At 29.3% G+C, this 141389-nt stretch overlaps 9 protein-coding genes across 12 annotated transcripts in view; 7 read left to right on the top strand and 2 right to left on the bottom strand.

Annotated features, from left to right (window-relative positions):
* Nucleotides 1–12055: 12055 nt before the first annotated feature.
* On the top strand, nucleotides 12056–13157 carry LOC129918072 (DNA replication complex GINS protein SLD5). Of its 2 annotated transcripts, XM_055998422.1 has the most exons (4): nucleotides 12056–12358; nucleotides 12423–12876; nucleotides 12950–13071; nucleotides 13139–13157. In XM_055998422.1, exons 1-3 carry the CDS (start codon nucleotides 12293–12295, stop codon nucleotides 13069–13071), a joined length of 642 nt encoding a protein of 213 aa, XP_055854397.1. In that variant the 5' UTR covers nucleotides 12056–12292; the 3' UTR covers nucleotides 13139–13157. The 2 variants fall into 2 exon arrangements, with proteins under 2 accessions (XP_055854397.1, XP_055854396.1); XM_055998421.1 differs by lacking the exon at nucleotides 13139–13157 and having other exon boundaries at nucleotides 12950–13133.
* On the bottom strand, nucleotides 13064–16634 carry LOC129918066 (cilium assembly protein DZIP1L). Of its 2 annotated transcripts, XM_055998403.1 has the most exons (6): nucleotides 16238–16634; nucleotides 15884–16186; nucleotides 14529–15812; nucleotides 14352–14460; nucleotides 13501–13633; nucleotides 13064–13434 (listed from the first exon to the last, which is right to left on the bottom strand). In XM_055998403.1, the coding sequence occupies exons 2-6, from the start codon at nucleotides 15981–15983 to the stop codon at nucleotides 13135–13137; spliced, it is 1926 nt and encodes a 641-aa protein (XP_055854378.1). In that variant the 5' UTR covers nucleotides 15984–16186; nucleotides 16238–16634; the 3' UTR covers nucleotides 13064–13134. The 2 variants fall into 2 exon arrangements, with proteins under 2 accessions (XP_055854378.1, XP_055854377.1); XM_055998402.1 differs by having other exon boundaries at nucleotides 15884–16634.
* A 65-nt stretch (nucleotides 16635–16699) lies between these two features.
* LOC129918073 (pre-rRNA-processing protein TSR2 homolog) lies at nucleotides 16700–17614 on the bottom strand. The gene is made up of 4 exons (XM_055998423.1): nucleotides 17480–17614; nucleotides 17277–17412; nucleotides 17078–17216; nucleotides 16700–17021 (listed from the first exon to the last, which is right to left on the bottom strand). Exons 2-4 carry the CDS (start codon nucleotides 17382–17384, stop codon nucleotides 16726–16728), a joined length of 543 nt encoding a protein of 180 aa, XP_055854398.1. The 5' UTR covers nucleotides 17385–17412; nucleotides 17480–17614; the 3' UTR covers nucleotides 16700–16725.
* Nucleotides 17615–18010: 396 nt separating this feature from the next.
* On the top strand, nucleotides 18011–32827 carry LOC129918060 (uncharacterized protein DDB_G0283357). 2 transcript variants are annotated; one of them, XM_055998394.1, is made up of 11 exons: nucleotides 18011–18546; nucleotides 21519–24643; nucleotides 26588–27065; nucleotides 27184–27416; nucleotides 27488–27845; nucleotides 27940–28128; nucleotides 28311–28493; nucleotides 28811–28888; nucleotides 32043–32097; nucleotides 32158–32276; nucleotides 32342–32827. In XM_055998394.1, the coding sequence occupies exons 1-11, from the start codon at nucleotides 18220–18222 to the stop codon at nucleotides 32501–32503; spliced, it is 5307 nt and encodes a 1768-aa protein (XP_055854369.1). In that variant the 5' UTR covers nucleotides 18011–18219; the 3' UTR covers nucleotides 32504–32827. The 2 variants fall into 2 exon arrangements, with proteins under 2 accessions (XP_055854369.1, XP_055854368.1); XM_055998393.1 differs by having other exon boundaries at nucleotides 18012–18546; nucleotides 27485–27845.
* Nucleotides 32828–44486: 11659 nt separating this feature from the next.
* On the top strand, nucleotides 44487–51146 carry LOC129918064 (xaa-Pro aminopeptidase 2). Its single transcript, XM_055998399.1, has 11 exons — nucleotides 44487–45242; nucleotides 45304–45796; nucleotides 47628–47704; nucleotides 47768–48091; nucleotides 48161–48508; nucleotides 48570–48685; nucleotides 48761–49028; nucleotides 49868–50312; nucleotides 50377–50445; nucleotides 50505–50677; nucleotides 50738–51146. Exons 2-11 carry the CDS (start codon nucleotides 45757–45759, stop codon nucleotides 50972–50974), a joined length of 2097 nt encoding a protein of 698 aa, XP_055854374.1. The 5' UTR covers nucleotides 44487–45242; nucleotides 45304–45756; the 3' UTR covers nucleotides 50975–51146.
* A 7372-nt stretch (nucleotides 51147–58518) lies between these two features.
* LOC129918069 (dipeptidase 1) lies at nucleotides 58519–117191 on the top strand. The gene is made up of 12 exons (XM_055998416.1): nucleotides 58519–59524; nucleotides 90876–90968; nucleotides 98785–98984; nucleotides 99865–100021; nucleotides 103472–103604; nucleotides 104313–104463; nucleotides 105899–105968; nucleotides 106102–106278; nucleotides 108844–108928; nucleotides 109028–109103; nucleotides 110388–110526; nucleotides 116568–117191. The coding sequence occupies exons 3-12, from the start codon at nucleotides 98818–98820 to the stop codon at nucleotides 116673–116675; spliced, it is 1263 nt and encodes a 420-aa protein (XP_055854391.1). The 5' UTR covers nucleotides 58519–59524; nucleotides 90876–90968; nucleotides 98785–98817; the 3' UTR covers nucleotides 116676–117191.
* Nucleotides 117192–126284: 9093 nt separating this feature from the next.
* On the top strand, nucleotides 126285–128685 carry LOC129918074 (uncharacterized). The gene is given in 8 exon segments (XM_055998424.1): nucleotides 126285–126474; nucleotides 126540–126874; nucleotides 126946–127163; nucleotides 127220–127404; nucleotides 127407–127680; nucleotides 127746–127935; nucleotides 128006–128467; nucleotides 128529–128685. Coding segments are annotated over 8 exon segments (2001 nt in total). The 5' UTR covers nucleotides 126285–126289; the 3' UTR covers nucleotides 128681–128685.
* A 7416-nt stretch (nucleotides 128686–136101) lies between these two features.
* LOC129917982 (uncharacterized) lies at nucleotides 136102–138560 on the top strand. Its single transcript, XM_055998256.1, has 7 exons — nucleotides 136102–136304; nucleotides 136371–137040; nucleotides 137099–137377; nucleotides 137432–137621; nucleotides 137688–137912; nucleotides 137979–138206; nucleotides 138273–138560. Exons 1-7 carry the CDS (start codon nucleotides 136102–136104, stop codon nucleotides 138425–138427), a joined length of 1950 nt encoding a protein of 649 aa, XP_055854231.1. The 3' UTR covers nucleotides 138428–138560.
* A 1985-nt stretch (nucleotides 138561–140545) lies between these two features.
* The window catches only part of LOC129918065 (uncharacterized), a 2841-nt gene continuing 1997 nt past the window's right edge, over nucleotides 140546–141389 (top strand). The window contains exons 1-3 of the mRNA XM_055998401.1: nucleotides 140546–140877; nucleotides 140944–141278; nucleotides 141358–141389. The exon at nucleotides 141358–141389 is cut by the window's right edge and continues 189 nt beyond it. Of these exons, the coding sequence (XP_055854376.1) occupies nucleotides 140621–140877; nucleotides 140944–141278; nucleotides 141358–141389 (624 nt within the window). The 5' untranslated portion in view covers nucleotides 140546–140620. The remainder of the gene's footprint in view (nucleotides 140878–140943; nucleotides 141279–141357) is intronic.

Raw genomic sequence — 141389 nt, forward strand, 5'->3', positions numbered from 1 at the left:
TGCAAAATTGAAAAAAGTTTTCATACAACGAATTTTTTTTTTATTAAAAAAATATGAATTTTTATTTTCAAAAATCGATTTTATTGTAAATTAGTAGTATCTTTGAAACAAATAAGCTAAAATAGTCATTGCACTTAAATTAAAGAAAAACACATTTTTGGGTTTTTTCGCCAAAATTTAATTTTCATTTTCAAAATTAAATTGTTTAAAATCTGCTCGATGAAATTTCTTTAAATTTTGATATGATGTTGATATGGAAATTATCTACAAAACAAAACCATTAAAGTAAATAATAGTGCAAAATTGAAAAAAGTTTTCATACAACGAAATTTTTTTTTATTAAAAAAATATGAATTTTTATTTTCAAAAATCGATTCCTTCAAAACTTCTTAATGGATTTACTTGAAATTTAGTTTTTTATTGTAAATTAGTAGTATCTTTGAAACAAATAAGCTTAAATAGTCATTGCACTTAAATTAAAGAAAAACACATTTTTGGGTTTTTTCACCAAAATTTAAGTTTCATTTTCAAAATTAAATTGTTTAAAATCTGCTCGATGAAATTTCTTTAAATTTCGATATGATGTTGATATGGAAATTATCTACAAAACAAAACCATTAAAGTAAATAATAGTGCAAAATTGAAAAAAGTTTTCATACAACGAATTTTTTTTTTTATTAAAAAAATATGAATTTTTATTTTCAAAAATCGATTCCTTCAAAACTGCGTAATGGATTTACTTGAAATTTAGTTTTTTATTGTAAATTAGTAGTATCTTTGAAACAAATAAGCTTAAATAGTCATTGCACTTAAATTAAAGAAAAACACATTTTTGGGTTTTTTCACCAAAATTTAAGTTTCATTTTCAAAATTAAATTGTTTAAAATCTGCTCATTGAAATTTCTTTAAATTTTGATATGATGTTGATATGGAAATTATCTACAAAACAAAACCATTAGAGTAAATAATAGTGCAAAATTGAAAAAAGTTTTCATACAACGAAATTTTTTTTTATTAAAAAAATATGAATTTTTATTTTCAAAAATCGATTCCTTCAAAACTTCTTAATGGATTTACTTGAAATTTAGTTTTTTATTGTAAATTAGTAGTATCTTTGAAACAAATAAGCTTAAATAGTCATTGCACTTAAATTAAAGAAAAACACATTTTTGGGTTTTTTCACCAAAATTTAAGTTTCATTTTCAAAATTAAATTGTTTAAAATCTGCTCGATGAAATTTCTTTAAATTTCGATATGATGTTGATATGGAAATTATCTACAAAACAAAACCATTAAAATAAATAATAGTGCAAAATTGAAAAAAGTTTTCATACAACGAATTTTTTTTTTTATTAAAAAAATATGAATTTTTATTTTCAAAAATCGATTCCTTCAAAACTGCGTAATGGATTTACTTGAAATTTAGTTTTTTATTGTAAATTAGTAGTATCTTTGAAACAAACAAGCTTAAATAGTCATTGCACTTAAATTAAAGAAAAACACATTTTTGGGTTTTTTCACCAAAATTTAAGTTTCATTTTCAAAATTAAATTGTTTAAAATCTGCTCGATGAAATTTCTTTAAATTTTGATATGATGTTGATATGGAAATTATCTACAAAACAAAACCATTAGAGTAAATAATAGTGCAAAATTGAAAAAAGTTTTCATACAACGAAATTTTTTTTTATTAAAAAAATATGAATTTTTATTTTCAAAAATCGATTCCTTCAAAACTTCTTAATGGATTTACTTGAAATTTAGTTTTTTATTGTAAATTAGTAGTATCTTTGAAACAAATAAGCTAAAATAGTCATTGCACTTAAATTAAAGAAAAACACATTTTTGGGTTTTTTCGCCAAAATTTAAGGTTAATTTTCAAAATTAAATTGTTTAAAATCTGCTCGATGAAATTTCTTTAAATTTTGATATGATGTTGATATGGAAATTATCTGTAAAACAAAACCATTAAAGTAAATAATAGTGCAAAATTGAAAAAAGTTTTCATACAACGAAATTTTTTTTTATTAAAAAATATGAATTTTTATTTTCAAAAATCGATTCCTTCAAAACTTCTTAATGGATTTACTTGAAATTTAGTTTTTTATTGTAAATTAGTAGTATCTTTGAAACAAATAAGCTAAAATAGTCATTGCACTTAAATTAAAGAAAAACACATTTTTGGGTTTTTTCGCCAAAATTTAAGGTTAATTTTCAAAATTAAATTGTTTCAAATCTGCTCGATGAAATTTCTTTAAATTTTGATATGATGTTGATATGGAAATTATCTGTAAAACAAAACCATTAAAGTAAATAATAGTGCAAAATTGAAAAAAGTTTTCATACAACGAAATTTTTTTTTATTAAAAAAATATGAATTTTTATTTTCAAAAATCGATTCCTTCAAAACTGCTTAATGGATTTACTTGAAATTTAGTTTTTTTATTGTAAATTAGTAGTATCTTTGAAACAAATAAGCTAAAATAGTCATTGCACTTAAATTAAAGAAAAACACATTTTTGGGTTTTTTCGCCAAAATTTAAGTTTGATTTTCAAAATTAAATTGTTTAAAATCTGCTCGATGAAATTTCTTTAAATTTTGATATGACGTTGATATGGAAATTATCTACAAAACAAAACCATTAAAGTAAATAATAGTGCAAAATTGAAAAAAGTTTTCATACAACGAAATTTTTTTTTATTAAAAAAATATGAATTTTTATTTTCAAAAATCGATTCCTTCAAAACTGCTTAATGGATTTACTTGAAATTTAGTTTTTTATTGTAAATTAGTAGTATCTTTGAAACAAATAAGCTTAAATAGTCATTGCACTTAAATTAAAGAAAAACACATTTTTTGGTTTTTTCACCAAAATTTAAGTTTCATTTTCAAAATTAATTGTTTAAAATCTGCTCGATGAAATTTCTTTAAATTTTGATATGATGTTGATATGGAAATTATCTACAAAACAAAACCATTAGAGTAAATAATAGTGCAAAATTGAAAAAAGTTTTCATACAACGAAATTTTTTTTTATTAAAAAAATATGAATTTTTATTTTCAAAAATCGATTCCTTCAAAACTGCTTAATGGATTTACTTGAAATTTAGTTTTTTTATTGTAAATTAGTAGTATCTTTGAAACAAATAAGCTAAAATAGTCATTGCACTTAAATTAAAGAAAAACACATTTTTTGGTTTTTTCGCCAAAATTTAAGTTTGATTTTCAAAATTAAATTGTTTAAAATCTGCTCGATGAAATTTCTTTAAATTTTGATATGACGTTGATATGGAAATTATCTACAAAACAAAACCATTAGAGTAAATAATAGTGCAAAATTGAAAAAAGTTTTCATACAACGAAATTTTTTTTTATTAAAAAAATATGAATTTTTATTTTCAAAAATCGATTCCTTCAAAACTTCTTAATGGATTTACTTGAAATTTAGTTTTTTATTGTAAATTAGTAGTATCTTTGAAACAAATAAGCTTAAATAGTCATTGCACTTAAATTAAAGAAAAACACATTTTTTGGTTTTTTCACCAAAATTTAAGTTTCATTTTCAAAATTAATTGTTTAAAATCTGCTCGATGAAATTTCTTTAAATTTTGATATGATGTTGATATGGAAATTATCTACAAAACAAAACCATTAGAGTAAATAATAGTGCAAAATTGAAAAAAGTTTTCATACAACGAAATTTTTTTTTATTAAAAAAATATGAATTTTTATTTTCAAAAATCGATTCCTTCAAAACTTCTTAATGGATTTACTTGAAATTTAGTTTTTTATTGTAAATTAGTAGTATCTTTGAAACAAATAAGCTTAAATAGTCATTGCACTTAAATTAAAGAAAAACACATTTTTGGGTTTTTTCGCCAAAATTTAAGTTTCATTTTCAAAATTAAATTGTTTAAAATCTGCTCGATGAAATTTCTTTAAATTTTGATATGATGTTGATATGGAAATTATCTACAAAACAAAACCATTAAAGTAAATAATAGTGCAAAATTGAAAAAAGTTTTCATACAACGAAATTTTTTTTTATTAAAAAAATATGAATTTTTATTTTCAAAAATCGATTCCTTCAAAACTTCTTAATGGATTTACTTGAAATTTAGTTTTTTATTGTAAATTAGTAGTATCTTTGAAACAAATAAGCTTAAATAGTCATTGCACTTAAATTAAAGAAAAACACATTTTTGGGTTTTTTCACCAAAATTCAAGTTTCATTTTCAAAATTAAATTGTTTAAAATCTGCTCGATGAAATTTCTTTAAATTTCGATATGATGTTGATATGGAAATTATCTACAAAACAAAACCATTAAAGTAAATAATAGTGCAAAATTGAAAAAAGTTTTCATACAACGAATTTTTTTTTTTATTAAAAAAATATGAATTTTTATTTTCAAAAATCGATTCCTTCAAAACTGCGTAATGGATTTACTTGAAATTTAGTTTTTTATTGTAAATTAGTAGTATCTTTGAAACAAATAAGCTTAAATAGTCATTGCACTTAAATTAAAGAAAAACACATTTTTGGGTTTTTTCACCAAAATTTAAGTTTCATTTTCAAAATTAAATTGTTTAAAATCTGCTCGATGAAATTTCTTTAAATTTTGATATGATGTTGATATGGAAATTATCTACAAAACAAAACCATTAGAGTAAATAATAGTGCAAAATTGAAAAAAGTTTTCATACAACGAATTTTTTTTTTATTAAAAAAATATGAATTTTTATTTTCAAAAATCGATTTTATTGTAAATTAGTAGTATCTTTGAAACAAATAAGCTAAAATAGTCATTGCACTTAAATTAAAGAAAAACACATTTTTGGGTTTTTTCGCCAAAATTTAATTTTCATTTTCAAAATTAAATTGTTTAAAATCTGCTCGATGAAATTTCTTTAAATTTTGATATGATGTTGATATGGAAATTATCTACAAAACAAAACCATTAAAGTAAATAATAGTGCAAAATTGAAAAAAGTTTTCATACAACGAAATTTTTTTTTATTAAAAAAATATGAATTTTTATTTTCAAAAATCGATTCCTTCAAAACTTCTTAATGGATTTACTTGAAATTTAGTTTTTTATTGTAAATTAGTAGTATCTTTGAAACAAATAAGCTTAAATAGTCATTGCACTTAAATTAAAGAAAAACACATTTTTGGGTTTTTTCACCAAAATTTAAGTTTCATTTTCAAAATTAAATTGTTTAAAATCTGCTCGATGAAATTTCTTTAAATTTCGATATGATGTTGATATGGAAATTATCTACAAAACAAAACCATTAAAGTAAATAATAGTGCAAAATTGAAAAAAGTTTTCATACAACGAATTTTTTTTTTATTAAAAAAATATGAATTTTTATTTTCAAAAATCGATTCCTTCAAAACTGCGTAATGGATTTACTTGAAATTTAGTTTTTTATTGTAAATTAGTAGTATCTTTGAAACAAATAAGCTTAAATAGTCATTGCACTTAAATTAAAGAAAAACACATTTTTGGGTTTTTTCACCAAAATTTAAGTTTCATTTTCAAAATTAAATTGTTTAAAATCTGCTCATTGAAATTTCTTTAAATTTTGATATGATGTTGATATGGAAATTATCTACAAAACAAAACCATTAGAGTAAATAATAGTGCAAAATTGAAAAAAGTTTTCATACAACGAAATTTTTTTTTATTAAAAAAATATGAATTTTTATTTTCAAAAATCGATTCCTTCAAAACTTCTTAATGGATTTACTTGAAATTTAGTTTTTTATTGTAAATTAGTAGTATCTTTGAAACAAATAAGCTTAAATAGTCATTGCACTTAAATTAAAGAAAAACACATTTTTGGGTTTTTTCACCAAAATTTAAGTTTCATTTTCAAAATTAAATTGTTTAAAATCTGCTCGATGAAATTTCTTTAAATTTTGATATGATGTTGATATGGAAATTATCTACAAAACAAAACCATTAAAGTAAATAATAGTGCAAAATTGAAAAAAGTTTTCATACAACGAATTTTTTTTTTTATTAAAAAAATATGAATTTTTATTTTCAAAAATCGATTCCTTGAAAACTGCGTAATGGATTTACTTGAAATTTAGTTTTTTATTGTAAATTAGTAGTATCTTTGAAACAAATAAGCTTAAATAGTCATTGCACTTAAATTAAAGAAAAACACATTTTTGGGTTTTTTCACCAAAATTTAAGTTTCATTTTCAAAATTAAATTGTTTAAAATCTGCTCGATGAAATTTCTTTAAATTTTGATATGATGTTGATATGGAAATTATCTACAAAACAAAACCATTAGAGTAAATAATAGTGCAAAATTGAAAAAAGTTTTCATACAACGAAATTTTTTTTTATTAAAAAAATATGAATTTTTATTTTCAAAAATCGATTCCTTCAAAACTTCTTAATGGATTTACTTGAAATTTAGTTTTTTATTGTAAATTAGTAGTATCTTTGAAACAAATAAGCTAAAATAGTCATTGCACTTAAATTAAAGAAAAACACATTTTTGGGTTTTTTCGCCAAAATTTAAGGTTAATTTTCAAAATTAAATTGTTTAAAATCTGCTCGATGAAATTTCTTTAAATTTTGATATGATGTTGATATGGAAATTATCTACAAAACAAAACCATTAAAGTAAATAATAGTGCAAAATTGAAAAAAGTTTTCATACAACGAAATTTTTTTTTATTAAAAAAATATGAATTTTTATTTTCAAAAATCGATTCCTTCAAAACTGCTTAATGGATTTACTTGAAATTTAGTTTTTTTATTGTAAATTAGTAGTATCTTTGAAACAAATAAGCTAAAATAGTCATTGCACTTAAATTAAAGAAAAACACATTTTTGGGTTTTTTCGCCAAAATTTAAGTTTGATTTTCAAAATTAAATTGTTTAAAATCTGCTCGATGAAATTTCTTTAAATTTTGATATGACGTTGATATGGAAATTATCTACAAAACAAAACCATTAAAGTAAATAATAGTGCAAAATTGAAAAAAGTTTTCATACAACGAAATTTTTTTTTATTAAAAAAATATGAATTTTTATTTTCAAAAATCGATTCCTTCAAAACTGCTTAATGGATTTACTTGAAATTTAGTTTTTTTATTGTAAATTAGTAGTATCTTTGAAACAAATAAGCTAAAATAGTCATTGCACTTAAATTAAAGAAAAACACATTTTTGGGTTTTTTCACCAAAATTTAAGTTTCATTTTCAAAATTAAATTGTTTAAAATCTGCTCGATGAAATTTCTTTAAATTTTGATATGATGTTGATATGGAAATTATCTACAAAACAAAACCATTAGAGTAAATAATAGTGCAAAACTGAAAAAAGTTTTCATACAACGAAATTTTTTTTTATTAAAAAAATATGAATTTTTATTTTCAAAAATCGATTCCTTCAAAACTTCTTAATGGATTTACTTGAAATTTAGTTTTTTATTGTAAATTAGTAGTATCTTTGAAACAAATAAGCTTAAATAGTCATTGCACTTAAATTAAAGAAAAACACATTTTTGGGTTTTTTCACCAAAATTTAAGTTTCATTTTCAAAATTAAATTGTTTAAAATCTGCTCGATGAAATTTCTTTAAATTTTGATATGATGTTGATATGGAAATTATCTACAAAACAAAACCATTAAAGTAAATAATAGTGCAAAATTGAAAAAAGTTTTCATACAACGAAATTTTTTTTTATTAAAAAAATATGAATTTTTATTTTCAAAAATCGATTCCTTCAAAACTTCTTAATGGATTTACTTGAAATTTAGTTTTTTATTGTAAATTAGTAGTATCTTTGAAGCAAATAAGCTAAAATAGTCATTGCACTTAAATTAAAGAAAAACACATTTTTGGGTTTTTTCGCCAAAATTTAAGGTTAATTTTCAAAATTAAATTGTTTAAAATCTGCTCGATGAAATTTCTTTAAATTTTGATATGATGTTGATATGGAAATTATCTACAAAACAAAACCATTAAAGTAAATAATAGTGCAAAATTGAAAAAAGTTTTCATACAACGAAATTTTTTTTTATTAAAAAAATATGAATTTTTATTTTCAAAAATCGATTCCTTCAAAACTGCTTAATGGATTTACTTGAAATTTAGTTTTTTTATTGTAAATTAGTAGTATCTTTGAAACAAATAAGCTAAAATAGTCATTGCACTTAAATTAAAGAAAAACACATTTTTGGGTTTTTTCGCCAAAATTTAAGTTTGATTTTCAAAATTAAATTGTTTAAAATCTGCTCGATGAAATTTCTTTAAATTTTGATATGACGTTGATATGGAAATTATCTACAAAACAAAACCATTAGAGTAAATAATAGTGCAAAATTGAAAAAAGTTTTCATACAACGAAATTTTTTTTTATTAAAAAAATATGAATTTTTATTTTCAAAAATCGATTCCTTCAAAACTGCTTAATGGATTTACTTGAAATTTAGTTTTTTTATTGTAAATTAGTAGTATCTTTGAAACAAATAAGCTAAAATAGTCATTGCACTTAAATTAAAGAAAAACACATTTTTGGGTTTTTTCACCAAAATTTAAGTTTCATTTTCAAAATTAAATTGTTTAAAATCTGCTCGATGAAATTTCTTTAAATTTTGATATGATGTTGATATGGAAATTATCTACAAAACAAAACCATTAGAGTAAATAATAGTGCAAAATTGAAAAAAGTTTTCATACAACGAAATTTTTTTTTATTAAAAAAATATGAATTTTTATTTTCAAAAATCGATTCCTTCAAAACTTCTTAATGGATTTACTTGAAATTTAGTTTTTTATTGTAAATTAGTAGTATCTTTGAAACAAATAAGCTTAAATAGTCATTGCACTTAAATTAAAGAAAAACACATTTTTGGGTTTTTTCACCAAAATTTAAGTTTCATTTTCAAAATTAAATTGTTTAAAATCTGCTCGATGAAATTTCTTTAAATTTTGATATGATGTTGATATGGAAATTATCTACAAAACAAAACCATTAAAGTAAATAATAGTGCAAAATTGAAAAAAGTTTTCATACAACGAATTTTTTTTTTTATTAAAAAAATATGAATTTTTATTTTCAAAAATCGATTCCTTGAAAACTGCGTAATTGATTTACTTGAAATTTAGTTTTTTATTGTAAATTAGTAGTATCTTTGAAACAAATAAGCTTAAATAGTCATTGCACTTAAATTAAAGAAAAACACATTTTTGGGTTTTTTCACCAAAATTTAAGTTTCATTTTCAAAATTAAATTGTTTAAAATCTGCTCGATGAAATTTCTTTAAATTTTGATATGATGTTGATATGGAAATTATCTACAAAACAAAACCATTAGAGTAAATAATAGTGCAAAATTGAAAAAAGTTTTCATACAACGAAATTTTTTTTTATTAAAAAAATATGAATTTTTATTTTCAAAAATCGATTCCTTCAAAACTTCTTAATGGATTTACTTGAAATTTAGTTTTTTATTGTAAATTAGTAGTATCTTTGAAACAAATAAGCTAAAATAGTCATTGCACTTAAATTAAAGAAAAACACATTTTTGGGTTTTTTCGCCAAAATTTAAGGTTAATTTTCAAAATTAAATTGTTTAAAATCTGCTCGATGAAATTTCTTTAAATTTTGATATGATGTTGATATGGAAATTATCTACAAAACAAAACCATTAAAGTAAATAATAGTGCAAAATTGAAAAAAGTTTTCATACAACGAAATTTTTTTTTATTAAAAAAATATGAATTTTTATTTTCAAAAATCGATTCCTTCAAAACTGCTTAATGGATTTACTTGAAATTTAGTTTTTTTATTGTAAATTAGTAGTATCTTTGAAACAAATAAGCTAAAATAGTCATTGCACTTAAATTAAAGAAAAACACATTTTTGGGTTTTTTCGCCAAAATTTAAGTTTGATTTTCAAAATTAATTGTTTAAAATCTGCTCGATGAAATTTCTTTAAATTTTGATATGATGTTGATATGGAAATTATCTACAAAACAAAACCATTAGAGTAAATAATAGTGCAAAATTGAAAAAAGTTTTCATACAACGAAATTTTTTTTTATTAAAAAAATATGAATTTTTATTTTCAAAAATCGATTCCTTCAAAACTGCTTAATGGATTTACTTGAAATTTAGTTTTTTATTGTAAATTAGTAGTATCTTTGAAACAAATAAGCTTAAATAGTCATTGCACTTAAATTAAAGAAAAACACATTTTTTGGTTTTTTCACCAAAATTTAAGTTTCATTTTCAAAATTAATTGTTTAAAATCTGCTCGATGAAATTTCTTTAAATTTTGATATGATGTTGATATGGAAATTATCTACAAAACAAAACCATTAGAGTAAATAATAGTGCAAAATTGAAAAAAGTTTTCATACAACGAAATTTTTTTTTATTAAAAAAATATGAATTTTTATTTTCAAAAATCGATTCCTTCAAAACTGCTTAATGGATTTACTTGAAATTTAGTTTTTTATTGTAAATTAGTAGTATCTTTGAAACAAATAAGCTAAAATAGTCATTGCACTTAAATTAAAGAAAAACACATTTTTGGGTTTTTTCGCCAAAATTTAAGTTTCATTTTCAAAATTAAATTGTTTAAAATCTGCTCGATGAAATTTCTTTAAATTTTGATATGATGTTGATATGGAAATTATCTACAAAACAAAACCATTAAAGTAAATAATAGTGCAAAATTGAAAAAAGTTTTCATACAACGAAATTTTTTTTTATTAAAAAAATATGAATTTTTATTTTCAAAAATCGATTCCTTCAAAACTGCTTAATGGATTTACTTGAAATTTAGTTTTTTATTGTAAATTAGTAGTATCTTTGAAACAAATAAGCTAAAATAGTCATTGCACTTAAATTAAAGAAAAACACATTTTTGGGTTTTTTCGCCAAAATTTAAGTTTCATTTTCAAAATTAAATTGTTTAAAATCTGCTCGATGAAATTTCTTTAAATTTTGATATGATGTTGATATGGAAATTATCTACAAAACAAAACCATTAAAGTAAATAATAGTGCAAAATTGAAAAAGTTTTCATACAACAAAATTTTTTTTTATTAAAAAAATATGAATTTTTATTTTCAAAAATCGATTCCTTAAAAACTGCTTAATGGATTTACTTGAAATTTAGTTTTTTATTGTAAATTAGTAGTATCTTTGAAACAAATAAGCTAAAATAGTCATTGCACTTAAATTAAAGAAAACACATTTTTGGGTTTTTTCGCCAAAATTTAAGTTTCATTTTCAAAATTAAATTGTTTAAAATCTGCTCGATGAAATTTCTTTAAATTTTGATATGACGTTGATATGGAAATTATCTACAAAACAAAACCATTAAAGTAAATAATAGTGCAAAATTGAAAAAAGTTTTCATACAACGAAATTTTTTTTTATTAAAAAAATATGAATTTTTATTTTCAAAAATCGATTCCTTCAAAACTGCTTAATGGATTTACTTGAAATTTAGTTTTTTATTGTAAATTAGTAGTATCTTTGAAACAAATAAGCTTAAATAGTCATTGCACTTAAATTAAAGAAAAACACATTTTTGGGTTTTTTCGCCAAAATTTAAGTTTCATTTTCAAAATTAAATTGTTTAAAATCTGCTCGATGAAATTTCTTTAAATTTTGATATGATGTTGATATGGAAATTATTATTAGACAATTTTTGTGCCAATAACTTTCAAATAAATACATACTATGATAATGATAAAAACTTTATAAGGAATGAAATGATGTTTTATTTTCTAAAATTATTTAAAACCGACGGAAGCTGCACTTGTAGGGTTTTATAAAAAATGGTTTAAAAGAAAGGTGTATGTCCAAGCTAAACACCAAATCTCAAAACCAAATGTGAAACGGTTATAACCGGTTGAGCTATTTTAGTGGAGATTATTTCATTTTAGTTTTCCATTTTGTTTTGCCACAAAAAAATTCAAAATTATTTTTTTTTAAGTTGAAATCTGTCCCATAAGAAAATTAATAACTACAAAAGTTTATACATAACTAATTATTTCTTTTTTCATTCAAAATTAAAAAATGTTCTGATGCTATTCAATTAATGTTTAGATTACAAGACTTTTTGATACGAGTTAATAACGTGTCGTTTGGTGTAAACATAGCTTTCATGTGTGTCAGCTGTCACTTTCGGTTGTCATCTTACCTATTAAAAAAAAAGAAATACAGACGAAGGAATCGAGACGACACCGGCAAACAACACCAATTTCCATAAGAATAAATTATATTTTTTAATAAATTAATATGGACCCTGAAGACGATCCAAACGATTACGATGATACTGAGGATGAACTTATAACAGCCCAAAAAGTAAGCCATGCAAATACTTTCCGCATTCATCAGTAAATTTAATACAATTTGTTTTTGTTTTAAGGTTCTTGAAAATCTTGAAACTGCATGGGCAAACGAACTCTTCGCTCCAGAAATACTTTGCCATCAAACTGAAATGCTTGAACTTATGCTTGGCCAAATCGCACATATGGAAGAAAATATGAAAGAACTGGACAAAAATGATTTTCGCTTTATAGCCCACCAAATGGAACTTGAAAGGATTCGATATATTATCGCAAGCTATTTACGTTGTAGACTTCAAAAGATAGAAATGTTTACAAAGCACATAATCGCAGAGGAAAGTTCACGCGATGTAAGCGCAAAAAGACTGTCTGCTGAAGAGACAATATATGCCCAAGAGTTCCATGACAACACGGAGAACTATTTCAATGTTGTTGCCCTGCAATATATGCCGAATTTACAACGGTCGGATGTAGAAAAACGTATTGTCCGTCCAAATTTAATGAGCCATGTTTTTCTTAAAGCAGATGTTTCGGGTAAGATTCAGTGAATAGATACTAGGTACCTATCATGCTATTGCGATGTGATTCAATTTTGTTTTTGTTATAGTCTCTGCTGTTGTTGTGGGCGTAGACGATGAAGAAGTCGACTTGGCTGCTGGTTCGCAACACATAATACCCTATCAATTGATTTCTGATTTAATTTTAAAAGAACAAGCTCATCTCATTTAAGTCCTGTATCTTTATTATCTTTAAAATACAATATTTTTATATTTTCATAATAATTTTTAAAATTTAGAGGTTTCCTTTATTTTCAGTATGAAACATGACTTGTTTCCTTGGCATTGGGACAGGTTTGATTTCAGATTTCGTATGGGTATGATGTGAAACGTAACTTGTTGGCTTCTTTATTGGTGACTTTAAAATCTTTTCTAGGCGCTTTTTGTACGCATTGGTTTCATCTAGTTTCTTGTGTTCGTTTCCTTTTTGGGTTTTTTGTTTTTCAACCATATCGGAATATAAGGAATTTTCAGATACAAGAAGATCAACTAATTTGTTCAGTCGATTTCTAGTTGTGGAAAACGTTGGGTATGTCTAAAAAAACATTAATTTATTTTTATAAAGATTGTATAAATATAAAACGTTATGCTTTATGCTTACCTTCTTGGTGGTATTTCGTTGTTCTATTAAATGTGACGAAATTCTTGTTGCCTCGGGTGCAGATATGTTTTTAGAGTTTATATTCAAACCAAAAAATTCCATTTTATTTCCAAGCTTTTTTAAGGCTTTCGAACTAAAGTTTTTAAGTGTTGAGTGAGTTTCAAAATATAAAATAAAATGGGTGTCTTATGTAAACTACTGATACTTTATTTGACGAACCATGTAGGTACACTTAAGACAACAATGAAGGGAACATTATAAGTTGACTAGATGGTATTGCTCCATTTCTTTTTCAGTTACTTATAAGGTTGTTCATTTGAAATATTAGATTAGATTTTGATTTTTTATTAAAAAAAATAATTCATACATATAATAACGTAATAATTTTGAATTAAAATTATAAGCAAGGGAAGATAGTCGTCTGCCGGGTTATATGTATAAGATTGAAAATTGGATAGAGTTGTGCTAAAATGGTTGATTACATTAGAAATATAGGTATGTACCTACTTTTAATCTATCAGTTCGTATTTTATTCGAATCTAATATCCCGTTTTTTCAACTAAAAATCAGATAAAATACTTTTTTTAGTTTAAAAGATGTGCCCCGAGCTGATATTTTCATGAAAAAATGATTTTTGGTTTGAGTGGCCTGTGTCATTTTCGATGGACGTGTCCCGTGGCCACCTTTCCAACGTATTGATTGTCTTTTTCAAAAAAAAGTTAACCTTCAAAAGTTGGGATCACAACGCGAATGCCAATTTTCAAAATAAATAGTTATAAAAAATTAAATCTTAAATGCACAAAATGCTCAGTTTACTAAGAACCATCCAAATTAAAATAAATGTATCATACCGTTCCAAAACCTTTTGCTTTTTTAAAACAGGTAACTGTCTAACTTCACTTTGGCGAGTATTAATAGAACTATAACTATCAGATTGTGAATCACTTGAAGTATGTTTGCCTACAGTAAAAAAGAAATTAAATTAAGATAAGCGATATCTTTTTGGAAAGTGCATATTTTAAACTAACTTGATCCCTCAACACTGTATGTTCTTTGACTTATGTGCACAGATGATAGTTTCTCTTCACCAGATTCATCTTTTGGTTTTTTAGAATCCACACTAATCAAACGAGATCCAACCGCATCAATTTTGGAGTTAGATTGAATTGTTTTCTTTTTATCATGCTCTATTTTAAGTAAAGATAATTTTTCTTCATACGTTTTTTCTATCCTAGCAATAATTTTGTTAATATTTTCAGAATTTATTTGAGAAACTTCAGACAACATATTCGATAAGATTCTTTGTAGTTCATCTACAGATGTTGAAGGTAAATTAGAATCTTTTGCTTCCACATTTTCTGCAATTTGCTTTTTTTGCAATTCAAGAAATTCAGTTATCTCACTCAATTTAAACTTTATTTCATTAATGGACTGCTGGTTACAACTGATGGATGTTTCTTGAAATGCTTCTAACTTTGATATTTTTTCCTGTATTTCAAAGAGAACTTCAAAATCCTTATTTACAACGGAATCAACCTGCTTTTGTACATTCAAAGTATTTTGTTTTCTTATATCTTCGTTTTCAGTACAATCGAATTCTTTCTTTTCAAATAAATTGCATTGAGTTCCAATATCTTCTGTATTTGCAGAATTTCTTTTTTTTGTTTCATCCAATTCTTTTTGAGTTGAAAAATCTCGAGTTTGGATGTCAGTCTGGGTACTTGAACTTATCTTGATTATTTCTCTGGGAGATACCCTCTTAATTTCACTTGCTTCTCGAATGTCTTTTTCAGCAATGTTAAGTCGCTCTTTTAGCTGCTTTATTTCCAGTTCTAATTTGATGGTATTAATTAATGTTTGATCGTTGTCTTTTCCTTGGATTTCAACAATTGATGGACTTTTCAAATGTTTTTTACTCAAATGGACATTGAGTGCATCGTTGCTCACGAAGTTTTTTGTACAAATGTGACATGGAAAAACTATTTCATGGATAGCTTCAACTTGACTTAATTTTTTATGGAGATGTACGATATCATTCGTTTGCTCTTGGTTGATTGTTTTTAAATGAAGATTTTGAGTTTCTAGTTTAATATTGTTGTCACGAAGTGTTCTCACTGATTCATCAAGAAATTTTCGGCAAAAAATCAAATACTGTAGAGCCAGTTGCGAAAGGATAAAATATTTTGCTACACCGCTATCTAAGACATTACTATCTAACATTGATGACAATGGAGCTTCGGAAAGATGAAAAAGAATCGCATCAATATGCTCGAATTGTTGCTCACGAAGAATTCGATCTACTTCCATTGACCCTGTGTTATTCGAGAGATTAATTGAAATAGGTATAAAAACTTATATTAACAACAAAACCAGAAAATATTACCTACTAATCGCCAATCTATCGGGCCATCTTTAAATTGACGAAGTTTGAATCCTGATTCTCTTGCAATTTGAGGATAGTTTGATTTAAATGCAAAAGACATTTTTTATTTTACTTTATCAAATACAAATGTGCTTTCGATAATTTTGTTTTAAAAACTTCACTCATGACAGTTGCTATAGCAATACAAAATTTCATAACATTTCAGTCAGTCATTGCTCAGTTATTCATTTAGGTTTAGAAACAAGGGTTGCTTTATTTCTAAAATGTATCCATCCCCTTTCAAATGATATTTTAACTATCTACCTATAAATGGGAATTAATTTGCATTCGCAGTATGTTAAATGTGAAGTAAACCTTCAATTTAGATATTATATAGTTGTCTTTATGACGAGCTGCTGCTAGTTAAGACTCGAATGCGGTTCTCAACATCATAGAATATTAAACAAGTTTGGTCACCAAACGATCTGAAATCTTAATAAGCCATAGTTTTAAGAATTAGAAGAAAAGGGCTGCACAGTTGCAAAGTTATGGCTCTATAATCCAAGATATGTGTAATCGCTAATTGGTAGTAGGAAGGTAGAGATGGCTGTCATAAGCAACCTTGATTCGATGAAACCTATAAGGGATAAATGGATTTATAAAATTGATGTGATTCTAAAAAATAAAAAAAAGGCTGTCCTAAATCCAGTTCCTTGCATTGAGGAATGAGATCAACGCTTTGATCTGTGATTTAATCTGTCATTAAAAAACTCACTGGCCAGAGAAAGTACTCTATTTCTAATTCGTAGTCTACTTTTATGAAAAAAAAAAAAATACTTTTATCGAGTTGAGAATCTATTTATTTAGTTTTTCCTCTTTGTTCTCACAGTTGTCCAACCAGGTTCAGGTTCAACAAAAGGACTTTTTTCTCTTGCTGGCGCTGACCTGCTCGAACTTGCTTCATTCTCATCTATATCCATATCCTCATCAGAGTCCGAACCTTCATCATCGCTAGAACTATCATCCTGGCATATTGGTACAATTTGAGCCCCCCTTAGCCACTCCTTGCCAGGTGGTAGCCGTTGGAATTCAGCTTCAATTTCTGAATATTTTTCTTCCTTGCACATTTGCAAGTAACGAAGTAGATTTTTGCAAATTTCTAGAAAATAAAAATGCATCAGAGAGATAACCAATGTCATCTTTAAATTTGTTTACCTGGAATGGAATTGTCATCACAAAGTGTGTTAAATTCCTGATCCATGAGGTCTTCGATGACATCTTGAAGTTCACCTTCGGTTATTTTATCGTTTTTTATGCAGTAATTGTATGTGTATTCCATAATTTCAATTGCCGTCTAAAATAAAAACAATTTATTTGTATTTTTCAAATCTTGATAACAAAAAACAAAACTTACTTGCTGACCATTTCGACCACCCATTCCATGTTCAACGGCTAATTTCAAGTCGGGCCAATAATTAAATACTTTTTCCACGACAATACGAAAATGTTGTTCGAATGACATTTTGGTTTATTTTTATTTGGTAGAAGAGCTTAAATGAAAAGTTTACTTTAAAGTATCTTTTTTAAAGATAAACAGCTTTTAAAATATTTTATTACTTGAGAATTTCCTTATTTTTTTCAGAGTTTATCCACTTTACCAAAATTTCTATTAAAAAAAAATAAAACCACACTTTATTTGTATGACAGTTAACGAACTGTCATCTGTCACTGTCATCTTTCTTTGTAGTTATACATTTCAAATGCTGCCAAAGTCCATTTTTTTGCCGTGTGTGATTTATACGACACGACTTCTGTCATACACATGCCGGATGGTTTGAACAAATTTGATATTTAAGTAGTCTGACGGACATGTTAGTGAATTGAATATCATGTCTGACCGGCAGAGAGTAATGTAGTATTTTCTTTAATTTGAGAGAAGAGAAGAAAAAACATTAAAAATAGAAATAGGTTTTGATGAGAATTGTCTAATGTGTGTGAATGCATCCGGCCATCAGACCAAATGACAATAGGTCTGTCCGATAAGTTAGTCCGTGTGAATCTTCCTTAAACTGTTATACATAAAAAAGCCGACATATTTTTGACAGAAACAGGAGAGCGAGACAGATGCTAAACACTCCATGCATATATATAAAAACTTTTCAATTTCCAAAATGGTTACTTTTTTCACTCGCTCTGAAAATTCTTTGCGAAAAAATAATAAGTTGGAAAAGAAATTGTTCAAATACAATACAAAATAAAAATTTAATATACAAAATAATTTGTATACTCTATTCATTTGTGTTCAATAACAAATAAACTACATCAAATCAAATAAAAAAGTAAAAGAGTGATTAAAAATGTGGAATCAATGGCCAACGGGGCCACCGCCAATGCCTCCAGCTACGAGTAATCCCCAACCACCCATAATTGGTCCTGTACAGCCATCAGTACCTCCAATAACATCCGCACCACCTCCAACAGCACAGGTGACTCCAGCACCAGCAACACCAAGTGTCGTTCCGGTAGCGCAACCAGCTTCTTACCAAACTGGAGCTCCTAGCTACACAGCGGCACAATACGCCGCAATGACTCCAGAGCAGCAATATGCTGTTCAACAACACTGGCAGCAGTGGCAGGCTTATGAACAACAATACGCACAGTGGCATGCCCAGTATGGTGAGCAAGTAAGTATGAACTTTATTTGGTGCTTCAAGGAAAGTAGAAAACTAAAATAACACCCGGGTTAAGGAACTGCAACCAAAGTTAACCGATTAATAATGAAGATGTTTTTATATTCTTAACTAGGTACTTGTGTATGTTTATACACTTTTATATTTCATCAAAATTATATTGGACTAATTTAAGAAGAATTTATTGAGTAGGTACGATATTTTGCACTTAAGCAAGTACAGATTTCAATACAATATTTGAAAGAAATTTTATTGAAGGCTAAAATACAAACATTTTTGTTTTTTGGTATTTATAAGCCCTGTTCCTTTTGGAGGTACCAAAGTACTACTAGTACATTTTCAATGGAACACACTTTCAACGAATTCAATACAAATCGTAGGTATGTACTCGGGAAGAAGAGCATGAGTAGTTCTAGTAGTAAACGTACTAAATCATCTACTCATGAGTACACTACCACCTCTAATGGAACGGAGGCTATAGTTAAAACTTATCTACTCAGAAAATTAATAACAGTAGGTTAAATTGTTTTGGTACCTTCAAAATACAGGAACGAATATTTGTCGTGGAACGAACTATAGGTATACAGCTCAAGTTTTCAACCATTGAAGAGAGGCATTAATAACTCATGTTTTTCGGTTGTTTTCACTCCCGCCTAAAAATACACTTTTTTTTACATATAAGGTGTAATTCTAATTTACAAATTCTTTTTACATCGTGTAGGTAAAAAACTTTCCAAAATAAAAGTTACTACCTTTTCAAACACAATATTTTATCGGAAAAAAATTGGAGCATAGGAACAACTATATTGATAATATTTGTTTAATGAACTGATGTTTTCTTATATAAATTTAACATAGTTCTCAGCCAGCGATATGTACTATGTAGTTATGTAAACAACTTTACTTCTGTACCCCAAATTTTTTATTCGTTCACTTCACGTTTACCAAACCAATAAAACTTTTTAAGAAGAAATAAAAAATCAATTTTTCATATTTTATGAGTTAAACCTATACAACTGAAATAATTTTATAATTTTAAAAAATTAGAAACTGAAAATTACGAGAATATCTATCGATTGATTTGTGTTATAACGTATTCGTTTTATTAATTGTATTAAAATTTTAAATGAAAACCATTAAATTAGAAGAAGAAAATGTTTCTATGAACCTGAGAATTATTTGTAAGTATAAATCATTCATTCTGTGTATCCAAACTATTCAATTGTTAATGAACTATGTATTTTTAAATCAAAAGTGTTTCACTGGTCGTTTACAATTTCTAATTTTTGTAATATGTATTACTGAAAAATAAGACCGACACACAAAAAAAAAAGTGTCATGTACCAGGAACCAGACCTATCTTTCTATATGTTTTTGGGCATGCTGAATCCGAATTTTAAGTCCGTTTGGCTCTGTCACCCTCCAGTTTTGAGTAAAGTGCAAAAAACTAAAAAAAGGAAGTTTTTTTTATCTTTTTTGGGGTCTTTTTTACATTTTTCTCAAAACTGGAGGGTGATCGGGCAAAACGGACTTGAAATTCGGATTTTGGATGAACTGAAAAATAACACCGACACACAAAAAAAAAGTGTCATGTACCAGGAACCAGACCTATCTTTCTATATGTTTTTGGGCATGCTGAATCCGAATTTTAAGTCCGTTTGGTTCTGTCACCCTCCAGTTTTGAGTAAAGTGCAAAAAACTAAAAAAAGGAAGTTTTTTTTATCTTTTTTGGGGTCTTTTTTACATTTTTCTCAAAACTGGAGGGTGATCGGGCAAAACGGACTTGAAAATCGGATTTTGGATGTTTTTTGGAAAAATGCAAAAAACTCCAAAAAAGTCATACAAATTAAAACAAAATGCAGTCACAGCTCTAAACTGGAGGGTGACCGGGTCAAACGGACTTAAAATTCGGATTCAGCGTGCCCAAAAACATATGGAAAGATAGGTCTGGTTCCTGGTAGGGTAGAGTTGCCTATTTTCGGCCGTCTCCAGTTTCCGGCCACCTTTCGAAAAATCGTTATAACAAGTGATTTCTAAAGGGTTTATTCCAAATTTTCACTCGTATGCTGTTCTAACAAATAAGAGAACAGTATAAGAGCAAAATTTTGGAATAAACCCTATGAAATCCCTAGTTATAACGATTTTCGGAAAGGTGGCCGGAAACTGGAGACGGCCGAAAATAGGCAACTCTACCCTACATGACACTTTTTTTTTGTGTGCCGGTGAATTGAAGACCGAATTTTTTCTAAAAAAAAATATTAACTTGTGTAATTAACATACAATTTTAAGATTGTTTTGTTTTCTACAGCTTTAATCTGGTAAATCTTATCGTTTCGATAAGTTTTTTTTTTTATTTATTACGATTCCAAAAACATGCACTAAAATAGATTTTACTTTTCTAAACTACATAGGAAGTCTAGGTTTTGACAGATTTTTTTTCATAGTTTTTATTAGTTTAAAAAACTCTTATTTATCTTAAAAAAAAAGATAACAAACGATTGTTTTTTATGAAGAAGTTAGTTTTATATTTAAATAAATTTAAGTTTGTTAAATTTTTCACTTCATTCGTTGAAAAGTTGAAGCCCTTTGTATAGTAGGTGGTTTTTATGTTTGTTCTCGCCTGTACAGATGTAAACAAAACATACACTCAACTTCTGAGGTATCTAGTGAATTTTGTGATAAGAAGTCAACATGTACACTCTCATGAACCAACAATTTTGCTATTTTGGAAAGGAAAACTATTTTAGTTTCAACATACTCTTTATTTACAAAACTATAAATGGACTGATACTCGTACTACACTATACATAATTTGGAATCATCTCCAAGGAATTTAAAATCTTTTTCATACAATTAATAATTTGTGCTTGGGTTTCTAAAGATTACTCAAGATTTCTAACTATTCTTAAATAATGTTAACATTATTTAGAAAAAAAAAATATTAATTGATTTTCCTATAATTTTAGTACAAACGTGAAATGGCTGCTATTCAGAGTACACCTCAAGCAGCAGTAGCAGCAGTTCCATACAACACATCGGCAGTGGCTAGTGCATACAATTATCCTCCTCCAGTGATTGCAAATCCTTATCAAGCCCCACCAGTTCCAGTTAGTGCACCCCCTCCACCACCTCCAGATGATAAAACTAATAAAAGGGGAATTAATGCTCCTGCGCAAATCTATGAACAGCCACCTCCTCCTCCACCACCTCCTCAACAAGAAGGATCTCAAGAGACTAAAAATGATGCTCCAATACCAGCGCAGAGCCCATTATCATCTCAACCAATGCAAAACGAGGAATCCAGATGGAGTCAACCGCCACCGTTAATGGGCCCAAATGCAGGCAGTCGTTGGAATGAACCAAATGAAGAGCAACAATCTAATCAACAAAATAGACAAAATAACAACCAAAATAATAGACAACAGCAAAACCAACAGTTTAGACAACAAAATCAGTTGAATCAACAAGATAGGCAGCAGAAAAATCAGTTCAACCAACAAGATAGGCAGCAACAAAATCAGTTCAATCAATTCAATCAGCAAGACAGGCAGCAGCAAAATCAATTTAATCAACAATTCAATAACAATAACCAACAAGGACGCCAAAATCAGAATAACCAATCGCGTGGTATACAAAGAGACGATCAGGGTCGAAACAATTGGCAAGGAAATAGGCAGAATAATAACAATAATAATAATAATAATTTCCGAGGTCGTAATCGTGGTCGAAATGATTCTGATGGCAGAGGCAACTATCAACAACAATCATGGCAGGAAATGGACAACTCAGCAGAAAGAAACAATCGTAGAAATAATTCAAACCGCTTTGACAATAGCTTTGATAATTCTAATAATACCAGCATGGGTCAGGGTATGAATCAACAAGGTTGGGGAAATAATAACCAGGGTGGTAATTTTGGAACACCCGAAAATATGAGACATCAGCCAAATATGCAGCACATGAACCAAGAAGGTTTAAATAATTCTAATCAACAAGGTTGGGGAAATAACAATCAGGGTGGTAATTTTGGAACTCCCGAAAATGTCCGTCAGCAGCAACATGCACAGAATCAAAGTACACCGAACGAAAACACAAACAAAGGAACAAGTGGTAAGTCTGTAGACGAAAAAGCATTTGATGAACAATTTCGAATGTGGGAAGAACAGTTTGAAAATTGGAAAAAGGAGAACGCCAACCATCCCGATCGCACAATGTATATGAAATATGAAAGAGAATTTGAGAAAACAAGAGTTCGATTGTTGGAACGTCGTGAACAGATGCGGCGCAGAAAAATGATGGAAATGCAGCAGCAAACATCCAACTCACAAGTGGAAACTCCAGAGTTACCAGCTCATCAACAACATTCCAATCAGCCCAATCTCATCCAACAAGATCAACAAATAGTACCACCTAAACTGCCTCAACAACAATCTATCCATGCTGAATCAACATCACATTTTCAACAAAAAGATCCTAGCAAAGACTCTGCGAAGGCTGATGGAGAAGAGATTGAAACACAAGAGGTAATTGAAACGCCCAAAGCAATAAATTGTGAAGGTTCTGATATGGAACAAAGTGATCCCGAAGATCGCGACGTTATTTCTTCAACAAAATTAGAAGATTCAACCCAAGAACCGGGTGTAGATAATGAACTAGAATGTTTAGATGCAGGTGAGGCAAGTATATTTCAAAAGCCTGAAATTACTGATATCTTTAAATCAGGATCCGAAGGAGGAATTCCGGGCTTGGATTTGGTTGGTACCAAAGATGGTGATGTTGTTGATAACATAAATGCGAAAGAAATGACTAAAAACGTAATTGACTTAGAAAATGATGGTCCGACCAGACCCCCGAAATTATCTGCCACATCAACAAACAGTGGAATGATTTTAACAAACCCTCAATCACAATCTAAGTCTGCATTGAAAAGTCTAGATTCGAGGCCTCATTCAATGTTCTTGAGTCCTCAACCTCAAACTCTTGAACCCCCGAAACGAAAAATACCATCTCTCTTTGATATAGTTGTTGAAAAACCAGATCTTTCTCCAGACATCGAAAATAAATGTAAATCACCGATGAGAAATTTGTCACCTGCTGGAAGTAGAACATCCAATACAGGCTCTCATTCAAGGAGCATATCAAAAGATCGTGATATATTAGCATCTCCTGGTCCATTACGACCATTATCACAAGCTTCTAACGATCAAAGTGGTCAACAGTCGCTCCCTAACTTACCAGGCCAAGCAACAGATCTAGCGAAAGCGTTACAAGATCCAAATGTAATGCAATTGTTAAGCGCAGCATTAGCTCAAGCTCAAAAGACTGGTGGTTTAAATCAAACAGGTGGCAATAATCAACAAAATCAAATACTGCAACAACTACAACAATTGCAGCCACTTATTCAAATGCAACAAGACCGGAATACCAATAACCAGCCATGGAATAATCCGCAGCAACAGCAGCGACCACAGCCATGGCAAAACCAAAATCAAAATTTTGACAATAGATTTAACACGAATTTCAATCAAAATGAAAACTCTAACAACAAATTCAATGCAAACCAAAATCGCAATCCGTTTAATAAAAATGAAAATCAAATGGATTCGAATCGTGGATCAGGAAGTGGTTATAGTTCCGATTCCAACAGGGATATGCCCCAAAAAAATCCTCGAAACCCATTCCGCCGTGGAGGTGGAAACAACGATAAAGGCAGTATTGAACAAAATTTTGAAAGTTCAGAAGACCAATTTAGGAATACAAATAATAACGCATTTGGGGGTCAAATGAATAATCCTCAGCAACAAAGGGGCGACAACTTCGACTGTGGTCCAATGAATAATCCTCAGCAACAAAGGGGAGACAACTTCGACTGTGGTCAAATGAATAATCCTCAGCAACAAAGGGGAGACAACTTCGACTGTGGTAGAGATTTTGGAGGTGGAAGAGGTAATTTTTCCGGACGAAATTTCGGTGCAAGAAACAACTTCGATAATGAAGACAACTTCGGCAGAGGAAATTTCAATGAAGGAGGAAATAATTTTGGTGGGGGTGATGACGATAACTCTTTCGGTGGCGGAAACATCAATAATAGGTTAGTAAATTACTAAAAACTATACTTTATTGTGGTAAAAACAACTATGTTTGAATATATTTGCTTTATATTTTATATGCACCAATTTAAAAAAAAAAAAAAATATAGTCTAGAAAGCCTAAACTTACGATTTTTAAAAGACTCCGTTTGAGCCGAGCCTCCGTGCCTGTATACACAAGCTTAATCTCTCCCATATTCTGAACTAATCTATGAAAATGAAAACACTTAAGTTGCTCAAACTTCTCTATCTCTTGTATTTACCGTTATCCTTCGAGCTGTGTTACATATCTTGAAAATTCTGATACAATAAGCAAGTGAAATTATATATTTTTTTATTTATTTACTATGTGTTTTCTATATTATAAAATAAAACTTTGATAAAACTGTTTACCCAAAGATAACATTTACATTATAATGACTGCATTTTTAAACCCTTGAAAACTTGATTTATTTACTTGAGTATGGACCAGTATACCCAAAGGTTATGGTTTCGGTAAAAGCGTAGGCAGGGAATAAGCAAACCAATTTATTTACTAAATTCGCTTTCGCCGAAGTCTTAACTTTAATGATTTTTAATTATCTCTCTCTAAGCATTCTATATGAAAATTTTTTGATTATGTCTCTCTAAGCAAATATTTACCATTTACCTTTTTGACAGTATTTGTAAAAGCTATTACGTTTTTCAGTCTTTTTGTTAAAAATCATAAAAATGACGAAATGAACTAGATTTTCGAATTTACTTTTAAAAAAATGCCCTAAAAATGTTTTTCTTATTTGCCCCTCTTATTTTTTTCTCTATGACGGATTTGGGTCACTTTCGAATCTTTATTCCAAAAAATTGTCGAAAGTGATGACATAAAATATATATATTAATAATATGTATTATGGAATACATAAATATGAACATTTGAAAAAGGTTAAGGTGTCAAATAGTTACAAAAGAATCTTGAAGAAATTAAAACAAATTTGCATATTTATTTTGAAGATATTATAACAACAACAATTAACATAATATTCGTTGGACCTTGTAAAGATATATCCTTTTTACTGCTCTAGGGAGAGATGTTGATAAATTCTTATGCAAATTATATGTTTGAAAGAAAAAATCTTTTTCAAGCAAGCACGGCCCCCAAAAGTCTTGTATCTTAAGCGCAGTTTTAACTTTAAGTGTTTAAAAGTTATTCTTAGTCAGAATGATACAACATGCTGTTCTCGAAGTTATTGATACTTTTATAAAAATTTATACTTTTGGATATTTATAAACCCAAATTCACTGCATTAGCCAAATCTCGTCAACATATAAACTGAGGTAAAATCGGCTAATGCGATAGTCCATCTGATAGTCAATAAACGACAATTTATGGAGAAAAATCGCCGTTTTTGACTATCAACTATCGACTATCGCATTAGCCGATTCCACCCCATATTATGTTCCCATTCGCAAAATTACCCATAATTGTATCTATTTTTGAAAACTTAACCGTACCAATGGGCTTTATTACAAAAAAAAAACAACTTTCTTACACTTTTTGAGTATCAAATTTATGACATGTTATCGAAAAAAACTTTCATAAGCGAAACCAAACTGAATAACCATCTTACCTTAAGTCGCCTTGAATTACCTGTTGATATGATATTTTTATTTAAATTATGTAATTTTTGTGTATATTTTTTAAGCTGTATAGTTCTTTCTTTTATTCAATAATAATTTTCTGCAATCAGAAATGTTCATTTTTTAATTTCAAATTTCTTAATCTTATTCTGTTGTACAGAAATGTTGTAATCTTTTAAAGTCAGTTCTAGACTAATGAGAGTGCCGATATTGTAAAATGATTCGACTCTCGATTTAAAACTGAAATTAAATGGTTATAAGAGACTTTATGTACATGATTTCTCAAAACAATTGATATGAATAACTGAATTTTAATGAATGTATGCATATAGACCTGAATCAAATTTCAATAATACCCCCGGATTCCGGAATAATTCCAACAATTTTGGTGATCGCGGTTTTGGTGATAATGATTATTTTCGTCCAGCACAAATATTTGACTATCAAAACCGTTCACGCCCAGAAGTCTTAATGCCGCCAGCAAAAGTTGTCGACTATGGTCACAAACCATCTGCACTTTTGCCAGCAACATCATTCAATCGTGATAGTAGTGAGTTTGTTCCAGTAAAAACGATTGATTATGGTCATGCATCTTCCGCTGCTAACCCCAAAAATCCGTTTCAAGAAAAAAATGATAATCAAACAAAGAAAAAAACAAATCGATGGAATCAAGAACCAACAAGTAATCCAGTACAACAACAACGAGTTCAAACTCAGGGTTCCAGAGGCAATGATAATGGAAATAAACCAAGCAACGTGAAAAATAACCAACAGAAAAATGAAAAGAAAACTGAAGAACAATATAATTCGGTATGTTATTGCTTTTATTTTGTGTTTAGGCAAAAATTTAATTTAATAAATAACAAAACATCCCACTTTGAAAAATGTTAACATTTTTATTGTATTTATACATTTGTTATGAAAACAGAATAAACCCGACAATGTACAGGAACTTGATTCTGAAAATATGCCAGAATATCCTAAAAATAAATGGATTCTTCAAAACCCAGAAAACCGTCAAAGACCTGGTCCGCCCACTAAAAGGGGCAAGAGGAATTCTAATCAATTCGAACCTGAGCCAATACAAGATGAACCACAGCAAGATGATTTTGAAGGTGATGAAATCGAAGAAAATTTCGAGGAGATATCTGATAATGAATGGTAATTTATAATTGAACATTAAATGGCACACCTTGATATGCATCTATTATTTTTTCTACTCACAACAGCAGCATAATCGAGGACACCAGCATTCCGCCAATAAATACTCAAATAAAAAAGAAAACAGTATCACTATTCCCGTCCGTGCCGGATTCAAATAAAACACCATCAATGGTCATTCCTTCGAATGAGAATAACAACACTATTCCCATTGATGAGATTTTGTTTAAACCGGGACGATTGACGCGACCAAAAAATATTGTAATAATTATGCGTGGACCACCAGGAAGTGGAAAATCACATGTAGCAAAATTAATTAAAGACAAAGAAATTGAAATGGGTGGTCAAACCCCTCGTTTGCTGAGTGTAGACGATTATTTCATGGTTGAGAATGATTATGAAGAAAAGTGTCCTAAAACTGGTCGAAAGGTGAGGTTGAACACAGTTATTTGGTTTATAAAAAAATATTATTTATTTATTCATTTTATTATTTTTTAAACATATGTATTAAATTGATTTTCAGATCCCCAAGAAGGAAATACTTTATGAATATGAGAAACAAATGGAAACAACTTATATGCAGTATTTAATTAAATCTTTTAAAAAAACTGTTACTGACCATCTTTTTGACTTTATCATTGTTGATTGTTGTAATCAATCGTTACGTACATTTAATGAATTTTATAATGCAGCTAGAGATGGTAATTTCTCGGTAAGTAAATGTTTATACTTTTTTAACTCTCCACACACCACCAACTTCAGGCATTGAAATTTATACTCTTGGACATATGTATATTAAGTGTCATTTTTGGACATATTTATTTATTTTGTTCTTGAAAGCTTTATTGAGTTGTTCTCCTTTTTTGAGTTTGTTTTAACTGTATTGCTCAACAGCCATTTGTCATCGATTTGAAATGCAGTTTAGAGACTTGTCTGGAACAAAATATTCACAATCGAAAAGAAGAAGATATCAAGGAAATAATTGATAACTATCAGGATTGTCCGGGGCATTATATTAAGCTTGATGTGTCTAATTTATTAGAAAATGTTGTCGAAATGGAAGATGTTTCTGATCTGGTGAGTTAAAATTTTAAAAGTAAAAATACATAAACTATATAAATCATTATTTTTTAATTTGTTAAGTTATTAATGAAAATATCGAAAATAAAAACAGCGTTTCTACAGCATTAGCAGTTTTTAAAATATTGTTTGAAGCAATGCTTCTCTTTCCAATGGATATTTTAAGAAATTCAGTTACAAATTTGCAAAAAAAATCCCAAATCAAACGATTTACCAAAATATACTTTTCACAGATAAACCTTTTGTATGAATAAATAGTTTTGTATGCATTGTTATTGTGATAACTATTATATTGTTCATTAATTTTGTTTCAGGAGGATCATTTCGTGGCCGATTCAGAGATAATTGAACTTGATGATGACGAAGGAGAAGATGAAACAAGTGACAATAATGTAAGCTTAAATTCCTAATAACAATTAACCTGTTACTTTGTTTACAGCAAATGGTACGATTGAAGCAATCAGGTATTGATAATTTTGAGCTAGTCTTGTAATTTTTGTTCTAGGAAGAGTACCTTATTTAGATAGGGTAGAAATATAAAAAAAAAAAACATTTATAAAATAGGAAATTCCTCTAATTAGAGTTCAGTTACTTTTTAACACGGTCAAAATATTTAAAAACATTTTTGTGGTTGGGAATCTTTGACATAAATATTCTATTTTGTATCGATGGTTTTGGGTAAAAAAGGGCAATCTGCTCTATGGTGTTAAGCAAAAAGAGCCAATGTCTAATGTTAATACATTGCATATTGGCCCTTGGTCCAGAAAATGTCAAATATGACGATTTGGACTATAAGTCTAAATTAGTCATTTTACCGGACTTGTTTAAGGTGCTTTTTAGTTAACTTAGGGCCAATTTTTCAATAGTCAGATAAACCTCAGTTAGAGCTTATTCTTAGGAATAAATGTTTTTTTTTGTATTGACCTTTATTCTTCTGATAGTCTAACTGACGATTGAAAAATCAGGGCTTAGAGTAAAATAATTTCTAAGAGGCAATTGGGATTTGTTCGAACTTTTTGAATAAGACAAAGGATATTTCTGTCAACAATTCGTATCTATAAAAACGTTGTTAAATATTTTGTCTGCATCAAAAACTAACGGTTTTGTACTAAGGGAAATTTCTTATTTTTTCAGATATTTTTGATATTTCAATTATCCCTATCTCTATAAGTAGTACTGCTTAGAAAAAAAAATGGATTAGACGGATTTGGTGAATAATTTAATGGACTTTATTTTTTGTAAAGAATATTATTTTGCGAGAACTTTCAGCCCCTTCCCCCCTCGTCAAGCTCACGGCTCTTGTTTCGGCTTTTTTTTGGTATGTTATATCTGAAGGTAACCCTTAACAATAAAAACAAAAACCCAGACTACACGATGATTGAACTATTCCTATATCACATCACCATTTAGAAAAAAAAAACTATTTTTTTTTTATTTTTGTTGTGTTTGACTTTCGAGATTAAGAATGTCATTTATTGATTTGGTTAACATCGTCCATAATTATGTTATTAATGACTGTACAAAATCCAAATAATGGATACTGCCAAAATTTCAATTTTGTTGATACTTTGTAGAGATTCAAAATTTAATAAATAATGCCGAAAACCTAGATTCATCCCGATAAGAAACTTGAGCGGAGAGGCACTCGTTAGATACTTGAAACATGATATGTACTTTTTTAAATTTATTTCCAACCCCATTAAAAAAAAACAACGACCATATTATGTATAAGTTATTCTGTGTGAGTAATCAGAAGAAATATAAGATCAGCACAATGTTTTATTATGTTTTAATATTTTTAAAGTTTGGTTTTGTTTACTACCATTCGGTTCACTACCGGAATAATGTTCTATAAACCTATTAACCATTTCAAGCATACTGGTGTTTTTTCTATAAGCAAATTAACCAAGCAATACAAATTTTATTTACAGATCTTTCTTTTAGCAGCCCACAATAATAGAACAAAATAAAAAAATAAAAGCAGATTTAAGGCTTGAACAGAAAGCTATGCGGCAGGGGTACGGGTAATTGTGCGAAAAACAAATTCCTACAAAACAAAAACAATTCATACAATTGCAAGTACCGTTACCGCTTGCCTTTCGGTGTGGTCAATTCTGAAAGGGAATTAATTTTTGTTCTATTATTCGGGGTTGCTAGGTGTAAAAGAAATTTAAATTTGTATTGCTTAGAAAAATTGCGAATCCAAAAAACTAGAAGTAAACCTGTGGCAGTATTCTTCAAGTGGTAAAGGACGAGTTTAGGAATATGTCGCGATTTGTTCTCGACTTGTTTTGGTAGTGAATTCTTGTAACGCTCTGCAACATAAGATACAACGGTTTTTGATTTGTTTTCGAGATATAGAGAATAAAAAAAAATGAATTAAGATCTCAAAACAAAAATTAAGGGTACAACATTGGTGTGCAAAAGAATATCTCTACCAGTTTTCCTTAAAATATATGTATAACACAATGAAATAAATTTTCATTCTTCTTGACACAAAAAAAGAAAAGAAAATCATACAAGAATCCCACTTTTTTTTTTACAAATTCCACTAAAAAAACTTAAATGAAAATTTATTGTTTATCCAATACTATCTGAAAATTTCGTATTCGTACCTTTTATAATGTATTCTTAGTTTAGTTTAGTTGCATGGGTGTCAGACTTGAGAGGTAATAACACTTTGTATACACGAAATCGTTTCACCATTTTCATCACCGTATAATACAAAGGAGAAATATTATTTTTTTATGGAGTTTGTTTAAGTATATTAAGGTAACAGAATAGGCTAATGTGAAATTTTTTAATGATGTGAAATTTTTTAAATGGCGGATGATGATCAGGATGATCTCAAAATCCTGTGCTCCCATTGGGCGACCAACTAACTCCTACAGTTTTTAACCGATCGAGCTGAAATTTTGTTTGAAGATTAACAATACTATAACGCAGTGAAGTACGTAATATTGATTTTTAAAGAAATGGCATTAGTTTGAAAAAATTCATTCATTCCAATAACAAAATTCGGTGAAAAAAAGACCTTAAAATCGTTAAATTAATATTTCAAAAAAATCCTACGTACTTCACTGGAGAATAGGATTGTTAAGCTCCACACAGCCCAATCGGTTAAAAACTGTAGAAGTCGCCCGATGAGAGCACTGGATTTTGCGATCATCCTGAACTACGCCGCCATTTACAAAATTTCACATCATTAAAAAATTCACATTAGCCTATTCTGTTACTTATTTATGTACTTAATCAAACTAAACAAACACCAAAATAAAGTAATTTTTCTACTTAGTTTTATATGCTGATGAAAATGAAACTCGATTTCGTGCTTACAAAGTGTTATTATCCCTTAAGTTGTATGGCTTAAGGCAAGGATCACCTATCGATTAAATATTTGCAATAAAACTTACTATGATATTTGAAACAGTTATGTGCATTAGTGCTTACTGTCTGATTTTATCTTTTATAGAAATCTTCCTTAACTGAACTTAATAGGTAAATCTAACTAAATTAACTATATTTTTTTTATTTTTGACATACAAGGATGAAGGATTTCTGAAAAGCAAATGGGACACTGATCCGACTACCGAAAATTTAGGTGAGTTTACTATAAAACGAATTTCTGAAGTAGTTTATCAAATTGGATAACCATTTATAGCTCGTCTCGATGGTACCAGTAAACCGATTTCTAAGCGCGGAACGGCTACGCTTGAAGAGTATCTTCAGATAGATGGTTGGCAGGAGCCTCCGCCATCTGATTCAAATGGAAAGAAGAGGGTAAGAAAAAGATTTCTGCTTTTATTTAGAAAACAAAAAATATTAATTGTATATCCAATAATTAGGTACGCTGGGCAGACATTGAAGAAAAACGCGCTCAAGACAAAATGCGAGCAATCGGATTTGTTGTTGGGCAAACAGACTGGAATCGGATGATGGATCCTACAAGTGGTAGTGGTGCACTTACTAAGACGAAGTACATAGAAAGATTGAACAAACGTCGTTAGATAATGACATTTTTTTTGTGCTAAACTAATCATAACTGTATTTCATTTTATTATTATTTGAATAAAGTAATAAATTAAAAATTTGCTTCGTGAATAATAAACACAAGTGTGAGTTATTGGAATCAATATTACATCTTCGAAAATCTGGAGTTGTGCATGACATATAAATCTATAATACATAACAGAAATTTGTTGTTTAAATGTCAAAATCATACAGTTTAATTTCAAAAAGAAACTTAAATATAAAACAAAAATTTCAACAAGCTTGTTTTTAATGTTTTACACAATTTTTGGTGAATGAAATAAAAAATTCACAAAAAACTATGATTTTTTTTTTATATCTCAAAAAAAACGTAACCTGTTGTAGTTTGATTTCAAAACATTAAAAGCATTTTTAAAAACCTTTTCTTTTTGTATTTGAAAGCTCCTGCTTCCAGTGTGGTCCTATTTGAATTTGGTCTCTTTCTGACTATGGCATCCATGAGAAAACCATAATATAAGTCTGTTTTTTTTTTTTTTTTAAATAAAAATGATTCTGGTTTTCATTAAGAGGTACAAGAATGTCGGAAAATTAAATTAAATTCTTCAAAGCCACATTGACTGTAGGTATAGTAAAATTAAAATTTGATCAAACCCACAGGTTAGTTAAAGTTACAAAAAATCAATGCATAATACCAATACAAAATATTTAGAACATAAAAAAATACCTTTGATCATGATTATAAATGGTGAAAATAAGTATCAATTAACTTTTGTTAGCAATAGTTCTAGTTCATGGTCTTCACGTGTGTTAGATCCTTACACAGTTTGAAAGTTAAAAAAAAACGTAATTTTAATCAGAGTTTTTGTTTGGAATAAAAAATCTTTTTCATAATATTTTGACCATGTCGATGAATATAAAGACTTTTATATAAGGAATGTAATGCGGCAACATATTGCAGCGCGATTCACTTGATAATCGAATTATGATTGCAAAAACGATTGCTGAAATTATGGGCTGATTGTGCAGCATCCGTTAATTTGAGTAAATTTTAATTTATGAATGTCCACAGAATATATATATTTTTTTTTAATTTAAATTCAATGGGTATTGGGAGGAAGACAATGTTTCCGTTTTGATTTTCACGCGTAGGTATAAGTAAATCCAATTCATCGATGGAATACATTGTACTAAAAAAAAAACACAAAAGTTCATGAAGCTAAAAGCAACACCAATTGCTTTTTTGTGTGTTTTTAGTTGTTTTCATGTATTTATGAAAACAAAATGAAAAAATACAAAACTTCTTTAAAAAAAGAACTACATTTCCATATCAAACTTTAATGATATCACCAACGTATTTACAATAACCGTTGCCCAATTCTCTCTGTGAATCCAACCTTATCTTTGAAAAAATAAAATAAAACTAACGAAATCCATCTTTCTGGAAAATCTTATACAAATTGACATTAAAAAAATATTTTCGAATTTCTTCGGAATTCGTCACAAGTCTACAATTACGATGATGATGAGGGCCAATAACTTATATTTACCAAATTGATTGGCTCAAAATACAAAATTTATTTGGTTGTATTTCTGTTGCAGCTTGAAGGGGTTTCCTGTTGAATTGAAGCCGTCATGCAATGGATTCAAACTAATACGAACTAGGTGTTGCTTCTAAATAACATTATTATAAGATATGTAAGTATTTATAAATATGTTTTATTGAGTTTTTTTTTATCTCGAAAATAAATTTGCAAGACCTTTCATGATATTAGGTTCTTCTGTTATTATACAACATTAAGAGTATGACACCTTTCAGAGTATTTTTTGTGTTTTTACCTTGATCTGTTGTATGTTAATTTATTATTGTGTTTCAGTACAACACTTATGTATCCATCCTATTTAAAACTCTTTGAAAGTAATTATGGGTTATATTTTCAAAAGAATAAGGGAATGAAAATATATGAACAAACATAAATGCAAATGTTCACAGATAACATTTTAAACAGGTAGGTACAGGAATCATTTTTGTTGTCTTCAAAATGAAAGTTCATTCTATAACTTTCTTGTCTTTCTTGCTTCAATCTTTTTTCCCATTTTATGCAAACCAGTCTCTACGTAATACATAATGACAGAATCCAAACAGTTTATTATGAAAAAAGAACCTTGTCAACGGAGTAATTTCGGTAACAAACAAAACAAAACGGCGCAAAATTTTAAACGATTACGGATTTTTAACTTAGTAACTTACTAAATGACTTTAGCAATATACTACATCGACTAAAATTTTGCGCTAAAGTTATTCTAGCCGAAAAAATAAAACAAAATTCAATAGATATGTATATGAAAAAAGTTTTGAAAAGATTTTTTAAGTACAAAAAACGCGGGGCTGTTGCCTATTGCCCAGAATTCAACCACAAAAGTATTTATAGATCTTTTCTAAATTTAAAAGAACGAACAACGTGCACCTGGATGTTATTGTTTCCTTTGTGTTCAAAAGGATTTTCTGTTTAAAATCAACTTCTGAATTTGCTTTTAACATGACCCATCAATCATTTAATGTATTTATTAATTTTCTTAAAATATTAACAATAAACCCCTCCCTATTTTTAAACATTTCCAGCGACAATGACTGCTTTTTTAAGTAACACAAATGGATATCTCTACTCTCTAACACTCAAACCCACTCCAAAAGATTCATTTATTTATCCCTATACAAACACTTCCTTTATTTTCCTAAATTTAGGAATCACCATTGCAGGTTTACCTACCTATCTAACTGACACAAAAAAAGAATACATACTTTTCTTCGAAGAACCTTACCTACTTGAAATGAATTTAAACCAAAGGAAAAAAGAAGAAAATTCGTTTCTAATAAAAACTTTTGGAACAATTGACGATATAAATTGAACTGCCAGAATTCTCATCAGTTCTAATTCAAATTAAGGTAATGGTCATCGGTAACCAATCGTATTCAATTCAATCTGAAGGTGGCCCGAATAAGAGGTAGGTACTTTTTAAATTTCCAATTTAAATAAACTTAGGAACAGTTTTCTCATTCTCAATTCATGTGTCTTGGAAACTTTTAATTAAATTCAAATAAAAAATAAAAAAAAAATTGAGATAGGTAGGTTAGGTACTGTGTGAAAATTTAAATGAGAAGGGTCTCTTATGTATTTTTAGACAGACTAAAACTTAAAACTTCATACCCATTTTAAACTCACAATTAGAGTTAAAATATTTAGCTGGTGTCAATATTTAATTCTTTTAGTAGAATTTAATTATGAATGATATAAAGTAAGGTAAATACAAAGTATATAATTGTATAAAAACTATATTTTCATCCAATCCTAGCAGAGCTGAAGGTTTGTTTTTAATGTATTTAATGATAACATTGCAAATATTAAAAAAAAAAAACTAGTTGTATGAATTACATGCATAAAGTGCAATAAGTCTAGAATTTTGATTAAATTCAAACCTTTGTTAAAATGAAAAGGATCTTCAGTCGTTTTTAGGGAGTTTCCATTATGAGAATACTTTCATGCAATGCACAGTAACTTTTTTCATTATGAATTTACCCAATTAATAGTTCATATGCTGCCGCTCTCAGGGCACTGCCTCATAACTTTTGCTCTCGCAGTGCGTTGATGATTTGACTTTATTAAATTTCGTATTTTCTTTTTAACAGAGAAGTTTCTAGGTATGGGTTCTAGGCTTTTTGTTTAAAAAATTATACATTACAGTTACATGCGACTTATATGTGTATTTTATTAAAAGAGGTGTTGTTAGTAAGGTGTTGTTATAGTTGTTGTTCATTTGTATTCCAAACTTTTTGTAGCCATTTTTATAAATTTCCATCTCTACGCAAAATATATATTCATAAATCAAAACGTTTTAGCAAATCCATTGACACGATACATGTCATATTTTGTTACATACGTGCACATATGTATGTACATACAAACATATGTTTAAGGCGTCCAGCATTTCGCTGCTTACATTTAAATTTTAACATTTCTGAAAGCATTTCCAATGCCAATGGGTTGTAAAAGCTATGAAACTTTTTGCCAAGTATAGAATGAAAATGAAAAGGTATTTTAAAGTGCATTGTTCCTGTAATGTGTATTGTTCAACAGAAGTGTGTAAGACCTGACTGGCTTTCATCCAGAATCCTCACATTAGCGTAGTTACATATGTACTGTACATATATAGATATGTTACGTATGGAGTATTGCATAGCTATTGCTGAATGGAGGACCAAAAGAGAATCTGAAGTACACCTTTTGCATTCAAATGAAGCGTTGAGAAACTTTTATGTCAGTTGAAAATAATCGAGATGATTGCACATTGTAAATGACATGCATGCAGAATATATCGAGAAAAGTGCAAGAAAGTTGTAGGTAGTTTATATTTTTCATGGCATAGTCTTAACATTTTTTTTTTTTTAATTCTCTGTTGTTATTATTTTTTTTCCTTAATAGTAATCATAAACATGCAAGAAGTAATAAAAATGACTTACCAATTAAGATTCGAAACCTGGATAAAAATAAAAAAAAGTTCAATGCTAGTCATTATAAAAGTAACATACAAAAAAAAAGGTATATAATTATATAATTAAATAAAAATGATAATGGTTCAAGTTTTTCGTCAATTCTTTGTTAATGACTGTGGTTATTTTGTTTAACTATTGGCTGTTGTTAATTTTAACTAAATTCTGTTAAAAACTGATGCTGTTTTATTAGTGAAAGTAAAGGTTTAAGTTTCTAAACGCTCGAGTTTATTAATCTGTTAAAACAGTAAAGCAATTTAGTAAGAAATCTCTTTTAAAATCACCAGATTTTCACCCCACTTGGTTTAGAAACATGAAAAAACTGTTTCTGAATTAAACTTGAAATATCAATTTTTTTTATAGAGGTTTGGAAACAAGTTTTACAGATATGTACACGTACCTACATATATGTTTTCACAATGAACATTTCAAGGGTTACCATTCGTCCCCCTTTTAGGGGAATACCCCCATTAATATTTTCATAGCTGGATCAGGTTTGTAAAAAAATCATAGCTATTCAAATTTTAACAGCTGGATCAGGTTTGTAAAAAAATAATTTTTTCTAAAATGCATTTCTTTTCCATTACATATAAAAAAAAAAAATATTTATTGCAAATAAAAATAAAAAAGGCATCAGCAAAAAAATATTTATTGCAACTAAAAATATTTTGCATTGAAAAACAAAATGTTATTGCAAGTGAAAAATATTTACATTGAAAGTAAACTTTTTATTGCAAATAAAAATATTTTAAATAAAAAAAAAAGTTTCTGCATTGAAAAAAAAAATTCAATTCAAATGTGCGCAGTAATTATTTTTTTTTTTAATGCTAGTCGAATTTCTTATAATTTTTACTATTCCCACTGCCACATATCACTGAAAAAATTACAACTACACTACTAGAAAAAATTAAGGGATCAAACAAAAATTCCAAATTTTTGGGCAAATTTCAACAGGCCGTAACTTCGAAAGAAATGGTCGTACAAGAAATCGATTAAGTAGGAAATTGTAGCTCCAAGTGTCTAGTTTTTGGATTAGAACTTTAAAAATTTTTAACCTCCGCGGTTTTTGAGTAATCGTAGAAAAACCAGCAACAAAAAATTTTCAAAATTTTTTTAGTTTTTTTTTTTTGGTCTACGGGCGTGGAAAAAATTTTTTTAGCTTAACCACTATAAGGATCGGATACTTTGTTCATTTAGCTTTAATTTGTTTTTTTGAACACCTCGATACGTCCACTTCTCGCCGAGATATCGGTCTTCAAATGGAAAAAAATCCTTTGTGTTTGATTATCGATATCTCAGCAACCAATGATCGCACAGAAAGTTAAAGGTGGGTTTCAAGAACTTGAATGAATTCTCCTTAACGGCTAGCCATTGCTTTTCCAAAAAAAAATTTTTTTCTTATTTTCACATGAATTTGAAAATGCAACAAAAAAAGGGCTTTTGGTGGTTTTTTGGAAAATCGAGCGCTAGATCGAAAATATTGAGGAAACCGCTAATGTTAAGTGTGCATTTTACAGTTCAATATGTCCACAAAAACCCTACAAAAAATCAAATTAATCCAGCCAGCCGTTTTTTTGTTTCACTCGATGGAATTTTTGAAAAAATTAAAGGATCACGTTTTTTGCTCTGAAAAGCTCAATTTTCTTTTCTCATTTTGTAATGAGAAAAAAAATTGTTTTTCCTAGCTTTTTCCACATTTTTGCTCCAGAAAAAGCTTAAATTTAAAACAAAACAAAATTCCAAAAAAAAAAAAAAAAAAATTTAAAAAATAAAATTTTTTTGAATTTTTTTCTCCTGAAAAGTTTAAGTTTTTTTTTGAATTTTGTTTTGTTTTAAATTTAAGCTTTTTCTGGAGCAAAAATGTGGAAAAAGCTAGGAAAAACAATTTTTTTTCTCATTACAAAATGAGAAAAGAAAATTGAGCTTTTCAGAGCAAAAAACGTGATCCTTTAATTTTTTCAAAAATTCCATCGAGTGAAACAAAAAAACGGCTGGCTGGATTAATTTGATTTTTTGTAGGGTTTTTGTGGACATATTGAACTGTAAAATGCACACTTAACATTAGCGGTTTCCTCAATATTTTCGATCTAGCGCTCGATTTTCCAAAAAACCACCAAAAGCCCTATTTTTGTTGCATTTTCAAATTCATGTGAAAATAAGAAAAAAATTTTTTTTTTGGAAAAGCATTGGCTAGCCGTTAAGGAGAATTCATTCAAGTTCTTGAAACCCACCTTTAACTTTCTGTGCGATCATTGGTTGCTGAGATATCGATAATCAAACACAAAGGATTTTTTTCCATTTGAAGACCGATATCTCGGCGAGAAGTGGACGTATCGAGGTGTTCAAAAAAACAAATTAAAGCTAAATGAACAAAGTATCCGATCCTTATAGTGGTTAAGCTAAACAAATTTTTTCCACGCCCGTAGACCAAAAAAAAAACTAAAAAAATTTTGAAAATTTTTTGTTGCTGGTTTTTCTACGATTACTCAAAAACCGCGGAGGTTAAAAATTTTTAAAGTTCTAATCCAAAAACTAGACACTTGGAGCTACAATTTCCTACTTTATCGATTTCTTGTACGACCATTTCTTTCGAAGTTACGGCCTGTTGAAATTTGCCCAAAAATTTGGAATTTTTTTTTGATCCCTTAATTTTTTCCAGTAGTGTACTTAAAAGCAATTTTAAAGCAGGGATAATCAGTTTTTATTCCAATTTTGTCTCCTTCATTTTTATTTCCTGCAAGATTTAATTTTTCTTTCAGAATTAGTTGTCTCTTAAAGATTTTGTTTTCTGGTTCATCTCTGCCTTTTTGAAAAATTTCTGCGGAGACATATATGGTCAATACTAAGTTGTTTCCATAGTATAGCTTTCTACTGCACAGCACCATATATCTAAGAGATAAAGTGTGTTTTAAAACAGCATTGAATGAGGGAAGAGCACGAACAAAGCATAAAGGATTTGTATATTCGGGATGACACTATAAACGAAATGCTTTTATGTTTTTTTTTTTTTTCTTTGAAATCAGTTATTTCTGCGAATGAAAGCTTTCAAAGGTTTTCACACGGCTTCACAGGATTTTTTGTGTATTGCTTTATTTTTGCAAAGATTTCTGTTTATTTTGTTTTTTAGTATTGATTTTTTTTTAGAAAAGATAACATGCACCTGGGCGCTTAGACAAAATTAATTATATGGATTTTTTCAGTTAATAGCCCCGTTCCATTGGAGGTGGTAGTTTACTCATGACTAGATCTAGTACTAGAATTTACACATGATCTTCTACTCGAGGAGATAGGAATGTGTAGTTGTTGTACTAGATTTCTACTCACGAGTAAACTACCACCTCCAATTGAACAGGGCTAATGGGTATTTTTGAATTACTATAAACTTGCGTGTGTGCTTTATGATGTGATAAATGGGTAAGGCTTGAATTTAAAAATTTTATGATTTAATTAGTACCTATGTATTTAGTTAGGTAGGTCTATATTTTAAGAATTACGAATTCGTCTAATTAACAAATAAGCACGTGCACCAGTTTAATCACTATTACCGTCTAATGAAATGTTAAATATAATAAACTTGACGAATTTAATAATACTACCGAAGAACATATGCCCCACGGCAGATCCAATGAGTCTAAGGTGGAGACAAACATAATTTCTGTGACCCCAATTTGTGATTGTGATTGAACAATTTACTATGGATAGGTACGCATCATGTCAAGCTGTTCAATATTTTCATGTTTTTGTTTTGATATGACAGCTTGTATAAAAATTTTGATAACTTTTTGCTGCTTGAATCATCAAAGTGATGAATGATGATTGTAAATACGTAGACTAAGTTATACTTAGATACTATTGATTATATTTGGACACAACATGAATTCATTATGAACCTACATTAAAGTCAATAGCTTCATAGAGAATTCGATTTCTAATATTATGTATTGGTTTTATTATTCTTAAGTAAAAAAAAACATGACGAAAATGAAAAAAAAAAAACGGAGAATTAAATTTTAGATGGATAAAAATTTATTTAAAAAATGATTAATTCTGCTTTTCTAAATGATATACACCAATAAATAAATCACTTTTTATCAACCATATATTGGAACTACCCCAATTTTAAAATAAAGAATTCAATATTTACTAAGAATTTTGACATAATGCGTTTCGGTTCTCTCTGTTCTAATAGTTAATTCTACTTGTAAGTTATACTTATGCATGTCTGAACATAGTTCTTATTGATAGATATTTAGGACAAAGTTCCATTTCAAAATGTAATCTGCACTGGTTAAGTTAAACAAATGAAGTTTACTAGTCATTGCAAATATGTAAGTACAAATGACTTAATCGTTTGGTTTGTAGGCATATACGTAGATAATATGCATGTACATGTAGATATATACGCGTTCCATGTGCATCATAATACAGAGATTATCGCAAACGTTTTTGCTTGTTGCTAATGTTAACAAAACAAATACCAATTAAATTTAGCTTATCGTATGCCAACGTGGTTCTTTAACAACTAGATACGCATATACTATATCTACATTTATGTATTAGAGCTTAAAATATTCAGGACATCATCATACAAAATTATGTGGATGTGCGTTTGGCGGATGAGGGATCTGAATTGTGTAATTTCGATATGATAGCAGACATCAATCATTGCAAAATGAAAACGCCTGAGATTTTATAGACATAGAACTAAATATGATTTATTCCAAATGAATTAAAACTACGTTTTTCAGATCTAAGATATAATGTATAATCATCTAATTACTATCTTATTTCATTAAAAAAAATATAGGCAGCAAGACTCAATGCGCACATTGTTGTAAGCAGCTTCCTTACATGGCCATCATATATGAAGTCAAGACAATTTATCTATTAAGAATACATATTTTGTATTTAGAGTAAAAAAGGCAATTATATTCAAGAACATGGGCGTTGAGCACACCTACGCTGAATATTGTAAATAAAACTACATAACCTACCCACTAACAGTAAAGATAAAAAGAAAACTTTTTGAATCGTAAATATTATGTTGTATATGTATGTATGAATGTAACTAGAAAAATGTTTGAAGTGTTTTTCTTTCTATTTTAAAATAATTGTAAACATTAATTTCTTGTGACGTAGGTACCTACACACATAAGGTATTAAAGTGAATAAAAAACACTCTAAGATATGGAAAATTTGTTTCTTAACATGTATCTAATTGTAATTAACAGATTTATTCCATAGCTAGATATTTTTTTGCGCAAGGCACTTATGTCATTTAATGCATTCGTAAAAATTTTAAAATTGAGATGACCATTAAATTCCGAAAAAACGTGGGTCCCTCAACATATTGTCTTACTGTTTAAGGAATGAGAACACGATTATTTTGGGTGAAAATAGCTTTTATGGTTGTAATAAAGAAATGCTTGTTCTTTTTTAGGAATGGTCTATATCTTGATGATTTTTTTCATTTTTCAAATTAAAAAAAACACGTGATTATATTTTTTGAATATCAATTTTTTAAAAACGAGTTATTCTTTCTTCCAAACTTTGAAACCATTTGCAAAATAATTATTGTTAAGCACAAACAATTATTGCAATTTCAAAATATTGCAAATTTAATATTCCCATTAAACAAAAATCTCAATGCAAAATGTGTGCATAAATGTCTTCATAACCTTCACTAAGTCAAATAAACAAATCGACTTATAACGAAAATATAGTTATGATTTATGAACAAATATTATATAGTATAATGCACGCATAAATCATTTTACATTAAATTTTTAATGCCAACATTTTCATTTACGTTGATTTTTTTAATGCAAAAATTGTTTGATTTGCATTCTATATGTAGGGGAGAGTGGGGCCAAATGTAACACTTTTTTCTAAAATCGATGGTTCTCCTACAAATTTGAAAGTGGGTCAACCAGACCTTTTTTAAATTAAAGACCCATGTTTTAGCTCCAAGATCCATCATAAAAATTTAGCAAAACATAACGGTAATGTTGAAAAATATAGCTTCCAAAAAAAAAATCGTGTTGTTTCAACTTACCCCACATACGGGGCAAAGTGTAACACATACCGGGGTAGGTTGTACCAAGAACTAAAAATAAGAGAAAAATACCTTTATTTGTTTATATTTATTTGTTTTTAATTAATAACAATAAAAACAAATCTTAGTCATGAAATTTTGGTGCAAATTTGTAAAAAGTGGAGCAAATCCAAGATTTCCAGAGAAAATTTGACAGTAGTCTTAAATAAAAGTTATTCGAATTCATAAATTGTTTTATAAGCTTTATGAATTCAAATGGTGGTTCAAAAATGTGTTTCCAATTTCAAAATAAATACAAATTCAATTACAAGCATTCATATTCAGGGTTGTTAATTATATTAGGTAAACAGTTTTTCAGTATAGGTAGGTTTTTACATGGTACAACTTGCCCCGGAAAAATGTTACAACTAGCCCCAGCATGAAATTTGGCACATAAAATCAATTTAAAAAAAAAGCGAAACTGATATAGACATAACACATACACGCAATTTGAGCCAAAACACGGTTGCATATAACAAAAAAACACTTAGCACTCTATCTTTTTCGGGTAAAGAGGTAGACCAAAAATAAAATTAAAAAAAAAAGTTACAAACATGCATTTTTTGGGCACCACTAGTGTAACTTCTCACCCTGTCGTCTAATCTTCATCTGAAGAAAATGTGCCGGTAGATATTCAAAAATTGAGCATTTTTCTCCTTTACGCGTTTCTTAATATTGAAAGGAACATCGCTTTTTTTAGCTGTTAATTCTTACCCCTGTTACATTTAGCCCCACTCTCCCCTACCTAATTTTATTTGATGCAAAAACGTTCAATTTACATTAAATTTAAAACAAATTAGATTTTCATTGATTTTTTTGTCTTATTTAATTTCAATTCAATTCGTTTCCATTCATTTTTAATAATACTGACTTGACCTATTATCTCTTGGTCTCTTAAATCACGCAGAATGGTGATTAGCCAAAATTTGAAAATACGGTAGCTATATTTCGACTCTCTCAAAATTTGTAAATACAAAGCCATACAATTCTATGCATAATTTTAATTCAAAGAGCATGTACGTACGACCCACCAGTCGTGCATTTCAATTCCTGAAGCGCACCTACGATTTGTAACAAACAAGCCAATTAGCTAAATCTTCCAATAATTTCAATTTGACTCTGAAATTGGTTGTAAATGGAACTATTGTTTTTTTTTTAACAATAATTACAAAAAAAAAAAAAATTATAAAAAAAACAACAAAAGTTAATCCATATCAACAAATTCTATGGAAGGGCATGACACCACCCCACATCGATTGCGCCCACTTATATATTTCCTTTAACCTCTTTTTTCCGCCCAATAGCTTGTTGGCTAGCATGCATTTCTCGGTTACGTCGCGGCGGTCGTCGTCGTCGTGTCAGACGCTGCCGCCGCCACCGCGTCATCTCAATAACAATCATGGGATTCAAAAAGTTTTACTCTATTAAGTACATATTACTCAATATAAAATCCAATGGGGATGTGGAACACCACAGAATGAGATCTGTCTCGATAGATAATTTTCCGAAACCGATGTGTAATGCGATGTTCGCATCATATTCTATCTTGTGAAGAAAATGAAAAGAATAAAATTATAAATATTTAAACAAAATATACGAGTGTAAAAGCTTAATTTTTTTTATTTTGTTTTTTGCTGCAGATTATAATCGGCGACATTTCAGTTTCAAAGTTGATTCGGTTGCAGTTAGATTGTCAGAAGCGGACATACAACAATGTTATACCCATTAGAAGAGTGTATATTTGAATTTTCCAAAAATTAAGTTTCTGACGTAAATTCAATGACTTTTGGAAAGTTGCGTGCGTATTCGCATAAGAATTGTAAATACGAGTATGTTTCCATGAATATTTTTGTTCTAGTGAAGTGGTATTTCTTTATATTGTGAATTTTGTTTATAATTTTCCAAAAATAAATCAATGATTAAACATGAAATAAAATTTCTTATTTTGAAATTCACATTATTAAAACTAGTTCATCGGAAAAGTTAATTTTATTGAAATGTAATGTATAATATTCTTTCAACAAAAAAAAAAAAAGAAATAACCTCAGATTTAGTCAGTTGATCGGTCGGATGCTACATTTTTTTTTTGTTCTGATGTTAATCGTACCTATTTGCGGTAGGCGAAAAAAAAATATGAAGTGCATTAAAATGTGTTTTTGATAAATAAATAATTTCAGTGATCCAAAAGTCATAAGAAGCCGCAAGGAAATTCTTCAGATTTGAAAATAAACAAATATCTATTTCTATCTTGCAATATATTTCATAATAGCGACCTTCGGCGTTTCTTAAATTAAATCAGTGACAAATGCTTTACTATGTTTTTACAAATTTAAATAAACAACTTTCATTAGAAGCTTTTGCGCGTGCTGCATATTGTAAAACATCTTTCAAACAAATAAAATCTGTAAAAGACATCAGTTTTGCTATCTAAAAAATAAAATTTGTATTTGTCTAAACTACCATAAAAAACCGTTAAACAATATATTTCTTTGTATTAATTAAAATACAAAATATTAATTTTGTAACAAAAAAAAAAAACAATTTGTGTTTTTATTACAAAGCTATAAAACCTTATTGAAAACCTACCAAGCGTGAAATTATAATAACAAAAGACTGAAGATTCCACAAAGATGTCAGAAAAACTAATTCAAGTTATATTCTTCATTTTAGGTAAGAATTAAATTATGAAAGATTTTTATAAATCTGATTGGTAACCATGGATGGTAACCATGAGCTTTGATCTTTAGTGAAAATGATTTGTCTTTTTTGTTTTCACTTTCTAGATAAAATCTGTTTTTGTTTTTTTTTTTCATTTACATATTTAAATTTTACAAATTCAATTGGCTTCTCTAATAAAATAAAACATCAAAAGAAATATTTGATTTTTTTATCATATAAATCGATCACTTCACGTCCACCACGTCACCAATATTACCTACTTTTTCTGCCAAAATTAGATTTTTTTTTAAGCAAGGGTGTGAATCATTCATTATTTGGTATTCGGTCAATGACAGGGTTAAGAGCAGTATTTAAACTATATCATTAGCAAAGCTTGTTGTTATACATTTTTTAAACATCACTATTTGTGATTTAAATTGTATACACTTTTAAAAGCTGACAGGAAACAGACGTGCCGCACAATCGGAAATAGCCTTTCGCAAATTGAGAATGAAGATGTGTATTGACATTTCTGAAATATTGTGCGTAGAAAAATATTAAGTGACTGAACGATTAATGTTCTTTTTAAAAAAATCTTTTTATTTTCTCATAGAATTAAGCATGTTGTGATAATTTAAATGAGTGATTCATTATGAAAAAGAAATATGTAGTTTTTGTTTTGTTTTTTTTTTTCTCAAAAGGAGGAGTACTTTTTGATTTTGTTATAAATATGTATGTTATCAAATTAGTATAAGTATGAATAGGCTTGAAATATCCTAGAGCCGCTTAAAGAATATTTTGTACAAACATATAATATGTACAAAATATAAAAGTAGAAAAAAATAATAAAAATTATTTTTTTATAAGTTTCCTTTCAAGGAATGCATATTCAAAATTTGATAAAAAAGAAGTTTTTCTTATTTTCAATTTTCTCAAAACCAAGAAGACATAGAATCATACGGTTTTCAGTGTTGGATAACAAGTCAATAGGAGCAGTTAGTTTTATCAGTAAATTTTGTATTTAAGTGTTTAAAAAATATAGTAGGTACTTAATTAGGTTTCTTAAAGTTTTTTCTTTCAAAAAATTTTGGCTTTGAAATCAATTATTTTAAAAAGTGTTGCTTGGTTTAAATTTTATAATTAAAAGCAAAAGTCTGGCTTTTGAAAAAGATATACATAGTTCAAAGGCTTATATTTTACAAAAATAATTTTTTTTTGTTCACATGTATATGTACATTTAAATAATATGTAAATACATAAACACATGCATTTATGTACAATATGGGCATTAAAAATAAAATATTTTGCTTTACGACCCCAATTTCTTGGTGCACTTGAAACCTTAGCTAACCACAATAATAATCTTCACACTGAATACGTTATGTATTAATTTACCTTTTATCGCATTTATAAATTATAATTATTGTTGCTGTCTAAACTCGTGATTGTAAAATGTGAGCTTGCTAGATGGTCTTTCGACAAGGGATGTTGCCCACAATGCTGGCATATATTTTGTGATGATGTGTGCGGTCTGAAGTTGGGGTTGAAATTACTTTGCTACAATTATAATGAGAATATAATTTGATTTTGTCCATCGATTATGTGTTCACAATTTATTAAACTTGTTCGTTTTGATTAGATGATACATTGACATGTTTAATACTTTGAATAGGACATCTGCTGCAGAGATATGTTTTGTGTGTTCTATGGTTTTTGTTTATGAAATGTCCTGATGAGAATAAATAGGCCTAATTTTATTATTTAATCAGCTCGAAATGGGATCCTGACTATCGAAAAGACCTAATAAATGTTTTATATTTATTTATTTTTTATTTATTTAAAGCAATTTTTTCTTCGGTTCAGTCGTTTGGAGATAAGCCTGAAGGTTTTGAGCGGGAATCGTGTAACCGAAAAGGATTGGTAAGTTTTTGACTCAACATTTATTGGTTATATTGTATAATAATCATACAACAATTTGTATAGATTCAACCAGTAACAGAATATCGAAAAAGACTCCAAGCTGTACGTGAGCAAATGTTAATCCGAGCTTCACTTCAGGGACCAGAAATAGATGCCTACATCCTTACTTCCTATGATGAACATCTTAATGAAGAAGTTGCTGTACGAGATCAAAGATTACAGTATCTTACAGGTTTCACAGGACGAAATGCATTTGTTGTGATAACACATAAAGGATCTGCTTTATGGACAGAAAATCGATATTTACAACAAGCCGACGGAGAACTAGATTGTAATTGGAACATATACCCTTTGAATGAAACATTTCAAATCGCCGATTGGTTAGTGGTTCGTAAAACATAATTATAAGTTGTTTTTTTTTTGAAGAAATTAATATATTTTTGTAACTTCTTTAAGTTTTATTTAGAACCAGATATGCGAGTTGGCGCTGATCCTCACTTGGTTCCTCACAATACTTGGTTACGATGGGAAAGAGAGCTGATGGATAAGTTTTTCACTTTAGTCAAAGTAAACAATAATTTAGTGGATCTTATCTGGGGATGGGATCGTCCACCGTCACAAAATATAACCATTAATATTCAAGACTTAAGATTTGCGGGTGAGAAATGGCAAAGTAAGGTAGAAAATTTAAGACAAACACTTAAAGAACACATGTGCGATGCAATGGTTGTGACTTCTCTAACAGAAATAGCCTACCTTTTGAATATAAGAGGTAGAGATATACCTTATACGCCGGTAGTAAAGGTAAACCCCCCAAACTTTGTGCAAAATTTAAACAAATTACTAAAAAAATATTGTTCTGAAGGCTTATCTAATTGTTTCACAACAAGACTTAATACTTTACGTTGATCGTGTAAAAGTTCATCTTGGACTGTTGCTTCACTTAAAGGCTGATTTATGCCATAGCACTGTTTGTGTTGAGTAAGTTTAATATATATAATTTTTTTTAATCATAAGTAAAAATAATACAAAATAAATAATACTGTTTAATAATAGCATAAAGGAGTACAATGCAGTATGGAGTGATATTCGAACCTTTAATCAAATCTGGAAAAAAGTTCTAATTCCTGCTCCTTGTCCGTTGGATCATGGAGCTTCCCAAGCGGTTTATACTTCAATTCAACAAAATCTTATTTACGAACACGTCTCACCAATAATATTTATGCGTGCTCAGAAAAACTTTGAAGAACGGATGGGAATGCGTGCAGCTCATATTCGTGATGGAGCTGCAATGTGTGAGGCAATGAGTAATCTCGAACAAAGAGTAAGTTATGGATATTAATTTCTTTCTATATTTTTTTCGCAATCAATTTTTTACAATAAATTTAAATTAAATCAAATAATATTATAGAAGTATAATAGTCCTAGAGGACAATGTTAACATTAAATTTTTACCATTTTCCAGACAATATTACATTGATCAATGTCATGCAAACTATTTGATACTTCTTTCAAGGTTTTGAAGATCGGTTGACGATCCACTACCAGAAATTGCTATATAAATTCGAGTTTTTGAGCAATTCGAATTGGAATTACGTTAAACCGAAAACCGAAAAAAATTTTTGATTTATTTTGAGACTAGATACGAGATACTTTTGCTTTCCGATTAAAATAAAAAAAAAAAACAATTAATTTAATTTCATTACGAGCCAATTTTTCATTAGCCAGATAAACCCCACTTAAGGCTCATTATTTGAGTTTAAGTTTTATAATTCCATTGTTAGTATTTAAGTTTATTTCAAATGTTGGCATTTAACATATTAAATAAATAAATAACTGACGATTGAAAAATCAGGGCTAAAATAATAAAGCTGATGACAGTTCTGTTGCATTTTGTTAAACTCGAATTAATATGCAAAAAATCAAAAATTTAAAAAAATATTTTTCGTCCTCTAGTTTTTATTAATAATAATCAACTAAAACGCTAATGAAATAATACTTGAAACATAAAACTTCGAAATATATTTTTAAGGAAGAAATATTGATTATTGTAAATATTAAAATTCCCCTCAAAACATTTTTCCAAGAACAACAAAAAAAAAAATAAAATTTATAAATACATTTTCTAATTTTTAACATTTCTGGTTTTGTTTTTTATGAAAGTTCAACACAGAAAAATGGACAGAAGAGACAATAAAATTTGAAGTCGAACGCAGTCGTCTTTCACAGCCACATTCCAAGGGACTATCCTTACGCACAGTTGTTGCCTTTGGGAAACATTCCGCCTTGCCATTTTATATTTCCAGCAATGTAACCGACATTGATGTCACTGATCAGAGTACATTAGTAATTGAATCTGGTGGGCAATATTTTGATGGTACAACGGATGTCTCGAGAACTTTTCATTTCGGTCAGCCGACAACAGAACAGCGGCAGGCATATACAAATGTTCTATCAGGAATTTTGCGGTTATCACATTTGAAGTTCCCAGCAGATTTGCGACCATCGGAGATTGATGCTCTTTCACGTAGTGCTGTATGGGATGCAATGAGTGATTATCCACATGCTACGGGTCATGGAATTGGATCTCATTTGTCCGTAGAAGAACGTAAGTGGAATCTCATTTAGTATTTTGGAAAACAGACTTAACTAACAGGCACATGTTCTGCCAGCTCCAATTGCTGTATCATATACGGACAATAGCACATTTCATTTTAGAGAGGGATACTATTTTTCCAATGGTAATTACATTCTTGTAGCATTTAATTTTGTGTGTAGAGTGCAATCAGTCTTTTTGCAGAGCCCGGTTACTATCGACGTGGCTCGTTTGGCATTCGTTTGGAGAACGTTTTGGAGGTTTTAGATACCGGACGAACACACCCATCTGGATCTAAATTTTTGGCCTTTACCGAAGTAACATTGGTGCCTTATGAACCAAAATTAATAGACCGAACTATACTTAGCGCTCAGGAGGTAATGGAGCAGATAAAATAAAAATATATATTTTTTTAAATATTTTTTTTTTACATTTAGAAACGTTGGTTAAATGAGTATAATGGAAAAATTCGTCAGCTTGTGGGCGATGAGCTGAAACGACAGGGCAATATGCAAGCGTTTTACTGGATGATGAATAAAACTCGTCATATAAGAGAATTTTTACCGGAAGATGAGTATCGTGTCTCTAAAGGCAGTTCCATTCAAATCATCACATCATTATGGTTGGCGATAAGTATTACAATACTAAATGAATTCATCCAAAGATTTTTGTGATATCGAATTTTAATAGAAAATATGTAGTACCTAATTTAAAAAAATTAAATGCGAAGTTATGGCAATCATTTAAGCTGTATTTTTAGTGTAGTTAACAAAATTAACATTGTTTTAATATTCTTTAAGAAAATCTTATTAAATAAATCAATATCGACTTGAGAAAAATAAAAAAAAAGTTATTAAGTTATACAAAATAAAAACGCTTTTTAGTTATAAAATCTTCAGTGTTTTTTTTTTTTAACTGAACTTTATTTAACTGAACATTTTCGAATTGCATAGAAACATAGACTTATCATCGGAAATATTTACTATATTTTAATTGTTATCTATCATTTAAATAAGATAATTCGATGTATCTATTGAGTGCTTAATATTCCAAATTAATAAAAAAGTTACATCAAAAACTACATTGCTTTTCTTCGCTTGCAATATTAAACTAAAGAACTCAGAGATCTTAGAACCCTACATCTAAAACTCTTTTATTTATACTTTAAATTAATAGTTAACATAAGATAAAATATTTCTCTATTAACTAAGCGATTAAATTGATGGAATCTTGGAGGTCACTGTGGCGTATGTGTAACTTTTTTTTAAATTGTATTGAGTTTTCTGTATTATATAGAGTAAGATGAGTTCTCTTTTATTTACTATTTTTTAAATTTTCAAATTGTTAAACTGTTTATACGAAGGTTTACTTGTAAAATGCAGTATCATTTAAATAAGAGCATTCAATGCTAAATAATACAAATAAGTCAAAAACTTATACATCAGCCCAGTTTATGTAGGTATATTGTTAAGTATATCAACATTTGGTACCTACGTATGCTGTTTTCGTCCATCATGTATTATAAAATAAAATTTGGTCAATTTCTGTAATTTTGTTTATCATTTAGTTTCGCTATGGATTCTTGACATTGCTCCTTATAGGTACTTTAATAAACACCTCTGAGATCTAAGAACTTACTTACTTACTTGAATGGTTAATAGTTGTTAAATTATTTTACTAAGGATTTAGCTAATGGAAACTTATCACTCACTGTCACTGTGGTGTATGAGTAACATTTTTCTATAGAAAATTTTTTATTGAATTTTTGTATTCTGAAGTTGTCTATTGTTGCCTATTACCTGCCTTTTCATATATTTGAAATGTTTATACAAGGTTTACGTATCGGATGCAGCACAGTCCAGTAAGAATTTATGAAAACAAAATTTCACCTAAGGAAAACAATACCTGCCAAAAATCTAGATTTCTAATTTTCGACCTTCTTAGGACTTTCTTTTAATGTTTTAGAAAAAGTTTAAAATAATAACTCACACACACAAATAACATTACATCATATTATTACATTATTACAGTTAACACTAATTTTATCTATATACCTACCTACATAAAAAAAAATTATACATACTTATATGTATATAAATTTTATTATGTTAATTTATTGACGTATATTTTAACAACCCAAACCATACACTTTTACTTATATTTCGAAACTTAAAAAAGAACTTCTTAAATGATGCCCTGAAGCATCATCACTACCCACTACGCATAAAAAAGGAAATGAAGATGAATATGCTTCATGCTCATTTCCATGTTAAAATGATTTGATGCAGTCACGTCACGTTCAGGGGTTAGTAACTTTTTACAAGCGACAATTTCCTTACTGATGGTCCTCTTCGTTTTTTAAGGGTAGTTTTAAATCCAATTGGTTTGTTGGTAGTTTTGATATAATAAGAGGGAAGAAGAGAAATCGTGTGGTTAATGTGGAGAGCTTAAAAGTGAAAATTTCTCTATAAAGTTAACTGTGAGATATTTTATAAGAAGTAGGTACAAAGTGATGAAATGTTTCCTTTTTTAGACATAAAATATATCGACATCGAACGCGTTTCGAAATTTTATGCTTCAATTAGAATGAATGCTATGTGAAATGAAATCCCATGTATTCTCATTTATCTCAAACTTTCCAATATGAAGTTTTTGAAAAAAAGAAAATATCTACCAACAAAAAAGGGAATATAGCCTTAAAAGGCCTAATCACTTACATTTATTGCATTTGGTTTGATCAACTTGAAAGTGCAATAGAACGGAAAAAAGTCCTTAAATATAGGTCCTTTAACACATTTTTGTGTTCTTTATATTCATAAAAGTTTTCATTTAAGTTTAAAAATTAAACTCTTTAAATCTGTGAAAAATGTTTTCATTCACAATATGATGAACTTATATGAAAAGCAATTTAGATTTTTCGGAGATTTTGATGGATTTGTTGCTAAGCTTACCATAACGGTGATGCGCACATATGCAGGTGCACTTTCTGTATAAAATTGTTTCCTCCATAAAATGTTTTGTTTTCATTTTGATGTTTTTTTAAATGAACATTTTGAAGTTAGTTAACAAATCAAACAATAGCAGACACAATTTCATTTTAGGTCTTCAATTTAAGAACAAAAACAAAAAAAATCATTCAAATTGATAAACTTAAAATAAATATCACGTATTCTCGTTACAAAATATCGTTGATGCAGGTTCATAATGAAATCCAATTCAGAATTATGAGTTTGTACTGTTCTATCTTGGATCTTGGAAAAAAATATGTAAATATGTAGAAAATCAGAACATGAAGGAAGTGGTAGGTACTTTGTGTCGAAATTTTTCATCAGGCGGATATCAGATCAAATCACTTGTCTCTCTTCAACTGGAGGTTGGTAAATATTTGCTTAGGGCGTTACTTTGATTTCTTACACACTGTTAGTCATAGGTATTTTAAGTTCAACGAATTTACATATTATGTCAATCACAATCAGTTGAGACATAGCAAGGAGAAGAGTATATCTTTGGCAAACGAGTAGGGTGTCACAATGTTATTCAGTAAAAGTGTGTTTGTATATCGATATGTGTATATGTATGAGTATGTCGCCCTTAGTAAGAATAATCTTAATACATCAATGTTTATTTTTTATCAATGCAGACTAAGCTTAGTAGCTTGCTTCTTGCTTCTATGATAAAATAATCCTGCTTTGAATTTTAATACAATGTTTATCATTGCAGAGTTATTTTGAGAAAAAAAAAATCAAAACTCAGGAATAAATTACATTTTTTTAATGTACATAAGGTCAGGAGTAAATATTGGCAAAAGATATAGATATGTATAAAATTGAGATGCAAAATGAAATAAATTCAATTTAATTTTATGATGATTTGCAGAAATTAATGGCCTTAAGGTTTATGTTGTTGTGGTTGGGTATAATGATATAAGATATTTTTATTTAAACATTTTTGTTGAATTTTTTTATTATTTTGTGTGGGTCGACTGGTTCCACAAATTAAAAATGTTAGGTACATTCTTATACTTCTTCCATTCCTCTAGTTATTCAGATATGGGCCAAAATCTTAGGAGATGGAAACATAAAGATCATTTCATAATTACACCGGCACACAAAATAAAAAAAGTGTCATGTACCAGGAACCAGACCTATCTTTCTATATGTTTTTGGGCACGCTGAATCCGAATTTCAAGTCCGTTTGGCCCTGTCACCTTCCAGTTTTGAGCTGTGACTGCATTTTGTTTGAATTTGTATGACTTTTTTTTGAGTTTTTTGCATTTTTCTCAAAACTGAAGGGTGTTCGGGCAAAACGGAATTTCGAACTCAGCGAGTCCAAAAACATATAGAAAGATAGGTCTGGTTCCTGGTACATGACACTTTTTTTTATTTTGTGTGCCGGTGTTATTGATAAATCAACTTAGTTTTATAATAAAGATTTCATGCTCACATGTTTGCTTTATAAGGTATTTTATATCAGTTCATTCAATAGTTTCTACTCTTTAAAATCAAAACAACAACAAAATACATATAAAAAAGGTATACCTATTTAAAGAAATTTTTATCTCAAATGCCTATTTACCCTTCCCATATTCCTCACTTTAGTTTGAATACGAGATTTTTCGAAATCAGAAGACTCAAAATTATTTTTTATTGAACGTTGCACTAAGAGTCTTAAAGTTAGTATTTTAGGTATTTCATGCAAAGCCATCCGAAAACAGTTTTCCGCATGAATTTGAAACGTTCTGAATTATTGTGATAGTCCAGTCATTGAGAGAATCTAAAGGATAAAAATCCATTCAACCAAAAAACGAACTTTCATTTTAAATTGCACTGCATGGAAAAGGAATTTAATGGAAGTAAAGTACCTATTCCGTTTTGCCACGCACAAGAATTAAGTAGAATTATTTTAGGCAACGTAAACGACAGTAAGTTGGGTTTTGGTAGAGAGGGATAATTTTATTGTTTCAGGTGGTATTTGGTCTATTTAACAAAGTCGTTTAATTGAAATTTAATGTTACCCGCAGTGTGTGCAACCACAACGTACTATCATGTATCGGATCGTTGCAATCATTACAAATTCGATTATGAATTTTGATGTTATACATTATGCTTCGAAGAGGTGTTTAAAATAATTGTATGCGAAGATAGTAGACGTAAAAAATTTAAATTATCAAATTTATAAATATACATAATTGTTGTGATTTCTTATAGAGACTAGTGTACTTTAACATTTTGTGCAGAATTTTTTCCAAAGAGGCAAGTATGTATGTAGGTATAGGTACTCATACTCACGTTCAGATGAGTATCTAAATTAATTGATGAGGTAGGTTGAAAGTAGGCCTCTCGGATTTTAAACGGAAACCTCTGATATCCTTGGGAGCTGTCTACCAGAAAGAAAATTTTTGAGCCTATGCTCAGAGTGGTCCTTGAAGAGGAAGTCTAGTGAGAAATATTTTTTGATTTGGTTCTATAAAGCGTGTTTTTTATAAGCGAACTAATCTCTTATTTATAGAATTAGTATAGGTGCACGCAGTGTACAGTGAGTATAATCCAAGATTTTTTTTGTTTGCAATATTTCAAAATATTCATACCATTTACTATAAATGTTTTATAGAAATGTAAAAACTATTACTATCTTTTTAATAATGAATTTCATAGCATTAAAGCTATTTATATCCAATGAATATATTTTCGATTTTAACATATTTCGGCGAACTGGTTGTGGTTTAACTCTGAACGCAGCAAGTAGGTACTTTTAACACCAATGAGCTAAACCTCACCTATACTGAACCATGATTTAAATCCTTGTAAAACTGGCCTTATCAGTATGTAGTTATTTTTTTTTTCTTCCTCCAGTAACATATACCTAATGCACCTACTCGTTTCTCAAGGCTTATTTATGTATGACTAGTTTAATTCTCTGTTAAACTTAAACAAAAGGATTATTACAGTTAATTGAAGTGCAAACCACCTAAAGTCTCAAAATTCGTCTATCCAACATATATACCTACTTACTATGATATTGATATACAAGTACATTTAGTGTACTCTACTCACTAAATGTTTTGCATATGCGTTAAGACACTTTTGTTGTCATTAGCAAATATAAATATTAAACATATATTTCCTTATGTAACATGATGTTCATCTTTCTAACATCAGGATGATATTCCATGGGTAAATCACTTTCTTTAAGACATTTTCGTGAAGATATAAAACTGTCACTACCAGACGACAGCAAGCTACATCTGTATGCGGTTTGTTATGTATTTGCCTTAAATGTTGAATTATTGATCCTAACGTCACCACAAGTACTTATTTGCATTTTGATGTGGCATAAATGGTATTATTTCAGATTTTTTTTCTGTAAATATTGTCGCATCTATGAACGCAGACATACTAAGTGCTTATTTCTAATTTATAATATTTTTTGTTTACCTGATATGTATGTAGCACCCTAATACTCGAGGACATTTAAATTAAAGCGATTTTAAGGATTTAAAAAATTTCTGTTTTCTTCTTATTTCAATATGATGTAAAAGATTAAAAGTAACACAATACTGGAAAAGTCTATCACATCACCTAATCCTCAACACATAATACCCATTTATATCATCAATCAAAGAGAAAATTTTATTCAACAAGGATCATGTGTCAATGTGAGCGAATTAAAATGTTTATCCCTATACCGTATCCAATCCATGGTATGCATGGGAATCAAGTCTGGGGTTTAATTTTAATTATGTAAAACGATGAAAAAGAAGTTAAAATTGAAATTTGTATTTGCACCCACAGAGAAAATTTTCTTTAAGTTATATCGATACTTGGAAAATAATTTCATGCAAACTCAGGCAAAGATGGTTAAAATTAAAAGCAAATATACTTAAAAGAATTTAGTTTTTTTTCGTAACTAAGTTTGTAATTTGTTTTATTAAAGCCTATTTTTTTCAATACGATATACATGAACCTTTTATACGCAAAAATTTCAAATGTTTGCAAGACCGCAATTACGTTTTAAAATGGGTTCAGCTTTTTCTTTTTTCGGATTTAAATAACAAATTTGAACAGTGATATTGCAGTCTGCAGTAAGTATACAATACCATACAATGTTCTGATTATACAATTATTGAAAGCAGTTAAGTGATTAAACTTTAGTTCATTGCAGTACAAGTTTTAAAAGGCTTTTAATTGTTTTGCTTTAAGTTTTAGTCAACACATATGTAAGACTGTAAGTTTTTTAGTTCAAGTATTATTTTTTTTCATCCAATAATAAGGCAAATAGCTGAAATAAAGTAACTACATACGTATTCATTAATCTGTAATTTTTGCCTAATAGGTAGGTAATGCAACTTATTTGCAGGCTAGGAAACATCATTTGGACGCTACACATTTGCGATTATTTGCTGTGCAGACCAGTTTTAAATACTATCAATTTCTAAAAGATGAAGGTTGCTAGAAAATTTGTAATAATTTTTATTAGTTAAAAAGGAATCAATTGGGGTAGGTACTTGATTGTATGTGCTTTAAAATTGACACAAATTATTTGGCAATGTGAATGAAAATTATTTTTACTAGCGTTGTTTTCTTGGAATATCGCAAGAACTGACACGTACAAACTTTTTTCATCTATTATACGCATTTATAGGTACATAACATAATGGTTAGTTTTTTTTTTTTTTTTTTAATAAAACGAACATTAAATAAAATAAAGAACATAATAGTTCTTCAGTGAAAAATAACATCCATGCATTTAAGGTGTCTCGGCTGGTTCAATACTAACTGAAACTCAACTTCCAATGAACTAGTAAACCAAAAAAAAAAAAACGAGAAAAACACCATCCAACTCAAAAAAGCAACAGTTACGATGTCCTGTGCTTTTATACACTCAAAAGCTAAGCCCCAGTTTCCCGAGATTTTATGCGAGTGATTAAAATGAACCTTAAAATATTATCCTGTTAAAAGAAACGGATAAACTTAAATGCGCATGATTGTTACAAAAAAACATTTCTCTGAGTAAAATTATCTCTCAAATGAAACTTTCCACGAGAGTGATTCTGTCGAGCAGCAAAATGAGAGAGAACATTTTTGAAAATCCATAGTCACACACTAACCTAGTGTAAGAACTTTTTCTTGAAGTAGCTTCTGCTCATTTTTCTGTTTAATTCTCAAATACTGACAACAAACACTGTTTGTTTCGTATTTTATTCATCCTTTTTTGTATTATATTTTTGCATCATGTTCGCTAAAGTTGTTGTCGGTTTCTAGGACACTGTACTCTCGAAGTCCTTGTGCCTCACAGTATTGTGGTAGTACATCCAACAATTTGCCACTCACTTTGGGAGCATATACAACTCTCTGGAAATAATGAAAATACGAACGAAGAAAAAAACAACAAATTCACAGATATCTATCTATCCATCCTGTCAGTTGTGTGGTTAGTTGATATGGTTGCAAACACAGTCTAATTCGAGTTCTTGGACGGTTTGGAAGGGATTTTTTTCGTCCTGCCGACGGAATAAACTGAAACGCGCTTTAGGTACCTACTTATGTGGATTTACCGAACAAAAAATATACGAAATACTTTACTTCTCCAAAGGTGTTGTTTGTTTTTGTAGATTATAATAATAAATAATTAATAATAATAGTAAATAAATAATAAATAATAAAAAATTAGTTAAATAATATTAAAGTTAAAGTTTAATAATAAGAAATAATATAGATAAATCGTATTATTGTTCTTAACGGTGAGAGTTCGGTTGAGTAACTTTTGACTATTCAGATTATATGCGTACTTATTTCCGCAAATGGAGATTAGCCTTAATCTCAATAATCTTCTAGTTTCATACGGTGGAGGAAGCATTATGAAAAATTGTATCTCTATGGTAACAGTATAGCTAAAGAGTTATCCTAATTGGTTAATTTAATATCGTTGGTCGTTGGAAAAAGTGGATTAAGAAAACGACACTTACCTAGTGTTCGTATTGAAAGTATAAGGTACTTTCGTGATAAGTTCTTTTGGTTTTTATATTTTTGTTTTTCGTAATAAAAGGTGTTTTCCCGGTGATATTAGGTGAAGAGAAAATATACATAATTCGTAAAAAACTTTACAGTGATTTGAAGTGATATGACGCGTTTCGTATTTGAAAATTTTATACGATTGTTGTTTGCATTTATTGCATAATTTTAAATCATTGAGGAATACGAGGATTTCTTTTTCACTAGATTAAGGTGAGTCATATTTGCTTTGAGTATTTTTGTGACTTATCACTATTTATTCAGAAAATATTTTAATTTGTACAAAAAACATTATAAAGAAAAAGTTTGAATTAACAATATCTACTTAATAAAATATTTGTATTACAAAAAGTATATTCATGTCCATGTCATTTTACTTCAATGACCTTTTCATAAGTTTTATCTTACAGTCATCTAACGGAAATAATGACTTACCCTTAAGAATGGCATATTTCCTCGGTTGTCTTTATGTGTCTATAAGACTTTCTCCTAATTTATTATGCCCAAAGTGAATACACTACATCACATACACCCAAAACTAACTTGCTTCTTTTGTGATAGCTCTGTTTTTTTCCTCTTCTCTGATCCAATTAAACACCATTGGTGCCACCAAACTTAAACTGTGTAATACCCAAGGACTATTATTTGGCATATAAAGTATTAGGTATGTATAACAGTGAGACGAGAATGAATGTCTGGTATAGATTATTAGCGGACGTGCTTTTATGCCCAAAAATAATCATTCTTCCGTCCTCTTACTTCACCAATATACTTGACAATCTTCAAGGAGAATGAGCAAATATGTGAATAAGGAATTTGTTAAAACAAAAAATAAGACCCTCTTTATATAATGGAAGTAATTCTAGATAAAAACTGTTGTTTTTTTTTTTTTGTGCTTTCGTTTTAGTTTGTGATTGAATAACAATTAAATTCTCTAAAAAAGATGGAAGTGTATCGTATCTTACTTTTCCATTTGTTTTAAGATTTTAATAAACAAATAACTATGGTGTTGGAAAAATATTTAACTTTATTTCAATTAAAACTACGTCAAATTTGATCTTTTATCATTATTATTATTATATTGATTATATTATAAGTGAGGCAAACATTACTTCATATTTACTTTGTTTTTCAAAAACTATTCCTTTTCATGTTAGTAATCATTTCGGGAACGCTTCCATAACTCAAAAAGGGAAATTGAAATAACACATTGAAATAGATAGAACACTAGTTCAGCACTGATTTCTTCGATGAATCTTTAAGCTTAAACAAAAATGGTTTAACTGCTCACATTGATATTTTTATTTAGTTTGTAAAAATTGTAATTACAAATATTTCACTTTGTGAACTAATGCGCTTAACACCAAAATGGCTTAACATAAAAAGCCTAAATTTCATTTTGCAAATTAATTACAATGGTAGATGAAAATGACGAACAGTGATGTGAAAAAATAATTTGAAACTATATATAATCAGAGTTGAAACTTGAAAATAAAAAATTGTGAAATAAGTTTATGGAACGTGATTATATTACAAGACAAAATTAATGAGCAAAGAAAATTTAACAAAAAGTTGAAATTTTCCATGCAATATTTTTTTTTATTGAATTTTACAATTATTCTTAAATTTGCGAAAATGAAAAACTAAAAACAACTTTTGATGTATTTAAAAACTTTCCCAAAATAAATTGTTTCCATTAATTTTGGTTATACATCCAACCCAATTTTCACCCAAGCTTTTATACTCTTTTTATAGCTGTCAAAAACGCTTAAAAAAACAAAAAGCACATAACACCATGATTTTTAATCCTTTAATGTAAAAAAATCAAAAACTTTAATTGCAGATAAGCAACGAAAACATTTGTGATTAACATCATAATTCTCAAACCCTATACACCCCTCAACGGAAAGATTTTCAAACTAAAGCTTTGCTGTTGTTGTTTTTTTTTTTAATTCACTCATAATGTGCGATTAACGTTCATCTGATTGAAACTTCGTTCGTTTATCCGCTTCTTCAGATTATTTTGTCAAGAACAACAGCAGTTTACGTAGAAGTGGGAAAATGTCATCGGGTTAATCGACCGTAACATTGAGGCTGCATCGAATATTTATGAGAGGTGTAGGGTTTGGGTTGAAATTGTAAAACAAGGCGGACAGAAACAGAACTCTCCAGCACCTACCCTATATACTTATATACTACTCTGACATATGGAAATGGGCTTCGGTAGAAGGGTATTCTAGAGATTATTTAGACAGGTCGCCAGATTGCTAAATGGCTTCAGCTGCTTCTGGCATCAGTGTCAAGTATATAGTGTTGGTTTGCAAATGGTTCTATTAGAGAATGTGAAGTTCATATAGGAGACTGAATGGGGATATATAGGTGTAATTGCGTTGTATTAGCTACAATCTGGCATTGTCATGTTAAAATGGAAAATTAAGAGAGAGATTAAGTCACAAATTGTGTGGCTAGGCGTCAATTTGAAAGGTAACTAATGGAAGGATTACACATTTCCATTGAGAAAGACGGAATGATTTCATGGAGAATTTTCTTCCGAAAACATTTAGGGTCATCTAATGGCTAAAAGAATAGTTTATTGAAAAGTCGGTCTTAAATTGGAAAATGAAATTGTGTGTTGACCCTCGCATAGACTCGGAATACATGATAAATCATTGGTAAACAAAATACGTACATGTTGTAATTGTTAAACAGTTTTTCCGTAACATTTTGCAATATCTAATCTAACCTAATCATACTGCCTCAAAAAGCAACATTACTCATTGTTGATACAGATTGATACAGACTGTGCCTCAATTCCGGATTCTGATTTTTACCGACTTCCGAAAAGGAGGAGGTATTCAATTCGTCTGTATTTTTTTTTTTATGTTTGTTACCTCATAACTTTGGACTAAGTGAACTAATTTTAGTAATTCTTTTTGTATTGGAAAGCTGATGCCTGCAGTGTGGTCCCATTTTAATTTCGTCAAGTTATTGCTATAGAAACTATGAGAAAAACCATAAAACGCAGTTTTGATCCATGGAAGTCGGTTTTGTTTTTTTGATAATCATTTTTAGCAAAAAAAAAAAAACAAAACCGACTTCCATGGATCAAAACTGAGTTTTATGGTTTTTAAAATAGTTCATATGGCATATGAGCGAAATTGAAATGGGACCACACTGCAGCCACCAGCTTTCCAATACAAAAAGAATTATCAAAATTATCAAAATATCAGTCCAAAGTTATGCGGTAACAAACATAAAAAAAAAAAAAAAAAAAAAATACAGACGAATTGAATACCTCCTCCTTTTTGGAAGTCGGTAAATAAAAATGATTATTTGCACAGTTATTAGTAATAACGGCCCAATGAACGTCCTAAGTTTGTGGACACGAGTTTGAACCCAACATTGTGAGAAACACACCTTTCACCTAAGAGCTTACAAAATTTTCAATAATTGCAGTTTAAAATCATCTCTGTTCGCACAGGTTCCAATGGTTTTCAAAATAGGTATATATTTCTTATACTCGATTAATTTTGTCAACTCTGTTGATTATTGAATTTTGTCCTTAAAGAGGTGATTTCATTCTAATTTATTTACATAACATGCATGCCGTTTTGACTGACGGGTAACATTAGAATTCTCAAAAATTTCGAAAATATTTCTTTCAAAAAAATTATCAATTTTTGCCATTATCGTTTCTACTTAGGAGCCTTCATTTTTTTTCCAATAGTTGGCAGTGTTGTTATTCATTTCTGAAACATCATCAAAACGCTGCCAATCACACCAACTGTATTCAATGCGATCTCTTTTGTATAAACTGTCTCGTCTATGTTTTAGTTTTAATTAATTTGATTTTCTGTAATAATACGTTTTATTTTACTAATCCATTGGATATTGTATGACTTTATAAGAATTAAGAATACTTAAACAAAAATTAGTCAGTCCAAGGTGAAACGAAAAAAAGTATTATTAGAATGCCCATGACCAAGGTATAGAAATACACATTGTCCTTAAGGCACCAAAGACACCCTTTAATCTCAATTTAGTGTACAGTACAACTCAGAGGGTTAAGGTGTATGTGCATGCGAACATATAATTGTGACCTAATTTCACACTCGACAAGGATAAATTTCCGCACTTGGACATCGTCCTGTGTATAGAGTATAGTAGTCCAGTCGATTGGAAAAGTATAAAAGCTTTTGAGAATGTGTAGAAGGGTGAGAACGAACACTTAATGTTTTCTTTTTTTTTTTCTCTTCCTTTGAAACGTTTCGTCGTTAGTCATCTCATGCTGAATATATACCAGTGTAGAACACATACATGTATTTGTATATAGAAGATGTTCGTACACATATAAAGTAATTGTCAGCATTAAGTTCGTTGAATGCTCCATTTGTTACTTTAGGGATCTACGATTTGTTTCTTCAGAAATTCATTCATCTGCCATGCTTGATAAAAGCATTCTATGTGAGGCATTAAAGAGGGTTTTTATCAGAATCACAAAAAGATTGACCGACTGTGAATTCAAAGAAAAGAGTAAGGTTATTATGTGTTTCTTTTTTTTTTTCATTGCAAAGTACAATTTTAAAGTTTTATTTTTCATTCAAACAAAATTTTTAAGTTTAAGTAAATTCTTCTGAAAATTCTTAAATAAAGCAAAATTTTATGAAAACGTTGTTCATCATAAACCTCATTGTGTAGCATTTAACTTTCAATCTTCTTTAAAGATTTAAAGAACATTATCCGATATTTCTCTATGTAGGTACTTTAAACTTCTTCTGGTTACGGAAGCAGGTAAGATATTTCAGGAAATAGAAATCTATAAATAGAAACAGTTTTCTTGGAACAAAAAAATAATGAAAGAAATCATTTAAGTTGAAAGAAAATGGTTATCTAATGATAATTGCAATTCTTAGAAATGACGTCCTCCTTATGTATGTACTTGTACATATATTGTTGCTAAATAATATAGTAACTAAATATGGTTTAAAGAAAGAAAAACTCAAGTAAAAAGTTCTTTAAAGCAGTAAATGCTATTCCAACCATACGTTCGATTTGTTCACCGATATTGATTTTCTAACGGCTGTTCTAAACTATTAAAGTAATTGGAGACGCATCAATTTTGATAGTTTGTTTTCCTTTTTAGTTTTTTCTTGCTTCGCTAAACCTCTTTTTTCTTGTCCTTTTAACTGTTATTAGAATATAACATAAGCAGAGTAGTAACATTTCGATTATTTCTTCAGTCAGCATTAGAATTGTACCTATCTCTATTGGTCCTTAATGATATTCATTTTAAGTTGTATTCTTTTCTACTACTCAATAATATAATGCTAAAGCAGAAAAAAGAAAGATACAAAGAAAAACGGTCGGCTATCTTCTGGTTTCAAATGATAGGTATCTTTAATCTAATCAGATACATACAAAAAATGGAGTACTTATGTTTTTCGAATTTCTACTTTTATTTTTATTATTTTTATTGTTTACCCTTTTTCTTGTATCAATAAGAAGGAGCATTTGTTTTACTTTATTTTCTTTAACTTAGGCGACAGTTGAATTCCTTTAGAAGGAAAAGGGAATTATTGATTTGTTTTTCATTTCAAGAAAACTCCTATAACGTTACGAAAAAAGTCTAATATAATATAATTTAATAAACAATAAACGAAACCGTGGAATGTAAGGGTAATAATATTTTCTTCATATCAGCAGTCACACCCTCATTCTTGATTTTCAATAGCAGGCAAAAAAGACAAGAATTTTAGTTACATAAAATAAAAGTTCAAAAGATTTGGAAATACGGAATTTTAAAATAAACCAATTGCCATAAGAAGTTGGAGAAAAAACGGTATACAAAACTTTAAAGGTTTATGAAAATTGTCAATGGGAATAAATTTCATATTATGAATGTATTTTTATTAGAAGCTTAAAAAGTTCATTCATTAACTTGATATCAAGAAAAAAGTAATTTTATTATTTTAAAATTTCGGGCTTTAAAAAATATCATAGACTAGACAACGAAAATTGTGCCTATAACCTACGTACTTAATATTTAACATACAGTAACTTAAATTTCATTATACTATTAAAACTAAAATATGTCAGTGTTTGAGAACTGAAAAGCTCTTCAAATGATTCATATTGTATAAAATAAAAAATTTTCCACGTATACAATTTAAGTTGTTTATCATAACCTATTAATATTTAATGTATAATTTAAAAAAATTATAACATGTTTTAATTATAATTTGTGTATTTTTAAATTTAAATCTTCAAACAAATTTTGAACAAATTTGAAAAATTTCTCATTGCACTAAAAAAATACATGTTACAGAATTTTCAATAAATCTTTGGAAACCAGAAGTATGTATGTAGTTCAATACAAACAAAAAACCTTTTCACTCTATGGTAAAAATAAAAATACCTACAATAAATAAGTACAACTCGGTTTAAACAAAGTAATATCCGTTTCATTTCCTGTTTTATGAGCTTTTAATCTGGATGTCTATATTGCACCCCAATGATTGCTTGCCCAATTCTAGTTTACATATATACCGAGTATGTTTTGTGGTCCTCCCAAAAATTTAAACTGCTTTTTACGACGAAGGTCATCAATAACCAAAAAAAAAAAAACAATTTTGTCGCGTACCTTCATTCTGTGTATATCCATGCCATGCACTCTTTTCATACCTTTTCGGTTAATATTTTATTTTCTGATTTATTGCCAAACGAGCGATATGCAATAAATTAAATGTACGTTATACCTTTGTACATATACAAAGGTATGAATATAATATTCTATGTTTTTCCTCTCGACTGTTTGTGTTTGCCCTCTGGTTTTACTTGCACATGGACCACATGACTTTTCTCGTTTTTGACGTAAATTATATACATATGTACGTATGGTTAGTAATACAAATCATTTTTAAAGTTGATAAACGTTAGAAATATGAGACAGTCTGCTTTGGACATTTTGTGTTATTGAAAGTCCGAAAGTCTTCCAATAAATATATAGGTACCATTACCTATCTTTTTGCAAGTTCTTCCTACCTTTACCTACTTTGGAAACAAAAGAAATTTCTTAACACAACAACATGCAAGCTTTTATTCACCTAGTTATTGTAGTCAGGAAAATCTGTTCAATGAGCTCTTAAGCAATGTGCTAATATACCTACTCTCTTAACCCCTAAGCTTAGTCCGCAGCTCTTGAATAGCCGTGAATCCTTAAGAGGCTAAGAAAAAATAACGAGCTAGGCAGATAACTGTCAAAATTACTCAGTCTTGTTTATTTTTCCTCTCGTCTTTTGTAGGTCTTTTATAAACTTTTCTTAATTAACTAACAATATGCTACAAGTGTGTATATCACACCACCATCATCAGACATGAAGGAGACACAATATGAGGCAATTCATGAGTCTTAAAAAGACATTTCCTACATCTATATAACACTGCAAAGATATACATATATTTAGGGGGTGTTTATATCCATCCATGGGGGCATAATACCTACCGTTCCCAAAACCTTTAGTTGCTTTGCATGCTTTACGCAAAGTGGCCCTTGAATTTTGCATATGTATAAGGTAAGGAGATAACGAAGAAAACTGTAGAAGCAATGTTGTAAGGAGTTGTTTTACCTAGTATAAAATTCATAATTGGACTTTTAGTACAATTAAATGAATGGTTAGTATCTAATTAAAGTGACTTCTGCTGGAATATTTCTACTTTTACGTGGTTGAATATGTTCATCATCTTGAAAGATTGACAATCTTGTTTGCTTAACATAAAATGTTGGTATCATAGTAAGAAATTGAAAATATTTGCTTTGTAACTTAAATTTGGAAACCAATTTTGCAGCATTAAGAATTGGTATATTTTAAACACGTTTTAAAGTAATATTTAAATGCATTCGAGTATTTTCAGTGTGAAAAGTTTGAAATATTTATAATTTCAAGTTCTCGAAAAGTCAAAATAATGGACTTGTTTTTATCACTTTAAATCAATGAAAATCACCGAACCTACACATCATTCATAAACAAACTTAAAATTATAAAACATCAAAACTCGACCAATTGTCGTTTTCGGGGTTTGCGTCCTGCATAACACTTGATTTGTGAGGCTGTTTTTTTTTATGATCAAGGAGTACATGGAAGAAACTTTTTCTCTTGTTCGCTGTGTAATTTATTGCATTTTGTGAGATTTTATTGCCACTAAAGGAATTTTCAACATTGATGGACTCTTGTCACATTTCCTAAATAGAGTTATATTCAAACAAATATGCTGGTTAAGGTGGTCCAATTTTTTGGTTTTTACATTTCCGTTGTTCCCCACTCAAAAATTGGTTGCATTTGTGTTTTGTATTACTCACATGAAATTTCAGATTTTTAGGTGAAGTGTAAGTGGGCGCTCAACAGGCTGAAAGTTTTTGCTCAGATGCTGTTCTCGCTAGGTGCTCATGCTTAGTAATAAACTTTTTTTTTTAATTTATCAAGTGAATAAAGTTGTAACGTGGTAAAGTTTTTCATGATATGTTTTTTTTTCATAAAAAACCACTAGTTAAGTGATGTTTTCACAGATTTTTTGTGTTCACTTAAATTCGTCTGTAAGTATTTTTTGCTTAAAGTTAAAACAAAACAGAATTAATCAATGAAATATGAATGACTCAAAACCAAAGAAACATGATAATCATTAACTTGGTTCTCGCAATCATGCGTGCTTATCATATTTAAGCCAAATTCCAACTCGAAGCCAAGTCTTATTACAATATAATTAGATATTAAGGATACAAAAGTCTAATATTTCAAAGCTGATGAGCGCCCTCTTCTTTTTACTTTTGAAAGCTAAAACTTTCAGCATATGTTGGTATAGATATCTGTAGCAAAATAATGGGTGGGGAAGTAATGAATTATATGGTTTATTTTTTTGCCTAATAACGTGGACCACACTAATGCTGGTAGATGTTAACGTCACTCAAAAGTTTATTGGGATGACGTCCACAAAAAAAAAAAAAAAAAAACATTAATTTAAGAGAATAAAGTGGACACGATTGTAAAATATTTATGATTCTTTAAAACGACTTGCTCTGATAAATTAATTTATCAATTGATTAATAAATTATTTATTTTATTTGTTTTCTTATAGTCCATAAATAAAAGGAGATATGAAAAAAAACGAAACTTCCCCATTTTAAATTATTTCGTATACTAAAGTTAGCAATTATTACTATATATGTAAGTGTGGATACAAAAGAAACCATGGTGAACATTTTTTATATACTTTTGTTCAAAATATACATTTTTTTAATATAGAAAATTTATTTTTTTTTTCCAATTAAGTGAATAAAATAAAAGTCTTTCAATTCTTACTTCAGTGCAGGACGGCTCAACCTACGACCATAAGACTTTTTTATATACAATATAAATCAACATAGCCTTCGGAATAATTTTATGGTTAAAAATGATTAAATTTATACAAAAAAAAAAAAAAAAAAACTCCCCCCGTAATGAAATTCCATTTTGTGATTGCTAATTAAAAAAGAAAAAAAAAACGCCTTCCTTTTCTTCTTGCATTTATCACCTGTTACGTAATTTGGTGCAAAAGAACTTGTGGAAAAGAAACTTGCTATTCTTTTTTTCTCCACTTTTTTCCTTTGCTTGTAAAAGACAACTTTTTAGATGTGCTGATTTCTTTTTATTTTTTTCAACTAAAAGTAAAACTTTGTAAAACTTTTTGCTATTCAAAGATTTTTCTTTTATTAATTCTATTCAAAAGAGTGTCCATTGACCAGCTCGGGACTAAGAACCATTTATCAATGTAAAAATTGAACACGACATTCAGTCTTGTGTCCCTATACTATGTTAGAAGAAAACTCTTTGCTTCGTCGACCAGTCGCTTTTTTTTTGTAGTCTGTACAGCCACAAACCGTCAAAATGGTAATTTAACATGAAAAAGATACGACAACTAAAGTTCCTGCTGGCGATGATATTTTTTTTTTTTGTAAGATTATATCCCTCTTTGGATTGGATGGATTGAAAATTAAAGAATGGTTTTTCATAATTTGTAGAGTTTGAATTCAAAACACGCGTATTTAATATAAAAAGGACTAAGTCTTTTTCTTTTAAAAATATATTTTTGATTTGATTTTTTCTTAAGAAGTAACTTTTCATTGTGGCAATGTAGGTTAAATTGCTTATACGTAATTTATTGCATGGGGATACATTTTTGAAGCTTTTTATGTAACTAAACTTTTAATCAAGAAAAGGGTTAAGTTACGTAAGAAAATGAAGATGATATTTAACAGGTGGGACTAGGTTTTCTTATTTGTTTACATTAGAAAAAATCGACTTTAGCAAGAAGAAATTCTATTTAATTAGAATAACCACTTTAAGAAGTTTAATGGCAATATATATTCAAGCGCTTTTTTATTTAAATTTTATTCTTTTAACGAAGCTCTTTGGTACCAATCCCCATTTAATATAAATATTAGGTAAATTACATTTCATAAATTCAAAAGACTTTGGATTGAATAACAAATAGACTTTTTTTAAGAAAAACATCACAAGAACTTGTTTTTGTTATGTTTAACATTTGTAAATTAAAAAAAAAAGAATCTCTATCTAAATAAGAAATATATACCTACCTTTAGACCTTTCAAGAAAATATTTTATCATCATAAATTAATATTCATAACCCGTAAGGGAAAGAAATCCTAGCAGTTAAGTCAAGACAAATTTCTCTGTTTTGCGGTTTTTGTTTGCTATTTTTCTTACTAAAATATTTATAGACTACAAGAAACACAAAAATGTAAACATTTTATAGGTAACAATAAAAATTATGAAAATTATATTATTCTGTGTGCCGGACAGACTTGTTTTTGTATACCTACCATTTCATTCATGTATACATAATTATTCCATCCCAAAAGATACTTTATCTTAAAAAAAAAACATTTTCATCTTTCATAATTATTTTTCTTTATAAATACCCTTTTATTCTTAAATGCATTACTTTTTCGTTCAATTGAAGAATGAATGATTCACAAAAGATACAAGAAAAAAAAAACCCTTTTGAACAAAAGTAACAGATAAGGCTCATTACGAAAAATTATAGTCCCAAACAAGAGAGAGCTCCAGCTGTAGAATGTAAACCTTTAAGGCAACCATTACGCACTTAACCCCTACAAAATCAATCATCCTTCTTCTTGCCCAAAGAACTCCTTAGCACACTCTTTCGGACACTCGCAATTAATTTCCATTCGTATTTAGTTAATGCTTTGCCAAATTTCTGATCCATTTCACAAAAATCCCAATGTTCCTCCAATGTAGATATACAACAACAAAAAAAAAAAAAGGCCAAGAAGCGAAAAGCATTAGGGAAAAAGTTTTTTTTTTGTGTTGTTTCGTATACCATTCCTGTCGTTATCCCTTTTTGTAAAGTGTTATTTGTGGCTAGCCACTCGATTTACAAAATACGATAAAGATTAACAGGATAAAGAAAGAGAAGATTTAATGAAAATTTCTAAACTTTGAAACTATAAACAAAGAGAAAGGACTACAACCATTGATTAGATTCTCTGTAATTGAAAATTTATTCCACAGAAGAAATATTTCACATCGATTTTCTATGCTTAATTTCAATTTAGACAAAGAACCACAGTGACCAAAGTGAAAAGCAGTCGACATTAGATTTTTGCATACGTATCCCTAACTAATGATAGGTTATTAATCATGATTGGGATCAGAATTTAATATATAGAGTTTGAAAACGTGGTGATATGGTGATACCGGTGAGCATTTTGAATGACATATTGTTACCTAAATGCGTTCTCATAACTCACTCTCTTTCTTATAAGACATCTAAAAAACAATTTAACCATACCAGTTTTCAAAAAGTTCCTCGCTCCCCTATTTTATTAGTTATACTCCATTAGACTTATAAAGGTAAGTAACTTTTAGGTTCACATTTTTAGCATAAGAACATCCTGGTTACGAAATACTTTTTGCAGTTTAAGAGCTATCATGCAGTTTCAAAAAACCACCAAAAGCAATTTTATTTTATCTTTTAAACGAAAAAAAAAAACTTCAGTGTCCACCAATGGTAAGAAGCTTTCTGAAAAAAGATGATTTCATGAACAAACTTAATGTGTATACAAACTAGAATTTATTTACCAGTTTTGCCATTGAGTTTTGGTGTTATTTACTAGCTAATTTTATTTTTTAACAGTTTTATTTCAGGTAGGTACTTCTTCCAAGATAAGTCAGTTTCCGTCGTTGACTTTCAGACTTCACACTTCACCCAGAAAAGGTATACGGCATTAAATCCGTAGGTACTATTTCGAATTCAGTTCAAGTGTGGTGGTACAAGTGTGGAGCTATACCTACATTACATACCATCCCTTCAATTATAAAACGGATATCTACAAAAAAAAATGACTAACGATAATTTAATTCAAGCCTTATCGCTCTTTAAAGAACATGTCCTCCCGTTTTCCACCCGAAATGGTTTTATCATTGGTTAAAGGCAAACAAAACAGAGATACAAAATACTACCCCCAGTATGTGTATGTTGTGGCTTTGTGGATGTTTTTTTTACTTTTAAATTGAACTGATGTCAAAATGATTTGTTTGTCGACATTTATCACCGCTCTACATAACCTTTGAACACCGGGATCGTTATTTACAAAATCAGTAGAGGTTCTTCAATAATGAATTATTTCTTAGGATAAATTCTATTTTCTCCAGTCTTGGTTTCAGCTTGAAATACCTTTTATTTGTGTTAACTTTCAGGATCCTTTTCAAACACACCTTATTTTTTTTTTCGTTGATATTTTTTTTGAAATTTCTTTTACGATAGAAAAGTACAACATTTTAAGAAGGCTCCACACGAATAAATCTTCATAAATCTTCGGAAAAAAGAAAAACATTTTAGGTGGCACATTCAGCGTACATATGTAGGTAAACATCCTACCATCACCACCTTCAACATACCTAGTAGTATATTTTGCGTTCAAAGTAAGCGGTTTTGATAGTCGGAATTTTCGTTTTGAACGCATTAGTGTTGTTGTTGTAATGCGTACACCTATGTCCTTAAATGTCGAGTAGATGTAAAAAATGTAAACGCCTTAAGAAGATACATACTTGTAGGTTTGTATATGATAGCAAAACCATTTTCATCCATTTCAAAGCTTGCAGAGTTAAGAATCAAGTATGTTTCTTTTTCTAAAAGGCGTTTCAGTGTGAGAATATTAAATGGAATTTACTCACGTAAGGCATGCCACTTTAATTTAAGGATTTCATGCTTTGCTTGCTGGAAATAAAAGACAATTTTTTCATTTGAATTCTTTCTCTTGATGGAGAAAATTTTTATAGTAATTTTGTGGTGTTTGTTTATAGACGTTTCGTCCACAATTATCATAAATTTAGTTACCTACACGTATCCTTAAGTCGTTATGTTATAATGTATAAGAATCCAATAATAACATGGGGGTATATATGAATTTGCCAATTGCATGGCATGACATGTCCCTATTAAGCATGGCGCATACCTGTCACACGCACTAAATCCTTTCTCACAACACAATACCTATACCTGACACCATATCCTCGTGTATTTAGACATCCAAGCCACCCCTTTTAACGTAAATGTAATGTCTCACACCACCCCTCTCTCGTAATAATCATTTGGCCAAATTTAATTTATTTCCATTTATGCCCATAACGGCACCGAATGAGTCGTAAGCTGTGATTGCGTACGAGTTCGGATTGAATGGAGGGGTTGGGTTGGGGGCGGATCGGATGGATGGTGGATAAAAGATTGAAATCTCTATTTTCAGGAAATGTTCAGATTGAGATTTCAGAGGTTATATAGGTATAGGGAGGCAAATTGACGTCGCTGATTCTATCGTATCGGTCCTATAATATAGAGTCCTTGGTTCTCTACACACTTACCAAAATTTTTGTTGGGCCGTATAGAATGTTGTTTGTCAATTTCGTTAATGACTTGTAACCGGTAAGGGGGAGAGTAAAATATTTGGTGGCGGCAACGACAACGACAACGACAACAGTGGCGGCAGTGGCAGTAGCGGTTGGGAAAGGACAAATATCTCGTTCTGTTAATTGGAGGCAAAACGTCCCGATATTTACCAGCTTTATTTGAATTTCACACAATCACGAGGTGACAAACTCAATTATTTTGGAACTGTCAGCCTGTTTGCATGACATGAAGAGGAATAATATTGATTGGATTTGCTTGTCGTTCTGATGGTTGATTGTTCTTAACCAACTTTTCGCTTAAAATGTTTGCCTCGTACATATAAATACAAATACCAACGTACATATGCCATCTATGAATTTTTTATGAATATGATAATAATTCAATTGGAAACAATTGACATGCTATGGAGATAGTATTTGTTCAATTTTTTCTTTAATATTGATTTATCAATGTTTATTTACAGTCAATTTTTCAGAATATTATTTAAAAAAATATATAAAATGTATATTCATATATTAACGTTGTATATACCCGTACATACCTTTTTATTGTTCATTTTGCCAATATTTAAATTGCTTTCATTGTGTCCTTAATAACATTTCTCTATGCTTTGTTTATGGTATTTTGAAATAACAAGACAAAGAAAGAAATATTTTTTACTTTGAGGTCCACAAAAAGAATTTCGACTTGCATAAAATGTTGAAAAGAATGAAAATGCTTTTATTTGATCTCGCTTAAGCTATACTTTTATGGCATTTTAGATCAAAATGAAATGTTTTTTGTGCAAATTTAAATGAAATATTCAAATATGTATATGAGGAACAAATATGTAAATGTATTTAAGTCAATAGGAGATTTTTGAGGTATTAATTATTTATATAAAGAATCTAAGCAAAAGAACTTTGAAAAAAAGATGAAACATGACAAGAATCCGACTACTATGATAAAAGTTGAAGTCATTTTTTATGTTTATTCCGATAATTGAAAATAATACTACAAGAATTTTGACATGAGCCTTTCATTTTAAAAGAAAATTAAGAACCAAAAGAAACATAATTACGCGTCAGCTTCAATTTAGACAAATTTTTGTCAATGTTTAATATATAATAAATATGATACCTTAACTTCACCAACTTGGTTAAGATCACTTATTTTGCAACATAGCATTGTTTTTATAAGATTTTATAAAATATTCGCCAGGTTAACTTTACATCATCATGAAAAGAACTGACCGGAAAAAATAATACTCTTACTGATAAGATAAAAAATTCTTCAATTGCATCCAAAACCCATTTGTCAAAATTTCGAATACCTACATACATATTATTTCAATTTTTTTTTTTAATTTATGTAAACGAGGATTGAGTTATCGATAACATATGATCTCAAATAAAGTATTCTTCCCCGCCGCCGGTTAACCAATTTGATCCTATCGCATATTGTTCGCATGTAATTCAGCCTAAAATAAATCATTTCAGGACCAAAGATATCAAAGCCATTTGCATGTGCACATCTCACAAAATTTATAAATGTAATAGCCTGAATCCGAATCCACCTATACAAACATAAATATTCCCATATCCCAAGCTTGGATATAAGTAGATATACATATGAATGTATGTTTGTATGGGGAGAAAAATCACTGAATTCCAATTCAATATTCAGAATTATAGACATATCTATACACACAATTTTAAGTGGTAGTATAGGTTTGGGTATATTCATGCTTCTGGTAGGTAACAAAACGACCGCTACAGGGAGACATGAAATAGGTTCCCATAAATCAATAAATACCATTGCAAAATGTTCCCATATACCCGAAAGTTATACTCCTCCAGTTTGTAAAGGATTTCTGTCAGTTCATTCGATTTTTGAAATAGAAAATCAACCTTGTTTTCTTTGAAATGCCTTCAGCAAACTATGACAGATATTCCAAACGATTATCAAATAATTATTTTCCCTCATTTTGTCATGGGTAGTTGGGATGGAAAAGGTCAAAAACAAAACAGTTGTTGGTTTTAAAAAGAACATTCTTCTTAAAATAGCAAACCTATGAAAAGCTTCAATAGATAAATATGTACTTGAGTGAGTATAGTCAAACAATTAAATGATTTTCTTGTTGAATAAAGATGTCCTTGTTACTTTTCCGTTTATACAATAAGGGGTTAAAAAATGAAAGTCAGAAATTAGTAAATACGAGAACTTTTTGTTAAAGTATATACAAATTGAAATTGGTTGGGGTAACTAAAATTTATTTAACCGTGTCTTTCTATTTATTCTCTTTTTACTTTAAATAAAAAGAAGCAGTTTGATCTTTTTATGTTCAGATAAAATTCTTAAAATTAAACTTTCACCTTTTGATTCAATGAAAGCTCTTAAGATATAAACAAGAATATACATATATTTCTTTTAAATACCTTTCTTTTGGCATTCTACTTGAAATTTACCAGAATGAAAGCCAACACGAAAAAAAGCAACAAAAGTTTCTGGCATAGTTTTTGGTACGGATTTTTTTTCATATGTATCCTTTTAATTCTTATCATTCAATTAAATAAAGGCATGTTTATTTTTATGTAGGTATGTATTCTTGTTGCGAAGATTTAACCTCTAGCCTGGCAACTTAATGACATACAAATAAAGAAAAAAAAAAACTCTTTCTTAGACAGTCATATTTTTTTTTTTCAATAAAAGCAAGAATTCAGTTTTGACACACACATTTTCACGTCTGAAGAATTTGTTTTATGTTTTTGGCTATCATCCAAGGCCAAAAAACAGTTCAACCGAGAAAAGGAGAAATAAACACCATAAGCGTTGTTTAAACAAAGATAATAGACGAAAGCAAAAAGCTTACTACCAACCATAAATTATAAGTTAGAGTATGTACCTACCTACCAACTCTGTAGAGAAATGTACAGTTCAGATGGTCATGTGTGGAGGACTCTTAAAGCAAGAAAATACCATGCACACACTATACTAATGCAAAGCCACTTTTGGCATGGCCCTTTTAAGTGAGGCTGCTAGGGATTTGTTTCTTTTTCATTTCTTGTGCGAATTAACCTAAGAGACTTTGTTTGAAGAAGACCATATTTTTTTTCAGAAATATAGAAGAAAATTCCAAGGATTTCAGTAAATGAATTTAATGTTGAATAGTATTTTTGAGAGATATCTATTAGGGTGGGTCAAAAAAATCGAAATTCTTTTTTTTGATTTGGTACTCCGAAAAATCGATTGCTAGACCCCTCTAGAATATACACACCAAATACGAGCTCTTTATATTAATGGGAAGGTCCTCCGCTTTGCAATTTTCCATTTTTACATCAAGCTTCTACAAAAAAAAAATAATTTTTTTATTAATTGACTTTTTAGCAAATTTCTTTTCATATTCTTGTAGGAAATTGAACGCTCTACAAAAAAGGCCTTATACACTTTTTTCGTTTATCTAACCGTTGAATAGATATTTGAGGTCCAAAAATCGAGAAAATCTTTAAAAATTCGTTTTTTGTTCTTAATTTTGTAACAAATTGAAAAATTATAATGATCAAACGCGCAAGACATATTCTTGTTGGAAATTGACTGCTCCACAAAAAAGGTGTTGTTAACTTTTTTCATTAATCTAACCATTCTAAAGATATTCGAGGTCAAAGTTAAAAAAAATTATAAAAACATTTTTTTTAATTTTCCAGTTGACTGAAAATTCATTATTTTCAATTTAACAAGATATATTCTTGTAGGGGCTTAAACGTTCTTCAAAAAATTCCTTGGAATGAAATTGATTGCTTTAACCGTTTAGAAGATATTCGTATCCAAATCGCAATGCATACGGGTCATAAGAAAACTATTGAAATCAGTGAGCATTGGTTTGGATACGAATATCTTCTAAACGGTTAAAGCAATCAATTTCATTCCAAGGAATTTTTTGTAGAACGTTTAAGCCCCTACAAGAATATATCTTGTTAATTTGAAAATAATGAAGTTTTAGTGAATTAGAAATTTTTTTTTAACTTTGACCTCGTATATCTTTAGAATGGTTAGATTAATGAAAAAAGTTATTAAGACCTTTTTTGTGGAGCAATCAATTTCCAACAAGAATATGTCTGGCGCGTTTGATCATTATAATTTTTTAATTTGTTACAAAATTAAGAACAAAAAACGAATTTTTAAAGATTTTCTCGATTTTTGGACCTCAAATATCTATTCAACGGTTAGATAAACGAAAAAAGTGTATAAGGCCTTTTTTGTAGAGCGTTCAATTTTCTACAAGAGTATGAAAAGAAATTTGCTAAAAAGTCAATTAATAAAAAAATTATTTTTTTTCAGTAGAAGCTTGATGTAAAAATGGAAAATTGCAAAGCGGAGGACCTTCCCATTAATATAAAGAGCTCATATTTGGTGTGTATATTCTAGAGGGGTCTTGCAATCGATTTTTCGGAGTACCAAATCAAAAAAAAAATTTTCGATGTTTTTGACCCACCCTAATATCTATACAATTTAGTGAAAAATTATGGTATTTATTATACCATACATTAATTAATATTTAAAAAATAAACAAAAATAAGTACTTAACCTTTCAAATTTTTTTGTGAACAAAAGTATTATTTGTAGTTAAATAAGGAGAGCTGCTCAAGCAAAGTCCAGTATAAAATAATTTCTGGAAAATAATTTTATTTGGCTTATAAACAAACTACACACAACATTTTTTATTGAAGGAAGTGTTATGCAAACAGAAACAAAAAAATATAAAACAAAAAACACATCTTTCGGTGCTCTTGTATCAGTTACTGCTCTTAACACAGAATTCATAACGAATTTCTCGTTGAATATTCAAAAGCACAAATGCGCATGTAAATGGAATACCATAAATAATTTAGTAAAAACCGAGACAAACTGAGCGCAGGAAATCCAATATTCTGCATAGTTTTCAATGGTTGTTGATGCAATACTGATGATTTTGCTTGGGTTATGTTAAAGAAAATTTGTACAGATACAAGCATTGTGGTGTTTTTTATTTTTTCTAGAAATTGTTTTAACATTAAATATTTTCAGTGAAATATGTAAATTTAAATAAGCAAAAACTGACAAGAAAATGAAAACAGTTTAAGACAATTTTCAGAAATAGGTTTTGTTGTATGAAAACCACAATGGTGAACGAATATTGCATGTCTGGTTTTTTTTTTTTTTTTTTAGTTTCCAGTTTTAAGTTTAAAAAACAACCATTAGTAAAGAGGTTCGGTATTTCAATTTTGCAATCAACGTTTATTTTCTCCATAATTTAAAATTTTTTTTGCTATTTTTAACACCTTTTGATAATGACAAATCCAAACAAGCAAGGAAATTTTTATGTAATCATTATGAGGGTCCATGAGGGTGAATCCCTGTTTTTAGTTTCTATATTGTTTCTATTTTTGTGAAAGATCTGTATCGACTGATAACGATTTTGTTTTTAGTAGAAAAAAATGTTCCACATACGCCATAGTGACCCACTTATATAATACATTAACTATACTGCCCATAATCTCGTAAAGGTCCCAACTATATTTTTCATAATTTTGATTTATAGAGGAAAACAGTAAGTCCAATACCGCAAATTGCATATACAAATAAAAACAAATATTTGGAATTTTCTGACTTATTTGAAGACTTATGCCTGGTACGCTGCTCACGCTAAATTTTAGCTCCCATACAAATTATCGAAAAATTTTATTCGAGCTAAAATGGATCCCATACAAATTATCGATAACTTGTATGGGAATTTTATCTCGGCTAAAATTTAGCGCGAGCAGCGTACCAGGCTTTAGGCTAAAAAAAAAAAATGAGAATATATTAGAGACAATGCCCAAACTCCAAATATGCAAAACAATCAAAATCGAATTTTTTTTAGTTAGGGTCTTTACGAGATTATGGGAAGTATAATAGTAAGCTATTAATGTGGCTTAGCATTTCAATTTTGCAGTTGACGTTTTTTACTCTCCTCAATTTTTGTTCAATTTTTCACTTGCAATGCAACACCTTTTGAAAATAGGAAACCAAAACAAGCAAAATAACCTTTTATATGATCTCTATGTCATTAAAGTTATGTACTCATACATGTTCTTAGTTTCTATCTTGTTGGTAAATACAAAAAAAAAAAAAAAAATAAGTAACAGTCTTTATCAACTAATATCTATTTGACCCACTTCGATAAAACATAGGTACCTACGATATTTTTTCAAAGGCTATATTTTTGGCTATTATGTAAATCTTTCATATGTGGGCATTGGGTCGTTTAAAAAAATTAATTTAGTTTGTGAAATATGTATGTATTTAAAAAATTGGATCCGACTGCAGCTAGGAATTAGGCAATCAGATTATATGGTTCTTGTCTCTTTTTAATAAATAAAAAGATTAAAAATCATGATTGATAGCGGTTTAAATTTTTAATTAAAAAAATGTTACACATACACCACAGTGACCCATAATACATGATTGATTTTTTAATGGTCTTATTGTCAACAATTATATTTGGATTTCAATGATGAGGGTATCAAATGAAAGAAAATACATCAACCAATATTTAAGTATTCGTGAATATTATAACGAAGTTGTAACAAAACAGTTAAAAACTGGCTTAGTTTTTAAAGTATAACGGATTTGTAAATGTTTCTTCAAATAGAACTTAAAATTTGTCTGAAGTTTTGTGAGGAGAACGTCGTGCTCAGATTAAAATTTAGTCTTATCTGAAAACACTTTCCCAAGAACTAATATCTATTTTCTAGTTGAAATTAGTTCTGATCAACAAAAGGCAAAAAATAAAAAGAGATCAAATATTTTTTTTTAAACCTTTTAGTCATCTTAATTCATGTTTTTCTTAAAGACCACCCTTATACATATAAACTGATTTGAATTAGCTTGTCACATCACAAAAACAATATTAGTAACAGATGCTTTTCCTAACTCAAATCGTTAATTTCAATATCTTTTTGTGCTCATCAAAGTTGAACGTAAATGCACGACATTAATATTGCATATATTTAAACTCTGTCATAATTTACAAGCTATTTGTATTTGTTCGATATTTTGTTTATGTTTGAGATTGATAGATTTCCGCATTATATTTTATGAGGGTTTTATCTCATTGTTTAACCTCTTTCATTCATTTTAATATACAAAAATGAGTTTTTTTGAGTCCTTTATGAAAGTTATATTTATATCTTGTATCAGTAATAAAAAAGACCTATGTTTAGATTTTTTTTTTCTTTTCATTTCTCGTAATACAATAGACGATATTTTGTTTGCTATGTGAATGTGACTATAATATCGTAGGTAGTACTGTGGTATACACAACACATAAAAAAACATGAGTTTATTTTTATACCTCTATATTGAACTAAATTAATAGAAACCTTTTAGAAGAAGAAAATAATCCGTAATGCGGTTAATATGCCACATCCAACTTATTCTGCCCCCAATGGCATATGAGGTCAATAAAATGACTCATGATTTTCGACTTTTGTGTGCACTTGTGCCCGGAAAAGAGGAAAATGAGTGTGTTTCACAACATAGGAAAAAAATCTTTGTTTCTATAAATCAGAACGGAATTAATTTATAATTCAATTGGCTGGAATGACTGTTCGAGTTCGAGCTGGGCACAAAAATATGAAGGCACATACTGGAAGGCGTAATTGAATTTCTTTCAAGTGCACCATCACCAATCAATTATGTCCAGTGGTCACCCTTATGGAATATTTAATGCTTAGCTGATCAACCAATTATTTTAACACAAATTTTTATGTAATTAATAAATTATATGCTACGTAGAAATCTTGAGGGTCAATGTTAATTAAAATAAAAATTTGTTAAATCGGGCTTACTTTTATGTATAATAAATCAAGTATGTTTTGTGACTAACAATTAAGCTAACGACGGATAATTTATTTTATTTGAACATTGAGTGAACAGAATATTCGTTGGAATACAGAATTCTGCATATCTCCAATATTTTGTGAAAATAAGATTTTGATGCAATTTGTTTGATATAATTCAATACTAGAACTCTAAACCATTGGAAATGGTGAAATAGTACGACTTTGAGGGAGTAAGAAAATATGCCTGTTCTTTTATAGTTTAAGCATGTCTCATAAAAGTTTTTTTTTTGTTAGAAAGAGTGTAGTTGGAGCAGAAATGAATTTTTTCTTTCCATTTGTATAAAATTAAAGCAGTTCGAGTAAAAAAAAACTGCGGTTTATCTATACATATTTTAATGCTTCTTTAAAAATTCTATGTAAACTATTCTATGTATATTTTCATCCACACACATGCACCCACATCCGTATTTAGGTCAAACCATGACATTATTTTTTTTACTAATGACAAGACACTCGTTGCTGCTGCTGCCCCTGCTCATTATAGCGGCAGTTTTGCACTCAACAAGGCAACAGATCGATTTTTTAAATTTGCATTCGACAAAACTGATTCTTTCTTTTCATTGTAGGTATAGAGGCAAAGTATCTACATCTATGAGGAACCTACTGCAACATTTTTTGTTTTTTTTTTTTTTTTTTTTAATACACAACATGATTTTATCGCAAAGGTGCTACACCTTCTGCATCGCTGGTGTATAGCTTTCGGTCTCTTCCACGCGATTCACGCATTAAAAAACTCTGTACATCATCCAATATACATATATTTATATGCACTTCGTCCCCTCTTTCACCGCAATGCAAGAGCGGAACGGCGCGCGGCACTGCCTGTACGTATGTCATTTAGGTGCAAAATATTCCCCCGTGTAAAAAATAACATACATGTATGACGTACAAGGACATTTAACCCCTTGCAAATAGCTTAAATGTCGTTCTGTCACATGAAAACGCCAAAGTCGACAATGGTAAGTGTGCTTCCCAGTTTTATCGATTTTTTGGTGTTGCACAAGGCATCACCAACTATCAGATACAACACACAAACATATACAGATAGAAATGTACAACACTTTCGAAAGTTTTTTTTTTTACTGAAAATGAAGATGATGGTAATAATTAAAACAGGACAATCACCTCCGAAGCAGCTGGTAGATTAATCGTATGAACATGGTATATAGTCACGATGAAGCGAGCTAATATGTATGTGTGTAGTTCGCCTACAACCCGAACTATTTTCATATCCTCCAATGTTATGTAACCTAATTCACATACCTAGAGCAGTATAAAGGGAACCCAAAACGAATTTTATATCCTGCTCCAGTTAACTCTGCCTTTTTTTTTTTGCAGAAGCAGAAACATTTTCATTTATTCTCCCCGTGGTTGGGCTAGAGTGACCAGATCATCAGAACATTTGAAAGATATATTTTCAAATATTTTTTCAAAAAGACATTTTATTACATACATAATTTGAAAACAGCATTTAACCGAAATTGAAAAATTAAATTTTTGGAACAAAAAATTTTCTTTTATGTTTACGTTTACTGCTAAACATACAAATTCCTGCTGCTTCCATTAAGGTACTAAATTTTTATTAGAATTGTTCGAGTCGTTTGCAAGAACATTCGAAAAATAAATACTTGAAAAAAACTGTTTTCATAAATTCTACGTTTAAAAAATATTGTCATAAAAACTGAAAGACAAAGTTTTCGACCCACTTTTTTCCTGTGCCTGTACCTCTTGACGAAGGATATGAATGCCAATTTTAATCACAAAAGGGTAATTTTTTTCATATAGTGCAAAAAATGTGTACCGTTGGCATTGGTCCTGGAAAACATTCGTAATCACAAAAAAAAAAAAATACCTGACAGTGACAGGGGCAAACATTTAAATCCTTACCATGGCAAAGGGGCTTAAGATTAAAACATGTATTTAAGATGTCATGAAAACAAAAATGTATATCTGTGCTATCCGCATACAAACATGTGTACATACTCCTTGGACTTTTTTTTAAAGATGCAGCCTTGCTTCTGTAATTTTTTGTTTGTTAGTAAGATATTCTTTTATTTTCATTTTTTGTCTTTTTTTTCAAAGCCCTTAAACCAGTTTATGTATCAAATAATTTTTGCACATAAAGCTGAAAAAATAACTAAAATACTTATGAAAACATGAGGGGTAAAAAGTATAAAGAGAATGATTTACGCTATGCTCTTTATTACTCACGCAAATAACTGCTCAGAATGAAAAGTTTCCTTTTATGTTGCGACTACCTACCCAAACCCATTTACCTATGTGGGATACTACACAGTAGTGTCCTGTTGATGTTTTCATATAAAAAAAATAACAAAAATAAAAAAGGACCTAGACAAGTGTGCTGTGTACACATTTAACGGAATGGTTTCAGGTGAAAATGTTTTGCAAAGAAACACCCAGCAGCCCAGGAAAGGGGCTTATATGTGTATAGGTTGGTTTAAATTTATTTTGTTTGCTATTTTTGAGGTTGCACTTTTTTTTAGTTTTTTTTTTTTTACTTTTTAAGTGATAAATTCGTTAGCCACAAACATGTCTGTGTGAGCATGTGTCAGTCGTGTTTATTTTGTAAAGGAATTTATGTATTATGAGGGTGGTGGATTAAGGGTGTCGGAGTTTGTTAATTTTTTGCTTTCTTCAAATAAAGAAAATTATTGCAACAGCAAGTTTGTTTTTTTGTAATGTAAAGGTGTTATCTTTATTATTTCAGTCAGTCCGTTCTCAATTATTCAAAAATAAAAAAATAATGGAACCGTAGTCTTAAGATTATCATCTGATTTTTGTAATACTAAATATAATTATTATAATTGATATTAGTTGGGTTCTTTTGCTCACTAAATAATTCTTGAGAGATTGTTTTTCCAGCAATGATAGCATCCTTATTAAATTTTTTTAATTTTCAACATGTTTAGGTATATGTACATGTACATATATGTACCTACATATTTATATAGAAGCTTAAAGTATCTCATAAATTTTCAACTTCCGGACAACTTTTCTATTTTTTTCTCATAGATTCTTGGTTTCATTTTCTTCTCTTTCCAAATTTTAACATAACAAAATATATGGTCGGTATCATTTATCACTCCTAGTTCAAACAAAATTTTTATTTTTAATTAAAACTACCAGATTGCTTGTTTCTAAAATCAAATCGAAAATCCATCAATTTGATTAATAGTTGTCTTCAATACATATCTTCTATGATATCAGCCATTACAATTTTGATGGGAAAGCAGTCCTGAACATCAGTATTCAACGCATACATACATGATATAAAGTTTGTTTAAACGTTGTTGACAGATTTGAAGGGATATGATGGAAAAATGTTTTGTTTTAGCTTTTTTTTTGGAGGTATGCCAGTTCCATACATAAAATAAGACATGATTTTCAAATGATAACGAGTTCGGTTAAAAACCAACAACAAATATTTGTTTAAATTCACTTTTTTTCTTGCACCAAAATAAAAAGGCTTTCATCCAAAGAAAATTTTAGAGATATAAACTTGATTTTTCTTTGAAGCAAGTTCAACATTGAAAGAATGAAGATATCTGGTTGGAAACTTCTTCCGGTCTCTATATCTTTTATTTTTAAACAAGCAATTTAATTCAGATAGCTATTATCATGATAGCTCAATTACTTTCAGCTTGAACAAAACAAACAATTTTCGGTGTGTTGAAAGAAAACATTTTTACTTTATTTTTACAATTTTCAAATTGAAATTGTTGCAAAAAAGTAGCTGCAGCAGCTTTTAGCATTCGCAATTCTAGTTATACAAAATGGTTTGGGCATACATTAATGCGCTATTAAACCGTTCTACAAGTCCGTCCCATAAATTCGTATATTTAAATCTTATATGTATTTCTTTTTATGAACAATAAAAAAATTAAATATTATATTCTGAAATAAATTTCATAGAACAAAAAACAGATCAAGAATATTTATATAAATAAATCCTTTAAAAGAATAAAGATGGCATCAGCTAAAAAATACACAGATTTTGGCAAAAGTGTACAAAATTGAATTTTCTAAATATATGCAAGAGCTATACAGATACGATTTTACTTTTGCAACATAATGCTTCAGCTAATTCCCATTCCTTATAGTGCACTCTTGTTTGATGCACTTCGGTTGCCAAAGTCAATAGATCGTATAAGGGTATAAGGTTTGTGTAGGGAACAACGACAGCACAGACACACAAACAGACTTTATGCATTTCTCTCAATTTTTTTTAAGCTGTAAATTTAAAAGCAACTCAACATTTTTTTCCCATTTCATTTCTAATGTGAATGAATGGCTTAAGTACTTTAAAAACAAGAATGCACTTAGGATTTAGAGAAAAACTTTTCTTCATTGTCATTTTTGGGGTTTTACAGTTGTTCCTATTCTCGTTCACCGTTTTACATCTAGTGGCTTAAGTTTAAAATAAATATTTGTATATAAAATTAAGTAAAACATGATTAACACATTTATTTTGATGTGAAATTGTGTGGAGGAGTTTTCCTTTCAGGTGTTTATTTTTTCATAATTGAATAAATTCATCGTACAATAAATTCTGTTCTTGAATTTTAACTCTCTGTTTTTCTTTTTAAATTATGTTTATTTTTTTTTTATTTCTATTGCTGTGCGAAAGCAACGTCAAAGGATGAATGAAAATATACCTAGAGAGAAAGAGACCTTAATTAGAAAGTTCATTGATAACTTCACCTACAAAGGAGCTAATAACTTTTCCAATTTTAGATATATTTCAAAGTTTATGCATTAAGTTCATAAATCAATATAATCATTTGAATTAAAAAAAATAAAATGCACGACTGGGGTCGCACGTACTTGCTCTTGCAGTTCAAAGCACTTTTATGTTAGTCTACTTGTAGATTTAAAAAGCTGGATCTAAATTTTAAAAAAATTGATATTGGGGAAGAGCCGAAATTTAGGGCAAAATTTTGTTAAATGAAAAAAAATTTTTTTTGTTATTTGACTTTTTTGAGAAAAAATAAAAATGCAGTTTTATTGCCACTGCTTTAAATATTACGTATACAAAGTTTAATCAAAATCGTTAGAGCCGTTTTCGAGAAATTCGTAATATCGTATTTTTTCGTATGGGAGGTATACGTTCTAAACGAGATATGAAAAAACAAAAAAAATCAACTTTCAGAATTCCATAAAAATCATCTGTACCAAATTTGAAGAAAATCCATTAACCCGTTTAGGCTGTGGAAATGTGTACAGATGGACGCACAGACGCACAGACGGACGGACGGAATTGCGGGACCCACTTTTTCGGAATTCTCCATCATCGTAATGTTGTTTTTGATTAAAACCTCAATTTATTTTTTCGACACGAAACCAATACTTGCCCTATAGAGCAATTAAAAATGTTTTACTTTGAATAAGTTTGCTCTTTGCAATCGATTTTATATTTTTATTTATGTGTAGGTGGAAACATGTAAGAGAATAGTAGCTACCTTTTATTCTAAATCATTTAAGATTAAAAGGATTTAAAAGGGCAAGAATGACTTATTCTGTTAATGATGCATAATTCATCAGTATAAACATCTGTTAAATTCCACCTACAGAAAACGTGTATTTATATTGTATGTAGTTCAGCTAACAACACAAATAATACGAAGAACTACGAAAATGTTTAGAATCGATGGAAACATTTTGAAAAGATATCAATTTTAACAATTTTTCTTGGTCCCAGGATATCATCTTATGAATTTCTTAGTACTGATGACCATGTACTTTGTATAGTAGCAAGCATCTGTACAATGGAATAGCAGAAATCCATTCATTAAAATTAATTTACTCTTTCAAGTTCAATGACTGCGCTGTCAAGCCATCAAAGGTTTTGTCCACATCCTGCCAAACTTTAATTAAGCACGAAAATTAAAAAAAAAAATCATAAATTAGAATTTTCTTCCTAGAGAATGAAGTCAAATGAAACTAGATGGCAATCCCCACATCACACGACACGAGTTTAACGACTAAACCTTCCATGTTCTTTAATGAAAAATTAAAATTCAGTTGAAGTAGGGAAAAAATACTCCTGACTTCTCCACAGAGAAATTAACTTAAAAAATAAATGGCGAAAATAAAGTTTGTCTATGCACAATACTGCACGAAATTACAGGTTATCTACTCTAAAATGCATCCTGCCGAAGTTGAGAAGCTCTGGAAAAGTTTATTTTTTTTTGTTGCTCTGTTGGAAAGGATTTACCTGTGCTAGTCTACCGTTTCTACACTTTTTGTTTGTAACAAGGTGAATATATGAAACTGAATTGACCGTAGAAGTATAACGAGAAAAAGAGAATTCGTTGTTGGCTGTTACAAAATCCCGCAGGAAAATAAAACTTCAAACTATACAATGTGGTTCAACATAATAAATTGCGAATGGAATTGCTATAAACAGCTCGTAGAAAGTTACAATGTTTCTGGTAAGAGTATCTACTCGTAGATTTAAATGTAAAAGCTAAACGCAAATTAAAAACAAAACCGTAAGACTTAAGTAGAAAAAAGATTGCACTTTTTGAAGTTGGTTTTGTTTGAAGTTATTAATTATATTTTCAAAGATTTTGAAAAACTTTTTCTATGTAAAACAAAGAGAAGGGTAAAATTTTAATTTGAAGTTTTTTAGATAAAACAACATTTATATTACGTTAATTAATTAATGGATGGAATATTTGACTTTCAATTAGAATTTTAGACAACATAATTTATCATCTTGATTTTAGCTATTGCTTCATCGCAGGACGTTATTTAAATAGTCAGTATTATTTGGCATAGTCATTGTTGACATTATTTGTGAAGTTGCTTTGAAAGATTAATTTGAAAATATTTTACTAGCGCATAGATAGTCCTTGAATTCGTGTGGGTAAAAAAATATATTTTCTATTTTATTTTTATGTTGAAATGCTGAGCGAGCTATTTATAAGTATAATTCTTCATTAAGACGAACATTTCAGTTCATTGTGTGAATTATGGTTTCTTTAGAAGAAATAATACCTATGCAACTAATATTTTTTTTTTTAGAATTAGAATTAGAATCGAACTTAGTTCTATTTTGATCCCTATCGGTGCCATTTTTTTTTTAATTCTTATCAAAAAATATTTGTAAATTATTTTTCTTCAAAATAAACCTTGCACTAAAATATTTAAGTTATTTAAGAACATTCATTTGTTTTCCAGATGCAAATTCATTTAACGTTCCAAACAATATGAAATAAATCTTGAATTTCAATTTTTTCCTAGGTAGGTACTGCAAATGTAAAACTTTTTCGTGCATCATAATTTTTCTACCGATCGCTAAGAAATAAGCTAGAAAATAAGTAAATTTTCTCAAAAATAGTACCTTACAAATTTGCAAAATTTGCAGATGTACTAGCAAAAAAGTAAAAATTAAAAAAATAAAAAAAAATAAAAAAAAAAGTTGTGACAGTTTGAAAGTTAAAATTCATTGAATACTACGCCATCTAGCAACCAGTAGAAATTACCGGTTCGGATTTCGGTTTGTGTCTCTGCTGTCGCAATTTTTATTTTGCGCTTACTGATATTTTCTGTTCTATGGCCGAGTGCATTGAGATGTTGTTCTCATCATCCGAAAGCTAGGGGTACGGGGTTCGATCCCTGGTGAAAGTTTATTTTTTCTTTTATTTTTTTATATTTTTTTTTATTTTTTTTTACATTTTTTATATTTTTTTTATTTTTTCAAGTTTTGTTTATTTATTTTAATGGGAATAAACCATTTTTTCGTAAAATTTGAAGTAATAGTGAATAGTTCACAAGAAGAACATCTAAAAAATACAGAAAATGGGGTTTTGTACCTACACTGTACGTCCTTGAACCATGGTATTGAGACAGATGTTAATAATATTTAATTTTCATGTTTTTCCCCTTTTATTTAAACAATCCTTGAATATCTTGAATGCGTTCAAATTTAAACGAAAAAACGCCATGACCTTGCCTCGTTTAGAAACAGAAAATCTCATTAAAAAAAACACCTAGAGTAGGAATTCAGACTCTGTACTCCAGAGACTTCGCACACCTTGATAGGTATAAGAGGTGTCCTTAAACATTATAAAGTAGACTTTAAAGTTTTATATTTATCGTTTAATTTACAAAACAACCATTATGAGTTTATACTTCATTACAAATTATGCATGGTATTCTAAATACACAGATACGCACTTAAATAGAAAATAAATTATTTAAAACACAGCCGCATTTGAAATAATAAGGAAAAGATAATGTTTTCTGATATAATTTTTCAAGCCAAAAACAGCTTTAATTAGGATTTTTTTTTGTGTAAGAAAACATTAAGTGGAAAAGTTTTTTTTTTTTGTTTGAAAACAGAAACAGGATGCATAAAAATAAATTCACATAAATTGCTTATAATGAAGAATCTATGTCATTCTGCTGTAGTTGACGGAAGAACCATTAGCAAATGCCACATTATGAAGTTAAATATAATAAACTTTATAATAAATGGATAAAGGAATTCATCATTAATAATAATAGTAGAACGGAAGTTGATATAGTTTTTTTTGAAATGTAAACTTATAAGAGGGATAAGGTAGCAAGAATTAGAAGACTTCCTTCAGGATGAAGTTTGAAGATATCATTGGAAACTTGGATCTGCATAAAATAAGAAGAATTTCATTACCTCTTCTTCTTCCATTGAATTTCAAAACATAATCAATATTTTATTCTTCAATCCTCAAAATGGTTTTATGTTGTTTCATAAAAAAAAAAACGAAACTCAACAGTGATAATCTTAAAAGCATTAATTTTATTTATAAATTCCATTTAAAGATGCACAAACATGCATGTTATCCGGCTTTATATCTAATTTGGTTTACCCTTTCAAGTTTAACCCACCAAGAATTTAAGGATTCAATGAATATGATGGAGATATAATAAAACGATATCTTGTTCCTTACAATATTCAAAACCATTGTGTGGCAAAATTCATGGAAAATCATTAAATCCTTTGCATTTCTCTCTTTTCTTTTTTTTTTAATTTTCCTTTTTTCTTGTTCTCATCAGAATAAAACAATGAAATAATTTTCAAATCATGAAAATCAAATCCCAAATCCATTAACGAGCTTGTGGCCCCATTATTTTCCACGGAGGAGAACAACACAATAGTGGCTAGTCATTTCATTTTTGTTTTATCAGGAGAACACTGAAATTCCTATTATAATGAGGAAAGGAATTCACTGAGGAAGAAGCAGAGGGGTCATAAAAAGAGTATTGGGATGGGTGAAAACATTAAACAAAATGATAACAAACGACTTGCAAAGTACCTATATTTTGTCGTTTATACAATATAATTTTTGACACCCCAAATAAATTTGCTAAGTTGTTATATTATTATACTCGGGGTATTGGATTAGGGTTAAACCAGGCTTTTTCCCACATAATTGTTCAACTCGACTCGACTCGACGACAACATGGATAATTGAATTTTTACAATGAATTGAAAAGTTAAACACAAAGGCTACAAGAATTAAGGTCTAGCTAATTAATTTAAGTGCAAATCTTTGTTCAACTTGAGAGGGTAGATAGTTTGTCATTTTGGATTATGTTTTAAAATTGATTGATTTTAATGCAATATTAATGTTATTTGTTTAATATTTTGACACTAATCAAAGTTTCTTAAATTTCAGATTCTTGTTTCGGATTGATATAACCACTATATATTGATATATTCATCCAATGCCATCTTCCATGCTACTTTTAAGGAAACCCAGTATATTTTGGTGAGTATTATTTTTTGTTTTTATTAACTTAAAAAATTAATTTTTAATTTTTTACAAATTAAATATTTTTGTGTTTTTAAAAATATGATGATTCTATCTAAAAATCTAATTTTTTTAATGGAAATATGGGCATCACAATCATGCAACTTTTCAATTCTTTTTTTTCGGTTTTCTTGAAATTATAGGTGAAATCGAAGCTGTAGAATGTTAAGCTAATAATTTTACGATTTTTTGACGACTATTTAAATTTCACTTAAACTCAGTAGGTAGGTAAACAAGGCACAAACAGGAGTCCATTAAAAGATTAAACTTTAAACTTAATTTAATGAAAAGTGGTTACATTAAACAGCTTTCAAAATTATTAGTAAGCATATCGAAATTCTATTTATGGAGAAATACAAATACCTCTGTTGGGAATTAATGATTTCTGATTTCGTTGCATTTCACTAGATAGTTTTCTATAAATTGTGGGTAGCTAACATTGGTGATCTGTATTCGAATTTTCCTAAATGTTTATGAAAATTTAAATAAACTTTGCACCTCATTTGGTAATTCCATACGCATTTTCTACGAGATAAAAATTCCCAAGAGTTACATTACAAAATGCATTACCACATTTTACATCAATTTATTAGAACTGTGTGTTGCAATATTTCGTTAAGCTGAATTTAGAATTTAGAAAACTTACGAGTATATTTGTATGTACCTGCTATTGCAAAGGTTTGTTTTATCAAAATGATGGAATAGTCAATGCTTTTGAAATTTCCAAATAGTCTGAATATGCAAATATGAAGTAATAGATTTATTATTATTATTATTATTATTATTGATAAGAAGATTTTAAAATGCCATGACCTCAGAGCTTAAAAATGGAAAATACATTTTGGAAATTAAATGAGAAACTCATGACATGACCATGAGAAATATGACATCAATACTACAATCCCTTATATTTCGTCTGTATTCATATTGAAAAATATATTTAAAGTAGGTACAACATACACGTTGTCTGTGGTTTAGTTTAAATTGCAATTTTGAAATTTGAAATATCTTTTTTGATTTAAGATTGAAACATGTATGCAAACGATTGAGCAATAATTTATTGAAATAAAATAGTTACAGCTATACTTTTGTTGTTTTTTGCATTAAAATCTTGCTTTGTTTTTGAAAAGTCAATTTCGATGAGAAAAATAAATATTTAATATTATATTCATTTTATTTAACTTTTTAGATTGCAGAGATACATATGTATCTATACCTACATAATTATTTTAAACTTGTACTTAAAGAAACTTAGTCAAATTCATAAAATTCAATAAAATATGGCTACTTTTCAAAGTAATAAGAGTATGTAATTATAAAATATTGACTCTTTAAACCCCTTAATTAAAATGGACGAAACCACACAATTTTTATATTCAAATTACCAGCTATGACAAAATATTATGCGATATCAAATTAAATTTATTCATTGACAAATGATGTGAAACACAAGAAGCTACTACTGTTATATACATATTGCATAGCAGTAGATTATTAGATACAGAAACCACATACATACATATATCTAACAATAAAGCTTAATCGATTGCTTACAGTGTTGCTTGAATATAAAGCATTTGGGGATCACTAATTCGTAACAACTTAATTTTGTTAATCAAGGAAACATACATAACATTAATTATTCCGGAAGAGACCATTCCAGTCCGAAGTTCATGGACAGTGTTTTATATATCGACACCTTCTCGGTCATCTCATCTATAACAATTAATAATGAACTTTGATAACTATGTATCAATTAAAGCAACGATACAACCATCAGACATAGGCATCTAAATTATATGTAGTTACCTAATTTATAAATACATCCCTACATATAGCTTCAGAACTGAGGACTATTGATTTTATTATATCGTTGTCTTGTATTCAAGAAGGAAGGTAAATAATTAAGTTTAGGTATAACCTTTCTAACTTACTCTTTTAATGAGATTGATCTCGATTAAATAAACAATAATTTGAATTATTCTTACTGCGTGACCTTTGTTGAATTAAATATTTAATCCTATGTGGGCTTGAGGTCTTTACTTAGCTTTATCTAATTTATAAATCCGACGTTTCGAGTGTGTTTACACTCTTCTTCAGGGATTCTATTTAATCTAAAGAAATTAATCTTAAGATCTTCTTAATCTTTGTTTTGTTTTTTGGTTTTTTTGCTTAAATATTTCAAAATTCAAAAATTAAAAGTCTTGAAAAAGACGTTTTTGAAATTTCAATGATTAAAAACGTCTTTTTCAAGACTTTTAATTTTTGAATTTTGAAATATTTAAGCAAAAAAACCAAAAAACAAAACAAAGATTAAGAAGATCTTAAGATTAATTTCTTTAGATTAAATAGAATCCCTGAAGAAGAGTGTAAACACACTCGAAACGTCGGATTTATAAATTAGATAAAGCTAAGTAAGGACCTCAAGCCCACATAGGATTAAATATTTAAACAATAATTTGTGTCATGCAACTATCTACCTACATACAAATATAAATGTTGACTATTCCATGGATACTTTATTTCTCATTTTATTAAGCCTTGCAAATCACGTGAGCATTGAGCAAAGAGGCAAGGACTTTTTGTTTGATTTTCAAACGAACGAGTTATTCAATGTATATATTGCACTTGTGATTGTGCAATACAGAAATAAAATCAATTTGTGGCTGTCTAGTGTCTATTGATTTCAAAAATATCGATATAATATTTTTCAAGAGAGATGATGAATTATTGGCATTTATCAGTATATTATGAGTATTGTGCATAATTTTATTTTACCTCACAAAATATATACCTTAATAAATAAAACGAGTAAATATGTATGAAGAAATCGGCCCTGAACTGGGGTACACTTATACGTCATATTTTATTCAAAAATTTACTCCAACACGCGGTTTCTCCCCAGGACTTCTTGCTAAAGCCCTATTTTGTAGTAACACCACTACAACAAAGAGTTGCAGTCATAAAGATGCTGACAACAAGCAAATTTATACATATTGTATCGTGACTGTGGAACATAGGAGCTACCATTATCAGCCGTATAGCAGGAGGAATAAGAGCAGAACCAGCAGCAGCAATAACAGTCACAGCGGTAGTATCTTTAGAGCTAAATCATTTGCCATTCATAGTTGAAAGTCAATTTGGCAAACGATGGGCTCTTCTAGAATATTTTTGTTTTATTGTTTCATGGTTGTTTTTCTTTTTTTTTTTTTTTTGTGTTTTCTTCTTGTGTTTTGTGTGAAAAGTTCATTGCTTCATGAAAGTTGCAAAGCTGTGTTGTTGAAGTGGGATTTCCTGTTATTGCTGTGTAAAGTTTTAAGGACGAAAAACAAAGATATTGGGGTAAAATTTTGCATAAACTGAACAATTAATAAAATTTATTTCCATTGCATGTTTGGTAGAAATCTTTTAAGGACACTGTCCAATATTAAGAATAGAAATTAATAGGTTTTGGATGTTGAAGTAAGAATTTAAAAATCAATGAAAAATAAGGACGGACTTTTTTTGTACATTTTTGCGGTTTGTAACGGAATCATTTTACGATGATGGAGAAGTCAAATTATTTTACTTGATATACACATGTGCCCAAGATGGTTTCTTTTTGAAAACACACTTCAACTCAAAACGAATGCACATCTCTGAACCAGTATTTTCTTTGGAATTTAATTCAAATGTGGGTATCTAAAGTTAAGACAAAACCGGATTGGTTTTGGATTTCTTTGAACCTAATGTAATGATTCGACCCATATTTTTCTCATGGTGATGCTTTAAATATTTGTTTTTCTGTTTTTTAATTAAGATAGTGGCTAAGTTCGAATTAATTTTTAAGGTCACTATGGCGTATGTGTAACATTTTTCATGAAATTTTATTTTAGTGGTAATTGTATTATTCATATATGATTAATCTGACAAGTTGACCTTTGTTAACCATTAAAAGACTACTAAAGAATTTCTAAGAAAAGATAACAGCTTTGGAGTTCGATATCAAACAGTTTCAATTTTTTTTAAGAAGCTTTTATGTAGTCTTACAAAAATGTTCATAAATGTATTCCTAACCCAATGAACACCTTTTTTTTTTCGTTTACCGATAAATTTTCAAACGAATAATGGTATCATTGTTGCACGCTTTTCACACCATTTACATAGAAAAGGTAATTCAAAGATGTTCTAGCACCGTTGTCTACAGTAATTATTTTACAATTTATGTTATCTCCATACCCCCTTTGAGCTATTTATAGGTATAATTTATAAACGTATAATTTTTGCTAAATGATACGGCGTGCGAGCGATGTCAAGCTGTTTCCACGTCCTCATAACGTGCATGGATGTAAAACAAAAGAATATAACGCATAAAAAGAGAACAAAACAGAAAATAAAATCGTTTTATTTTATATTAAAAAATGGAAAAATAACTAAAAAAACAAAATAACATTCATAAGTAATGCCGCTCTCATTTTTTCCTATAAAACTGAGCAAACAATCATAATATATACCAACTTTGAATAAGAAGGCAAAAACTCTTAAACATTTCAACTTAATTAGCTTCATTCTCTGCATCCCGCCTTTATGGTGCAATTTCCCTCGAAAGCTTATTGGGAGGATATACGCATTTAAAATTCGCCCTCTTTCTACGTTTCTCCGTTGTCGTCCCGTTCCCGTCCATAGTGAGCAAACACCCGCCGGAAAAGTTCTGATGAATGTGTTAATATAACTTATGTGATAATTAATCAGGCCCGGGAAAAGCCAACGGGAAACGTTTTTGTTTCTATATTCCAAGAGCTGCTGCTCTATTCGCATAAGAACTCTCCATCTCGAGTATAGCCATTTTCTTTTTTTTTTTTTTTTCTTTTTGCTTTTTTTAATGAACTGGAAATTAATACTAATTACCATGCTAGAGCACAGAAAAGAAATCGCACTCTATTTAAAGTATTTTTTTTTTTTTTTTATAAATGAATTTCCGCAATACTAACTTTACATATAGAATGTTTAACAAAAGAAAACAAACCACATGCTAATTGAAAAAATGGAAGAAAATAAAAAAAATAAAACGCAGAATATTTCAAAGAACTAGGGGAATACGAAAACGAATACGAAAGAATTCCTATATAGAGCATACCTAACTCAAAACGTTAAAATTTTCTCTGCTAAGATCCTGCAATTTTTCATAGGATTGACCTCACAGTATGTGGGTTTTTGCCTAATATGAGATGATAGCTGAAACTTTGCTCTCTTGAATTTTAATTTTCCACAAACATACATTCCTACATCAATGTGTTAGCTGTTAGGTAGGAGAAAAAAAGCACAAAAAAGTCCAGATTATAAGAATATTTCAAGCACATTCTCACACATGGGAAAACTAGAAGCAAGAAGCAACGTAATGTCGTTCTGTTAGTCGTCGTGGTATAAAAACAAGGATACGCTCATAAAACAGCAAATGCAAGAAGTTGCGCCCGTTGGGATTTATATCTATCTCTACGCCTCGATGGCAGTGGACATGGACATATGCTCAAGTTGCTGTTTTCTTTAACTGTGAATTGTGCAGAGTTTATTTGTAGTTCTATACTCGTACTCATATTGATATGGAAGCGCAATGCAGATGTATCTTTTGACATACTGGAACTGGAAAGTGTGATTAAACAAGTGTACCTACTCTGTGTTCATATGATGCTGCCTTTGTTTTTTTTTATTTTAATTCAAATACTTAAACTAAAGGCAAATTTTATCCCCCTGCACAAAAATACATCCTCAAACAAAAGCAGGGCTAGATTGTTGAAAACGAGGGGTAGGGGTGTGTGTTTGGAGATATGTGATTGCTTGTTGCCGCCACTCTTGCCTGTCCCAGAAATGGAATGAGTTTTTTGTTAGTCTCTTCGGGGGATATCCTCCCTTTTTATCTAGTTTTGTGTTGAGAAAGATTAAATGGGGATCATGTATTCCTCCAAGGTAGTTACCGTGTAATTGTTCGCTTTTTTATATTTTTACCATCATGTTGCTGTGGAAAAAAAAAAACACAAAACAAAACAACAAAAATAAATATATAGTGCACCTGAATTGTTTTCGTTGGTGTGTGCTATCTTTTTGTATGGAATGGTTGCGGTAGCAACGAGAAAAACAAAAGATTTAAGTGTGAGAAGCCATTATTTTCTTGATATGAAAGAAAACTTTTTCTTGGATAGAGAAGAATGAAGCAAAAGTTAAGGGGGCCCAAAATGTGATAAGCTTTTTCTTAGTGGTAATTTTAAGAGTATGTGTAGGTACTTACTTAACTGCTTTTACCGTTGCTATTCTGGATGAGCATCATGAGAACGAATTTTTGTACGTTTCAATGAACAAAATGAACACCTTGAACTCATTACTTAAGAACAATACAGTATAACATAATCAGATTAAACTTATAACTCCGCAGATTAAGTTGAGTGAGGTGCTAAGTTAAAAAAAAAATTCAGGATGAAAGTAAAAACCTATACATATCTTACCTATAAGTCTATGTTTTGAGCCGCTTTTGGTCAGGATTCAACATAATAGGTACCTTTATTACCTATTTCATTAATTTGAAATAGAAAACTTTTGAAGTTTTCAGCTTCATTTTTTTTGTTTAAGATTCTGCTACAGCTGGAGTTTATTGTAAATTCTGAATGTTACATTTTTCTTGTATAATGACGAAATCCAGGTGTTTGTTTTTTTAATTTCTGCCAATATGATTCAGTTTTTAGTTTTCAAAGGAGGCAATATGGATAATATTTCCTGGTTGAAAACGAAACTTTTTTCGTTTTGAACCACACAAATAAATTATTTCTAATAACGTATAGTACCTACTTATTATCATCATTAATATTAGAACGAAAAGATTGTTGAGTTTGCAAAATAAGCCTTCTCTGAAAATTGTATCAAAAATTGCATTGGAATTTTTTTTGACTGGTCCATTTGCGAACAAGCGTGAATTTCAAGACCAAAATATAATCAATTTTAGAAATTTTTTTTCCAAAACCAATGTTTGCAACTTGATATTTTATGAGATTGCGATCCGTAACTAGCTTAACAAAATAAATGATTTATTGATTAATTTTGGATACTTATTTCCATGAGAATTAACAAGAATTAACATTTAAATGAAAAATTAGGAACTATAGTTAAAGAACTTAAATTGAACTTTAATAACTTTTTTTTTAAATAAAAGTAAAAAATATTATCGCTTACCTACAAGGCTACAAGACTTAGAAATACAGAGGTAGAAAATCGACTAAACCCTTTCAAATTTACGTCCGTCTTCTAACTTTATGTGTTGTTCTAACATTTTATAAAGAAAAAAAAAGAAATATTCTCTTTTATCGTTTCCTACATTTTTAGCGCGAGTTTTCCTTAGGTTTTTTGGTATATACTTGAAAATATATATTTTTTCAGTTTATTTTCTGCTTCATTTAAAGAGATAACTACCCACATCCTCTGTTGACACTAGTTTTGTCTGTTCTTTCCTTTATCCTTTTTTTCTATGTTTTCTATGTATTCTATGTATGTATATATTATATTACCCAATCCTTGTTCAAATAAAAGAGGTTCAGATGACTCTGCAAGTCGGAAATGAATCCATTAAGTGTCTACCATTATTTTTTTTGTGTTCGGTACTCGAAGGACTTTTTAATTTTATTTAACGACTTCAACTCTGAACTCAATTGATTTTCATTGTGAAGACGAGGAGTAGAAGTGGAAGGCAATGTTTTAATTTTATTCTTATTAATTCGTTTGATCTTGTTTTTTTATTTTAATTTTATTGCAGGTCTCAATGTGACAGTGTCACCTTCGAAGGGCAATGAAATCGCGGAAGCACCACAAAGGCTTCGTGCTTTGCGGCTTAAATTGCTTGACTTTTGTCTACTTTCCATTAGTTCTGCCCATAATACTATGCACAGCAAACGATTTCGATTATCGAATGGAGAGGGTGAAAAAAGTGTTGAAAGAAGTGCCTTTAATCGATGGGTAAGTGAGTTTTTCATTTTATTTATATAATACCTACCGTTGTAATAGGCATTGAGATTCATTTCTTTTATTTTTTTTTGTGTACCCTTGTTTATTCGATTAGTGCTTTAAAAGTGACTTGAGCACTTTTCTGTTAAACGAATTGTATGAATTAACTCAAGACTTGAATCAATATTCATTTGCAAGTTGTGTAGTAAATTCAATTCTATTTTAATTAAAATTGTTAAAGAAGATACAAATTTATATATTGGGTTGTAAAACCAATACAAAATAACTCGGTTCACTTTTTCTGTATTTATTTAGAGCTCAATCCGAGTTGACTCGCGAAATTTCTTTGAGTTAACTTTAGATTAACTTAACAAATTTATTTTATATTGAGAATTGAAAAACTTGAGTTCACTGCAATCAAATTCATTTCCAGGATTAACTTACTCTGAGTTAACTGAGCACTAAAAAACTAGCCATAAAAAAAGCATTCATATTTAGATTAAATATAAAATTTTAATATTTTAAGTAATTTTAATATTTTAAGATAAAAGAAAAACTAGTTTAAAATAAATTTCATTTCTAGCTTAGAAAAAATCTTGGTGTACAGTTTTTCACTTTAAGTTCACATGTACAAAAGATGAATTTGATTTCGTTTCCAAGAGTCAAAAATGCTATACATTTTTTTAAGCCTTAGGATCTTATAGTAAAAGCAATATCAAAATAAATTATTGTAACTTTGAGGCAAAAAAAAAAAAAAACATACATACATATTGACTAAGCTAATCACTGACACTGACTGTAATTCTAATTATGTTTTTTTTTTTTCAATTCGTTTTTAAGTCTCGAATCAAAGTTACTTTTATTTGAAAAAAAATATTTTTTTTTCCAATAGACACAACGATCTGCCATGGAACATCAGAAAGTTTTTGAAGAATCAATTAAGAGACTTTCGTTTTGGAGGGGACTTACGAGAAATTCTTCCTTGGTCAACGAGTGCATGGAGTCATACAGACTTGAGGCGATTGAAGGAAGGAATGGTATCAGCACAGGTTAGTTACAAAAATACTCAAATATGTATGTATGTATCTGTTGATATGTCTGGCAAGTATGCACATATCAGCATACACTTCATTTCAATAAAAACACCTCTTTCAATAAGCCATTTTAAAAATACAAAGTAGTTACTTTGAAATTATGTCAACAATTAAAAATATGGATCAAGTTCTAAATATTTCCACTAGCAGAATTCTAAAAAAAAAACAACAACAACAAACAAATGATTTAATCTTCAATATTTTTTTTGTTTTGTTTTGTAAAAGTTTTTTCTTTTATTGTGCTAGTTAGGGTATTATATTTTTGTGTTGTGTTTTGTTGTGTTCTATTATGCTTACGCGTAGCTAAGTCCTTTTTTACTTTCCAGCCGAGTCCTGGTAAGCACAATTTTTTGTGAAGTAAACACGAATGAATAAAGCAGCTCGATGCGCGACCAACGGCAGCGCCAAGTAGTAGTGTTGTAAATAATGGAAGCCGAATTGAATGGCTGATTCCATAAGGTTCATGAAGGTATTCTCAATTGAATAATATATTTGTATACATATTTACAACCAAACTTAAATTGTGTGGTAGTAGATATGTAGGTCTATAAATATAGGTACCTATGTAACAAGGATTATGAATATTTTTTCATTTCATTTTGTACAAGAAAAATTCTTTAATACTTTTCGTTCCATATTGAAGGGATCATTTTGAAGAAACCTCATAATAGATTTTACCGTTTGGTTGTTGTAAAAATATAAAGAAAAATCTTTAACAATGCATTACAAAAGGAGAATAAAGGCTGTTAAAATTCTGATGTTTTTATTTTTGAAATTGAGCTCTTTTACGGAAAATTATTTTCTTTTATTTTTGAGATACCTATTACCTAAGTTGTAGAGAATGTATGTTGGACTTAGACTGATGGTGAATAACATGCTATTTTAACATTTGCCTTTTTTAATATTTTGTAGGAAAAATTTATGAAATTTTGATTTAAGAAAGCTTGTAATTGAACCCATTAATTTACACTTCTATTAGAAGAACTTTTGTAAAAAAAAAAACCTGTGTAAAAATGTGTTTTTTTTTTCCTCAAATTAGTAGTTTTTTACATTTTTTTCCATACTCCCAAAATTTCTCCCAAATTTTTGAATTCACAGTATTTTTATAATCATACCATTTTAAAAGTCACACATTTTACTCAATTCACGCCAAAGAACCTAAATTTGTAAGAAGAAAAATATATGCATGTACAATTGTACATTATATTCAATTAAGATTATTCGATAAGGAAAGTAACTCTGATCAAATTTCAAATGGAGATTTGTCGGCAGTAACCTAGCCTACTTAAGGCTTTATAATATCATAACTTGATTTTTTTTTCGTCGGTACGCATTGAGATTTTTCCCAAAAGACCTCCGCGACGATGACGACGTTAGGCACTTCAAATGATTTTATGTTAATTGTCCTCATCTGTTTTCTCATTACAAAAAAATAAAACTGGAGGGAAATGAAAATAACAGATATATAAAATGCTAGCTCCGTATACTCAAAAGCATTTCACGCTCATATTCATATACACATTCACTCTTTCAAAAAAGCCAAGAAAATTGGTTCAAGTGTAATAATTTTAGACACTTTGCCTAGGCGTTTTTCGCAGAGATTCACGATAAGGATTGAAATGGGTAGACTCACAATAAAGAAGGGGGATGAGAAAACAATTAAATGGCTACGTACTAAATTCCATCCACACACAAAAATTCTTCCATACAAAATAAGCACATCTAACACCCATTAGGGACAAGGATCAACAAAAAAAAGAGAAGAAATAGAATAGAGGAAAAAATAAATAAAGAGATGGTGATATATAGCAAAATCCAGATCTGAAGATTATTGTTCAGTTGATTCTTCTAATGAGCTCTGACACTTTTCTTATTCCAGACTTTTTGGCGGCCTTCAATGAACTTATATTATTTCGTTGTGTTTGCCTGGCAAATATTCATATAATTTTTCGTTCTATTTTTTTTTTCTGTTTGTTTGTGATGATATTTGTGTGGATAAATTTGTGGTTTGCTTGTGTGTTTGATGATATACTCATCCTGAATGAATGTTGGGTCTTTAGGAAGAAAATAAATGAAAACGAAAATTGCAAATAAGAATAATTGATGCAATAATTTTCCTTGACTTAAGTGGATTTAATGCGTGGCTCCGATGAGAGTTTAACGACTATATGTTGTCAAGGTGTTTATGAAGGATTTACCTAAACAATGCGATCAATTTGAAAATTTCAAAATATTAACGGATTACTGTACTGTACGAATTATTGTACATTTGTCGTTAAAGCTAAGCACTTTGAGATTTGAAGTTATGTACTTATTACAAACTTGGGAAACTAAAATATTTGTTTATTTAGTAGGAATAGGTATGTAGGTTGTTATCGGATTTTGATTAGTTTTATGAAATGTGGTTTTGAAAACGATCCGTTATCTGTTTCTAAAAAAAATTTATAAATTTAGTTTAGTGTGTTATTTTGTTTGATATCCATTTTTTGTTATATTTTTTAACTTCAGATATTTCAGTCTGATATTTTAGTCTGATATCTTAGACTGATATCTGAGTCTTAAGTGGTAATAAATAAGTTAAATTTAAAAAAGAAGGTACTGTCAATTTGGTTTGAGTTTTGCATTTTTATTATTGATATATTATTTATTTTAACATTATTAATCAAGTGCTCAAAATCTTTTCTTTCAAACTCATTTCGTAATTTCCCTGCTTCCTTCATTGGTAAATTTTTCACCACTTTTATTTTTCTATTAAGACTTCCCTCTTTCAAAGAAGCTTTTATAATTCAGAACGAAATTTGAAGAGAATGATTTATTTGTCGAAAGAAATAAAAATCGAAAATTCTATGGCAGTGAAATTTTTAATATTCTCCTTACTATCATAGCTTAAAAACGCAAATAGAATTTTCAATTTTTGTAAGACAAGGCTTCAATATTAAAGGAAATTTTTTCTAGGCAAGTGACAAACCGATATTATGACGATGTTTAAAGAGAAAAATCACCGACAAAGTAAAAAATTTGGGTTACTCGATTGACATTTTCATAAACATCATCAAGAACGCAGCCAAAAAATCACAGCTCTAAGATTTGTCTCATGATGGGTCAGTTTTATAAGGTTACATTGACTTTAATATTTCATACCGAAAACCTAATATAAAATTACACCAACAAATTACTCTTGGGAAAAGGATCTTTTCAGGAATGAAAACCGCATTTTTCTATGAAATTAAAAATTAAAGATGAGAATATATTTCAAGGAAAACAAATTTACTTTCAGAATATTGAAAATAAAATAGACTAGAGAAAATGATATACATTTTATTTGAAATGATATAAAATTCAATTTAGTTTTTTTTTTAGTCTTTTAAATGTGATATTCATAGCATTTCTTGTTTTGTATTTCAGTTTTGGTCCGCATATGCCCCTTGTTCCTCTCAACATTTGGATGCTGTACAGCTAACATTAGAACAAATAGATTTAATAAGACGTCTCGTACACCTATACCCTCATCACATGACTCTTGTGACAACAGCCTCAGGTATGTGTAGCATTCTTTACTTTTCACAGCCTGTTCTTTTCATTTAATTATTAAAACAAAACTTTCCTTATAAGTGTATGTATATAGTAGCTATACTGTGTATACTTTCGTTTAAATGCCATGATGCCTTACGCTTGTGCCTACACCTCTTTGTTATACGACGATACTTTACGACACTGCAAGGATTTATGGAAATTTTATTCATACATTCTTAAGAATTTTAAAACGCTTTAAGCAAGGACACAAAACAAAACAAAATAAAATAAAAAAAAGAGAAAAATAATGAAAAAAATAAATATACATTTTGTATATACAATCCCAATGTAAGATCTCACCCGCGACACACGCTGCAAGGGTGTCCTTGTGGGCTAAACTTCTATCAACAATGACAAGTTGTATCTTAGAAATGTATAACACGGTTTTTTCTTCTTCTTTTCTTGTTACTTTGTTTTGTTTTCACAAACAATATCCTCTTCGTGTGGCCAACGAAGTAGATGGGCAAATTAAAAGAAACAAAACAACACAAAAAAAAAAACAGAAACACAAATTTGCCTGAAAAGATATCCTTCTCAATGCTACTTACCTAATTTATTTGAATCCCCTTTTTGATTTATTAGTTATTGCAAATATTTTTGATTGTTTCCGTTTTCGAAATTATCTTTTATCTCAACATGTGTTTTTTTTTTTGTTTTTTTTTTTTTATCACAGGGATAGAAGAAACTCACAAGAAAGGAAAGATAGCCAGCTTAATTGGTGTCGAAGGTGGTCATGCTATAGGGACAAGCTTAAGTGTGCTAAGGATGTTCTACCAATTAGGTGCTCGATATTTGACACTAACACACACCTGCAATACACCATGGTAAGTTTGAAAAAAGATTTTTGTTCAAAAGAAACAAATTGAAATTACAAACCTATATGAAAAAGTAGTATGTGTGAGAACGCTTATTTCTATGAATTTCTATTTGTTTTATATTGAAATTATTTGTTTGATAGTCTAACTTATGATTAGGTCTGTTTAATGAAAAAAATCTAGGACAGAACAGATCAGAGTAGCACAAGTTTTTAAATACTGTCAGAACAAGACAGAATAGAAAAGTTCAACTTCGCAAAAATATAAATTCAAAAATCATTTCTTGAAATGATTTTTTACTAAAATAAATGATTCAAAAGCACTTTTAATACTCCCGTCATTTTTTTTTTGTTGTTAATCACTACTTCACTCTTAAGAAATTCATTTTTTAAATTCTTATTTTCTCTTATTTTTTTTCACAATCAGACAAACAGCTGACAATTGACACTTTTCACTCACTTGCTCTACCCCAAAAGTAGGAGCAGAAAAACTTGAACTTTTCTGTGCTGAAAAACTTTATGGAACATAAATTGACAAATTGTAGAACAAGTTGGGGCGAGTTTTTTTTTATGAAACACAAAAACTTGTACTTTTTGGATCTTTTCTGTGCGGATCAGACTTTAAACAGACCTTTTGATAAATCAAGACTTAAACAAATAAATTTAATATTTGCAAAAGTTTTGGAAAACTTCAGAATTTATATTCAGAAAAATCGAGAGTGATATGGTTTTCTCAGAACTAAATTGATCTAAAATGAAATTTGAGACTCGTATACATATTCTACTTTTTGATAGTTTGAAGATCAAACTGTTTGTGTATGGACAAAATATATGTAGGTATACACAAATGCCAAATGTGCAGAACTACTTCACTCTTTTATCAGAGAATTGTACGTGTAACTCTTTATTTAGATAAATGCAAATTGGACAACAAAAATATTAAAACTTATATAACATTTTACAGTTAATTTGTTCAGGCTCATTACTGCGGCCATCGGTCATACCTCCTTTGTTTTATTACAGATTAATACAAATAATTGAATGTTTTAAAGAAAGGTCGGGTAAAGAAAACGATATTTAGCAACGTAACATGGCTTCTGTAGGCAAATTAAAATACCCTTGAATTTTACGTTAATTAATGAGTATCCTGAGCCAGAGCGTTTGTACAGATGCGATCAAAATCTTCCTTACAAAAGATTATTTTTTCCTTTTTTTCACATGACATTAACTGAATGAAACCCAAGCATCATTTAATATTATAAGAATATATATGTAAAGGCGCATCCGCTTATATGCTCAAGGAAATTGAAAATAAACAAAAAAAAAAATCAAAGAATTGCCTCTGCACTGAGGCTCGTGTGCTCGTGCTACAATTTTTACCATAAAAAAACATAATAAAGAAGTCCTTTGTAACCAGAGCTCTTGTTTTTTTTTTTTTATTTCAGGGCGGATTGTTGCAAAGTTGATGAACCAGGAAAAATTCCCCATATTGGGGGATTGTCGAAGTTCGGAAAGGTATGTATCCCTTTTTTTTTTGTTTTGGAAATAAAATTGTGTGTCTTTATGTGTATTTTATTTCTTTTGTTTTGTTTTTGTCGTCGAAACGGATCGATTTATTTACTTACTGTTTTAAATTGGACAATTACAGTTGGTAGTTACAGAAATGAATCGATTGGGGATGATAGTAGATTTATCGCATGTATCAGTGCCAACAATGCTGGATGCTTTAGGAGCATCGAAAGCACCCGTAATATTCTCACATTCATCAGCGCACGCAATATGCAACAGTTCCAGAAATGTACCGGATCATGTACTTCAAAGAATAGTAAGTAATAGTATAAAAAAAAAATAAAGTACACACTGTACCTAGAAGCGAAACAACTTCTGTAAAATTGATTTATGTGGATAGTTGAACTGGCCAACGAGATGTTTTTGTAAAAATAGCAGAGGCAGCGAGCCACGGAAAAAATAATTTAATACAAAATTAATCAATTTTGATTGTAGAAGTCTTGTGGTAGATTTTCAGAAAATGGCGGACGAGGACTAGGATCGATTCCTACAGAACGTCGACCACGGTAGTCTTTTTCAAATTCTCATTTTTTGCTTTCAGAAGCATAAAGAGTACTAAACATTATTTTTGTATCCTTTGCAACTCTCTTCGAAATACTTTATTTCTACGAAATAATTGCTCAACTACTCATGCAAGAACACACGTCTGACTAAATTTTTTTTATATACGATAATAATTTTTATTAGGAACACCAAATTAATGTTCCATCAAAACAAAGAAAAAGAACCAATTTAAATCATCAAGTTTCTTTGAATGTTCTTTTGTTATAAGGAACTTTAATTTGAAATAAATTTGCATATATCCACAAATAATATAGTACAAAATAAAGACTATATACAGATCATCAATTCTTTTCATATGTATTTGGCACATTGATAGGTTCTTAATAAACCTATATACATTATATCAAAAATCTTGTCTTTGCAGATGTTAATTTGCTTTGTACAAGAATATCAACATACATACGTATTTGAATTTTACACTAGAAACATAAATGTTCTATAAATTTTCCAAGCGCACATCAGACTAGATTTACTATCTTTCCGAAAAATCTCCTGATTTGAATATCTACCTTTTGGCCAGCCGAACTGAAGCTGAGTTAGACAAATATCAATATATCTACCTACACACAGTATACAGACACAATTCATGTTTGCAAGTTGCATAGAGCTCGATTGCTAGAATTTGTCAAAATCCTATGTCAACATGAACACAATCAATAAATCACAAAAGGAAGAACCAACAATAGCACAAAACGAAACCATTTGCATCTGTGTATCTGTGTATATTCTTGCTCAGTAACCTACTTCGACACTTTATTATCGACGTAACAAATAAATATCCCGTAGCGAACAATTTAAATTTTTCAGGATGGTTGATGGTTGAGGGAGGTATGGTTGTTGAGAATCGTTAGCCAAAATGTGTCCTATCTATTTTTTGTTCATTCATGTGAAATTAAACAACTTTCAAATTTTCAATACAGTTTCTAGTATTTGTTTTGATTTTTGAATAATTACATTTAGCTAATAAATAGTTTTTGTGTTTTATGCTCAAAATTAATCGAAGTTCAAAGTCTTACAGAAAAGTTCTCAGAGAGCTAATAAGAGTCCTTAATTATATATTTTTAACAACTATTATAAGACCTATCAGTAAGCTAAGTGGCAACCATTTAAATTTGCCAAACTTTCTCAGGATTTCACTTAAATACTTTTTTTTTTGTGTTTACGAATTTAGGCCTATAAAGTTTCCTTATCGCAATACCATTGTGTAAGTGGCGAAGTGTATTCCTTTTTTTTTCTTTCATTTTTTGTTTGCTTTTTTTTCATTTTTGTTTTATTATTATTTGTTTGTTTTTTTTTTTTTATTTTTATTTTCAATTTCTTTTGTAAGGTTGTTTCGTAGAAATTCCTCATGAAATAGTTTCAAAAGAGTACTCCTTTCATTCAGGGTAATCCAATCACGATGAATTCTCCGATTTAAGGTGTGTGTGTGTTTGTGTTTGCGCTATATAAAGCTGTATTCATAGGATTGAAGTACGTGTGTTTTTTTAAATTTACAGCGAAGAGTTGAGCCAAAGATTTACTTTTTTTTTGTAATAAAGAAAAAAAAAAACGTAAATATTTGAAAGAATTAACACAATAAAGAATAAAACAATAGGAAAAAATATATGAACAATAAAGTACTATTTCCAAATACAGAAACAATGTAGAAATCCTCTTAAACTTTGAGATTAATTTTGAGTACGAGTCAATTTTTGCTTTATTGATTGTTTTTCCACTCTCATACGAATCAATTTTGTTATTTCGATAAAAGTAATGCTAACTTAAAAAACTGTTGCGATTGGGGCCATGAATCTTAGAAAATCAGGATCTCGAAAGTCAAAACCTTTTATTCATTATTGAAGTAGGTAAACCTATGTAAGTAAAGAATATTTTAAAATGCTCGAAATATACTTTGGGGAGCCATGCGGTCCTGGCTTACATCTTTTTAGATTTATAATTTTTTGACAATTGAATAAAACAAACAAAAAGAGGGATTTTTTGCTAGTTGATAATTTCAGACATGTTTAATAGTAATTAGCCTTCAGCAGGTATTTACAAATACTCTACATAAACTATTAATATCAAGTTTATTAAAAATCCAGTTCAAATCCACAAAATTGTATGGTCAATTTTTTTTAGGTATTAAAGGATTAGGGACTTTTATAGTTTATACATAAATAAGCTTCATATACATAGTTGTGTGTTTTAAATTTGCATGTTTTACTTCAAACATTACAAAAAAAAAAAATATTCATTTGTATACAAACCTCTTTGACAGGCAATAAATGGGGGATTAGTCATGGTAGCTTTTTATCCCCATTTTGTTAGCTGTTCTGAAAAGGCTAGTCTACTTGATGTCGTCGGTGAGTACATTTTATAAATGTTTTATTTTTCAAATATCCATAAATTCATTCATTCGTTTTTGCTTAAAAAAATGTATATTATTTTTTTTATTATTATAGCTCACATAAACCACATACGAGATGTAGCGGGCATCGACCATGTAGGCATAGGTGCTGGATATGACGGTGTAAATTTGTAAGTGCTATTTGAGATTTTTTTTTCATTTTCTTTTTATAATTCTCTTGTACCTATTACCTATAAATTTTTTATAGTATACATATTTCTATCAAAAGTCACTCAAACATTTTCAAACAATTCAAAAACAGGCGTTCTAAAGCAAAACAAAAAGAATTAAAAATGAAACTTAAATCACAAGGAATAAGGAATGCATCATGCTGGGTAAAACATAAAGAGTGTCCCTTTGCTCACGATTCTTTCTTTTTTTATTGTTTTTGGTTTCAAGTTTAATTAATGCTCACAACCAGATAGAAATAAATAGCGAAAACAACCCATCTACACATAAATAAATAGATAGAAACCAGTACAACACTCGAATCAGAGCCAGAAACAGCAGCATTTGCTGTGTGGTACAAACTTTTAAAACAATGTTTTTTTTTCTTTTAATTTTTTTTTTTGTTCTATGTAAAGAGTTTTGTAAACTATAGAAAGAGCTCTTGTAACTGAGACTTTTTGAAAATGAGTTTCGTTGTGTTCTCTGTTCTTCTTTTGAGAGTTTGAAATTGATAATAGTTTAGTATGAGTACATGCACTGGTTCCCCATTGGAGAAACTGAATTAAAAAGGTTTTCTTGGAAAAAAAAGGGTAAAGGAACAGGATTCAAAGGCGGATGTCATGTGGGTAAAAACTTTTAACTTTTGTGAACGAATATTTGTTTTAGAAACAAGTTGATAGTTTGAAATGTGTTGCAATAGTATTTGTCAAAACTTCAAATTCAAATTGGTTGTTGAATGTTTTTTTTTTGTAATGTACTTTGACATTTTAGGTCGGATTTTTGCAATTGGAAAATTGGTGTACAAATAACCAAAGATTAAATGAATTTTATTTCAAAGAGTTATCTAGTTGAAGTTTTGGATACTGTGACCTCCTTACGGAGCAATTTTAACAAGATTTTTGTATGTGTTTCATGATGCATTTGGTTTTTTTTTCTTGTTAGCTTTAGACTGAAACAATTCTACATTTAATTTTAAAATTCATAACACACGCCAGACAGAATAAAAATAAAAAAAAATATTACTGCCAATAGAATAGAAAGGCACAAATATTTTAACGACAGAATAAGTTTATGTCTGAAATAAAATTTAAGGTGGCTCACTTAAAATACTTAAGAGGGAATCACATCATATTTTTATTGAGCTATTATTTTGTCATTTGATTATCGTTAAAAAATATAACTTTTATACTACATCATACTTTTAACAACAATAAAAAAAAAATATATTATAATTTTTTTTATTTCAGAGTACCAAAGGGACTGGAAGATGTGTCGAAGTATCCCTTCTTGTTTGCCGCCCTTCTTGAGTCTGATAAATGGACGGAAGAAGACATTGCAAAATTAGCTGGGAGAAATTTAATACGAGTTTTTAAGGAAGTTGAGACGGTAAATATTTAATTTCGATGTACTTGACATTATCTATTCATTTTTTTTTTATATGGATAAACTAAGTAACTTGACATTTATCATATAATACAAAGATCTCTGAATATTTTTAAATTTTGATTTAACTGAAGAACTTATGCTATAGAATATTAGATCGGTACAGATTCAAACCATTCTGATTTAGATTGTTATTTGGTTGACGCTTGTATGGGAGCTATTGAGTTTGATTATCTATTTAGGTACTCTATAGGTACCTACCTAAAAATAGAATTTGCATACGCATTTTTTTTATTTATTTGTACATAACTAAAAATAAATTTGCTTAAAAAAAATTAAATTTGAAACTACGGATTGCCTTTTTAGATTTTTAAACACCTCCATCATACCCACTTCTCAATTCGTTTGCCAAACTAATATTTTTTTGCAAACACTGACCGAAAATGGATTTCTTGTTTAATAAAATGTAAATCGTTTTATTATAAGTGTGATATTGGTAACACTTGGGAAAAAGCTTAAAGTTCCAAGATTTTTAACCCTCTGTCGGCACACAGAGTGCGAATTTGGTCTGACAAAAATAAAAAATAACAATTTAAAAAAAAGTGGGTGCAAAAAAGTCTCTTTAAATTGGTGACAAAATGTTTTTTTTTGAAATTGTGAATACAATATTCGAATTTCTTGGAAAATTCTACATCTATTTCATATCTCTATAAAATATGAAAAATAAAAAAGTTCTAGCGACATGAAAAAGTAGAAGCCAAATTCGCACCCGTGTGCCTTTCACATCACAAAAAAGAGGTGTGCCTACAGAGGGTTAATGATACTCTTTCAATTCATACAAAATATGGAAACAAAATAATAAAAATATTCAAAAAAAGTACGCATACGCCATAGCGATCAAAAAATTTAATTAATCTATGAGTAAACTATTGATCTTGAGCAGATGACTATTTCAAGATATTTATATAAGAAGTGAAAATGTAGTTATGGAGGAGAACAAAAACTTGTTTTTAACTGTATTCATTGTTTTAATTGATTTTAATAAAACTGAATAAAACTGTATCTTTGATATTATATCGAACAATAAATTTATGATAAGTTCGAAATGACATAAAACACTAATATGACGGCATCAGGAAATGCATTTAACTGTTAGTAAACAAACCCAGTTATAAGTTCTGTAAACCGAAAATCACACTTCTTTAAATGAAATCAATAAAAAAAAAAAAATAAAGCTCTGGGGACAACACGCAAATACTTGACTTCTTTTTGTACTTTTGTGAATTATTACACAACGCAAGAATAATGGTTATGTTTTTCATACCTTTATATGACGGTAGCGGTTAAAAGTAAAAATAAATCTACATTCACAATGTCAGCAAAGCAATTCCACATACATAGGACCTACATATATCTTTTCCACATAGGTAATTATTTTTAATTTACCAGTAAACGCTTTATTATCAACAACACACACATACACCCAAGAAATATATATGAGTTAACCCCTCAATAAATAATGAAAAAGTCGTTTTGGAGTTACTAAGATGTAATGGCATTGCTATTAAAAATGATCAACAGAAAGATTAAGTAGGCCAAAGAATTTTAATGGCACAAGGTGTAATAAATTACAAAACAATAAGAGAAAACAATTTTTTTTATTTTTCCCTGTTCTTACCCCTAAATATGGTATAACTCTAATAACGATTACTATTTCCGAAAAGGTTAATTTCTTGCAGTTAATACAAATTTTATTACCAACCATAATTCGTACTTTTGGAACCGAAAGCTGCGAAAAGCAAGGTCAAGAACTTCAGATTTGTGCGCGCTCGTATTTTTATGTTGGTTTGGGTTAAAGTTTTCCAGTGTTTCTCCTTTGCTCCCAAAAAAGCACCACCTGCTAACCAAACTGCGAGAGAAATAACACCTCAGTCAGGCAAAAACGATTATCAAATTAGGAAAGTTTTCGAATGGAACTCATTACTCAAGTGAATTTCCTCGCCAGTGGATTTGAAATTAATTTTCTTCAGAATTAATAAATAAATACATAATGATAAGGTTAAAAATTGTGTGAATACATGGTTGCCAAATGAATTTTCAAATTGAAGTTTATTTTATTTAGAAGAGTTTTATAATATTTTTTTTATCGTTTTTACTCACATAGGCCTGTTGTCATGACATTTTTAACAAAAATAAAATTAAAATAATAATACATTACCACATCGATTCTTTTTGAGTTTAATAAAATTAGATTAAAACTGATCAAGGTTTTAACATTCCAAACAAGACATATAATTTATGGTTTATGAAAATATCCTCAAAATAACGGTCGTGAAACATGTATTATGTGTTTTTTGCTAGCGTCCTATTTAAGGTACAAACTATTAATACTTTTCCATATCAACCTTACTATTCCCTTAGTCAGTTGATTAAAGCAACAATAACACTGGTTAACAAAATTAAACTTTTTTTTTGTTTGCGGAACAAAAGAAATACTTTTCTGAAGGTTTTTCGGTGTGCCGAACTCGAATCCGTAGTCAGAAAAAATTAATCAGCTCCCTTTTTTGAAATATTACCGTTAGAAAATGCAGTACTGCGGGTCTTATTCTTTTATATAAGGTAAATTGTTTGTGCATATTTAGTAACGGTTTTTATAAGAACTATTTTCCACCTTTTTAAATCTGTTTAAATCTTTTCGATATCTTTTTTACGAGATATCCTCAGTTGTTTGCATATTTCATAAATTTTATAACGTCATTATCTCCTTTATGATATATGAAGCCAAAGCCATTTTCTTCATTTTAACCGCTTGTAGCCCCATGTGACATTTCTGTAACAAACCGAAAAAGATCGCCAAAAAGCTGTAAAAAACATATTTTTATTCTCTTACATAATCTTTAAGAATTGCTTTATCGAAATAATGCGCCATATTTCAAATATATAGCACCAATAGTTTTTAATTGGCAGTTAATGTTGAAAGCTCGGCTTTTTTGGAAAACAAGCAAATTTATGTAAAAACTACGAAATTCAGAAAAAATATTTTTCGGGTTTTTTTTTTGGATTTTAGGAATGCGACTAAAAATAAATATTAGATAGCTTTTTGTTTGAATTTTTGCATTTATATACAAAAATAAATTATTTAAACTTTTTTTTTTACTGCGTAAATTTCGAAATAACAAAGCAAATAATGAACTTATTGAATTTTTAAAAAATACGTGTTTTATTATAGCTAAAGCCCTTTCGATTTACATTATTAATTTTAAAATTTACGATGTTGGGTTACAAGGGGTTAAGATATCTCGGACAATCACAAAGGTATCGGAAAGATTAAAAAAGTTCTTGAAAGAAGGAAAATAGTTTTTATAGAAACCGTTACTAAATATCTTCTAACCTTATATTATATTAAAGAATAAGGTCCGAAGTAGTAAAAAAAAACGTTTTTTTGCATTTTCTAACGGTAATATTTCAAATACGGGAGCTGAACAATTTTTTTTGACTTTGGATTCGAATTCAGCACACCGAAAACCTTCAGAAAAGTATATTTTTGTTTCGGCAACAGAACCCTTGTTAACCAGTGTAATATTTAAAAGCCTTCGCGCATATTAAATTATTTTTTTCGAGTTATGATGTAAAGTTTCTCATTTGTTTTGCTCCCCTCTGGACTGTGAAAAAAAAAATATTAATCGTACAGTTCTTAATGACCGTGCGTGTCTTTATTGCATGGGAGAATACATTAATTTTTCACCTGTTACAAACAATGTGATGTGACCAACGGTAATATCATAAATATTGGGTAAATTAATAATCAACTACTAATATAACAAAAAAAATACATATTTATAAATGGAATCTGTGCAAAATATTACGTATACACATTTTTAACTGTAAATGAGTTTGAACATGCAAAACTAATTGCTGCATTCCCTTATACTTAATCTTTCGGTTTGATTTAAATCAAACCATATCCTTTTTTTGTTAATTTGTATGGGATTTTATTAAACCTTACCAAAACCATTTCATCAACTCTAATTCATTAGAATGCACAATAACGGGAGTTTAAGTTAATCTATCCTGTCAAACTTAATTTTTTCGTTAATTTGTTGATACTGTTAAATTAAACAAAAGTCACTTTTCATTATCTCATTAACTTTCCCTAACAATCTCGTTAGAGTAGAATACTCTTCCGCAGGCATGTGATACTAATTTCAAACTTTAGTAAAGTTTTTAAAAATTCACAAAATTTAACATAAATTCCCTTGTACACTTAACTCCTTTTGTCTCTGCCCACACTCAACAATACCATACTCTCGTCAATTTGGGTTGCACTTTAACTTGGGGGCCGCACAATGGGGCAATGTTGGCATCTAGATAAAATTTATATATTTTCATTCATAGCAACACTTTGGTTGCCGTGAATCCGCATGCATCGAAGAATACAAAAGAGGCGTTATAGTTGTTGTCATATAACTTACAAAAATAACCAACAGAAAATTGGTTTTCGAAGTAAGTGCTGATACCTTGAAAGTGATTATGTGGCAGCAGAGGCAACACACCATCACATAAACTAACTTTACCTACTTAAAAGCACCTTCCCTCCCCCCCATTTACCACCTTTCACCCGTTCAGGGTCTCTCTTTCTCTGACAAATTTGACGATGGAGCCTTGTGCTTCTAGCGTTTCGACTTCGAGAAATTGATGAAATTCCTCGACGTCCTTTGGCGAAATATATGGATAATATGAATGTCATCATCAATCAAAGAAGAAATGAAAAAAAGTTATATTCACACCACTGTTATTACCATCCTTTATACAAAAATATATGTATATATATCAACAAGCACCATTTACAAACGAGAGTGTGGGACAAAAAGAAACGAGAGAAGCATGATTAATTTTACTTGAGGTTGTTCTCATTCCCAAGGCGTGAGTTTTAGGAAATAACTTCATCTATCTACTCGTCACGAAATTTTCCTTAAAAGTTTCTTTTTCTTTTTGTACATTTTTGTGTGGATTTTATCATACTACCACGTCGTCCTATATCAAACACCACGCCATCCTTTGGCTGCATTATACTTTCTCTCTCTCCTTTTCTCTCTCTCAAAAAAAAAAAGAAAAAGAAAATCTGAAGGAAAACCAAAATTAGAAAATCCTTGACAAATCGAAAAGTAAAATGATTTGAGCATGTAGTGAGAGCGTATAACGCATGTGATGTCTGTTTTTCAAATGAACTCACCGCTATATGCATGTGAAAAAGTCAAAATGACAGCAGATTAATCTCGTCATAAGGTTTGCCTCATTACTCATCGTCACAAAATTATGAATGTTGTTCGGTACACAAAGATACACTACACAGCACAGGATGTGTATGATATGTGAATCCTTTTGGTTATTAAATCTTAATTTTTGTTTGTTTTCGTGATTACTACAAGATGTTTAAAAGAGGAAGTTCTCTGATGCTGATACCCTTGGTGATGGTGTAAGGTGGTTTTGTCAAGTGGTGGAGCAGAAATTATTATCGTTGACTTTATTAAATAATTACACAAAGATAAAACATCTGCGTGAACACCAGAAATTTGTTTGATAAAGTTTTAAGAAAGAATATCCAAAAATTATTTAAAACGTTTGTCTTTTTTCATGCCACAAACTTTTTTTTTAATTTTCTTTGGAATTAAAATGCCCTTGAAATCAATTTGAAAGATCAATGAACATTTATGCTTTGAAAAACTAAGCAATAAAATTGAGATTCTTAGTGAGGTACCTATGATTATGTCGAATTTAATTTACTTTTGAACTTAGCTTAAGGAAGGATACACAGAACAAAATACTAACGTCACTAATTAAGGAAGGATATTTCAATTGAGACATTTCCATTTTAAACCAAAGTACAAACACATCTATAAGTTGTATTTTTTATGATTTATCAACGTAAATTACATAAAACTAACTTTAAATTTAAGTCTTGACAATCCTTTTACTAGAAGAGCTACCGGGATTTTAAGGAATGTAGATATTTATTTTGCAAAAATGTTTCTTTTTTCTTTCAGATAAGAGATCAAATGGAACTCCAAAAAGTCCTACCTGCAGATCAGTCAATTCCACCTGAAGATATAATGGGCAGATCATATTGCCGTTATCAAGGACCAAGAACATGATTGATGACATTTAAATTGATTTAAGAACGCACATGTATTATACAACTTTGTATAAAAACAAAACCATAAAAAAAAAACTACTATAAGATCTAAATTAAGGTAAAAAGTAAGTGAACAACGTTTTTCATTCTAAATCATTTCACTGTATAATTTCTCTCATTAGGAACAAAAATAAAAAGTTGTAAATACTAATTTTTAGGGAAAAACAAAAAAAAAAAAAAAACATGTAATAAAACACTGCTTGCAAAAATTTAATTAAATTAAAAAAAAGTATACAAAATAGACAAATTAATTTATTAAGTTTTCCCAAAAATGCATGTAAAATATCAAAAAAAAAAAAAAAAAAATAGAAACCTAAAGTATACAAAACTACGGATATTACAATTCAAGATAAATAGTTTGTAGAGTTAAACTGTATGAAGTAAAAAAAATTAAATTCAATTTATTTTTAGCAAATCGAGGACTTGTGTCAAGAATGTATGTAACTTATACAATACAAAAAAAAAAAAAAACAAATTATTATGTACATAATGTATATTGGGTTATTGTTTAACTTAGCAATACATTTTTTTATTCAATTTTTAATTATAAATAATAAAAAAAAAAAACAAACAAATATTTATCAAAACGACGTTATTTAAAACAGATAACTATATAACATTTTAAAACGACTTTAAAAATTGTAAAAAGAATAATTGAAGACCAAAAAATGGAAAATATATTAAATCGAAATAATTAAAAAAACATGTTTTTTCTTCATTCATTTAATCGACACGAATTCTCCTTGAATGAAAATATAAATTCTCGAGAATGTATCCAGTAAATCAAAACTTAACTTTTGGCATTTGTAACAGATGTCAAATTGAACTCCAACGGAAATAAGAAACTCTTCAAATAAATTTATTTCCGAAAGCTCATTTATTTTTTGTTTTTCTTTTGTTGGTTTAATATTGTGATTTTGGAATTGTGTATTGTTCTCAAACATTATTTACGAAGCTAATTTTATTTTAAGTGCTTAAAAAAGTTACAATTTCAATAAAAATGTTGATTGTATTTTACTGGATAGGAGCCCTGAGAGATCGATTTTTTAGAACAAAAACTGCTTACAAGAGAGTATTTTGTTTATAAATGGAATTTTTAAAATTTATTGCTTAGACAACAAGAAAAAGGCAAACAAGTAAGTAAACAAAATATGCTTGGTTCTATTATGAATTTGGTTATTAACAAATTAATGCATTTAACGGTAGTAAGCGATGAAACGTTATGAAAAGAAAAATAATATAACTATAAACAATAAACTTAATTTAAGAGTTTTCTGCACTGAAAGAGGAACAAACGCTTAGATAACCTTAAGTGTGCAACTATTATAATTCCATCAAAGTTGTATTGAGCACATTTTATTATTCTCTTAAGTTAAAACACACAATTTCATATAAGTAAAGTAGATTTTCAAAACTTAGCGTTATAAAAATGCAAATTGTTGACAGACTGCAGAAAATTATCTTTATTTTAGATTTCAACCAAAAAGTAAATTTACTTACAGAAACAATGTAAAAAATTGTTAATTTTGTAAGTAGAATTTAACTAGCGTAGCAACTTTTCATTAACTAAGTAAGCTTATGATATTCTTGGCAGAGATATACTTCAGCACTGCATTTAAATAGCGATATAATTGCAATGGATTTTTAAAACCCTAAACAAAACTGTTATTATTATTGTTTTTTTTTTGTCGGTACAGTACAGTTTATTGTATTTATTTGAATCAAAAAAGACTCCATGCAAGTATCCACATCAAAAATAATAAAAACCTTGAAAAGAAAAGAATTATTCAAATCCTTTTACTTCAGAAGGTCGATAACCAAAAAAATCAAATATAAAGCTCTTAAATGGCCAAGGGTAAGTTCTTCTTTTCGTTCAAATGATACTGACAAATAACAATCATAGAATGTATATTTCTATGTACCTACTTGTACATATATGTAAAGATCATAAAGGAAAAAAACCTTTTTGTAAAGGGTTTCATACTTTTAAATGCTTTACCTTGAACTAAAAGAGGAAAAAACAACATTCAAGAGTTTAAAACAATCGAAATGGTTTTAGTTCATAAAAATTAATATATACTTTCATTGCCTTGGTATTTACTCAGAGTTCTCTGGTTTCTACTATTTGATTTTCAGAAGGTATATGAACTAAAAGTTCATTATCTAGCATTAATCCTTGAAGGGAGAGCAGTTAAATATTTTAATATAAACTGAAAAATAAACTACAAAAGGATTACCCCCAAAAAGGAATTTTTTTATAATCATCAAAAAGGATTCTATGCTCTCAAGTGGAAGAACTCATCGTTTTTTTTTTTTCAAAATGGATCCTTCATCCACCCACAAATATTGCCAAAGACAAAAATAAAAACAAACATTTATCATTTTATCTGACATTTTCTTTTTCATATTGCTTTGCTGTTAAACGGAATGTTAACAAGTAAAAACCGTTTTAATTCGAGGGGCAAAATTTTTTTCAATGGTCACATGTCAACGAACTCAACACCAAGGATTACAATTTGTAAATTTCAAACTCGCATATCTGCTCCGTTCCTTATCATTTGCATTTCTTTTGCTTTCAAAGTCTGATTCATAAAAAAAACCACAAAAAAAGATACAAAACCTAAGATAAAGCAAAAGGTACCTATACCATGCAATGAAAAAAGGTGACAAAAAAACTAAATACCATTTGGTATAATGACGTTTACTTAGAGGAGGTTTCTGAACGTTTCATTATTTGCTCAAAGCATTAAAAATAATCCTTTTCGGAGAAGAAAATTTTCGGCTGCTTTTTATATTTGTTTATATTTTTGGGCCCATTAAGCGCTTTGGTTTTACGAGCGTCAACCAGAGAGAAAGAACTTTTCCATCCAAAGTAATCACAGAGGGGTTTATGCAAAATGTTTGCTCATTCAATTACTAAATATTTTTTTTTTATTTTTATTTTAATTCTAGTTGTTTTTTTTATATTTATTTTATTTTTTATTTTTGTCGCCTTACGTGAGAAAGGGATTTCTTTTCTCTCTTTTTTTTTAATCCAACGACGACGATTGCGAGGATGACTGGGTTGAAGTTTCTTTGCTGGTTAACAGATGCGGCAGCGGTGGCGATGGGTAAAGCGTAAAGATGTAATACAAATACTCTGGTGCGCCTTTCTAAAAGTGAGTCCTTTGCGGAATAATTAAAAAATTATTTTATCCTCGATTCGGCTTTGGTTCGGGCTTGAGCTGTGGTGATTACCGCTTAGGGCTATGACGAGGAGAAGAACCTTTAATTAATTTCATTTGAATGCCTCCTTTTGTGTGCCAACCCTGGAACTTGTGCTTGTGACGGCATGGGAGGAATAATTTAATAACTATTTACTCTTTGTGTGAGAGAGGTGAAAGTCAACATGAAATTTGCATGTTTTTTTGTTGATTTTACTTTCGTTTTGTTTTTTAGTTTTACTATGAAAATTTTTTCAAAACTTTTATATTTTTTCCCCTTTTTTTGATTAATTTTTGAGAAATGAAAATATTTGTTGTTGCTGATTCTAGTTTTTGGGAAGGAGTGTGTAAATGGGAGCCAGATACTTTAGTTGTTTTAACTTTAAGGAGAATAATTTCAACAATAATTTTTGTTTGCTCAGCTTTTAAATTCATAGACTCGATGCAGATGTTATTATTAAGTTTTTGTTTTCGTATATAGAAAAATTAAGAAAACATATTTTCAGATAGAATTATGGCTGTAAGGTAGTTTTATTTATGTTATACCTACATGTACGAGATGTATGTGCAGTTATTTTAAAACTTGTCTAAATTTGTATTTATTATTTTATAAGTCGAAGGAAGGGGGATGTCAGTTTTTTGTGATTATTAAATAAAGCATTGATGGTAAGTCAAATAATAATACCTGGAATTTCTTCAAAATTTAAAGAAAAAAGTTGCCTATTGAACAAGTCAAAATGAAGAAAAAAATCGTGTTTTTTTTTTTTAAGTCATACATAAGTATTTCTTTCAAGATGGTCATAGACTGCCTTTAAAAGAATTTTTTTAAGAGTTTTTAACTAAATTAACCAAGTAGTTAAACTATACAGATATCTCCCTTTTCATACAAAATCTATAATTGATTTATTAGTCATCAATTAAAAGTTTGTGTATCCAAGAGTTCTTGAAATGTATTGATTTAAAATCGTGTCTAAATTAAAAAGAAAAAGATTCTAAAATTCTTCGAATTTTGAGAAAATTGCAATATGCAGCAGCAACCATCAATATAGAAATTTTGTTTTGCTTTGCGTAAAAACATAAAATCCCCTGAATAAGAAAATAAAACAAAGTTATTCTAATAAACAAGTCTACAGTTTAATTATGGAAAGCTATATTTGCGTTCGAATTAATTTTAATGAGTTAATAAAAAATACAACGCACTTATCCAAATAATAAACTAATCACAGGTTAAATAAAAGAAGTTTGAAAATAAAGATTGTTTGGTTTTTGTTTAGAAAAAAAATATTATTTTTATAATACCAAATAAGTATCTTAATTGACAATAATTTGTTACAGTGAAAAACACAACTAAATACAAGTTTATTTTGGGTTTTGTCAATAACTCTTTAGTACTGACGTAGTGGAATTTAAATATGATATTCTTATCTTAAAGCTAAAATAAGAACTTTTTTTATCAGACAATAAAATCAGAGATGAAATTTTTTATAAATAAAAAAGTACACACGAAACAAAACAAAACAAATCAATTAAAGACCTTCGATTAAGATTTTATCAGTAAAAGAAAAAAAAAATATACAGGAACATTCTTTAAGCAAATTTATGCTAAAAATTAATAATTTATAAATAATGAAAGATACAAATTAATTCGGTTTTCAATGGGATTTGTCTATGTTGAGATTACAGTATCCACACGCTTCAACTTCAAAGATACGAGAACAGAAGTGAATGTCAATCGAAAGAGTTGGCCAGAAGTCTTTTAACTTTATAAAACTTAACAAATATTTTAAATATTTTTAAAAGTTGAAAATTATTACCTGTTATTGTTAGCAAAGAATCATAGTTGTTTTCAAATTTGTTGCGTTATTTTTCCTCCTCTTATTTTTCAGCTTCGATTAAGTTATACTACCTCGACTACATGTTACAATTATTAAGAATTTTATAATCTAAGAAATTTTATATAGCTGTTTAATTCAACGTATTAAACTACTAAAAAATATTAAAACTAATGGAAAATAAAAAAAAAATATTTTCCAAGAACTTTGAAAACAGAAGTAGCAGTATACAGGGTGTCCCAAAAGTAATGGATCAAACGAAGTATGCTAATAGGGGATCTTAAGGGCTCTCAGAATTTGGTAACTTGTTCATCCCAAATCCTTACGGTTTTCGATTTAATGCAATTCTTGTGAAATTTCGAAAAATCTCGACTTTGCAACAGTATTTTGCTTCCTGCTGCCATTATTGATTTTTGTTTTTTACAATTCTTTTACTAAAACATTGACAAATAATTAGGAACAATTAATTTATGAAAATATTTTTTATTCCATAAGCCATTTCGATGCAAATTAACTAACAGTTTCAAGTTTTATAAAAAATCAATTTTTAACTTTTATTTGAGAGCAACACCGCAAAAAAAATTTCTATGGTGTGAGAATGGTTTATTATTTTAAAAAGTTGGCCTGTTATTGTAGTTTTCAAAAATGTATAAAAGTTTCCAAAGTTGCAGTTAGATCGCAAAATATTACATTTTGAATTCAACAAAACAGGGTTTTTCAGAGCAAAAAACAACCAAAACAAACACATTTTCTCGAACTGTTATTTGTTTATTTTTCTTTGAACAAAAGCCTCTATTTTTGTTTGCATTTTTGCTTTGAAAAACCCTGTTTTGTTGAATTCAAATTGTAATATTTTGCGATCTAACTGCAACTTTGGAAACTTTTATACATTTTTGAAAACTACAATAACAGGGCAACTTTTTAAAATAATAAACCATTCTCACACCATAGAAATTTTTTTTGCGGTGTTGCTCTCAAATAAAAGTTAAAAATTGATTTTTTATAAAACTTGAAACTGTTAGTTAATTTGCATCGAAATGGCTTATGGAATAAAAAATATTTTCATTAATTAATTGTTCCTAATTATTTGTCAATTTTTTAGTAAAAGAATTGTAAAAAACAAAAATCAATAATGGCAGCAGCAAGCAAAAAACTGTTGCAAAGTCGAGATTTTTCGAAATTTCACAAGAATTGCATTAAATCGAAAACCGTAAGGATTTGGGATGAACAAGTTACCAAATTCTGAGAGCCCTTAAGATCCCCTATTAGCATACTTCGTTTGATCCATTACTTTTGGGACACCCTGTAGAAGTTTTAAAGAAGTTATAACTTAAGAATTTTATTTTTGGGCTTTACAATATAATTGTTTGCATTTCTGTGAAATGCTTAGAACAATTTTATAACAGCCGAGATGTAGTTTTAATTTTATTGATATTTCTTTCTACTAAGAATATTCTCAAATTAAATCGGAAATACAAAATTTAAAATGTGCTTAGACTTAGAAATTCCAAAAGCAACCAAATTTCGGTGACAGGAAATTGACTTTAAATCTTCCCATTAGGTAATTTTAAGAGAAAGGCTTCACCCCAAACAACCGTTGAAACAATTAATAAGTCATGAACCTTTTCACATTTAAAACCAATCTCGATTATGATGTGCACTTTGTGAATGCTTTCCAATAAAAGATGAAAAAAAAATAAATATTTGATATAAGATTCAAATCTGTTGATGGTTGGTATATTCTGTTGAAATCATGTCTAAAATATAACATCTATAATATTTCTTTGGATGGCACGTAAGTATTCGACTTGGAATATCCTAGAGAATGACTGTCATTGTTTTGAATATTTTTGAAATGTGAAATATCTCTAATAAAAATGAAGTATTTTCCTATATGTTTGAAGTGCATTATAAGGGTGAAAAATGCAACAAAATCTAAAACCACACACATAAGAATTCTTTAGTACACACTTTTATTCTATATTTTACTCTTCGTGATATATGCATGTGCAACTCAGCAAAAGCTTTATTGAAAATTTCTGACATCCTTCTTCTTTAAACATTTCGTTTCCTTACAAAAGTCATACACTGATTGAATTTTCGTGACTTCTCATTCAGTTAGCTATATCATTGGAGAAAAAAATTGTTCGTAATATTGGATGTAAGGTTCAACAGATATTTAGAAAATGTACCAGACTAAAAGAAGTAGTAGTTTTCGCAAAGTATTCAGAAGTTTAATATTATTTCTTCGGAAAAAAATGACACTTTTTCACCAAGGTTTTGGTGAAATAAGATTCAATGAAATAGGTATACAAATTTTTTTAAAAAATTGTAAAACAACACGGTGAGTGTTTTTAATGAGTTTAGTTTTCGGGTCAACCATATTTCTTTTTCGCAGTCGTAGGCTAATGATAACATGAATTATCTTTACCTTAATACATTAAAGATAATGATAATTCATAGTTTAATATACTATATATATTAAAAATGCAAAACTTAAAAAAAAAACATTACGTATACGCCACAGTAACCCAAGTATTGAGATTTGCCATAGCGAAACAGAGAGAAAGGGAATACAACACACTAACAATTCTTTTTTGTAATATCTTATCACATCAAGGCATCAAGAGTTCGAAAATATGCAAAAAATAATATCCCTACAATAAATTTTCTTCATATAGAATAGGAAGAATCAAGTGCGAAAAGATTTTTTTGGTGCAAGGAATCATTGAAATTTTCTATCAATTGAATGTTACCTACTAGTATCAAAGAAGTTTTTTTTAGTTTTTTTTAAATTTTTTTTTTGCAATATTGTAAACAAAATAATTTCAGCATCGAGAAATGTAAGAATGATAGAAATGTATGTACAATACTCCAATAAGCACAATCTCTTCTAGTTGTATAGGCAATGTTTTGAAAAAATAAGCTTGATATTTCGGTACCAGCGTTACTCTCATGTAACATATCTTTAAAAATTCGTAAAAAATATTCCATCAAATAATTTTTTAGGTTTCGATGGCTTAATTGAAAGATAATAGTAAAGATTAGTAAAAAAAGTTAGTCAAATATCATACTTTTAATTTTTTTTTTTTTAAGGGACTGAAATCCATATTTTTTTTTTTTTTTTTTGCAAAATTTGTTTTTTTATATATGGTCATAATTTTGAAAAAAAGATATAAAAAATGTTATCCAGAGAGTGTTTTTGTTCTATAAAAAGTTATTTTCTCAGCTGTCCGAATTTTTTTGGTGGTCATAGGCAGTATATGTTACTTACATGTAACATGAGAATTACACATTAGTTTTGCTATTTATTATTTTGGAACATAACTTTCTGCTATTCATATTTCTTATTTGTGATATATTGATTTTCATAGCTTGGGTTCGAAAGGGTTAAATGCAATTTTTTTTGAAGTCATGCTTCCTGTCGTTTCTTATTTCTCTTCGATTAATGACAATCAAATTTAATTGAAAAGTCAAGTAGTGAAAAAAAAAAAATAAATACATTTCTCGGAATTAGATTTTTTTTTCAGTAATCAGATTAGATTCATGTAGGTATCTTAACTTTTTATTAAGTCCACTTAAAAGCTTTAAAATAATGACTCTTGACTTTTTTTTAGAAATAGACAGATTGAAGAGCTTATGTTGATAAGAAAAACATTTTAACCTTAATTAATACGTTAAGGTTGTTTGAGATTTTTTGATAGTTTTACCTCAAATATTTTTTATCATTATCTTTATCAGTATCAGTATCTTCATTATCTTAATAATGTTCTTGGTTTTTCACATTTAAATTTGGAACCGCATGTCTAAGTTCTAAGGAGGTTTTAAAATATTTGCAATAATCAACAAAACGCATCAATAATGAAGTACACGCAGCATTATTTGATAACGTATGATTGATTTGTTAGCTTTAATTTCAGTTGAATATTTCTGGTAATCCCAATTTTCGATATATTGGTGGGGAGATTGTTATCAAAGCTACGAGGTCACCAGAAACAAGTGAAATCCATCAGACTGAAATATTGGCAAAAGACTTTTGCTATACCACAGTCCAGTATTAGAAAGCTACCTTTACGCATCAAGTTTTACAGAAAATTGAGGAAATGTTTATGACAGGAAGGATTTTTATTTGTTTTCTTTTAAATAAAACTGGTGTTTATGATCAAGTGGAATGGAGTGTATATAGATAATATGTAGCTTTTTCACTTAGACTTAAAAATTTAAAAGACTTGCAGATTAAGATATTGAAGATAGTTAACGTGTCCAAAAAAAAATCTACAGATTAATCTTGAGATTAAAATGTATTATTTTTTTGTTTATTTTTTATTTAATTGTAATCAATTTTAAGTACCAATTAAATGAAAAAAATAGGAAAATAAACAATCTAATCTTCATCATTTTAATTTTAAATAAAAATCTATTATTTGAACCCAGTTTAATCCAATATAAATAGGAACACTTGTTAAAAGAAAAAACTTATTCGTCAGTTGCTTTGACGAAGTGTAGCAAACTTGTTGATTTAAAAAAAAGGTATTAAAATGATGCTGAAATTCGCGATAGTGAGTTTTTGTATCTTTTTGATGAGCACTCAAGTGCTTGGAAAACAAAAATACGTTAACGAAACAGCCAATCCCGGTGAACTTTGCAACAGAGAGTGCCTTGAAAATGATCGTAAAGTCTGTTATTTTAAGTTTATCCTGGAACACTATCATACCCTTGGAACGTAGGTTTTTTTTCTAATTCGCAGTATTTTTTGGTGAATTAAATATTTTTATTTCGTTTTTGAAGTGCGTGCAAAAATTGTTCCAAAGGTATTTTTGAAGATTGTGAACATCCACAATGTATTATTGGTGACGGTGTCGAAAAAGGTGTAATGAGTATCAATCGAATGGTTCCTGGACCTGCGATTCATGTTTGCAAAGGAGACATGATTATCATCGATGTTGTAAATAATGCCCATGGAACTGCAGCAGCTCTGCATTGGCACGGAATGCATATGCGCAAGACACCTTACATGGATGGTGTTCCATACACAACACAATGTCCCATTCAGTTTGCATCAACTTTTAGATATTCGTTTGAGGCATTAGAAGCAGGCACAAAGTTCTACCATTCACATTCAGGTTGGTCTTTCAATCAAAAAATTGATTTCGAATTGATTAATAATTTTTTAAAACGATGCGACGTAAATTAGGACACCACAAGACAAATGGCCAGTACGGAGCTTTGATCATTCGAGAGCCAAATAAGTTTGTTCCTCAAATAAATGAATATGACTTTGACCTTCCCGAACATAATATAGTGATTTCTGACTGGTCACATGATTATGGCGAGAATACATTCCCAGGGCTAGTATCAAAGTTGTCAGTTCCAGACTCCCTCTTGATCAATGGACGTGGTTCTTATGTTGATGTAAACATATTTCTGGCATTTTAATGTAATTTTTTTTAATGTAATTTTTTTTCCAGCCAAAAACTTTTAAAATGAAAGATGTCCCAGTTACGGTATACTTTGTAGAGCCTGGTAAACGGTATAGATTCCGTGTAATAAATTCAGTCAGTCGCAATTGCGCAGTTCAACTTCAGGTTAGGTCAGAACCAATTGGTCAATATTCCTGCCTATTGACTTTTTTTTGTTGTAGATCGAAAGTCACATCATGACAGTAATATCTTCTGATTCATCAGATGTAAAGCCATTGCAAGTAAATGTACTTGGCACAAACTCCGGCGAAAGGTACGATTTTATACTCACGGCAAATAACACTAAAGGAGATTTTTGGATGAAAATAGCTGCAATGCATCCATTTGCTGAATCAAACCTGTACACTTACGCTCTGTTGAGGTATAAGACAGTTAACATGACAAATGACGATCTTAAAGCACGACAACCACCTTTTCCAAGTGTTAACACAACTTATACATCAGATATCGTAAGTTGTCAAATTTTGTTCTCTTAAATTAAAGATAAACATAGTTGGAATTATAATTTCCATAGAAATTGAACGATCCACTAGCCGATTGTTTGGGAAACAGCACAAGTTACTGCGTTACCGACCTAACTGCACTTGATTCCAACGAAGAACTTCTATCCAAAACTCCAGACCATACTTTTTTCCTCGGGTTCGACATTCATCCCCAAAACAATGAAGAATTGTTCCGAAAGGGAAATTTTGAGCATTTCATAAGTAAGAGTTTTTGAAAAAAAAAAAAAAAATTTATTTAAAATTTTTACATAACATTGTTTTTTCTCTAAAGCCATATTGGACGATTTGACAGGAGTGGGAGGAATCAATAATATCAGTGTAACTTTTCCAGCATCACCTCCATTGACACAATTAAAAGACATTGACGAATCTGAATTTTGTGATTCGAACAAAAAACCAAAACACTGCGAAGGCAAAAGTTTATGTCCATGCACACACGTACTAAAGGTTAAGAAAAACAGTATTGTTGAGATAATTGTTGTCGATGTGACGAACGCTAATCCAATTGGAAACCATCATCCATTCCATTTACATGGGTATAATTTTATGGTCACTGGACTTGGTCAACATCCATCGGGCATTCCTATGACTGTAGATTTGGCTAAGAACATGGAAAGAAGCAGAAGCAGTAAATTACCAAGAAATTACAAGAACAACAGGCCTCCATTTAAGGATACGGTTTCGATTCCTGGGCGTGGGTATGCAGTTTTGCGATTCAAAGCTGATAATCCAGGTAAAATTTTGTTTAATTATATTGTTGGTTATTTTATATTGAATTTAAAAACTCTTTATAGGATTTTGGCTCATGCATTGTCATTATGAGTGGCATCTTTCTGTTGGCATGGGACTTATTGTACAGGTTGGAACACCTAAACAAATGGTTCCTGCACCCAAAGGATTCCCAAAATGCAACAACTATATTCCAAAAGTAAAAATGTTTAAGTAGAAATAAAAGGCAAACAAAATATATAAAAAATCTTTGGCTGTTTTTTTTTTTTTGTTTCAAAAAGTTATTTGTAATATTTTACGTGAATGCATAGACCTGTTCACTGTGATTTCATATCTGTAAGCCAAAAGTTGTTTCGAGATTTTGCGCAGTGGGTACCCTACCCTCACATACAAAGAGTGATCAAAAATATAATCCTTACATTATTTTTAACGTAATGATTGAAAAACTCCAAAATATTTTAAAAATTAGGTTTTGAATAGTTTTAATTCAGTTTATATGAGCTTTTTTATGAATAAAATTTTCTCAAATGAAAAATGCAAGAAAACGGATAGGGTTAATTTTTTCTTTTACTTAAGACCCGATTTTTTAATCTTCTAATAAACAGCCAACTAACTGTCTGACGAATAAAGATACCTATTAGGCTCATAAACAATCAGATAACAATATTGAATTTTTCAATCACTCAGGTAGTTATTCTACAGAATAACAAAAAAAAAAAAATGCCAAATTTAAAAATATTCAAAATTAAACGTCAATTTTATTCATAATTGTTTTTGTTTTTGTGTTCTTCAAAACAGCTTTGACACATTTTTTTGTTGAGATTATTCATTAGAATAATTTTATTTGTCTCTGAAAGAAGCAGATAGTTTTATTCCAAGGAATATGCTATATCTGACTGTTGAACAATTGATTTTTTCTCTATTTGACTGTTTAATTGACTATTGAAAAATTGGCCCTAAATGGTATAAATTTGACATTTTTATGTAAACTTTTCTTGAAAACAGATTTCAGTTTTTTATCTTTTTTAGGGCCAATTTTTCAATAGTCAGTTAAACAGTCAGTTAGTACTTATTCCTAAGGATAGAGAAAAAATCAATTTTTCAACAAGCAGATATAGCTTATTCCTAAGAATAAAACTATCTGCTTCTTTCGGAGACGAATAAAAATTATTCTAAGGAATAATCTCAACAAATCTCAGTTGTCAAAGCTGTTTTGAAAGAATTTTTAAAAAAATACAGTGGAACACAAGAAAACAAAAACAATCATGAATAAAAATGACGTTTAATTTTACATATTTTTGAATTTGACAATTTTTTTTTGTTATTCTGTAAAATAAATTATTCTTGATTGAAAAATTCAATGTTTTTATCTGACTGTTTATGAGCCTAATAACTTTATTCGTCGAACAGTTAACTGACTGTTTATTAGAAGATTGAAAAATTGGCTCTTAATGAAATAGTAGTCAAATCATAATATTACGGGAAAAAACGGGAAAAAACTATAGGTACAACTTTTTTGAAAGGTAGGACAGTATTCTATATTTTAGTACCTAATATTCAGCGGGCACTCGTAGGCAAAACAACTATATTTTTTAACTTTGACCCATGGCGGTACCCACTGAATTTGATCCGAAAATATCTACTACTGAACAAAAGAATCAATTATTTTGTTTTTTCAGCACCCAGATCTTTTGGATTTTTTTAGTTTCAGTTATGAATAGAGCTTTAAGACCCCTTTCTTTTGGTGTCTCATTTGATGCATTTGCAGGAACAATTTGATGCTCTGTATTTAGGCAAAGGTATTTTTTGTATTTTTTACGAAAATCTTAAAAAAAATAAATTTGTAATTTTAGTAGCGAAAAGGTCCGCCAATATAAACTCATTACTTCTAACCAAAACTTGTTCCGAGACTTGGGTCAGAAGATATCTGCTTCCGTATTTAAAAAATAGGTATATGAAAAAAAAAAAAAAAATATTTATAACTCTGAAAACGGACTTAGAACAAAATTGGTTTCACATATAAAGCATAGAAATTTCTTATAAAACAAAATATTTTTTTAAATAGGCATTGAAGATCCAAACTGAGAAGCCGTTTTAAATTTCCCTGCATATTCAGTTTTTTGGTAACAACTGTTTTGTCAATTACCTATAATTCAAGATATGTCCCGAATACGAATATTTTTTAAAAAATCATATCTCATATAACTTTCAAACTTTCTATTTTCATTTCTTTCAAATCAAGAAGAACGGTGCGGTAGTGGCCAGCCAAGTTCTCTAGGAACTTTGGAACTACACCCTTCCACTCGTCACCACTCTAACTTCCACACCAAAGATGCCAGAAATTTCAATCTCGCTACATTTGTCGAGCTGGTCAAAACAAAGTCCTCACAAAACTTTAGCTTCTTACGATGAATAGCTATAGTACAGGAAAGTTAGTAAAAAAACAGGCATATTGTGGAACGAAATATAGGACGGCTGAATTTTTCAAATCTGAAAGAGGGGTATTAGAAAAGCTTAAGTCCTGGTTTTCGGGACGCCACCCCCCTGGCGAAATCCGCCATTTTGGAAAACACGAATCGCTCTATATCTTCAAAACTATTTGTCCTAGAGAAATGGTTATCAGAAAAAAGTTCTTGGAAATTTAATTATCTTTCTCTTTGTAATACATTATTATTCTGAGCGGGCAATATTTTTGAGGTTATGTTGTTTTAATTTATTTTTTTTTCGGTTTTTTTAAGATTTAAACATTCCCGGTAATAGTAACATAATTTTTTAAACAGTTAAAGTTATAGACCATCAAATTTCCAATAATTTGATATATTTTTGAATGTCATGCGATGTATGAGTCGAAAGTTATTGATCATAAAACTATAGTCTAAGTACAGGAAAGTTAGTAAATAAAAAACGAAATTTTGTGAAACGAAATATAGGGAGGCTTATTTTTAAAAATCTGAAATAAAGATTAGAAAAAAGCTTAAGTCCTAGTTCTCGGGACGCCAATCCCATGGTGAAATCCGCCATTTTGAAAAACGCGAATTGGTCTATATCTACTAAACTACCCAACTAACAATTTTACTTCCACGAGGTTAAGATTTTTAATTTCTTGCAGCTATTATCTCTACAGGGCTTCTATTTAGTTTGTGAATCGAAAATTCAAACTTTCGAGGCTTAACTTTCGTTAACCGCTTCCTAGAAACCTAGTGCAAGTGGAATCTAAAAATTTCTACAAGCATTAATGTAAACATTTCGTTTAAATTTCAATATTGACACATGAAATTCCATTGTAGAACACAAGAAATAAAAGCCAATAACTGACTTCTTTTAAATGGCTTTGCAAAAGAAATTGTATTAGAACTGCTTACAAATCTTTATGAATGCTTTGTATTTTTTTTATTTAATTCGAAAATTATTAGACTCAAAAATGACTTAGGTAGGTATTTAAGTATGGTTGAAGTACCTACAATACAACTTATACAATTGCCTTAAAAGCATTTATTATTATAATTCTATATTACCGATATTATGTCAATAGTATATGAGTCGTGATATTCATTAAATAAAAAAAAAACATTACGTTGAATTTCAAATAAACCGCATTAAACGGTTTTGCCTTTTTAAACAAATATTCCACAAAATAGATGTGTTATAGTTACTGCATTTTAATATTTGAATTAAAAAATTGTTGAATCATTGTTTTTGATTGAAAATATTACAAAGTATGCTTTATATTACTTTCAAATATAACGACTTACATAAATGTTTATTTTGTATCTCGGTATGAGAAAAAAAGAAGTTCAGTTTCAGGCGCATGCGCGAAAAGCTTTTAGTTTTATATGTTTGCCTTAGCGAAGTTAGGGGACATTTATTTATATTTGTAGAGATCCTTTAAGTACAAGCAAAACATTGTAAAAAGCATTTAATTTTATAAGTTTGCCTAAGCGAACTAATTTTATTTCTAGAAGCAATGTGAAAGTGAGTACAAGCTAAATTTTGTAAACTGTCAGGCAAACTCATGAGAATAAGAAATATTTGGATAAGTGCCATTATGGTGACCATTTTTGGTTTTTTTATTCATTGTTATAAAGAAATAAATAAAAAAGTGAATCTTTTCATATCGGTAATTGGTTTAAAATAGTGATATTAAAAATGGTTTACTGACCAATTTGGAGTTCATATTCAAGTAAGTAGAGAAGAAAGGAAAACAAGATTTTAATCTTCTCCACTTATTTAATTATAAAATATTGATAGACATTTTAGATTTTTACCTAAGTTCAAAACAAAGTTAATTCTCTTATTTTTAAGAAAAAGCCAAAAGCCCAAAAAAATTAAAAATTTTTTTTCTGCTTCGGAAAAATGCAAGTTGACGGCATTCGGGTGAAACCTCTAAAGTCTAAAAAAAACCGAATTTTTCAGATATTTTTTTCTGCTCCAGAAAAATTGTTCTTGAGTAAAAAGTTGAAACTCTTTTCTTATATACCTGAGTAGCTCGATGGGTAAGGTACCGGACTTTCAATCAGGATGTACGAGGTTCCAAATCCAGCAAAATTCGTCAAGTAAGTAGAAGTTTTTTTCTTAATATAATTGTGTTTGGAAATTTAATTTCAGAAGCAAAACTTGTCTGGATGGAAAACAAAGAAGAAAATGAAAAAATAAAATGTATAGGTACACAAAAAAAAAATGAAAAAAAAATATTTTTTTTTCTTTATTCTATTTGGGATATACCTCGTTTAGACTTTCACAATCATTCCACAAGTCTGCTCAGTGCTTCTAAATAAAAATAAAAGCCTGCAACAATAATACACATTTTCAAATTTCAAATGTTGGTTGTTTCTATAAGGCATTAAAGACATGTTATGAGTCTCTCCAATCAACTTGCATATGACTCTTCTAAGGCCTATCAAGCTTCTCGGGTGGGCCAGATGGGCTTCTCTATGGTCGTATACAAGCAATATTTCTAAAATCGAAACAGCTTCGTTAGATCCTTGTGGAAGTAAAATTGTTAGTTGGGTATTGGTTTGGCCGAATAAGTTACTTAACCAAAGTTGTAGGTAATATAAATATCTTTTCTTGTGCATTCACTGTTTTTCAACGAGGACAACACTTTTGAGGTTATGTTGTTTTATTTTTTCGGTTTTTTTAATTTTTCTCAGCATCTATGATAGAAACATAATTTTTTAGCATGAATAAAGTTGTAGAACATCAAATTTATATTCTTCTTCTTCCTTTTTCTCGGCGCTGTTATGATCTCGATGTCGAGGGGATCATAACTATCCCACGTATCTGCTTCACACTAGTGATCCGCCTGTGGGGTTCGCCGGGTTGACCTCAGAAATCGGCGGCAAGCCTCCCGGTTTTGTATTGTTCCATTTCTAAGGCCAACTGAATGCTGGTGTTTTTGCATTTGCTTGTACCAGGAGTTTTTAGGCCTACCTTTCTTTTTATTTCAAATTCATATTAATTTGGTATAATTTTGAAGATTATATTTTTAAACCAAAGATACGGAATTTTAAGAGCAATCCCTTTCAATATTTTCAAAAAATATACTAATATGTTTTTGCATAAGATATGAAAAAAAGGCTAAATCTTTTATGTAACGTAAAAACAAGAAACAAATGATACGAGAGGGAGTTATTAAGGTGGGTAACGGTAAACTTAGAATATTGTGGTACACATATTTTGCTTTAAGTCAAAATCCAACTTTTATTATGCTAAACATTATGTTTCCATCATAGAGACTGAGAAAAATTAAAAACCGAAAAAATAAAAAATAAAAAATAAAACCACATAACCTCAAAAGTGTTGTCCTCGCTGAAAAACAGTGCATGCACAAGAAAAGATATTTATATTGCCTGCAACTTTGGTTGAGTAACTTATTCGGTCAAGTCAATAGTATAGCAGATATAGACCAATTCAAGTTTTCAAAATGGTGGATTTCGCCTGGTGGTTGGCGTCCCGAGAACCAGAACTTAAGCTTTTCTAATACCCTTCTTTCAGATTTGAAAAAATCAGCCTCCCTATATTTCGTTCCACAAAATGCCTGTTTTTTTACTAACTTTCCTGTACTTAGACTATAGTTTTATGATCAATAACTTTCGACTCATACATCGCATGACATTCAAAAATATATCAAATTATTGGAAATTTGATGGTCTATAACTTTAACTGTTTAAAAAATTATGTTACTATTACCGGGAATGTTTAAATCTTAAAAAACCGAAAAAAAATAAATTAAAACAACATAACCTCAAAAATATTGCCCGCTCAGAATAATAATGTATTACAAAGAAAAAGATAATTAAATTTCCAAGAACTTTGGTCTAATAACCATTTCTCTAGGACAAATAGTTTTGAAGATATAGAGCGATTCGCGTTTTCCAAAATGGCGGATTTCGCCAGGGGGGTGGCGTCCCGAAAACCAGGACTTAAGCTTTTCTAATACCCCTCTTTCAGATTTGAAAAATTCAGCCGTCCTATATTTCGTTCCACGAAAAAGTCTATCTTTCCTGTACTACTACTTTATAGCTAGTTTATATATACATAGGGCTTCAAAAATCGCGAAAATCAGATCATCAAAATTTTGGAGAACTTCCTGCTACGAAACTTGAAGTTTAACACGGTGATGGGACTTGTTGTGTACCAAGTTCTAAATATTGGTTTCAAATTTGTATCAATAAAATTTCGATTACTTGGCAATTTTTCAAAATAACTTTAAAAATCGGTAATTAAAAGAAAAATTGTCAAGAGAACAATCAAAATTTTATTGATACATATTTCAAAACAAGCTTTAGAACTTGGTACACTTTTACATCTCAGTACTTTTTATGCCTGCATAACTTCAACATAGGAGAACTTGGCTCTTTTTTTAAAAGTAATGTTTTTGTGTTGTGATTGATTTTACGTCTCAGGAGTTGTTAATATACGCCGTACAAATAAAAAGTGGTAATATTTTTGCTATCGTAAAAGAGTTAATATTTCTAATATTTTTTGCGATTTACACTCCTCATTATGTTATTTTTGAAGAAAATGCTTACTAATGTTTTTACAACCCAATCATCACTAAATGTCTTCTAGTTCCAAAAACTAATAAATTGATGCGTGAATCAATTTCCACGAAAATTATTCATTGATTTCATCACTTTTTTCAAATTATGTTTATTTATATTTTTGAAATTCGAAATAGGTAAGTCCGGTGACTTTTGTGTTAATATTTTATCACTTCCTTTCAGATTTATATCTAAGATCAAACCAATTATTGGAGTGTAAACATTTTTAGCAATTGTTTTGGTTTTATTAGACTTTAACTACAAACATAAACATACGTCAAAGCTTCCACAATTAGTATTGGCGCTTCGTCTAAATTGTATTGACTCATAACAAAAGATCGTTATCAGAGTGTTGGTCGCGAGGTTCCATTGAAATCGATTTAGGCATTCTTTGCTTTTCATTATCAGTTGATCAGGAGGTATCCGAATTGTTTAATGTGAATGTTTATCTCTTGTCATAAATTGCAAAAAAATATTCAATAAAAGAAAATATATAAAAGAGTTCCTAATTTAAAATCGATTATATTGTTCAAGAAGTTCACAGTGCAAACCTTAAGGTAGTTGAAAACAGAAACAAAAATTAAAAATTGTTAAAATGATGAAAAAGATCAGCAGAGTTGCTATTTTTTCAATAATATTTGTGATTGGTGTTTCGGGAAGATCACATTTGCATAAAAACAACGAATATGTAAATGTAACAGAACATCCTGGGGAGCTATGTTTGCGAACTTGTGTCCCCAATGACAAGAGAATATGTTACTTTAAATTCGAGTTGGAACTTTACCAAGCCATGGGGGTGTAAGTTTTTCAAAAATGTATTCAAAAATGGCATTTAAATTATATTTTTTTTTTTTACACTTAAAGTGCTTGTGGAAAATGTGCTCAAGGCGTTGTGGAAGATTGTAATAATCCTCAATGCATCGTTGGCGATGGTGTGGAAAAAGGTGTAATGAGTATTAACCGACAGGTTCCAGGGCCAGCCATTCAGACTTGCCAAGGAGATATGATCATTGTCGATGTGGTAAACAAAGCTCACGGAACTGCAAGTGCTATTCATTGGCATGGTTTGCATATGAAAGATACTCCTTGGATGGATGGTGTGCCATACGTAACTCAGTGTCCTAATTTGTACGGTTCCACCTTCCGATATTGGTTTGACGCTAAGGAACCTGGAACACATTTTTATCATTCGCATTCAGGGCATCACAAAATAAACGGTCAATATGGTGCCTTAATTGTTCGCGAGCCTGAAGAAGATGTTGCGAACTTCAATGAATACGACTATGATCTACCAGAGCACTTTCTTGTACTTTCCGATTGGATGCATGCGTATGGAGAACAGTTGTTTCCAGGACTTCCATCTACAACAACCGGACCGGATGCTTTGTTAATAAATGGACGTGGGACTTTTATTAATCCTAAAACAATGGAACATCTGAATGTGCCGGCAAGAAAGTTCTATGTTAAATCTGGAATGCGTTATAGATTTAGGGTTATAAATGCAGTAAGTCATGCATGTCCAATGCAATTACAGGTAAGATCATAGCTACTAAGAGACAGATATAAGTGTTTTCATAAAAAATCTCATAAAGGTACAAGATCACGATCTTAACGTAATTGCTTCAGACTCTTTCAATGTTGAACCGAGTCGTTTTGATACGATTGTTTCGAATTCTGGCGAAAGATATGATTTTATTCTGAATGCCAATCATTCAGGAGGAGATTTCTGGATAAAACTAAAAGGACTGGGAGCTTGTGCATCAAAAGAGGGCTTTGCTTTGTTGAGGTATGAGACTGATGATGCTGTTTCAGATGCTGAGAGGCCCCAACCGCCATTTCCACCAACACTCACTGATACTCCCTTAGGAAGAGTAAGTTAAACATTTAATTTTTGTTTAATTTATTGTTAATGGATGAAATGATAGATTTTAAATGATCCTTTGGCTACTTGTTCTGGTGGATCCGATAAATGTTGTGTCACGGAACTAACAGCTCTTGATGAGGATGAAGAACTTCGTACCAAAGAACCAGATCAGCAACTTTTCGTAGCATTCAAAAATATTCAAGTACGGAATTCGGAAATATTCCAACCAGGAAGCTATCCACATTTTCAAAGTACAATTTTCTTATATTTGACACAATTTTGGAACATGGTTAACTTTAATTTTTTTTTTTTAATAGATCCCGCTTCTACTCTGACATTTGTCGGTGCTATAAATAACATCAGTACAACCTTTCCTGCCTCGCCTCCTCTAACACAACCTTTAGATGTCGACGATTCTGAATTTTGCAATGCATTGCATATGCCTGCCCGATGTGAGGGAAAGAAATATTGCTCATGCCACCATCTAGAAAAACTACAAAAAGGCGGAATTATCGAGATAGTGGTTGTAGATGAATCAGCTAGTAAGTTTTTAGATCGAATTTGATGTTGGAAAGATTTTTATAAAAATTCCTTTAAATATTCTTCAGCTGCAGGAAATATACATCATCCTTTCCATTTGCATGGTTATGCGTTCATGGTTACGGGACTTGGTCAACATCCATCAGGTTTACCTATGACTTTAAAAGAAGCTAAGAAAATTGAAAAGTCCAAAGGTCTTGTAAGATATTATAAAAGCAACAGACCACCAATCAAGGATACGGTTTCGATACCAAACCGAGGATATGCTATTATACGATTCCGTGCTGATAATCCAGGTAAAATTTTAAATCAAATTATTTTGGACACACAGTATTTTTTATGAAAACAATCTTTGTGAATAGGATTCTGGGTAATGCACTGTCATTATGAATGGCATTTCGCTTCTGGCATGGGACTTATAATTCAAGTCGGCAGTTCAGACGAAATGGTTAAACCACCAGCAGACTTCCCGAAATGCAACAACTATGAGCCGAAATTGAAAATGCCAAATTATTAGAAAAAGAAAGAGATGAAAAAATTATTAGTTTTAACAAAACAATAATTTCAAATAGATTTCTTCATTATTTTAAAAATCATTCAAACATTTTGAGAAAGAACTGAACCACTTCATTAATTATTAAGCTGCTTAGAATAATTAATTTATACTTTTAAGTTAAATAAATGAAAGAAAATTATTTAAATAAATTTCATTATTTCTTTTACTTTCCAAATCTTGCAACTATTTAGGAAATGAAGTTTGTTCAACAACTGACAGCGAAATAGGAAACAGGGGTGAAATAAAAATAAACAGCAAATGAAAATAATTTCATTGATACGAAAATGATTAAATGGAATAAAGATTCCTGAAGGCAGAATTTCTAACTCTTGGCATATTTAAGGCAAAAATTGAAAACTATACCTACCCAAAAACTCGTGAAAATGAAAGACATGAATGCTCAGTTGTGGGATCAGAAGTAAGCAACATAATTAAATCCACAGAAAAATTAGGGGAAAAAAGAACAATGTTTGAAAAAATATTACTTGCTACACCAAGTTCTGTGATTCTTTCTTATTCTAGCCAAATTTTTCTCAATGACACCATGGTAATTAAGGAAGAAAACATAACAACTTTTAAATAGATATAACCGATTTTCTGGTTTGTTCCAATAAAAATCGAATTATTTTTTTCCATTTTAGAGTTCAAACTCTTCCCCAAAGGTCCAGTATAATGTACTCCACGATATTGCATATTGTTAAGAAATAAAGTAGAAAACTCGAAATTTAAAATTGAGTGCAAAAAAATCATAAGAAAAACATAACATTTCAACTCAAAGTGATTATTACTTAGGTCCCTTAGCGACAATTTTACATACATCTGAATTGATATTCACTGTACAATACCTATTGTCTTTTTAAGTCTTAATACCACCCTAGAATTAAACCCTTCAATCATTTCAAACCGATTTAACTGAACACCCTCTTCAAATTCAAGAGTTTTCCACTTGAAACGGTTTCCAATTGCTGATATCACCTAAGTGTTTCAGTCTCAAAGTCTCACAATGTACTATGTAAATTTTTGTGTACTGGCGTACATTTACGAAGACACAATCACTTGCATTGTTACTGTGTAGTGTTGTGTGTTGTTGTTGTTGTTGTTGATACTTGACATAGATTAGCCAATTGACAATTGCAATGGGGCCAATAAACTTAAATAGTTCTCCACCACTTCAAGCTATTTTCCATTCCCTATCAGACCAAGTGTTTGTTGTAAATATTTGGTAAAATAAAATTCTCCATGTCGTCAGACTTTGCTAGACTTTATTGACTTATACAATAAAATCGCGTAATTGCTGCGGATTTATAATTTCAGAGAAAAACAGTTAGTTCATTCATATTGCACTTAATTTGCTCAACGTTGATTTTATGCAAATAGAGGCATTGTACTTGTCCAAATCATTATCAAGGCTGCGTAAACATTATTCTTAGTTCTAAGAATGACTTACACAACTTTTTTAATAGTTTTAAACTCTAATGATAGCATTCGAATAGAAAAAACTGCACGACTACCAACTTAAGATTTATTTTTATGTTACAATAAGTGTCATTTTAAACACTGTACTGACATTTTTAGAATATCTTTAGAAGCCATGATTCAAATTTCAACTAAAAAAAGTTGACACGGTACTGAAATTTTGGGAATATCCCCTTTAGCCATATACACATATAGAGTATGATTCATTTAGTTGAGGATTTTGAAAAATAGCGATAGGTATCTTCGATCATTGAGCGGAAATTCGATATGTTATTATTTTTCAATTAAGTAAACGTTTGTTTGTTTCCTGATTTTTCAAGTGGGTAAATCACGCACTTGAAAAATCTGAAGAAGATAGTGCTACCTATTTTAGTCATAATACTTGTCGCCGGACCTGCTAGGGGATTTGTTAAACTTTATTTAATTAATAAAATAACAACAATTAATTGCTGTAGATTTGATTTCAGAGAAAAACAGTTATTTCATTCATAATTCGCTGTAAACTACGATTATCTTAATTTGCCTTTAGATTAGGCGTATAAAGACATACGCTTGTATTTTTCCAAATCATTATCAAGGATTTGTAAAGACACATAAGTACAAGTGTTGGCTGTTGTGCAAAGATCATTCGCAATTCAGTTGGATTCAGAATCGCAAAGAACGAACTATTTTATTAAAATGTTCTTAAAAACTACTGCGAGTTTATTTATTTTGATAAATGTGGTTTTGGGACAGGACTATAAAGAAGAAGACAACAATATCCCAGACATTGATGTCCTTCCTGAAGACTTATATGATACTGATTCAGCACTAAGGACACTCTATGTGAATGTTTCGAGGTATCCTGGAGAGCTTTGCAATCGGCCATGCAGACCAAATGACCAAAGAATGTGTTATTTTCACTTCACTCTGGAGCATTACCAAGCAATGGGAGTGTAGGTAGTTTTTTGTATTTATTTTTACTGCAATTCATTTTTTTTTATTTTGTTTTTTGGGAAAAGTGCATGTGGTAAATGTGCTCAGGGAATTGTTGAAGACTGTAACAATGCCCAGTGCATTGTTGGTGACGGTGTCGAAAAAGGAGTAATGAGTATTAATCGCATGATCCCAGGACCTGCTATTCAAGTTTGCCAAGGAGACCTCATAATTGTCGATGTGGTCAATAATGCACATGGTACTGCAGCAACCATTCATTGGCATGGACTACATATGAGGGACACACCTTTCATGGATGGAGTTCCGTATACTACACAATGTCCCATTCCATTTGCATCCACTTTTCGTTATACATTTTCCGCCTCAGAAGCAGGAACACACTTTTATCACTCCCATTCAGGTTGACCCAGATTGCAAAGACTTTCATTATGCTATGAGAAGAGAAGTTTGCTTATAAATGCTCGTTTTTGATTTTGTAGGACATCATAAAGTAAATGGCCAGTATGGAGCC

This window comes from Episyrphus balteatus, chromosome 4 (assembly GCF_945859705.1).
Source record: "Episyrphus balteatus chromosome 4, idEpiBalt1.1, whole genome shotgun sequence".
Taxonomy (NCBI): Eukaryota; Metazoa; Arthropoda; class Insecta; order Diptera; family Syrphidae; genus Episyrphus; species Episyrphus balteatus.

Excerpts from the sequence above, each read along its gene's own strand:
- LOC129918066 (XM_055998403.1), bottom strand. The coding sequence starts at position 15,983 with ATGTCTTTTGCATTTAAATCAAACTATCCTCAAATTGCAAGAGAATCA. Across the intron at positions 14,461-14,528 it reads ATACAGTGTTGAGGGATCAA|GCAAACATACTTCAAGTGAT; the intron begins GTTAGTTTAAAA and ends TTTTTACTGTAG. Across the intron at positions 13,435-13,500 it reads AACGAAATACCACCAAGAAG|ACATACCCAACGTTTTCCAC; the intron begins GTAAGCATAAAG and ends ATGTTTTTTTAG.
- LOC129918073 (XM_055998423.1), bottom strand. The coding sequence starts at position 17,384 with ATGTCATTCGAACAACATTTTCGTATTGTCGTGGAAAAAGTATTTAAT. Across the intron at positions 17,217-17,276 it reads GTGGTCGAAATGGTCAGCAA|ACGGCAATTGAAATTATGGA; the intron begins GTAAGTTTTGTT and ends TTTTTATTTTAG. Across the intron at positions 17,022-17,077 it reads TGATGACAATTCCATTCCAG|AAATTTGCAAAAATCTACTT; the intron begins GTAAACAAATTT and ends TTTATTTTCTAG.
- LOC129917982 (XM_055998256.1), top strand. The coding sequence starts at position 136,102 with ATGATGAAAAAGATCAGCAGAGTTGCTATTTTTTCAATAATATTTGTG. Across the intron at positions 136,305-136,370 it reads CTTTACCAAGCCATGGGGGT|TGCTTGTGGAAAATGTGCTC; the intron begins GTAAGTTTTTCA and ends TTACACTTAAAG. Across the intron at positions 138,207-138,272 it reads ATTCCGTGCTGATAATCCAG|GATTCTGGGTAATGCACTGT; the intron begins GTAAAATTTTAA and ends CTTTGTGAATAG.
- LOC129918060 (XM_055998393.1), top strand. The coding sequence starts at position 18,220 with ATGTGGAATCAATGGCCAACGGGGCCACCGCCAATGCCTCCAGCTACG. Across the intron at positions 27,417-27,484 it reads GAGATATCTGATAATGAATG|CAGCATAATCGAGGACACCA; the intron begins GTAATTTATAAT and ends TACTCACAACAG. Across the intron at positions 32,277-32,341 it reads ATTCAAATGGAAAGAAGAGG|GTACGCTGGGCAGACATTGA; the intron begins GTAAGAAAAAGA and ends TCCAATAATTAG.
- LOC129918064 (XM_055998399.1), top strand. The coding sequence starts at position 45,757 with ATGTCAGAAAAACTAATTCAAGTTATATTCTTCATTTTAG. Across the intron at positions 47,705-47,767 it reads CGTGTAACCGAAAAGGATTG|ATTCAACCAGTAACAGAATA; the intron begins GTAAGTTTTTGA and ends CAATTTGTATAG. Across the intron at positions 49,029-49,867 it reads TGAGTAATCTCGAACAAAGA|TTCAACACAGAAAAATGGAC; the intron begins GTAAGTTATGGA and ends TTTTTATGAAAG.
- LOC129918069 (XM_055998416.1), top strand. The coding sequence starts at position 98,818 with ATGAAATCGCGGAAGCACCACAAAGGCTTCGTGCTTTGCGGCTTAAAT. Across the intron at positions 98,985-99,864 it reads GAAGTGCCTTTAATCGATGG|ACACAACGATCTGCCATGGA; the intron begins GTAAGTGAGTTT and ends TTTTTCCAATAG. Across the intron at positions 108,929-109,027 it reads TAGTCTACTTGATGTCGTCG|CTCACATAAACCACATACGA; the intron begins GTGAGTACATTT and ends TTATTATTATAG.
- LOC129918072 (XM_055998422.1), top strand. The coding sequence starts at position 12,293 with ATGGACCCTGAAGACGATCCAAACGATTACGATGATACTGAGGATGAA. Across the intron at positions 12,359-12,422 it reads AACTTATAACAGCCCAAAAA|GTTCTTGAAAATCTTGAAAC; the intron begins GTAAGCCATGCA and ends TTTTGTTTTAAG. Across the intron at positions 12,877-12,949 it reads TCTTAAAGCAGATGTTTCGG|TCTCTGCTGTTGTTGTGGGC; the intron begins GTAAGATTCAGT and ends TTTTTGTTATAG.